The sequence below is a fragment of the Apodemus sylvaticus genome, chromosome 21 (assembly GCF_947179515.1).
Source record: "Apodemus sylvaticus chromosome 21, mApoSyl1.1, whole genome shotgun sequence".
NCBI classification, from domain to species: Eukaryota; Metazoa; Chordata; class Mammalia; order Rodentia; family Muridae; genus Apodemus; species Apodemus sylvaticus.
Genome location: NC_067492.1, coordinates 63,053,210 through 63,197,388, shown reverse-complemented (window position 1 = coordinate 63,197,388; position 144,179 = coordinate 63,053,210).

Here is a 144,179-nt window from a genome sequence, read left to right as displayed (position 1 = left end):
AGGCAAAGTAAAGACAAATATGTACGTATTGGAAATACTTAAACTTTACCAGCAGAAATTACACATCATGCAAAATTATCTTTTTTTTTCCCTAAACAACACGTTGTAACTCGAAAAGATTTGGTGTTGCGTGTATGTCTAAGCTTGGAGCCTCAAAGGAGAACGCACATGAGAGTTTTCTCTCGAAAAAATATGTCAGAATACCACGTTTTAAGGAAATCCCTCTTCGTGCGAAATTATCTTGTTTTTCCTAAACAACATATTGTAACTCGAAAAGCGTTTGTGTTGCATGTATTTCTATGCCTGTAGACTCAAAGGAGAACACACAGGAGAGTTTTCTCTCAAAAGAATATGTAAGAATACCACGTTATATGGAAATACAGTGTTGCAGAGTAAAGACAAATACGTACGTATTAGAAATTCTTAAACTTTACGAGAAGAAATAACGCATCATGCAATATCATCTTGTTTTTCCTAAACAACACGTTGTAACTCGAAAAGATTTGGTCTTGCGTGTATGTCTAAACTTGTAGCTGCAAAAGAATCCCACCTGAGAATTTGCTCTCAACAAAATATGTCAGAATACAATGTTTTAAGGAAATCCAGCCTCGTGCGAAATTATCATGTATTTCCTAAACAACACGTTGTAACTCTAAAAGATTTGGTGTTGCGTGTATGTCTAAGCATGTCGTCTCAAAAGCGAACGCACAGGAGAGTTTTCTCTCGAAAAAAATATGTCAGAATACCACGTTTTAAGGAAATCCAGCATCGTGAGAAATTATCTTGTTTTTCCTAAACAACATGTAACTCGAAATGCTTTGGTGTTGTGTTTATGTCTAAGCATGTAGCCCCAAAACAGCATGCACAGGAGAGTTTTCTCTCGAAAGAATATGTAAGAATACCACATTATAAGGAAATACAGTGTTGCAGAGTAAAGACAAATACGTACTTATTAGAAATACTTAAACTTTATGAGAAGAAATAACGCATCGTGCAATATTATCTTGTTTTTCCTAAACAACACGTTGTAACTAGAAAATATTTGGTGTTGCGTGTATGTCTAATCATGTAGCCTCAAATGAGAATTCAGAGGAGAGTTTTCCCTCGAAAAAATATGTCAGAATACCACGTTATAAGGAAATCCTGCATTGTGCGAAATTATCTTGTTTTTCCTAAACATGTTTTAACTTGAAAAGCTTTGGTGTTGCGTGTATGTCTAAGTGTGTAGCCTCGAAAGAGAACGCACAGGAGAGTTTTCTCTCATAAGAATATGTAAGAATACCACGTTACAAGGAAATACAGTTTTGCAGAGTAAAGGCAAATACATACATATTTTAAATACTTAAACTTTACAAGAAGAAATAACGCATCGTACAAAATTATCTTGTTTTTCCTAAACAACACATTGGAGCTCGAAAAGTTTTGGTGTTGCGTGTATGTCTAAGCCTGTAGCCACAAGAGAATGCACAGGAGAAATTTCTCTGAAAAAATATGTCAGAATACCACATTTTAAGGAAATCCTGCATCGTGAGAAATTATCTTGTTTTTCCTAAACAACATGTAACTCGAAAAGCTTTGATGTTGTGTTTATGTCTAAGCATGTAGCCTCAAAAGAGAACGGACAGGAGAGTTTTCTCTCCAAAAAATATGTCAGAATACCACTTTTTAAGATTATCCTGCATCGTGTGAAATTATCTTGTTTTTCTTTTTTTTTTTAAATTTTTTTTTCTTTTTTTTTATTCGATATAATTTATTTACATTTCAAATGATTTCCCCTTTTCTAGCCCCCCCCCACTCCCCGAAAGTCCCGTAAGCCCCCTTCTCTTCCCCTGTCCTCCCTCCCACCCCTTCCCAGTTCCCCGTTCTGGTTTTGCCAAATACTGTTTCACTGAGTCTTTCCAGAACCAGGGACCACTCCTGCTTTCTTCTTGTATCTCATTTGATGTGTGGATTATGTTTTGGGTATTCCAGTTTTCTAGGTTAATAACCACTTATTAGTGAGTGCATACCATGATTCACCTTTTGAGTCTGGGTTACCTCACTTAGTATGATGTTCTCTAGCTCCATCCACCACGTTATAACTCGAAAAGCTTTGGTGTTGCGTGTATGTCTAAGCGTGTAGCCTCAAAACAAAATGCACAGGAGAGTTTTCTCTCGAAAGAATATGTAAGAATACCACATTATAAGGAGATACAGTGTTGCAGAGTAAAGACAAATACATACTTATTAGAATAATTTAAACTTTATGAGAAAAATAGCGAATCGTGCAATATTATCTTGTTTTTCCTAAACAACACGTTGTAACTCGAAAAGATTTGGTGTTGCATGTTTGTCTAAGCGTGTAGCCTCAAAAGAGAACGCACAGGAGATTTTTTTCTCAAAAAATATGTCAGAATACCACGTTATAAGGAAATCTTGAATCGTGCGAAATTATCTTGTTTTTCCTAAACAACATGTTTTAACTCAGAAAGCTTTGGTGTTGCGTGTATGTCTAAGTGTGTAGCCTCAAAGGGAATGCACAGGAGAGTTTTCTCTCGCAAGAATATGTAAGAATACCACATTACAAGGGAATACAGTTTTGCAGAGTAAAGGCAAATACGTACATATCAGAAATACTTAAACTTTACAAGAAGAAATAACGCAACATACAAAATTATCTTGTATTTCCTAAACAACACGTGGTAACTAGAAAAGCTTTGGTGTTGCGTGTATGTCTAAGCGTGTAGCCTCAAAAGAGAACGCACAGGAGAGTTTTCTATAGAAAGAATATGTAAGAATACCACGTTATAAGGAAGTACAGTGTTGCACAGTAAAGACAAATACGTACATATTAGAAATACTTAAACTTTAGGAGAAGAAATAACACATCGTAGAAAATTATCTTGTATTCCCTAAACAACACGTTGTAACTCGAAAAGATTTGGTGTTGCGTGTATGTCTAAACGTATAGCCTCAAAAGAGAACCCACAGGAGAATTTTCTCTCGAAAAAGTATCTCAGAATACCACGTTTTAAAGAAATCGTGCATCGTGCGAAATTCTCTTTTTTTTCCTAAACAAAAAGTTGTAACTCGAAAAGCTTTGGTGTTGCTTGTATGTCTCAGCATGTAGCCTCAAAAGAGAATGCATAGGAGAGTTTTCTCTCGAAAAAATATGTCAAAATACCATGTTTTCAGGAAATCCCGCATCGTGCAAAATTATCTTTTTTTTTTCCTAAGCAACTTGTTGTAACTCGAAAAGTTTTGGTGTTGCGTTTTTGTCTAAGCATGCAGCCTCAAAAGAGAACGCACAGCAGAGTTTTCTCTCGAAAGAATATGTAAGAATACCACGTTATAAAGAAATAAAATTTTGCAGAGTAAAGACAAATACGTACTTATTGGAAATACTTAAACTTTACGAGAAGAAATAACACATCGTGCAAAATTATCTTGTTTTTCCTAAACAACACTTTGTAACTCGAAAAGCTTTGGTGTTGCGTGTATGTCTAAGCGTGTAGCCTCAAAAGAGAACACACAGGAGAGTTTTCACTCGAAAGAATATGTAAGAACACCACGTTTTAAGGAAATACAGTGTTGCAGAGAAAAGACAAATACGTGCGTATTAGAAATACTTAAACTTTACAAGAAGAAATAATGCATCGTAAAAAAGTTATCTTGTATTTCCTTTTTTTATTAAAATGTATTTTTTATTGATTTTAAGAAATATTAATTATATTTCTTTTTTTTATTCGATATAATTTATTTACATTTCAAATGATTTCCCCTTTTCTAGTCCCCCCACTCCCTGATAGTTCTGTAAGCCCCCTTCTCTTCCCCTGTCCTCCCTCCCACCCCTTCCCACTTCCCCGTTCTAGTTTTGCCGAATACTGTTTCACTGAGTCTTTCCAAAACCAGGGGCCACTCCTCCTTTCTTCTTGTATCTCATTTGATGTGTGGATTATGTTTTGGGTATTCCAGTTTTCTAGGTTAATAACCACTTATTAGTGAGTGCATACCATGATTCACCTTTTGAGTCTGGGTTACCTCACTGAGTATGATGTTCTCTAGCTCCATCCATTTGCCTAAGAATTTCATGAATTCATTGTTTCTAATGGCTGAATAGTACTCCATTGTGTAGATATACCACATTTTTTGCATCCACTCTTCAGTTGAGGGATACCTGGGTTCTTTCCAGCATCTGGCAATTATAAATAGGGCTGCTATGAACATAGAAGAGCATGTATCCTTATTACATGGTGGGGAATCCTCTGGATATATGCCCAGGAGTGGTAAAGCAGGATCTTTTGGAAGTGAGGTGCCCAGTTTTCGGAGGAACCGCCAGACTGATTTCCAGAGTGGTTGTACCAATTTGCAGCCCCACCAGCAGTGGAGGAGTGTTGCTCTTTCTCCACACCCTCTCCAACACCTGCTGTCTCCTGAATTTTTAATCTTAGCCATTCTGACTGGTGTAAGATGAAATCTTAGGGTTGTTTTGATTTGCATTTCCCTAATGACTAATGAAGTTGAGCATTTTTTAAGATGCTTCTCTGCCATCCGAAGTTCTTCAGGTGAGAATTCTTTGTTTAACTCTGTACCCCATTTTTTAATAAGGTTGTTCGGTTTTCTGGAGTCTAACTTCTTGAGTTCTTTATATATATTGGATATTAGCCCTCTATCTGATGTAGGATTGGTGAAGATCTTTTCCCAATTTGTTGGTTGCCGATCTGTCCTCTTGATGGTGTCCTTTGCCTTACAGAAACTCTGTAACGTTATGAGGTCCCATTTGTCAATTCTTGCTCTTAGAGCATACGCTATTGGTGTTCTGTTCAGAAACTTTCTCCCTGTACCGATGTCCTCAAGGGTCTTCCCCAGTTTCTTTTAACAACGCGTTGAAACTAGAAAAGATTTGGTGTTGCGTGTATGTCTAAAGGTGTAACCTCAAAAGAGAACCCACAGGAGAATTCTCGAAAAAATATGTCAGAATTCCACGTTTTAAGGAAATCCTACATCGTGCGAAATTATCTTGTTTTTCCCAAACAACACGTTGTAACTCGAAAAGCTTTGTTGTTGCGTGTATGTCTAAGCGTCTAGCCTCAAAAGAGAATGCACAGCAGAGTTTTCTCTTGAAAAAATATGTCAGAATACCACGTTTTAAGGAAATCCCGCATAGTGGGAAATTATCATGTTTTTTCCTAAACAAATTGTTGTAACTCGAAAAGCTTTGGTGTTGCATATATTTCTTAGCGTACAGCCTCAAAAGAGAACGCACAGAAGAGTTTGGTCTCGAAAGAATATGTAACAATCCCACATTATAAGGAAATACAGTGTTGCAGAGTAAAGACAATTACCTACTTATTGGAAATACTTAAACTTTCCGAGAAGAAATAACGCATCGTGCAAAATTATCTTGGTTTTCCTAAACAACACATTGTAACTCGAAAAGCTTTGGTGTTGCGTGTATCTCTAAGCGTGTAGCCTCAAAAGAGAACGCACAGGAGAGTTTTAATTCGAAAGAATATGTAAGAATACCACGTTATAAGGATATACAGTGTTGCAGAGTAAAGACAAATACGTACGTATTAGAAATACTTAAACTTTATGAGAAGAAATAAGGCATCGTGCAGTATTATTTTGTTTTTCCTAAACAACACATTGTAACTCGAAAGGATATGGTGTTGCATGTATGTCTAAACGTGTAGACTCAAGAGAGAACCCACAGGAGATTTTTCTCTCGATAAAATATGTCAGAATACCACGTTTTAAGGAAATCCTGCATCGTGCGAAATTATCTTGTTTTTCCTAAACAACACGTTGTAACTCGAAAAGCTTTGGTGTTGCTTGTATGTCTCAGCGTGTAGCCTCAAAAGAGAATGCACAAGAGAGTTTTCTGTCGAAAAAATATGTCAGAATACCACGTTTTCAGGAAATCCCACATCGTGCGAAATTATCTTTTTTTTTTCCTAAACAACTTGAAACTCGAGAAGCTTTGGTGTTTCGTTTTTGTCTAAGCTTGCAGCCTCAAAAGAGAATGCACAGGAGACTTTTAATTCGAAAGAATATGTAAGAATACCATCTTATAAGGAAATACATTGTGGCAGAGTAAAGACAAATATGTAACTATTAGATATACTTAAACTTTATGAGAAGAAATAACACATCGTGCAATATTATCTTGTTTTTTCCTAAACAACACGTTGTAACTCGAAAAGATATGGTCTTGCGTGTATGTCTAAATGTGTAGCCTCAAAAGAGAACCCACAGAAGATTTTTCTCTCGAAAAAATATGTCAGAATACCACGTTTTAAGGAAATCCCGCATCGTGGAAATTATCTTGTTTTTCCTAAACAACACGTTGTAACTCGAAAAGCCTTGGTGCTGCATGTATGTCTAAGTGTGTAGCCTCAAAATAGAACGCACAGGAGAGTTTTCTCTCAAAATAATATGTGAGAATACCACGTAACAAGGAAATGCAGTGTTTCAGTGTAAAGAAAAATATGTACGTATTAGAAATACTTAAACTTACGAGAAGAAATAACACATCTTACAAAATTATCTTGTTTTTCCTAAAAAGCACGTTGTAACTCGAAAAGATTTGTTGCTGCGTGTATGTCTAAACGAAACGTGTCGCCTCAAAAGAGAATATACAGGTGAATTTTCCCTTGAAAAAAATATGTAAGAATACCACGTTTTAAGGAAATCGTGCCTCTTGCGAAATTATCTTGTTTTTCCTAATCAACACGTTGTAACTCGAAATGCTTTGGTGTTGCGTGTACGTCTAAGCGTGTAGTCTCAAAAGAGAACGCCCGGAGGGTTTTTTCTCAAAAATATATTTCAGAATACCACGTTTTAAGGAAATTCCGCATCATGCAAAATTGTCCTATTTATCCTAAACAACTTGTTGTAACTCGAAAAGCTTTGGTGTTGCGTTTTTGTCTAAGTGTGCAGCCTCAAAAGAGAACGCACAGGAGAGTTTTCTCTCGAAAGAATATGTAAGAATACCACGTTATAATAAAATACAGTGTTGCAGAGTAAAGACAAATACGTACATATTGGAAATACTTAAACTTTACGAGAAGAAATAATGCATCGTGAAAAATTATCTTGTTTTTCCTAAACAACACGGTGTAACTCGAAAAGCTTCTTGTTGCGTGTATTTCTAAGCTTGTAGCCTCAAAAGAGAATGCACAGGAGAGTTTTCTCTCGAAAGAATATGTACAAATACCACGTTATAAGGAAATACAGTGTTGCAGAGGAAAGACAAATACGTACTTATTAGAAATACTTAAACTTTACAAGAAGAAATAACGCATCATATTAATTATCTTATATTTCCTAAACAACACGTTGTAACTCGAAAGATCTGGTTTTGCCTGTTTGTCTAAATGTGTAGCCTCAAAAGAGAACCCACAGGAGAATTTTCTCTCGAAAAAATATATCAGAATACCACGTTTTAAGGAAATACCGCATCATGCGAAATTATCTTGTTTTTCCTAAACAACACGTTGTAACTCGAAAAGCTTTGGTGTTGCATGTATGTCTATTCGTGCAGCTTCAAAAGGGAACGCACCGGACAGTTTTCTCTCAAAAGAATATGTAAGAATAACAAGTTATAAGGAAATACAATGTTGTAGAGTAAGACAAATACGTTCTCTTAGAAATACTTAAACGTTATGAGAGGAAATTAAGCATCGTACAAAATTATCTTGCATTTCCTAAAAAACATGTTGTAACTCGAAAAGATTTGGTGTTGCGTGTATGTCTAAGCGAGTAACCTCAAAGGAGAAGGCACAAGAGAGTTTACTCTCGAAATAATATGTCAGAATACCACGTTTTAAGGAAATCCCTCATCGTGCGAAATTTTCTTGTTTTTCCTAAACAACTTGTTGTAACTCTAAAAGCTTTGGTGTTGCGTTTTTGTCTAAGCCAGCAGCCTCAAAAGAGAACACACAGGAGATTTTTCTCTTGAAAGAATATGTAAGAATACCACGTTATAAGGAAATACAGAGTTGCAGAGTAAAAAGAAATACTTACCTATTAGAAACACTTAAACTTTTTGAGAAGAAATAAAGCATCGTGCAAATTTATCTTGTTTTTCCTAAACAACACATTGTAACTCGAAAAGATTTGGTGCTGTGTGTATGTCTAAGCGTGTAGCCTCAAATAGAATGCACAGGAGCTTTTTCTCTCGAAAAATATGTCAGAATACCACGTTTTAAGGAAATCCCGCATCGTGGGAAATTATCATCTTTTTCCTAAACAACATGTTTTAACTCGAAAAACTTTGGTGTTGCGTGTATGTCTAAGTGTGTAGTCTCAAAAGAGAATGCACAAGAGAGTTTTCTCTCGAAAGAATATATAGGAATACCACGTTACATGGAAATACAGTGTTGCAGAGTAAGAAAAATATGTATGTATTAGAAATACATAACCTTACGAGAAGAAATAACACATCCTGCAAAATTATCTTGTTTTTCCTAAACAACACGTTGTAACTCGAAAAGATTTGGTGTCGCGTGTATGACTAAGCATGAAGCCTCAAAAGAGAATGCACAGGAGAGTTTTCTCTCAAAAAAATATGTCAGAATACCACTTATAAGGAAATCCCGCATCGTGCGAAATTATCTTGTTTTTCCTAAACAACACATTTTAACTCGAAAAGCTTTGGGGATGCATATATGTCTAAGTGTGTTGCCTCAAAAGAGAACACAGAGGAGAGTTTTCTCTCAAAAGAATATATAAGAATACCACGTTACAAGCAAATACAGTGTTGCAGAATAAAGAAAAATACAACTTATTAGAAATACATAACCTATACGAGAAGAAATAACGCATAGTACAAAATTATCTTGTATTAGCAAATACAGTGTTGCAGAATAAAGAAAAATACAACTTATTAGAAATACTTAACCTATACGAGAAGAAATAACGCATAGTACAAAATTATCTTGTATTTCCTAAACAACATGTTGTAACTCGAAAAGCTTTGGTGTTGCATGTATGTCTAAGTGTGTAGCCTCAAATTAGAAAGCACAGGTGAGTTTTCTCTAGAAAGAATATGTACGAATACCACGTAATAAGGAAATACAGTTTTGCAGAGCAAAGATAAATACGTACGTATTAGAAATACTTAACCTTTACGAGAAGAAATAACGCATCTTACAAAATTATCTTGTATTTCCTAAACAACACGTTGTAACTTGAAAAGATTTGGTGTTGCCTGTATGTCTAAATTTGTAGCCTCAAAAGAGAATGCACAGGAGAGTTTTCTCTCAAAAAAATTTGTCAGAATACCACGTTTTGAGGAAATCCCGCCTCGTGCGTAATTATCTTGTTTTTCCTAAACAACACGTTGTAAGTCGAAAACATTTGGTGTTGCGTGTATGTCTAAGTGTGTAGCCTCAAAAGAGAATGCACAGGAGAGTTTTCACTCGTAAGAATATGTACGAATACCACGTTATAAGGAAATACAGTGTTGCAGAGTAAAGACAAATACGTATGTATTAGAGATACTTAAACTTTACGAGAAGACATAACGCATCGTGCAAAATTATCTTGTATTTCCTAAACAAAACGTTGTAAATCAAAAGATTTGGTGTTGCCTGTATGTCTAAATTTGTAGCCTCAAAAGAGAACCCCCAGGAGAGTTTTCTCTCGAAAAAATATGTCAGAATACCACTTATTAAGGAAATCCCGCATCGTGTGAAATTATCTTTTTTTTTTCCTAAACAACATGTTGTAACTCGAAAAGTTTTGATGTTGCATGTATGTCTAATGATGCAGCCTCAAAAGAGAATGCACAGGAGAGTTTTCTATTGTAAGAATATGAAAAATACCACGTTATAAGGAAATACAATGTTGCAGAGAAAAGACAAATACCTACTTATTGGAAATACTTAAACTTTACGAGAAGAAATAACGCATCTTAAAAAATTATCTCGGTTTTCCTAAATAACACATTTTAACTCAAAAAGCTTTGGTGTTGCGTGTATGTCTAAGCGTGTAGCCTCAAGAGAACGCACAGGAGAGTTTTAATTCGAAAGAATATGTAAAAATATCACGTTATAAGGATATACAGTGTTGCAGAATAAAGACAAATACGTACGTATTAGAAATACTTAAATTTTACGAGAAGAAATAAGGCATCGTGCAATATTATCTTGTTTTTCCTAAACAACACGTTGTACCTCGAAAGGATAAGGTGTTGCGTGTATGTCTAAACGTGTAGCCTCAAGAGAGAACCCACAGAGGATTTTTCTCTCGAAAAAATATGTCAGAATACCACGTTTTAAGGAAATCCTGCATTGTACGAAATTATCTTGTTTTTCCTAAACAACACGTTGTAACTCAAAAAGCTTTGGTGTTGCTTGTATGTCTCAGCATGTAGCCTCAAACGAGAATGCACAAGAGAGTTTTCTCTCGAAAAAATATGTCAGAATACCAAGTTTTAAGGAAAACCCGCATCGTGCGAAATTATCTTTTTTTTCCTAAACAACTTGAAACTCGAGAAGCTTTGGTGTTTCGTTTTTGTCTAAGCTTGCAGCCGCAAAAGGGAACGCACAGGAGACTTTTAATTCGAAAGAATATGTAAGAATACCACCTTATAATGAAATACATTGTAGCAGAGTAAAGACAAATATGTATGTATTAGATATACTTAAACTTTATGAGAAGATAACGCATCGCGCAATATTATTTTGTTTTTCCTATATAACACGTTGTAACTCGAAAAGGTATGTTGTTGCGTGTATGTCTAAATGTGTAGCCTCAAAAGAGAACCCACAGAAGAATTTTCCCTCGAAAAAATATGTCAGAATACCACGTTTTAAGGAAATCCTGCATCGTGGAAATTATCTTGTTTTTCCTAAACAACACGTTGTAACTCGAAAAGCCTTGGTGCTGCATGTATGTCTAAGTGTGTAGCCTCAAAATAGAACGCACAGGAGAGTTTTCTCTCGAAATAATATGTAAGAATACCACGTTACAAGGAAATACAGTGTTGCAGTGTAAAGAAAAATACGAACATATTAGAAATACTTAAATTTACGAGAAGAAATAACGCATCTTACAAAATTATCTTGTGTTTCCTAAAAAAAATGTTGTAACTCGAAAAGATTTGTTGTTGCGTGTATGTCTAAACGAAACGTGTCGCCTCAAAAGAGAACATACAGGTGAATTTTCCCTTGAAAAAATATGTAAGAATACCACGTTTTCAGGAAATCGTGCCTCTTGCGAAATTATCTTGTTTTTCCTAAACAACACGTTGTAACTCGAAAAGCTTTGGTGTTGCTTGTATTTCTCAGCGTGTAGCCTCAAAAGAGAACACACAGAAGAGTTTTCTCTCGGAAAAACCTGTCAGAATACCACGTTTTAAGAAAATCCTGTATCGTGCGAAATTATCTTGTTTTTCCTAAACAACACGGTTTAACTCGAAAAGCTCTGGTGTTGCGTGTATGTCTAAGCATCTACCCTCAAAAGAGAATGCACAGGAGAGTTTTCTCTCGAAAGAATATGTAAGAATACCACTTTATAAGGAAACACAGTGTTGCAGAGTAAAGACAAATTCTTACTTTTCGAAAATACTTAAACTTTACGAGAAGAAATAACGTACCATGCAAAATTATCTTGTTTTTCCTAAACAACACGTTGTAACTCGAAAGGATTTGGTGTTGGTTGGATGTCTAAGCGTGTAGCCTCAAAAGAGAACGCACAGGAGAGTTTTATATCGAAAAAATATGTCAGAATACCACGTTTTAAGAAAATCCCGCATCTTGCGAAATTATCTTGTTTTTCCTAAACAACTTGTTGTAACTCGAAAAGTTTGGTGTTCCATTTCTGTCTAATCATGCAGACTCAAAAGAGAACGCACAGGAGAGTATTCGCTCGAAAGAATATGTAAGAATACAACGTTTTAAGGAAATATAGTGTTGCAGAGTAAAGACAAATACTTACGTATTGGAAATACTTAAACTTTACCAGCAGAAATAACTCATCGTGCAAAATTATCTTGTTTTTCCTAAATAACACGTTGTAACTCGAAAGGATTTTGTATTGCGTGTATGTCTAAGCTTGTAGCCTCAACAGAGAACACACAGGATAGTTTTCTCTTGGAAAAATAAGTCAGAATACCAAGTTTTAAGGAATTCCTGCCTCGTGTGAAGTTATCTTGTTTTTCCTAAACAACACGTTGTAACTCGAAAAGGTTTGGTGTTGCGTGTATTTTAAGTCTGTAGCCTCAAAAAAGAACCCACAGGAGAATTTTCTCTTGAAAAAATATGTCAGAATACCATGTTTAAGGAAATCAAACATCCTGCGAAATTATCTTGTTTTTCCTATACAACACGTTATAACTAGTAAAGCTTTGGTGTTGCTTGTATGTCTCAGCATGTAGCCTCAAAAGGGAACACACAGGAGAGTTTTCTCTCAAAAAAAATATTTCAGAATGCCACGTTTTAAGGAAATCCCGCATCGTGCGAAATTATCTTTTTTTTTCATAAACAACTTGTTGTAACTCGAAAAGCTTTGGTGTTCCATTTTTGTCTAAGTGTTCAGCCTCAAATGAGAACCCACAGGATAGTTTTCTCTCGAAAGAATATGTAAGAATACCAGGTTTTAACGAAATATAGTGTTGCAAAGTAAAGACAAATATGTACATATTGGAAATACTTAAACTTACCAGCAGATATTACACATCGTGCAAAATTATCTTCTTTTTCCTAAACAAAACGTTGTAACTCAAAAAGATTTTTTGTTGCGTGTATGTCTAAGCTTGTAGCCTCAAAGGAGAACGCACATGAGAGTTTTCTCTCGAAAAATATGTCAGAATACCACGTTTTAAGGAAATCCCTCTTCATGCGAAATTATCTTGTTTTTCCTAAACAACATGTTGTAACTCGAAAAGCGTTTGTGTTGGGTGTATTTCTAAACCTGTAGACTCAAAGGTGAACGCACAGGAGAGTTTTCTGTCGAAAGAATATGTAAGAATACCACGTTATAAGGAAATACAGTGTTGCAGAGTAAGGACAAATATGTACTTATTAGAAATTCTTAAACTTTACGAGAAGAAATAACGCATCATGCAATATCATCTTGTTTTTCCTAAGCAACAAGTTGTAACTCGAAAAGATTTGGTCTTGCGTGTATGTCTAAACTTGTAGCCTCAAAAGAGAACCCACCTGAGAATTTTCTCTCGACAAAATATGTCAGAATACAATGTTTTAAGGAAATCCAGCCTCGTGCTAAATTATCTTGTATTTCCTAAACAACACGTTGTAACTCTAAAAGATTTGGTGTTGCGTGTATGTCTAAGCATGTCGTCTCAAAAGCGAATGCACAGGAGAGTTTTCTCTCGAAAAAAAATATGTCAGAATACCACGTTTTAAGGAAATCCGGCATCGTGAGAAATTATCTTGTTTTTCCTAAACAACATGTAACTCGAAATGCTTTGGTGTTGTGTTTATGTCTAAGCATGTAGCCCCAAAACAGAACGCACAGGAGAGTTTTCTCTCGAAAGAATATGTAAGAATACCACATTATAAGGAAATACAGTGTTGCAGAGTAAAGACAAATACGTACTTATTAGAAATACTTAAACTTTATGAGAAGAAATAACGCATCGTGCAATATTATCTTGTTTTTCCTAAACAACACGTTGTAACTAGAAAATATTTGGTGTTGCGTGTATGTCTAATCATGTAGCCTCAAATGAGAATGCAGAGGAGAGTTTTCTCTCGAAAAAATAAGTCAGAATACCATGTTATAAGGAAATCCAGCATTGTGCGAAATTATCTTGTTTTTCCTAAACTTTTTTTAACTCGAAAAGCTTTGGTGTTGCGTGTATGTCTAAGTGTGTAGCCTCAAAAGAGAATGCACAGGAGAGTTTTCTCTCATAAGAATATGTAAGAATACCACGTTACAAGGAAATACAGTTTTGCAGAGTAAAGGCAAATACGTACATATTTTAAATACTTAAACTTTACAAGAAGAAATAACGCATTGTACAAAATTATCTTGTTTTTCCTAAACAACACATTGGAGCTCGAAAAGCTTTGGTGTTGCGTTTATGTCTAAGTTTGTAGCCTCAAAAGAGAATGGACAGGAGAGATTTCTTTGAAAAAATATGTCAGAATACCACATTTTAAGGAAATCCCGCAACGTGAGAAATTATCTTGTTTTTCCTAAACAACATGTAACTCAAAAAGCTTTGGTGTTGCGTTTATGTCTACGCATGTAGCCTCAAAAGAGAACGCACAGGAGAGTTTTCTCTCCAAAAAATATGTCAGAATACCACGTTTTAAGATTATCCCGCATCGTGCGAAATTATCTTGTTTTTCTTAAACAACACGTTATAACTCGAAAAGCTTTGGTGTTGCGTGTATGTCTAAGCGTGTAGTCTCAAAACAGAACGCACAGGAGAGTTTTCTCTCGAAAGAATATGTAAGAATACCACATTATAAGGAGATACAGTGTTGCAGAGTAAAGACAAATACATACTTATTAGAAATACTTAAACTTTATGAAAAGAAATAACGAATAGTGCAATATTATCTTGTTTTTCCTAAACAACACGTTGTAACTCCTAAAAGATTTGGTGTTGCGTGTTTGTCTAAGCGTGTAGCCTCAAAAGAGAACGCACTAAAGATTTTTTTCTCGAAAAAATATGTCAGAATAACACGTTATAAAGAAAACCTGAATCGTGCGAAATTTTCTTGTTTTTCCTAAACAACATGTTTTAACTCAGAAAGCTTTGATGTTGCGTGTATGTTTAAGTGTGTAGCCTCAAAGGGAATGCACAGGAGAGTTTTCTCTCGCAAGAATATGTAAGAATACCACATTACAAGGGAATACAGTTTTGCAGAGTAAAGGCAAATACGTACATATCAGAAATACTTAAACTTTACAAGAAGAAATAACGCAACATACAAAATTATCTTGTATTACCTAAACAACACGTGGTAACTCAAAAAGCTTTGGTGTTGCGTGTATGTCTAAGCATTTAGCCTCAAAAGAGAACGCACAGGAGAGTTTTCTCTAGAAAGAATATGTAAGAATACCACATTATAAAGAAGTACAGTGTTGCAGAGTAAAGACAAATACGTACATATTAGTAATACTTAAACTTTAGGAGAAGAAATAACGCATCGTACAAAATTATCTTGTATTCCCTAAACAACACGTTGTAACTCGAAAAGATTTGGTGTTGCGTGTATGTCTAAACGTGTAGCCTCAAAAGAGTACCCACAGGAGAATTTTCTCTCGAAAAAATATGTCAGAATACCACGTTTTAAGGAAATCCCGCATCGTGCGTAATTATCTTGTTTTTTCCTAAACAAATTGTTGTAACTCGAAAAGCTTTGGTGTTGCATATATTTCTAAGCGTGCAGCCTCAAAAGAGAAGGCACAGAAGAATTTTGTCTCTAAAGAATATGTAACAATCCCACATTATAAGGAAATACAGTGTTGCAGAGTAAAGACAAATACCTACTTATTGGAAATACTTAAACTTTACGGGAAGAAATATCGCATCGTACAAAATTATCTTGGTTTTCCTAAACAACACATTGCAACTCGAAAAGCTTTGGTGTTGCTTGTATGTCTAAGCGTGTAGCCTCAAAAGAGAACGCACAGGAGATTTTTAATTCAAAAGAATATGTAAGAATACCACGTTATACGGATATACGGTGTTGCAGAGTAAAGACAAATACGTACGTATTAGAAATAATTAAACTTTACGAGAAGAAATAAGGCATCGTGCAATATTAGCTTGTTTTTCCTAAACAACACGTTGTAACTCAAAAGGATATGATGTTGCGTGTATGTCTAAACGTGTAGACTCAAGAGAGAACCCACAGAGAATTTTTCCCTCGAAAAAATGTCAGAATACCACGTTTTAAGGAAATCCTGCATCATATGAAATTATCTTGTTTTTCCTAAACAACACGTTGTAACTCGAAAGGATTTCATGTTGCATGTATGTCTAAGCTTGTAGCCTCAAAAGGGAATGCACAGGAGAGTTTTCTCTTGAAAAAATATGTCAGAATACCAAGTTTTAAGGAAATCCCGCCTCGTGTGAAATTATCTTGTTTTTCCTAAACAACACGTTGTAACTCGAAAATTTTGGTGTTGCGTGTATGTTAAGTGTGTCGCCTCAAAAGAGAACCTACAGGAGAATTTTTTCTCGAAAAAATATGTCAGAATACCATGTTTGAGGAAATCCAACATCGTGCGAAATTATCTTGTTTTTCCTAAACAACACGTTATAACTCGAAAAGCTTTGGTGCTGCTTGTATGTCTCAGCGTGTTGCCTCAAAAGGGATCACACAGGAGAGTTTTCTCTCGAAAAAATATTTCAGAATACCACGTTTTAAGGAAATCCCGCATCGTGCAAAATTACCTTTTCTTTCATAAACAACTTGTTGTAACTCGAAAAGCTTTGGTGTTCCATTTTTGTCTAAGCGTTCAGCCTCAAAAGAGAACCCACAGGATAGTTTTCTCTCGAAAGAATATGTAAGAATACAACGTTTTAACGAAATATAGTGTTGCAAAGTAAAGACAAATATGTACGTATTGGAAATACTTAAACTTTACCAGCAGAAATTACACATCGTGCAAAATTATCATCTTTTTCCTAAACAACACGTTGTAACTCAAAAAGATTTGGTGTTGCATGTAGGTCTAAGCTTGTAGCCTCAAAGGAGAACGCACATGAGAGTTTTCTCTCGAAAAAATATGTCAGAATGCCACGTTTTAAGGAAATCCCTCTTCGTGCGAAATTATCTTGTTTTTCCTAAACAACATGTTGTAACTCGAAAAGCGTTTGTGTTGGGTGTATTTCTAAGCCTGTAGACTCAAAGGAGAACGCACAGGAGAGTTTTCTCTCGAAAGAATATGTAAGAATACCACGTTATAAGGAAAAACAGTGTTGCAGAGTAAAGACAAATATGTACGTATTAGAATTTCTTAAACTTTACGAGAAGAAATAACGCATCATGCAATATCATCTTGTTTTTCCTAAACAATACGTTGTAACTCAAAAAGATTTGGTCTTGCGTGTATGTCTAAACTTGTAGCCTCAAAAGACAACCCACCTGAGAATTTTCTCTCCACAAAATATGTCAGAATACAATGTTTTAAGGAAATCCAGCCTCGTGCGAAATTATCTTGTATTTCCTAAACAACACGTTGTAACTCTAAAAGATTTGGTGTTGCGTGTATGTCTAAGCATGTCGTCTCAAAAGCGAACGCACAGGAGAGTTTTCTCTTGAAAAAAAAAATATGTCAGAATACCACGTTTTAAGGAAATCCGTCATCGTGAGAAATTATCTTGTTTTTCCTAAACAACATGTAACTCGAAATGCTTTGGTGTTCCGTTTATGTCTAAGCATGTAGCCCCAAAACAGAACGCACAGGAGAGTTTTCTCTCGAAAGAATATGTAAGAATACCACATTATAAGGAAATACAGTGTTGCAGAGTAAAGACAAATACGTACTTATTAGAAATACTTAAACTTTATGAGAAGAAATAATGCATCGTGCAAAATTATCTTGTGTTTCCTAAACAACACGTTGTAACTCGAAAAGATTTTGTGTTGCGTGTATGTTTAAGCTTGTAGCCTCAAAAGAGAACGCACAGGAGAGTTTTCTCTTGAAAAAATATTTCAGAATAAAACATTTTAAGGAAATCCTGCATCCTGGAAATTATCTTGTTTTTCCTAAACAACACGTTGTAACTTGATAAGCTTTGGTGTTGCGTGTATGTCTAAGCGTGTAGCCTCAAAAGAGAACGCACAGGAGAGTTGTCTCTCGAAAGAATATGTAAGATAACCACATTATAAGGAAATACCGTGCTGCAGAGTAAAGACAAATACGTTCATATTTGAAATACTTAAACTTTACGAGACGAAATAACGCATCGTGCAAAATTATCTTGTTTTTCCTAAACAACATGTTTTAACTCGAAAAGCGTTGGTGTTGCGTGTACGTCTAAGTGTGTAGCCTCAAAAGAGAACGTACAGGAGAGTTTTCTCTGGAAAGAATATGTAAAAATACCATGTTACAAGGAAATACATTGTTGCAGAGTAAAGACATACACTTACTTATTGGAAATACTGAAATTTTAGGAGAATAAATAAGGCATCGTAAAGAATTATCTTGTATTACCTAAACAACATGTTGTAACTCAAAAAGATTTGGTGTTGCGTGTATGTCTAAACATGTAGCCTCAAAAGAGAACCCACAGGAGAATTTTCTCTCGAAAAAATATGTCAGAATACCACGTTTTAAGGAAGTCCCGCATCTTGCAAAATTAACTTTTTTATCCTAAACAACACGTTGTAACTCGAAAAGATTTGGTGTTGCGTGTATGACTAAGTGTATAGCCTCAAAAGAAAACGCACAGCAGAGTTTTCTCCCCAAAAAATATGTCAGAATACCACGTTTTAAGGAGATCCCGCATCGTTCGAAATTATCTTGTTTTTCCTAAAAAACACGTTGTACCTCAGAAAGCATTGGTGTTGCGTGTATGTCTAACGGTGCAGCCTCAAAAGAGATCGGACAGGACAGTTTTCTCTCAAAAGAATATGTAAGAATACCACATTATCAGGAAATACAGTGTTGAAGAGTAAAGACAAAATCGTACTTATTAGATATACTTAAACTTTATGAGAAGAAATAACACATCGTATAAAATTATCTTGTATTTCCTAAACAACACGTTGTAACTCGAAAAGTTTTGGTGTTGCGTGTATGTGCAAACGTGTAGCCTCAAAAGGGAACCCACAGGAGAATTTTCTCTCGAAAAAAAAATATGTCAGAATACCACGTTTTGACGAAATCCTGCATCGTGCAAATTATCTTGTTTTTCCTAAACCACACGTTGTAACTCGAAAAGCTTTGGTGTTGCTTGTATGTCTCCGCGTGTAGCCTCAAAAGAGAACGTACAGGAGAGTTTTCTCTCTAATAAATATGTCAGAATACCACGTTTTAAGGAAATCCTACATCGTGTGAAATTATCTTTTTTTTTCCTAAACAAAGTGTTGTAACTCGAAAAGCCTTGGTGTTGCCTTTTTGTCTAAGCATGCAGTCTCAAAAGAAAACGCACAGGAGAGTTTTCTCTCAAAAGAATATGTAAGAATACCACGTTATAAGGAAATACAGTGCTGCAGAGTAAAGACAAATACGTACATATTAGAAATACTTAAACATTACGAGAAGAAATAAAGCATCATAAAAAATTATCTTTTATTTCCTAAACAACACGTTGTTACTCGAAACGATTTGGTGTTGCGTGTATGTCTAAGAATGTAGCCTCAAAAGAGAACGCACACGAGAGTTTTCTCTCGAAAAAATATGTCAGAATACTACGTTTTTAGGAAATCCCGCATCTTGCGAAATTATCTTGTTTTTCTTAAACAACTCGTTGTAACTCGAAAAGCTTTGGTGTTGTGTGTATGTCTAAGTGTGTACCCTCAAAAGAGAATGCACAGGAGAGTTTTCTCTTGAAAGAATATTTAAGAATACTATGTTATAAGGAAATACAGTGTTGTAGAGTAAAGAAAAATACGTATGTATTTGAAATACTTAACCTTTACGAGAAGAAATAAGGCATCGTGCAAAATTACCTAGTTTTTCCGAAGCAACACGTTGTAACTCGAAAGGATTTTGTGCTGCGTGTATGTCTAAGCTTGTATTCTCAAAAGAGAACGCCCAGGAGAATTTTCTCTTCAAAAAATATGTCAGATTACCACGTTTTAAGGAAATCCCGCATCATGCAAAATTATCTTATTTTTCTTAAACAACACCTTGTAACTCGAAAAGCTTTGGTGTTGCTTGTATGTCTCAGCGTGTAGGCTCAAAAGAGAATGCACAGGAGAGTTTTCTCTCGAATAAATATGTCAGAATACCACGTTTTAAGGAAATCCTGCATCATGCGAAATTATCTTTTTTTTTTCCTAAACAAAGTGTTGTAACTCGAAAAGCTTTGGTGTTGCCTTTTTGTCTAAGCGAGTAGCCTCAAAAGAAAACACACAGGAGATTTTTCTCTCAAAAGAATATGTAAGAATTCCACGTTATAAGGAAAAACAGTGCTGCAGAGTAAAGAAAAATACATATGTATTAGAAATACTTAAACATTACAGGAAGAAATAAAGCATCGTACAAAATTATCTTGTATTTCATAAACAACACGTTGTAACTCGAAACGATTTGGTGTTGCGTGTATGTCTAAGCGTGTAGCCTCAAAAGAGAACGCACAGGAGAGTTTTCTCTCGAAAAAAATATGTCAGAATACCACGTTTTTAGGAAATCCCGCATCGTGCGAAATTATCTTGTTTTTCTTAAACAACTCGTTCTAACTCGAAAAGCGTTGGTGTTGCGTGTATGTCTAAGTGTGTAGTCTGAAAAGAGAATGCACAGGAGAGTTTTCTATTGAAAGAATATGTAAGAATACCATGTTATAAGGAAATACAGTGTTGTAAAGAAAAATACGTACATATTGGGAATACTTATACTTTACGAGAAGAAATAAGGCATCGTGAAAAATTATCATGTTTTTCCTAAACAACACGTTGTAACTCGAAAAGATTTTGTGTTGCGTGTACGTCTACGCTTGTATTCTCAAAAGAGAACGCCCAGGAGAGTTTTCTCTTTAAAAAATATGTCAGAATACCACATTTTAAGGAAATCCCACATCGTGCAAAATTATCTTATTTTTCTTAAACAACACCTTGTAACTCGAAAAGCTTTGGTGTTGCGTGTATGTCTAAGCGTGTAGCCTCAAAAGAGTATGCACAGAAGAGTTTTCTCTAGAAAGAATATGTAAGAATACTACGTTATAAGGAAATACAGTGTTGCAGAGTAAAGACAAATACATACATATTGGAAATACTTAAACTTTACAAGAAGAAATAACGCAACGTACAAAATTATCTTGTATTTCCTAAACAACACGTGGTAACTCGAAAAGCTTTTGTGTTGCGTGTATGTCTAAGCGTGTAGCGTCAAAAGAGAATGCACAGGAGAGTTTTCTCTAGAAAGAATATGTAAGAATACCACGTTATAAGGAAGTACAGTGTTGCAGAGTAAAGACAAATACGTAGTTATTAGAAATACTTAAATTTTAGGAGAAGAAATAACGCATCGTACAAAATTATCTTGTATTTCCTAAACAACACGTTGTAACTCGAAAAGATTTGGTGTTGCGTGTATGTCTAAACGTGTAGCCTCAAAAGAGTACCAACAGGAGAATTTTCTCACAAAAAAAAAATTATGTCAGAATACCACGTTATAAGGAAATCCTGCATCGTGCGAAATTCTCTTGTTTTTCCTAAACAACACGTTTTAACTCGAAAAGCTTTGGTGATGCTTCTATGTCTCGGCATGTAGCCTCAAAAGAGAATGCACAGGAGAGTTTTCTCTCGAAAAAATATGTCAAAATACCACGTTTTAAGGAAATGCCGCATCGTACGAAATTATCTTTTTTTCCTAAACAGCTTGTTGTAACTCGAAAAGCTTTAGTGTTGCGTTTTTGTCTATGCGTGCAGCCTCAAAAGACAACGCACAGCCGAGTTTTCTCTCGAAAGAATATGTAAGAATACCACTTTATGAAGAGATACAGTTTTGCAGAGTAAAGACAAATACGTACTTATTGGAAATACTTAAACTTTACGAGAAGAAATAACGCATCGTGCAAAATTATCTTGTTTTTCCTAAACAACACGTTGTAACTCGAAAAGCTTTGGTGTTGCGTGTATGTCTAAGCATGTAGCCTCAAAAGAGAACACACAGGAGAGTTTTCACTCGAAAGAATATCTAAGAATACCACGTTTTAAGGAAATACAGTGTTGCACAGAAAAGACAAATAAGTACTTATTAGAAATACTTAAACTTTACAAGAAGAAATAACGCATCATAAAAAAATTATCTTGTATTTCCTAAAAAACACATTGTAACTCGAAAAGATTTCGTGTTGTGTGTATGTCTAAAGGTGTAGCATCAAAAGAGAATCCACAGGAGAATTCTCAAAAAAATGTGTCAGAATACCACGTTTTAAGGAAATCCTGCACCGTGCGAAATTATCTCGTTTTTCCCAAACAACACGTTGTAACTCGAAAAGCTTTGTTGTTGCGTGTATGTCTAAGCATCTAGCCTCAAAAGAGAACGCACAGGAGAGTTTTCTCTTGAAAAAATATGTCAGAATACCACGTTTTAAGGAAATCCCGCATCGTGCAAAATCATCTTCTTTTCCTAAACAAATTGTTGTAATTCAAAAAGCTTTGGTGTTGCATATATTTCTAAGTGTGCAGCCTCAAAGAGAACGCACAGAAGAGTTTTGTCTTGAGAGAATATGTAACAATCCCACATTATAAGGAAATACAGTGTTGCAGATAAAGACAAATACCTACTTATTGGAAATACTTAAACTTTACGAGAAGAAATAACGCATTGTGCAAAATCATCTTGGTTTTCCTAAACAAGACATTGTAACTCGAAAAGCTTTGGTGGTGCGTGTATGTCTAAGCGTGTGGCCTCAAAAGAGAACGCACAGGAGAGTTTTAATTCGAAAGAATATGTAAGAATACCACGCTATAAGGATATACAGTGTTGCAGTGTAAAGACAAATAAGTACGTATTAGAAATACTTAAAATTTATGAGAAGAAATAACACATCGGGCAATATTATCCTGTTTTTCCTAAACAACATGATGTAACTCGAAAAGATATGGTGTTGCGTATATGTCTACACGTGTAACCTCAAAAGAGAATCCACAGAAGGATTTTCTCTCCAAAAAATATGTCAGAATTCCACGTTTTAAGGAAATCCCGCATCGTGAGAAATTATCAAGTTTTTCCTAAACAACACGTTGAAACTCGAAAAGCTTTGGTGTTGCGTTTATGTCTAAGCGTTTAGCCTCAAAGGAGAACGCACAGTAGAGTTTTCTCTCAAAAAAATTATTCAGAATACCACGTTTTAAGGAAATCCCACATCGTGCGATATTATCTTGTTTTTCCCAAACAACACGTTGTAAATCGAAAAGCTTTGGTGTTGCGTGTATGTCTAAGCTTGTAGCCTCAAAAGAGAACACACAGGAGAGATTTCTCTCGAAAGAAAATGTAAGAATACCACGTTATAAGGATATACAGTGTTGCAGAGTATAGACAAACACGTATGTATTAGAAATACTTAAACTTTACATGAAGAAATAACGCATCGTTAAATACTATCTTGTTTTTCCTAAACAACACGTTGTAACTTGAAAAGATATGGTGTTGCATGTGTGTCTAAACGTGTAGCCTCAAAAGAGACCTGACAGAAGAATTTTCTCTCCAAAAAATATGTCAGAATTCCACGTTTTAAGGAAATCGCGCATCGTGCGAAATTATCTTGTTTTTCTTAAACAACACGTTGTAACTCGAAAAGCGTTGGTGTTGCATGTATGTCTAAGCGTTTAGACACAAAACAGAATGCACAGGAGAGTTTTCACTCGAAAGAATATGTAAGAATACCACGTTATACGGAAATACATTGTTGCAGAATAAAGACAAATACGTACGTATTACAAATACTTAAACTTTATGAGAAGAAATAATGCATCGTGCAATATTATATTTTTTTCCCTAAACAACACGTTGTAACTCGAATAGATTTGTTGTCGCGTGTATGTCTAAACGTGTAGCCTCAAAAGAGAACCCACAGGAGAATTTTCTCTCGAAAAACATGTCAGAATACCACCTTTTAAGGAAATCCTGCATCGTGCGAAATTATCTTGTTTTTCCTAAACAACACGTTGTAACTCGAAAAGCTTTGTTGTTGCATGTATGTCTAAGTGTCTAGCCTCAAAAGAGAATGCAAACGAGAGTTGTCTCTTGAAAATATATGTCAGAATACCGCATTTTAAAGAAATCCCGCATTGTGCGAAATTATCTTGTTTTTCCTAAACAACACGTTTTAACTCAAAAAGCTTTTGTTTTGTGTGTTGTCCAAGTGTGCAGCCTCAAAAGAGAATGCACAGGAGAGTTTTCTCTCGAAAAAATATGTCAGAATACCACATTATAAGGAAATACAGTGTTGCAGAGTAAAGACAAATACATACGTATAGGAAATACTTAAATTTAAGAGAAGAAATAATGCATCGTGAAAAATTATCTTGTTTTTCCTAAACAGTCAGTTGTAGCTCGAAAAGATTTGGTGTTGCCTGTACGTCTAAGCTTGTAGCCTCAAAAGAGAACGCACAAGAGAGTTTTCTCTTGAAAAAATATGTCAGAATACCACGTTTTAAGGAAATCCCGCATCGTGCAAAATCATCTTCTTTTCCTAAACAAATTGTTGTAATTCAAAAAGCTTTGGTGTTGCATATATTTCTAAGTGTGCAGCCTCAAAGAGAACGCACAGAAGAGTTTTGTCTTGAGAGAATATGTAACAATCCCACATTATAAGGAAATACAGTGTTGCAGATAAAGACAAATACCTACTTATTGGAAATACTTAAACTTTACGAGAAGAAATAACTCATTGTGCAAAATCATCTTGGTTTTCCTAAACAACACATTGTAACTCGAAAAGCTTTGGTGGTGCGTGTATGTCTAAGCGTGTGACCTCAAAAGAGAACGCACAGGAGAGTTTTAATTCGAAAGAATATGTAAGAATACCACGCTATAAGGATATACAGTGTTGCAGTGTAAAGACAAATAAGTACGTATTAGAAATACTTAAAATTTATGAGAAGAAATAACACATCGGGCAATATTATCCTGTTTTTCCTAAACAACATGATGTAACTCGAAAAGATATGGTATTGTGTATATGTCTAAACGTGTAACCTCAAAAGAGAATCCACAGAAGGATTTTCTCTCCAAAAAATATGTCAGAATTCCACGTTTTAAGGAAATCCCGCATCGTGAGAAATTATCAAGTTTTTCCTAAACAACACGTTGAAACTCGAAAAGCTTTGGTGTTGCGTTTATGTCTAAGCGTTTAGCCTCAAAGGAGAACGCACAGTAAAGTTTTCTCTCAAAAAAATATGTCAGAATACCACGTTTTAAGGAAATCCCGCATTGTGCGAAATTATCTTGTTTTTCCCAAACAACACGTTGTAAATCGAAAAGCTTTGGTGTTGCGTGTATGTCTAAGCTTGTAGCCTCAAAAGAGAACGCACAGGAGAGATTTCTCTCGAAAGAAAATGTAAGAATACCACGTTATAAGGAAATACAGTGTTGCAGAGTATAGACAAATACATACGTATTAGAAATACTTAAACTTTACATGAAGAAATAACGCATCGTGAAATACTATCTTGTTTTTCCTAAACAACACGTTGTAACTCGAAAAGATATGGTGTTCCGTGTGTGTCTGAACGTGTAGCCTCAAAAGAGACCCGACAGAAGAATTTTCTCTCGAAAAAATATGTCAGAATTCCACGTTTTAAGGAAATCGCACATCGTACGAAATTATCTTGTTTTTCTTAAACAACACGCTATAACTCGAAAAGCTTTGGTGTTGCGTGTATGTCTAAGCATTTAGACACAAAACAGAATGCACAGGAGAGTTTTCACTCGAAAGAATATGTAAGAATACCACGTTATACGGAAATACAGTGTTGCAGAGTAAAGACAAATACGTACGTATTACAAATACTTAAACTTTACGAGAAGAAATAATGCATCGTGCAATATTATCTTTTTTTTCCTAAACAACACGTTGTAACTCGAATAGATTTGTTGTCGCGTGTATGTCTAAACGTGTAGCCTCAAAAGAGAACCCACAGGAGAATTTTCTCTCAAAAAAACATGTCAGAATACCACCTTTTAAGGAAATCCTGCATCGTGCGAAATTATCTTGTTTTTCCTAAACAACACGTTGTAACTCGAAAAGCTTTGTTGTTGCATGTATGTCTAAGTGTCTAGCCTCAAAAGAGAATGCAAACGAGAGTTGTCTCTTGTAAAAATATGTCAGAATACCGCATTTTAAAGAAATCCCGCATCATGCGAAATTATCTTGTTTTTCCTAAACAACACGTTTTAACTCAAAAAGCTTTTGTTTTGTGTGTTGTCCAAGTGTGCAGCCTCAAAAGAAAATGCACAGGAGAGTTCTCTCTCGAAAAAATATGTCAGAATACCACATTATAAGGAAATACAGTGTTGCAGAGTAAAGACAAATACATACGTATTGGAAATACTTAAATTTAAGAGAAGAAATAATGCATCGTGAAAAATTATCTTGTTTTTCCTAAACAGTCAGTTGTAGCTCGAAAAGATTTGGTGTTGCCTGTACGTCTAAGCTTGTAGCCTCAAAAGAAAACACACAGGAGAGTTTTCTCTTGAAAAAATATGTCAGAATACCACGTTTTAAGGAAATCCCGCATCGTGCAAAATCATCTTCTTTTTCCTAAACAAATTGTTGTAATTCAAAAAGCTTTGGTGTTGCATATATTTCTAAGTGTGCAGCCTCAAACAGAACGCACAGAAGAGTTTTGTCTTGAGAGAATATGTAACAATCCCACATTATAAGGAAATACAGTGTTGCAGATAAAGACAAATACCTACTTATTGGAAATACTTAAACTTTACGAGAAGAAATAACTCATTGTGCAAAATCATCTTGGTTTTGCTAAATAACACATTGTAACTCGAAAAGCTTTGGAGGTGCGTGTATGTCTAAGCGTGTGGCCTCAAAAGAGAACGCACAGGAGAGTTTTAATTCGAAAGAATATGTAAGAATACAACGCTATAAGGATATACAGTGTTGCAGTGTAAAGACAAATAAGTACGTATTAGAAATACTTAAAATTTATGAGAAGAAATAACACATCGGGCAATATTATCCTGTTTTTCCTAAACAACATGATGTAACTCGAAAAGATATGGTGTTGCGTATATGTCTAAACGTGTAACCTCAAAAGAGAATCCACAGAAGGATTTTCTCTCCAAAAAATATGTCAGAATTCCACGTTTTAAGGAAATCCCGCATCATGAGAAATTATCAAGTTTTTCCTAAACAACACGTTGAAACTCGAAAAGCTTTGGTGTTGCGTTTATGTCTAAGCGTTTAGCCTCAAAGGAGAACGCACAGTAGAGTTTTCTCTCAAAAAAATATGTCAGAATACCACGTTTTAAGGAAATCCCGCATCGTGCGAAATTATCTTGTTTTTCCCAAACAACACGTTGTAAATCGAAAAGCTTTGGTGGTGCGTGTATGTCTAAGCGTGTGGCCTCAAAAGAGAACGCACAGGAGAGTTTTAATTCGAAAGAATATGTAAGAATACCACGCTATAAGGATATACAGTGTTGCAGTGTAAAGACAAATAAGTACGTATTAGAAATACATAAAATTTATGAGAAGAAATAACACATCGGGCAATATTATCCTGTTTTTCCTAAATAACATGATGTAACTCGAAAAGATATGGTGTTGCGTATATGTCTACACGTGTAACCTCAAAAGAGAATCCACAGAAGGATTTTCTCTCCAAAAAATATGTCAGAATTCCACGTTTTAAGGAAATCCTGCATCGTGAGAAATTATCAAGTTTTTCCTAAACAACACGTTGAAACTCGAAAAGCTTTCGTGTTGCGTTTATGTCTAAGCGTTTAGCCTCAAAGGAGAACGCACAGTAGAGTTTTCTCTCAAAAAAATATGTCAGAATACCACGTTTTAAGGAAATCCCGCATCGTGGGAAATTATCTTGTTTTTCCCAAACAACACGTTGTAAATCGAAAAGCTTTGGTGTTGCGTGTATGTCTAAGCTTGTAGCCTCAAAAGAGAACGCACAGGAGAGATTTCTCTCGAAAGAAAATGTAAGAATACCACGTTATAAGGAAATACAGTGTTGCAGAGTATAGACAAATATGTCCGTATTAGAAATACTTAAACTTTACATGAAGAAATAACGCATCGTGAAATACTATCTTGTTTTTCCTAAACAATACGTTGTAACTCGAAAAGATATGGTGTTGCGTGTCTGTCTAAACGTGTAGCCTCAAAAGAGACCCGACAGAAGAATTTTCTCTCGAAAAAATATGGCAGAATTCCACGTTTTAAGGAAATCGCGCATCGTGCGAAATTATCTTGTTTTTCTTAAACAACACGTTATAACTCGAAAAGCGTTGGTGTTGCGTGTATGTCTAAGCGTTTAGACACAAAACAGAATGCACAGGAGAGTTTTCACTCGAAAGAATATGTAAAAATACCACGTTATACGGAAATACAGTGTTGCAGAGTAAAGACAAATAAGTAAGTATTACAAATACTTAAACTTTACGAGAAGAAATAATGCATCGTGCAATATTATCTTTTTTTTTCCTAAACAACACGTTGTAACTCGAATAGACTTGTTGTCGCGTGTATGTCTAAACGTATAGCCATAAAAGAGAACCCACAGGAGAATTTTCTCTCAAAAAAACATGTCAGAATACCACCTTTTAAGGAAATCCTGCATCGTGCAAAATTATCTTGTTTTTCCTAAACAACACGTTGTAACTCGAAAAGCTTTGTTGTTGCATGTATGTCTAAGTGTCTAGCCTCAAAAGAGAATGCAAACGAGAGTTGTCTCTTGTAAAAATATGTCAGAATACCGCATTTTAAAGAAATCCCGCATCGTTCGAAATTATCTTGTTTTTCCTAAACAACACGTTTTAACTCAAAAAGCTTTTGTTTTGTGTGTTGTCCAAGTGTGCAGCCTCAAAAGAGAATGCACAGGAGAGTTTTCTCTCGAAAAAATATGTCAGAATACCACATTATAAGGAAATACAGTGTTGCAGAGTAAAGACAAATACATAGGTATTGGAAATACTTAAATTTAAGAGAAGAAATAATGCATCGTGTAAAATTATCTTGTTTTTCCTAAACAGTCAGTTGCAGCTCGAAAAGATTTGGTGTTGCCTGTACGTCTAAGCTTGTAGCCTCAAAAGAGAACGCACAGGAGAGTTTTCTCTCAAAAAATATGTCAGAATACCACGTTTTAAGGAAATCCCGCATCGTGAGAAATTATCTTGATTTTCCTAAACAACATGTTGTAACTCGAAAAGCTTTGATGTTGCGTGTATGTCTCAGCAAGTAGCCTCAAATAGAATGCAAAGGAGAGTTTTCTCTCGAAAGAATATGTAAGAATACCACGTTATAAGGAAATACAGTGTTGCAGAGCAAAGACAAATACGTACCTATTGGAAATATTTACACTGACAAGAAGAAATAAGGCATCGTGCAAAATTTTTTTTTTTTTTTTTTTTTTTTTTTTTTTTTTTTTTTTACTAAACAAAACTTTTTAACTCGAAAAGATTTGGTGTTGCGTGTATGACTAATCGTGTAGCCTGAAAAGAGAATGCCCAGGAGAGTTTTCTCTCGAATGAATATATCAGAATACCACGTTTTAAGGAAATCCCGCATTGTGCGAAATTATCTTGTTTTTTCATAAACAAAACGTTTTAACTCTAAAATTTTGGAGTTGCGTGTATGTCTAAGTGTGTAGCCTAAGAAAAGAACGCACAGGATAGTTTTATCTCAAAAGAATATGTAAGAATGCCTCGTTACAAGGAAATACAGTGTTGCAGAGTAAAGACAAATATGTATGTATTAGAAATAATTAAACTTTACGGGAAGAAATAACGCATTGTGCAAAATTATCTTGTTTTTCCTAAACAACATATTGTAAATCGAAAAGATTTGGTGTTGCGTGTATGTCTAAGCTTGTAGCCTTAAAAGAGAACGCACAGGAGAGTTTTCGGTCGAAAAAATATGTCAGAATACCACGTTTTTAGAAAATCCCGCATCGTGCGAAATTATCTTGTTTTTTCTAAACAACACGTTGCAACTCGAAAAGCTTTGGTGTTGCGTGTATGTCTAAGAATGTAGCCTCAAAAGTAATGCACAAGAGAGTTTTATATCGAAAGAATATTTAAGAATACCATGTTATAAGGAAATACAGTGTTGCATAGTAAAGACAAATAGGTACGTATTAGAAATACTTAAACTTTACGAGAAGAAATAGCTCATCGTACAAAATTATATTGTATTTCCTAAACAACACGTTGTAACTCAAAAAGATTTAGTGTTGCGTGTATGTCTAAACATGTAGCCTCAAAAGAGAACCCACAGGTGAATTTTCTCTCGAAAAAATAGGTCAGAATACCACGTTTTAAGGAAATCCCGCATCATGCAAAATTATCTTGTTTTTCCTAAACATCACGTTGTAACTTGAAGAGATTTGGTGTTGCGTGTATGTCTAAGCGTGTAGCCTCAAAAGAGAACGCACAGGAGAGTTTTCTCTCCAAAAAATATGTCAGAATACCACGTTTTAAGGAAATGCCGCATCGTGCGAAATTATCTTTTTTCCTAAACAACACGTTGTACCTCGAAAAGTTTTGGTGTTGCGTGCATGTCTAAGCGTGCAGCATCTAAAGATAATGCACAGGAGTGTTTTCTCTCGAAAGAATATGTAAGAATACCATTTTATAAGGAAATACAGTGTTGCAGATTAAAACAAATACGTACATATTGGAAATACTTAAACTTTCGGAGAAGAAATAACGCATCAAGCAAAATTATCTTGTTTTTTGTAAACAACACGTTGTAACTCGAAAAGCTTTGGTGTTGTGTGTATGTCTAAGCTCGTAGCCTCAAAAGAGAATGTACAGGAGAGTTTTCTCCCGAAAAGATACGTCAGAATACCACGTTTTAAGGAAATCCCGCATCATGAGAAATTATCTTGTTTTTCATAAACAACAGTATGTAACTCGAAAAGCTTTGGTGTTGTGTGTATGTCTAAGCGTGTAGCCTCAACAGAGAACGCACAGGAGAGTTTTCTCTCGAAAGACTATATAAGAATACCACGTTAAAATGGAAATACAGTGTTTCAGATTAAATACAAATACGTACATATTAGAAATACTTAAACTTTAAGAGAAGAAATAAAGCATCATTCAAAATTATCTAATATTTCCTAAACAAAACGTTGTAACTCGAAATATTTGGTGTTGCGTGTCTGTCTAAGCATGTAGCCTCAAAAGAGAACGCACGGGAGAGTTTACTCTCGAAAGAATATGTAAGAATACCACGATATAAGGAAATACAGTGTTGCAGAGTAAAGACAAATACGTACGTATAGGAAATACTTAAACTTTAGGAGAAGAAATAACACATCGTGCAAAATTATCTTGTTTTTCCTAAAGAACACTTTGTAACACGAAAAGATTTGGTGTTGCGTGTATGACTAAGTGTGTAGCCTCAAAAGAGAATGCACAGGATAGTTTTCTCTCGAATAAATATGTCTGAATACCACGTTTAAAGGAAATCCCGCATCATGGGAAATTATCTTGTTTTTTTCCTTAACAACATGTTTTAACTAGAAAAACGTTGGTGTTGTGTGTATGTCTAAGTGTGTAGGTTCAAAACAGAACGCACAGGAGAGTTTTCTCTGGAAAGAATATGTGTGAATACCATGTTACATGGAAATACAGTGTTGCAGAGTGAAGACATATACTTATGTATTGGAAATACTTAAATTTTAGGAGAAGAAATAAGGCATCGTAGAGAATTATCTTGTATTACCTAAACAACACGCTGTAACTCGAAAAGATTTGGTGTTACGTGTATGTCTAAACATGTAGCCTCAAAAGAGAACCCACAGGAGAATTTTCTCTCGGAAAATATGTCAGAAGACCACGTTTTAAGGAAATACCGCATCTTGCAAAATTATCTTGTTTATCCTACACAACACGTTGTAACTCGAAAAGATTTGGTGTTGTGTGTATGTCTAAGCGTGTAGCCCCAAAAGAGAATGCACAGCAGAGTTTTCTCTCCAAAAAATATGTCAGAATACCACGTTATAAGGAGATCCCACATCTTTCGAAATTATCTTGTTTTTCCTAAACAAAACGTTGTAACTTGAAAAGCTGTGGTGTTGCGTGTATGTCTAAGCGTGCAGCCTCAAAAGATAATGCACAGGAGAGTTTTCCCTCGAAAGAATATGTAAGAATACCACGTTATAAGGAAATACCATGTGCAGAGTAAATACAAATATGTACGTATTAGAAATACTTAAACTTACGAGAAATAAATCATCATATAAATTATCTTATATTTCCTAAACAACACGTTGTAACTCGAAAAGATTTGCTGTTGCTTGTATGTCTAAATGTGTAGCCTGAAAAGAGAACCTACAGGAGAATTTTCTCTTGAAAAAATATGTGAAAATACCAGGTTTTAAGGAATTCCTGCATCGTGCGAAATTATCTTGTTTTTCCTAAGCAACAAGTTGTAACTCGAAAAACTTTGGTGTTGTGTGTCTGTCTAAGCGTGTAGCCTCAAAAAGAATGCAGAGGAGAGTTTTATCTCGAAAGAATATGTAAGAATACCACGTAATAAGGAAATACAATGTTGCAGAGTAAAGACAAATACGTATGTTTTTGAAATACTTAAACTTTATGAGAAGAAATAACGCACGTGCAAAATTATCTTGTTTTTCCTAAACAACACGTTTTAACTCGAAAAGATTTTGTGTTCCGTGTATGACTATGCGTGTAGCCTCAATAGAGAACGCACAGGAGAGTTTTCTCTCGAATAAATATGTCTGAATACCACGTTTTAAGGAAATACCGCATCATGGGAAATTATCTTGTTTTTTCTTAAACAACACCTTTTAACTCGAAAGATTTGGTGTTGCCTGTATGTCTAAGTGCATAGCCTCAAAAGAGAACGTACAGGAGTGTTTTCTCTGGAAAGAATATGTAAGAATACCATGTTACAAGGAAATATATTTTGCAGAGTAGAGACATATACGTACGTATTGGAAATACTAAACTTTACGAGAAGAAATAAGGCATCTTAGAGAATTATGTTGTATTTCCTAAACAACACGTTGTAACTCGAAAAGATTTGGTGTAGTGTCTATGTCAAAGCATGTAGCCTCAAAGGAGAACAAACAGGAGAGTTTTCTCTCAAAAAAATATGTCAGAATACCACGTTTTAAGGAAATCCCGCATCGTGCGAAATTATCTTGGTTTTCCTAAACAACATGTTGTAACTCGAAAAGCTTTGGTGTTGAGTTTTTGTCTAAGCGTGCAGCCTCAAAAGAGAACGCACAGGAGAGTTTTCTCTTGAAAGAATATGTAAGAATACCACGTTATAAGGAAATACAGTGTTGTAGAGTAAATACAAGTACATACGTATTGGAAATACTTAAACTTTACGAGAAGAAATAGCACATCATGCAAAATTATCTTGTTTTTCCTAAACAACACGTTGTAACTCGAAAAGCTTTAGTGTTGTGTGTTGTCCAAGCGTGCAGCCTCAAAAGAGAATGCACAGGAGAGTTTTCTCCGAAAAAAATATGTCATAATACCACGTTATAAGGAAATACAGAGTTGCAGAGTAAAGACAAATACATACGTATTGGAAATACTTAAACTTTAAGAGAAGAAATAATGCATCATGCAAAATTATCTTGTTTTTTCATAAACAACCCGTTGTAACTCGAAAATATTTGGTGTTGCCTGTATGTCTAAGCTTGTAGCCTCAAAAGAGAATGCACAGGAGAGTTTTCTCTCAAAAAAATATGTCAGAATACCACGTTTTAAGGAAATCCCGCATCGTGGGAAATTATCTTCTTTTTCCTAAACAACAAGTTGTAACTCAAAAAAGCTTCGGTGTTGCGTGTATGTCTAAGCATGTAGCCCCATATAGAACGCACAGGAGAGTTTTCTCTCGAAAGAATATTTAAGAATACCACATTATAAGGAAATACAGTGTTGCAGAGTAAAGACAAATACCTACTTATTAGAAATACTTAAACTTTACGAGGAGAAATAACTCATCTTACAAAATTATGTTGTAATTCCCAAACAACATGTTGTAACTCGAAAAGCTTTGGTGTTGCCTGTATGTCTAAACATGTAACCTCAAAAGAGAACCCAAAGGAGAATTTTCTCTCGAAAAAATATGTCAGAATATCACGTTTTAAAGAAATCCCGCAACGTGCGAAATTATCTTGTTTTTCCTAAACAACACGTTGTAACTCGAAAAGCTTTGGTGTTGTATGTATGTCTAAGCATGTAGCCTCAAAAGAGAACAAAGAGGAGAGTTTTCTCTTGAAAGAATATGTAAGAATATCATGTTATAAGGAAATACAGTGTTGCAGAATAAAGACAAATACGTATGTTTTTGAAATACTTAAACTTTACGAGAAGAAATAATGCATCGTGCAAAATTATATTGTTTTTCCTAAACAACACATTGTAATTCGAAAAGATTTGGTGTTCCGTGTATGTCTAAGCTTGTAGCCTTAAACGAGAACGCACAGGAGTGTTTTCTCTCAAAAAAATATGTCAGAATACCACGTTTTAAGGAAATCCCGCATCGTGCGAAATTATCTTGTTTTTCCTAAACAACACGTTGTAACTCAAAAAGCTTTGGTGTTGTGTGCATATCTAAGCGTGTAGCCTCAAATAGAACGCACAGGAGAGTTTTCTCTCGAAAGAGTATGTAAGAATACCACGTTATAAGGAAATACAGTGTTGCAGAGTAAATACAAATACGTACGTATTAGAAATACTTAAACTTTACGAGAAGAAATAAAGCATCATACAAAATTATCTTATATTTCCTAAACAACACGTTGTAACTCGAAAAGATTTGGTGGTGCTTTTATGTCTAAATGTGTAGCCTCAAAAGAGCACCCACAGGAGAATATTCTCTCGAAAGAGTATGTGAGAATACCACCTTTTATGGAAATCCCGCATCGTGCGAAATTATCTTGTTTTTCTAAACAACATGTTGTAACTCGAAAAACTTTGGTGTTGCATGTCTGTCTATTCATGTAGCCACAAAAGAGAACGCACAGGAGAGCTTTCTCTTGAAAGAATATGTAAGAATACCACGTTATAAAAAAAATACATTCTTGTAAAGACAAATACGTACGTATTTGAAATACTTTAACTTTACGGGAAGAAATAACGCATTGTGCGAAATTATCCTGTTTTTCCTAAACAACACGGTGTAACTCGAAAAGATTTGGTGTTGCGTGTATGACTAAGCGTGTAGCATCAAATGACAATGCACAGGAGTGTTTTCTCTCGAATAAATATGTCTGAATACCACGTTTTAAAGAAATCCCTCATCATGGGAAATTATCTTGTTTTTTCCTAAACAACACATTTTAACTCGAAAAGCTTTGGTGTTGCGTGTATGTCTAAGTGTGTAGCCTCAAAAGAGAATGTACAGGAGAGTTTTCTCTGGAAACAATATGTAAGAATACCATGTTACAAGGAAATACAGTGTTGCAGAGTAAAGACATATACGTACGTATTGGAAATACTTAAACTATACGAAAAGAAATAAGTCATCGTAGGGAGCTATCTTGTATTTCCTAAACAATATGTTATAACTCAAAAGGATTTGGTGTTGCGTGTATGTCTAAGCGTGTAGCCTCAAAGGAGAATGAACAGGAGAGTTTTCTCTCAAAAAAATATGTCAGAATACCACGTTTTAAAGAAGTCCCGCATTGTGCGAAATCATCTTGTTTTTCTGAAACGACACGTTGTAACTCGAAAAGATTTAGTGTTGTGTGTTGTCCAAGCTTGCAGCCTCAAAAGAGAATGCATAGGAGAGTTTTATCTCGAAATAATATGTAAGAATACCACGTTATAAGGAAATACAGTGTTACAGAGTAAAGACACATACGTACGTATTAGAAATACTTAAACTTTAGGAGGAGAAATAACTCATCGTACAAACTTATGTTGTATTTCCTAAACAACATGTTGTAACTCGAAAACATTTGGTGTTGTGTGTATGTCTAAGCGAGTAGCCTCAAAAGAGAACCCATAGGAGAGTTTTCTCTACAAAAAATATGTCAGAATACCACGTTTTAAGGAAATCCCACATCATGCGAAATTATCTTGTTTTTCCTAAACAACACATTGTACCTCGAAAAGCTTTGGTGTTGCGTGTATGTCTAAGCGTTCAGCCTCAAAGGATAATGCACAGGAGAGTTTTCTCTCGAAAGAATATGTAATAATACCACGTTATAAGGAAATACAGTGTTGCAGAGTAAAGACAAATACGTACGAATTGGAAATATTTAAACTTTAGGAGAAGAAATAACCCATCGTGAAAAATTATCTTGTTTTTTTGTAAACAACACGTTGTAACTTGAAAGATTTGGTGTTGCGTGTATGTCTAAGCGTGTAGCCTCAAAGGAGAACGCACAGGAGAGTTTTCTCTCGAAAAAATATATCAGAATACCACGTTTTAAGGAATTCACGCATCGTGGGAAATTACATTTTTTTTCCTAAACAACTTGTTTTAACTCGAAAAGCTTTAGTGGTGCGTGTATGTCTAAGAGGGTAGCCTCAAGAGAGAATGCACAGGAGAGATTTCTCTGGCAAAAATATGTAAGAATACTATGTTACAAGGAAATACACTTTTGCAGAGTAAAGACAAATACGTACATATTAGAAATACTTAAACTTTACACGAAAAAATAACGCAATGTACAAAATTATCTTGTATTTCCTAAACAACACGTGGTAACTCGAAAAGCTTTTGTGTTGCGTGTATGTCTAAGTGTGTAGCATCAAAAGAGAACGCACAGGAGAGTTTTCTCTAGAAAAAATATGTAAGAATACCACGTTATAAGGAAGTACAGTGTTGCAGAGTAAAGACAAATACGTACATATTAGAAATACTTAAACTTTAGGAGAAGAAATAACGCATCGTACAAAATTATCTTCTATTTCCTAAACAAACGTTGTAACTTGAAAAGATTTGGTGTTGCGTGTATGTCTAAACGTGTAGCCTCAAAAGAGTACCCACAGGAGAATTTTCTCACAAAAAAATATGTCAGACTACCACGTTATAAGGAAATCCTGCATCGTGCGAAATTCTCTTGTTTTTCCTAAACAACACGTTTTAACTCGAAAAGCTTTGGTGATGCTTGTATGTCTCAGCATGTAGCCTCAAAAGAGAATGCACAGGAGAGTTTTCTCTCGAAAAAAATATGTCAAAATACCACGTTTTAAGGAAATGCCGCATCGTGCGAAATTATCTTTTTTTCCTAAACAACTTGTTGTAACTCGAAAAGCTTTAGTGTTGCGTTTTTGTTTAAGCATGCATCCTCAAAAGAGAATGCACAGCGGAATTTTCTCTCGAAAGAATATGTAAGAATACCAAGTTATGAGGAGATACAGTTTTGCAGAGTAAAGACAAATACGTACTTATTGGAAATACTTAAACTATACGAGAAGAAATAACGCATCGTGCAAAATTATCTTGTTTTTCCTAAACAACACGTTGTAACTCGAAAAGATTTAGTGTTGCGTGTATATCTAAGCATGTAGCCTCAAAAGAGAATGCACAGGAGAGTTTTCACTCGAAAAAATATGTCCGAATACCACGTTTTAAGGAAATCCCGCATCGTGCGAAATTATCTTTTTTTTCTTAAAGAACATGTTTTAACTCGAAAAGCTTTGGTGTTGTGTGTATGTCTAAGTGTATAGCCTCAGTAGAGAATGCACAGGAGGGTTTTCTCTCGCTAGAAAATGTAAGAATACCATGTTACAAGGAAATACAATTTTGCAGAGTAAAGGCAAATAAGTACGTATTAAAAATACTTAAACTTTACAAGAGGAAATAACGCATGGTACAAAATTATCTTGTATTTCCTAAACAACAGTTTGTAACTCGAAAAGATTTGCTGTGGCGTGTATGTCTAAGCATGTAGACTCAAAAGAGAACGCACAGGAGAGTTTTCTCTCGAAAAAATATGTCAGAATACCACGTTTAATGAAGTCCCGCATATTGCGAAATTATCTATTTTTCCTAAACAACACGTTGTAACTCGAAAAGCTTTGGTGATACGTGTATGTCTAAGCATGTAGCCTCAAAAGAGAAGAGCAGAGGAGAGTTTTCTCTGGAAAAAATATGTCAGAATACGTTTTAAGGCAATCCTGCATTGTGCGAAATTATCTTTTTTTTTCCCTAAACAACTTGTTCTAACTCAAAAAGCTTTGGTGTTGCGTTTTTGTCTAAGGGCAAAGCCTCAAAAGAGAACGCACAGGAGAGTTTTCTCTCGAAAGAATATGTAAGAATACCACGTTATAAGGAAATACCATGTTGCAGAGTAAAGACATATACGTACATATTGGAAATACTTAAACTTTAGGAGAAGAAATCCCGCATCGTGCAAAATTACCTTTTATTTCCTAAACAACACTTTGTAACCCGAAAAGATTTTGTGTTACGTGTATGTCTATGCATGTAGCCTCAAAAGAGAATTCACAGGAGAGTTTTCCCTCGAAAAAAATATGTCAGAATACCACGTTTTAAGGAAATCCCGCATCGTGCGAAATTATCTTGTTTTTCTTAAAGAACACATTGTAACTCGAAAAACATTGGTTTGTGTGTATGCCTAAGCGTGTAGCCTCAAAAGAGAACGCACAGGAGAGTTTTCTCTCAAAAGAATATGTAAGAATAGAACATTATAAGGAAATACAGTGTTGCAGAGTAAAGACAAATACGTACGTATTAGAAGTATTTAAACTTTACAAGAAGAAATAACGCATCGTGTAAAATTATCTTGTTTTTCCTAAACAACACGTTGTAACTCGAAAGGATTTGATGTTGCGTGTATGTCTAAGCATGTAGCCTCAAAAGAGAACGCACAGGAGAGTTTTCTCTCGCAAAAATATGTAAGAATACCACGTTACAAGGAAGTACAGTTTTGCAGAGTAAAGACAAATACGTACACATTAGAAATAATTAAACTTTATGAGAAGAAATAAAGCATCGTACAAAATTATCTTGTATTTCCTAAATAACACGTTGTAACTTGAGAAGATTTGGTGTTGTGTGTATGTCTAAGCTTGTACCCTCAAAAGAGAACACCCAGGAGAGTTTTCTCCCCCAAAAAATATGTCAGAATACCACGTTCTAAGGAAATCCTGAATCGTGCGAAATTATCTTGTTTTTCTTAAACAACACCTTGTAACTCAAAAATCTTTGGTGTTGCGTGTATGTCTAAGCGTGTAGCCTCAAAGAGAATGCACAGGAGAGTTTTCTCTAGAAAGAATATGTAAGAATACCACGTTATAAGGAAATATAGTGTTGCAGAGTAAGACTAATACGTACATATTGGAAATACTTAAACTTTACGAGAAGAAATTAAGCATCGTGCAAAATTATCTTGCTTTTCCTAAACAACACGTTGTAACTCGAAAATATTTTGTGTTACGTGTATGTCTAAGCTTGTAGCCTCAAAAGAAAACGCAGAGGAGAGTTTTCTCTTGCAAGGATATGTAAGAATACCACGTTACAAGGAAATACAGTTTTGCAGAGTAAAGACAAATACGTACATATTAGAAATACTTAAACTTTATGAGAAGAAATAACGCATCGTAAAAAATTATCTTGTATTTCCTAAACAACACGTTGTAACTCGAAAAGATTTGGTGTGGCCTGTATGTCTAAGCGTGTAACCTCAAAAGAGAATGCAAAGGAGAGTTTTCTCTCGAAAAAATATGTCAGAGTACCACGTTTTATCGAAATCCCGCATCGTGCGAAATCATCTTGTATTTCCTAAACAACACGTTGTAACTCGAAAAGCTTTGGTGTTGCGTGTATGTCTAAGTGTGTAGCCTCAAACGTGAACACACAGGAGAGTTTTCTCTCGAAAAAATATGTCAGAACACCACGTTTTAAGGAAATCGCGCATCGTGTGAAATCATCTTGTCTTTCCTAAACAACACATTATAACTCGAAAAGCTTTGGTGTTGCGTGTATGTCTAAGCGTGTAGCCTCAAACGAGAACACACAGGAGAGTTTTCTCTGGAAAAAATATGTCAGAACACCACGTTTTAAGGAAATCCCGCATTGTGTGAAGTTATCTTGTTTTTCCTAAACAACACGTTGTTTCTCGAAAAGCTTTGGTGAAGCATGTATGCCTAAGCGTGTAGCCTCAAAAGAGAATTCACAGGATAGTTTTCTCTCGAAAGAATATGTAAGAATACCACGTTATAAGGAAATACAGTGTTGCAGAAGAAAGACAAATACGTACGTATTAAAAAGAGTTAAACTTTACAAGAAGAAATAACGCATCATGCAAAATTAACTTGTTTTTCTTAAACAACACGTTGTAACTCAAAAAGATTTGGTGGTGCCTGTATGACTAAGCATGTAGCCTGAAAAGAGAACACACAGGAGAGTTTTCTTTCGAAAAAATATGTCAGAATACCACATTTTAAGGAAATCCCGCATCGTGCGAAATTATGTTGTTTTTCCTAAACAACATCTTTTAAGTCGAAAAGCGTTGGTGTTACGTGTATGTCTCAGTGTGTAGCCTCAAAAGAGAACGCACAGGAGAGTTTTCTCTAGCAAGAATATGTAAGAATACCACTTTATAAGGAAATACAGTGTTGCATAATAAAGACAAATACGTACGTATTAGAAATACTTAAACATTACAAGAACATATAATGCATCGTACAAAATTATCTTGAATTTCCTAAACAACACGTTGTAACTCGAAAAGATTTGATGTTGCGTGTATGTCTAAGCGTGCAGGCTCAAAAGAGAATGCAGAGGAGAGTTTACTCTCGAAAGAATATGTAAGAATACCACGTTATAAGGAAATACAGTGTTGCAGATTACTTAAAAATATGTGCGTATTAGAAATACTTAAACTTTATGAGAAGAAATAACACATCGTACAAAATTATCTTGTATTTCCTAAACAACACTATGTAATTCGAAATGATTTGATGTTACATGTATGTCTAAACATGTAGCATCAAAAGAGAACCCACTGGAAAATTTTCTCTCGAAAAAATATATCAGAATACCACGTTTTAAAGAAAACCCGCATCCTGCGAAATTATCTTGTTTTTCCTAAACAACACGTTGCAACTCGAAAAGCTTTGATGTTGCGTGTATGTCTAAGCATGTATCCTCAAAAGAGAACGCACAGGAGAGTTTTCTCTCAAATGAATATGTAAAAATACCACGTTATAAGGAAATACAGTGTTGCAGAGTAAAGACAAATACATACGCATTAGAAATACTTAAACTTTATGAGAAGAAATAATGCATCGTAAAAAATTATCTTGTATTTCCTAAACACCACGATGTAAGTCGAAAAGATTTGGTGTAACATGTATGTCCAAATGTGTAGCATCAAAAGTGAACCCACTGGAGAATTTTCTCTCGAAAAAATATGTCAGAATACCACGTTTTAAGGAAAACCCGCATCCTGTGAAATTATCTTGTTTTTCCTAAACAACACGTTGTAACTCGAAAAGCTTTGGTGTTGTGTGTATGTCTAAGTGTGTAGCCTCAAAAGAGAATGCACAGGAGAGTTTTCTCTCAAATGAATATGTAACAATACCCTGTTATATGATAATACAGTGTTACAGAGTAAAGACAAATACGTATGTATTAGAAATACTTAAACTTTTACTTTTAATTTTTTTATTTGGTATATTTTTTATTTACATTTCAAATGATTGCCCCTTTCCTAGCCCCCCCACTTCCAAAAAGTCCCGTAAGCAAACTTCTCTCCCCCTGTCCTCCCACCCACCCCTTCCCACTTCCCCGTTCTGGTTTTGCTAAATACTGCTTCATTGAGTCTTTCCAGAACAAGGGGCAACTCTTCCTCTCTTCTTGTACCTCATTTGATGTGTAGATTATGTTTTGGGTAATCCAGGTTTCTAGGTTAATATCCACTTATTAGTGAGTGCATACCATGATTCATCTTTTGAGTCTGGTTTACCTCACTTAGTATGATGTTCTCTAAGTCCATCCATTTGCCTAAGAAATTCATGAATTCAACTGGAGGTCAGCATGCAGAAGAATGCGAATTGATCCATCCTTGTCTCCTTGTACTAAGCTCAAATAAAAATACTTAAACTTTATGAGGAGAAATAACGCATCGTAAAAAATTATCTTGTATTTCCTAAACAAAACGTTGTAACTCGAAAAGACTTGGTGTTGCATGTATGTCTAAATGTGTAGCCTCAAAGGAGAACCCACAGGAGAGTTTTCTCTCGAAAAAATATGTCAGAATACCTCGTTTTAAGGAAATCCCTCATCGTGCGAAATTATCTTGTTTTTCATAAACAACACATTGTAACTCGAAGAGCTTTGGTGTTGCGTGTATGTCTAAGCGTGCAGCCTCAAAAGAGAACGCACAGGAGAGTTTTCTCTCAAATAAATATGTAAGAATACCACGTTATAAGGAAATACAGTGTTGCAGAGTAAAGACAAATACGTACGTATTAAAAATACTTAAGCTTTTCAAGAAGAAATAACACATCGTACAAAATTATCTTGTATTTCCTAAACAACACGTTGTAACTTGTAAAAATTTGGTGTGGTGTGTACGTATAACGTGTAGCCTCAAAAGAGAATGCACAGGAGAGTTTTCTCTCGAAAGAATACGTAAGAATACCACTTTATAAGGAAATACTGTGTTGCAGAGTAAAGACAAATATGTACGTATTAGAAATACTTAAACTTTATGAGAAGAAATAACGTATCGTAAAAAATTATCTTGTATTTCCTAAACGCCACGATGTAACTCGAAAAGATTTGTTGTTCCATGTATGTCTAAACGTGTAGCATCAAAAGAGAACCCACTGGAGAATTTTCTCACAAAAAAATATGTCAGAATACCACGTTTTAAGGAAAACCAGCATCCTGCGAAATTATCTTGTTTTTTTTATTAAACAACACATTGTAACTCGAAAAGCTTTGGTGTTGCCTGTATGTCTAAGCGTGTAGCCTCAAAAGAGAATGCACAGGAGAGTTTTCTCTCAAATGAATATGTAATAATACCAAGTTATAAGGAAATACAGTGTTTCAGAATAAAGGCAAATACGTACATATTGGAAATACTTAACTTTAAGAGAAGAAATAACGCATTGTGCAAAATTATCATGTTTTTCCTAAACAACACGTTGTAACACGAAAAGATTTAGTGTTGCGTGTATGTCTAAGCATGTAGCCTCAAAAGAGAAAGGACAGGAGAGTTTTCTCTCAAATGAATATGTAAGAATACCACGTTATAAGGAAATACAGTGTTGCAGAGTAAAGACACATACGTATGTATTGGAAATACTTAATCTTTATGAGAAGAAATAACGCATCGTGCAAAATTATCTTGTATTTCCTAAACAACACGTTGTAACACGAAAAGATTTGGTGTTGCGTGTATGTCTAAACGAGTAGCCTCAAAATAGAAACCACAGGAGAATTTTCTCTAGAAAAATATGTCAGAATACCACGTTTTAAGGAAATCCCGCATCCTGCGAAATTATCTTGTTTTTCCTAAACAACTTGTTGTAACTCGAAAAACTTTTGTGTTGCGTTTTTATCAAAACGTGCAGCCTCAAAAGAGAATGCACAGGAGAGTTTCTTTCGAAAGAATATGTAAGCATACCACGTTATAAGGAAATACAGTGTTGCAGAGTAAAGACACATACGTTCGTATTGGAAATACTTAAACTTTATGAGAAGAAATAATGCATCTTGCAAAATTATCTAGTATTTCCTAAACAACACGGTGTAACTCGAAAAGCTTTGGTGTTGCCTGTATGTCTAAGCGTGTAGCCTCAAAAGAGAATGCACAGGAGAGTTTTCTCTCAAAAGAATATGTACGAATACCACGTTATAAGGAAATACAGTGTTGCAGAGTAAAGACAAATATGTACGTATTAGAAATACTTAAACTTTACAAGAAGAAAGAACGCATCCTACAAAATTATCTTGTATTTCCTAAACAACTCGTTGTAACTCGAAAGATGTGGTGTTGCCTGTATGTCTAAATGTGTAGAAAAATATATCAGAATACCACATTTTAAGGAAATCCCACATCGTGCGAAATTATCTTGTTTTTCCTAAACAAATTGTTGTAACTCGAAAAGCTTTGGTGTTGTGTTTTTGTCTAAGGGCGCAGCTTCAAAAGAGAATGCACAGGAGAGTTTTCTCTCGAAAGAATATGTAAGAATACCACGTTTTAAGGAAATACAGTTTTGCAGATTAAAGACAAATATGCAGTTATTAGAAATACTTAAATTTTTGAGAAGAAATAAAGCATCGTGCAAAATTATCTTGTTTTTCCTAAGCAACATGTTGTAACTCGAAAAGATTCGGTGTTGAGTGTATTTCTAAGCGTGTAGCCTCAAAAGAGAACGCACAAAAGAGTTTTCTCTCGAAAGAAATATGTCAGAATACCATGTTTTAAGGAAATCCCGCATTGGCGAAATATCTTGCTTTTCCTAAACAACACGATGTAACTCGAAATCATTGCTGCTGCATGCATGTCTAAGTGTCTTGCCTCAAAAGAGAATGCACAGTTGAGTTTTCTCTCGAAAGAATATGTAAGAATACCACGTTACAAGGAAATACAGTGTTGCAGAATAAAGAAATAGGTACGTATTAGAAATACTTAAACTTTACAAGAAGCATCATACAACATTATCTGGTATTTCCTAAACAACACGTTGTAACTCAAAAAGATTTGGTGTTGCGTGTATGGCTAAACGTGTAGCCTCAAAAGAGAACACACAGGAGAATTTTCTCTTGAAAAAATATGTCAGAATACCACGTTTTAAGGAAATCCTACATCGTGCGAAATTATCTTGTTTTTCCTAAACAACAAGATGTAACTCGAAAAGCTTTGGTGTTGCGTGTATGTCTAAGTGTCTAGCCTCAAAAGAGAACGCACATGAGAGTTTTCTCTCGAAAGAATATGTAAGAATACCACATTTTAAGGAAATGCCGCATCTTGCGAAATTATCTTGTTTTTCCTAAACAACACGTTTTAACTAGAAAAGCTTTGGCGTTGCGGATATGTCTAAGTGTCTAGCCTCAAAAGAGAATGCACATGAGAGTTTTCTCTCGAAAGAATATGTAAGAATACCACATTTTAAGGAAATGCCGCATCTTGCGAAATTATCTTGTTTTTCTTAAACAACACGTTGCATCCCGAAATGCTTTGGTGTTGTGTGTATGTCTAAGCATGCAGCCTCAAAGGAGAACGCACAGGAGAGTTTTGTCTCAAAAAATATGTAAGAATACCACGTTATAAGGAAATACAGTGTTGCACAGTAAAGACAAATACGTACGTATTAGAAAGACTTAAACTTTATGAGATGAAATAACGCATCGTGCAAAATTATCTTGTTTTTCCTAAACAACACGTTGTACCTCGAAAGGATTTGGTGTTGCATGTATGTCTAAGCGTGTAACCTCAAAAGAGAATGCACAGGAGAATTTTCTCTCAAAAAATTATGTCAGAATACCACGTTATAAGGAAATCCTGCATCGTGCGAAATTATCTTGTTTTTCCTAAACAACTTGTTGTAATTCGAAAAGCTTTGGTGTTGCGTGTATGTCTAAGTGTGCAGCCTCAAAAGAGAATGCACAGGAGATTTTTCTCTCGCAAGAATATGTAAGAATACCACGTTACAAGGAAATACAGTGTTGCAGAGTAAAGACAAATCGTACATATTAGAAATACTTAAATTTTACGAGAACAAATAACGCATCGTACAACATTATCTGCTATTTCCTAAGCAACATGTTGTAACTCGGAAAGATTTGGTGTTGCTTGTATATCTAAACGTGTAGCCTCAAAATAGAACCCACAGGAAAATTTTCTCTCGAAAAAATATGTCAGAATTCCTCGTTTTAAGGAAATCCTGCATCGTGCGAAATCATCTTGTTATTCCTAAATAACACGTTGTAATTCGAAAAGCTTTGGTGTTGCTTGTATGTCTCAGCATGTAACCTCAAAAAAGAATGCACAGGAGAGTTTTCTCTTGAAAAAATATGCCAGAATACAATGTTTTAAGGAAATCCTGCATCGTGTGAAATTATCTTTTTTTTTCCTAAACTACTTGTTCTAACTCGAAAAGCTTTGGTGTTGCGTTTTTGTCTAAGCATGAAGCCTCAAAAGAGAATGCACAGGAGAGTTTTCTCTCGAAAGAATATGTAAGAATACCACGTTATAAGGAAATACCGTGTTGCAGAGTAAAGACAAATATGTACATATTGGAAATACTTAAACTTTTCGAGAAGAAATCGCGCATCGTGAGAAATTATCATGTTTTTCCTAAACAACACATTGTAACTCGAAAGGATTTTGTGTTATGTGTATGCCTAAGCTTGTAGCCTCAAAAGAGAATGCACAAGAGAGTTTTCCCTCGAAAAATATGTCAGAATACCACGTTTTAAGGAAATCCCGCATCGTGCGAAATTATCTTGTTTTTCTTAAAGAACAAGTTGTAACTCGAAAAACATTGGTGTTGTGTGTATGCCTAAGCGTGTAGCCTCAAAAGAGAACGCACAGGAGAGTTTTCTCTCGAAAGAATATGTAAGAATACAACATTATAAGGAAATACAGTGTTGCAGAGTAAAGACAAATATGTACGTATTAGAAATACTTAAACTTTACGAGAAGAAATAACGAATCGTGCAAAATTATCTTGTTTTTTTCCTAATCAGCACGTTGTAACTCGAAAGGATTTGGTGTTGCATGTATGTCTAAGCGTGTAACCTCAAAAGAGAATGCACAGGAGAATTTTCTCTCAAAAAATATGTCAGAATACCACGTTTTAAGGAAATCCTGCATCGTGCGAAATTATCTTGTTTTTCCTAAACAACATGTTATAACTCGAAAAGCTTTGGTGTTGCGTGTACGTCTAAGGGTGTAGCCTCAAAAGAGAATGCACAGGAGAGTTTTCTCTCACAAAAATATGTAAGAATACCACGTTACAAGGAAGTACAGTTTTGCAGAGTAAAGACAAATACGTACATATTAGAAATACTTAAACTTTATGAGAAGAAATAACGCATCGTAAACAATTAACTTGTATTTCCTAAACAACACGTTTTAATTCGAAAAGATTTGTTGTGGTGTGTATGTCTAAGCATTTAGCCTCAAAAGAGAACGCACAGGAGAATTTTCTGTCGAAAAAATATATCAGAATACCACGTTTTAAGGAAATCCCCCATCTTGCGAAATTATCCTGTTTTTCCTAAACAACACGTTGTAACTCGAAAAGCTTTAATGTTGCGTGTATTTCTAAGTGTGCACCCTCAAGAGAGAATGCACAGGAGAGTTTTCTCTTGCAAGAATATGTAGGAATACCATGTTATAAGGAAGTACAGTGTTGTAGAGTAAAGAAAAATACGTACGTATTGGAAATACTTAAACTTTACGAGAAGAAATAACCCATCGTGCAAAATTATCTTGTTTTTCCTAACAACACCTTGTAACTCGAAAAGATTTTGTGTTGCGTGTATGTCTAAGCTTGTACCCTCAAAAGAGAACGCCCAGGAGAGTTTTCTCTCCAAAAAATATGTCAGAAACCACGTTCTAAGGCAATCCCGCATCGTGCGAAATTATCTTGTTTTTCTTAAACAACACCTTGTAACACAAAAAGCTTTGGTGTTGTGTGTATGTCTAAGTGTGTAGCCTCAAAGAGAATACACAGAAGAGTTTTCTCTAGAAAGAATATGTAAGATTACCACGTTATAAGGAAATACAGTGTTGCAGAGTAAAGACTAATACGTACATATTGGAAATACTTAAACTTTATGAGAAGAAATAACGCATCGTGCAAAATTATCTTGTGTTTCCTAAACAACACATTGTAACTCGAAAAGATTTTGTGTTACGTGTATGTCTAAGCTTGTAGCCTCAAAAGAGAACTCACAGGAGAATTTTCTCTCGCAAGGATATGTAAGAATACCACGTTACAAGCAAATACAGTTTTGCAGAGTAAAGACAAATATGTTTATATTAGAAATACTTAAACTTTACGAGAAGAAATAATGCACCGTAAAAAATTATCTTGTATTTCCTAAACAACACGTTGTAACTCGAAAGGATTTGGTGTGGCCTGTATGTCTAAGCGTGTAACCTCAAAAGAGAACGCAAAGGAGAGTTTTCTCTCGAAAAAATATGTCAGAGTACCACGTTTTAACGAAATCCCGCATCGTGCGAAATCATCTTGTGTTTCCTAAACAACACGTTGTAACTCGAAAAGCTTTGGTGTTGCATGTATGTCTAAGCGTGTAGCCTCAAACGAGAACACACAGGAGAGTTTTCTCTCGACAAAATATGTCAGAACACCACGTTTTAAGGACATCCCTCATCGTGTGAAGTTATCTTGTTTTTTCTAAACAACACGTTGTAACTCGAAAAGCTTTGGTGATGCATGTATGCCTAAGCGTGTAGCCTCAAAAGAGAACGCACAGGAGAGTTTTCTCTCAAAAGAATATGTAAGAATACCACGTTATAATGAAATACAGTGTTGCATAATAAAGACAAATACGTACGTATTAGAAATACTTAAACATTACGAGAAGATTTAATGCATCGTACAAAATTATCTTGAATTTCCTAAACAACACGTTGTAACTCGAAAAGATTTGGTGTTGCGTGTATGTCTAAGCGTGCAGCCTCAAAAGAGAATGCACAGGAGAGTTTACTCTCGATAGAATATGTAAGAACACCACGTTATAAGGAAATACAGTGTTGCAGAGTACATACAAATATGTACGTATTCGAAATACTTAAACTTTATGAGAAGAAATAACGCATTGTACAAAATTATCTTGTATTTTCTAAACAACACTATGTAATTCGAAATGATTTGATGTTACATGTATATCTAAATGTGTAGCATCAAAAGAGAACCCACTGGATAATTTTCTCTCGAAAAAATATGTCAGAATACCACGTTTTAAGGAAAACCCGCATCCTGCGAAATTATCTTGTTTTTCCTAAACAACACGCTGTAACTCGAAAAGCTTTGGTGTTGCGTGTATGTCTAAGCGTGTAGTCTCAAAAGAGAATGCACAGGAGAGTTTTCTCTCAAATGAATATGTAAGAATACCACATTATAAGGAAATACAATGTTGCAGATTAAAGACAAATACGTACGTATTAAAAATACTTAAGCTTTACAAGAAGAAATAACGCTTCGTACAAAATTATCTTGTATTTCCTAAACAACACGTTGTAACTTGTAAAGATTTGGTGTGGCGTGTATGTCTAAGCGTGCAGCCTCAAAAGAGAACGCACAGGAGAGTTCTCTCGAAAGATTATGTAAGAATACCACGTTATAAGGAAATACAGTGTTGCAGAGTAAAGACAAATACGTACGTATTAGAAATACTTAAACTTTACGAGAAGAAACAACGCATCGTAAAAAATTATCTTGTATTTCCTAAACACCACGATGTAACTCAAAAAGATTTTGGTGTTACATGTATGTCTAAACGTGTAGCATCAAAACAGAACCTACTGGAGAATTTTCTCATGAAAAAATATGTCAGAATACCACGTTTTAAGGAAAACCAGCATCCTGCGAAATTTTCTTGTTTTTTATTAAACAACACGTTGTAACTCGAAAAGCTTTGGTGTTGCCTGTATGTCTCAACATTTAGCCTCAAAAGAGAACGAACAGGAGAGTTTTGTCTCAAATGAATATGTAAGAATACCACGTTATAAGGAAATACAGTTTTGCAGAATAAAGACAAATACGTACATATTGTAAATACTTAACTTTACGAGAAGTAATGCATCGTGCAAAATTATCTTGTTTTTCCTAAACAACACGTTGTATCACGAAAAGATTTGGTGTTGCGTGTATGTCTAAGCTTGTAGCCTCAAAAGAGAATGCACAGGAGAGTTTTCTCTCGAAATATATGTCAGAATACTATGTTTTAAGGAAATTCTGCATCATTCGAAATTATGTTGTTTTTCTGAAACAACAGGTTTTAACACGAAAATCTTTGGTGTTGCGTGTATGTCTAAGCGTGTAGCCTCAAAAGAGAAAGCACAGGAGAGTTTTCTCTCGAATGAATATGTAAGAATACCACGTTATAAGGAAATACAGTGTTGTAAAGACAAATATGCACATATTAGAAATACTTAAACTTTACAAGAAGAAATAATGCATCATACAAAATTATCTTGTATTTCCTAAACAACTCCTTGTAACTCGAAAGATGTGGTGTTGCCTGTATGTCTAAATGTGTAGCCTCAAAAGACAACCCACAGGAGAATTTTGTCTCAAAAAAATATGTCAGAATACCACGTTTTAATGAAATCCCGCATCGTGCGAAATTATCTTGTTTTTCCTAAACGAATTGTTGTAACTCGAAAAGCTTTGGTGATGCGTGTACGTCTAAGTGTGTAGCCTCAAACGAGAACACACAGGAGAGTTTTCTCAAAAAAATATGTCAGAATACCACGTTTTATGGAAATCCCTCATCGTGCGAAATTATCTAATTTTTCATAAACAACATGTTTTAACTCGTAAAGCTTTGGTGTTGACTGTATGTTTAAGTGTGTAGCCTCAATATATAACGCACAGAAGAGTTTTCTCTCGAAAGAATATGTAAGAATACCACATTACAAATAAATACAGTGTTGCAGAGTAAAGACAAATACTTACGTATTAGAAATATTTAAACTTAGCCAGAAGAAATAACGCATCGTACAAAATTATCTTGTATTTCCTAAAAAAACACGTTGTAACTCGAAAAGATTTGGTGTTGCGTGTATGTCTAAGCGTGTAACCAAAAAAGAGAATGCACAGGAGAGTTTTCTCTCGAATGAATATGTAAGAATAACATGTTACAAGGAATACAGTGTTGCAGAGTAAAGACAAATACGTACGTAAAAGAAATACTTAAACTTTACGAGAAGAAATAACGAATTTTACAAAACTATCTTTTATTTCATAAAAAACACATTGTAACTCGAAAGATTTGGTGTTGCGTGTATGTCTAAACATGTAGCCTCAAAAGAGAACACACAGGTGAATTTTCCCTTGAAAAAATATGTCAGAATACCACATTTTAAGGAAATCCTGCATCGTGCGAAATTATCTTGTTTTTCCTAAACAACACGTAGTAACTCAAAGCTTTGGTGTTGCGTTTTTGTCTAAGCGTGCAGCTTCAAAAGAGAACACACAGGAGAGTTTTCTCTCGAAAGAATATGTAAGAATACCACTTTATAAGGAAATACAGTGTTGCAGAGTAAAGACAAATACGTACTTATTGGAAATACTTAAACTTTATGAGAAGAAATAATGCATCATGCAAAATTATCTTGTTTTTCCTAAACAACATGTTGTAACTCGAAAGGCTTTTGTGTTGCGTGTATGACTAAGCATGTAGCCTCAAAAAAGAACACACAGGAGAGTCTTCTCTCTAAAGAATATGTAAGAATACCACATTTAAGGAAATCCTGCATCGTGCGAAATTATCTTGTTTTTCCTAAACAACACATTTTAACTAGAAAAGCTTTGGCGTTGTGTGTATGTCTAAGTGTCTAGCCTCAAAAGAGAACGCACATGAGAGTTTTCTCTCGAAATAATATTTAAGAATACCATGTTTAAGGAAATACCGCATCTTGCGAAATTATCTTGTTTTTCCTAAACAACACGTTGTATCTCGAAATGCTTTGGTGTTGCGTGTATGTCTAAGCATGCAGCCTCAAAAGAGAATGCAAAGGAGAGTTTTGTCTCAAAAAATATGTAAGAATACCACGTTATAAGGAAATACAGTGTTACAGAGTAAAGACAGATACGTACATACTGGAAATACTTAAACTTTGCGAGAAGAAATAAAGCATCGTGCAAAATTATCTTGTTTTTCCTAAACAACACAATGTAACTCGAAAAGATTTGGTGTTGCGTGGATGTCTAAGCTTGTAGCCTCAAATGAGAACGCATAGGAGCGTTTTCTCTCAAAAAAATATGTCAGAATACCACGTTTTAAGGAAATCCCGCATCTTGCGAAATATCTTGCTTTTCCTAAACAACAAGTTGTAACTCGAAAAGCTTTGATGCTGCATGTATGTCTAAGTGTCTAGCCTCAAAAGAGAATGCACAGGAGAGTTTTCTCTCAAAATAATATGTAAGAATACCACGTTACAAGGAAATACAGTGTTGCAGAATAAAGACAAATATGTACGTATTAGAAATACTTAAACTTTACAAGAAGAAATAACGCATCATACAAAATTATCTTGTATTTCCTAAACAACACGTTGTAACTTGAAAAAATTTGGTGTTGCGTGTATGTCTAAATGTGTAGCCTCAAGAGCGAACACACAGGTGTATTTTCTCTTGAAAAAATATGTCAGAATACCACGTTTTAAGGTAATCCTACATCGTGCGAAATCATCTTGTTTTTCCTAAACAACATGTTGTAACTCGAAAAGCTTTTGTGTTGCGTGTATGTCTAATTGTGTAGCCTCAAAAGAGAACGCACAGGAGAGTTTTCTCTTGAAAAAAATATGTCAGAACACCACGTTTTAAGGAAAACCCACATCGTGCGAAATTGTCTTGTTTTTCCTAAACAACATGTTGTAACTCGAAATGCTTTGGTGTTGCCTGTATGTCTAAGCTTGCAGCCTCAAAAGAGAACGCACAGGAGAGTTTTCTCTCGAAAGAATATGTAAGAATACCACATTATAAGTAAATAAAGTATTGCAGAGTACAGACAAATACTTACGTATTGGAAATATTTAAACTTTATGAGAAATAACACATCGTGCAAATTCATATTGTTTTTCATAAACAACACATTGTAACTCGAAATGATTTGGTGTTGTTTGGATGTCTAAACATGTAGCCTCAAAAGAGAACGCATAGGAGAGTTTTCTCTCCAAAACATATGTCAAAATACCAGGTTTTAAGGAAATCCTACATCGTGCAAAATATCTTGCTTTTCCTAAACAACACGTTGTATCTCGAAAACCTTTGGTGCTGCATGTAAGTCTAAGTGTGTAGCCTCAAAAGAGAACGTACAGGAGAGTTTCTCTCGAAATAACATGTAAGGATACCACGTTTCAAGGAAATACAGTGTTGCAGAGTAAAGACATATACGTACGTATTAGAAATACCTAAACTTTATGAGAAGAAATGACGAATCTTACAAATTATCTTTTATTTCCCAAAATACACGTTGTAACTCGAAAAGATTTGGTGTTGTGTGTATGTCTAAACCTGTAGCCTCAAAAGAGAACACACAGGTGAATTTTCCCTTGAAAAAATATGTCAGAATACCACGTTTTAAGGAAATCCTGCATCGTACGAAATTATCTTGTTTTTCCTAAACAACACTTTGTAACATGAAAAGCTTTGGTGTAGCTTGTATGTCTCAGCGTGTAGCCTCAAAAGACAACACACAGGAGAGTTTTTCTCGAAAAATATGTCAGAATACCTCGTTTTATAGAAATCCTGCATCGTGCGAAATTATCTTTTTTTTCCTAAACAACGTGTTGTAACTCGAAAAGCTTTGGTGTTGTGTTTTTGTCAAAGCGTGCAGCCTCAAAAGAGAATGCACAGGAGAGTTTTCTCTCGACAGAATATGTAGGAATACCACGTTATAAGGAAAAATAGTGTTGCAGAGTAAAGACACATATGTATTTATTGGAAATACTTAATCTTTATGAGAAGAAATAACGCATCGTGAAAAATTATCATGTTTTTCCTAAACAACATGTTGTAACTCGAAAAGATTTGATGTTGCGTGTATGTCTAAGCGTTTAGCCTCAAAAGAGAATGCACAGGAGAGTTTTTTCTCGAAAAACTATATAAGAAAACTACGTTTTAAGGAAATCCCGCATCGTGCGTAATTATCTTGTTTTTCCTAAACAACACGTTGTAACTCGAAAAGCTTTGGTGTTGCGTGTATGTCTAAGCGTGTAGCCTCAAAAGAGAATGCACAGGAGAGTTTTCTCTCGAAAAAATATGTCAGAATACCACGTTTAAAGGAAATCCTTCATCATGCGATATTATCTTTTTTTTTTCCTAAACAACATGATTTAACTCGAAAATCTTTGGAGTTGCGAGTATGTCTAAGTGTGTAGCCTCAAAAGAGAATGCACAGGAGAGTTTTGTCTCACAAGAATATGTAAGAATACCACGTTACAAGGAATTACAGTTTTGCAGAGTAAAGACAAATATGTACATATTAGAAATACTTAAACTTTATGAGAAGAAATAATGCGTCGTACAAAATTATCTTGTATTTCCTAAACAACACATTGTAAGTCGAAAAGATTTGGTGTGGCGTGTATGTCTAAGCATTTAGCCTCAAAAGAAAATGCACAGGTGAGTTTTCTCTCAAAAGAATATGTAAGAATACCACGTTATAAGGAAATACAGTGTTGCAGATTAAGGACAAATACGTACGTATTAGAAATACTTAAAATTTACGGGAAGAAATAACACATCGTACAAAATTATCTTATATTTCCTAAACAACACGTTGTAACTCGAAAATATTTGGTGTTGTGTGTATGTCTAAGCATTTAGCCTCAAAAGAGAACGCAAAGGAGAGTTTACTGTCGTAAAAATATGTCAGAATACCACGTTTTAATGAAATCCCACATCGTGCTATATTATCTTGTTTTTCTTAAACAACACGTTGTAACTCGAAAAGCTTTGGTGTTGCGTGTATGTCTAAGTGTGTAGCATCAAAAGAGAATGCACAGGATAATTTTCTCTCGAAAGAATATGTAAGAATACCACATTATAAGGAAACACAGTGTTGCAGAGTAAAGACCAATACGTACGTATTAGAAATACTCAAACTTTATGAGAAGAAATAACGCATCATACAAAATTACCTTGTATTTGCTAAACAACACGTTGTAACTCGAAAAGCTTTGCTGTTGCGTGTATGTCTAAATGGGTAGCCTCAAAAGAGGACCGACAGGGGAATTTTCTCTAGAAAAAATATGTCAGAATACCACAATTTAAGGAAATCCTGCATCGTGCAAAATTATCTTGTTTTTCTAAAACAACACGTTGTAACTCGAAAAGGTTTGGTGTTGCTTGTATGTCTCAGTGTGTAGCCTCAAAAGACAATGCACAGGAGAGTTTTCTGTTAAAAAAAATATGTCAGAATACCAGGTTTTAAGGAAATCCTTCATCGTGCGAAATTATCTTGTTTTTCCTAAACAACATGTTTCAACTCGAAAAGTTGTGATGTTGCGTGTATGTCTAAGTGTGTAGCCTCAAAAGGGAATGCACAGGAGAGTTTTCTCTCGCAAGAATGTGTAAGAATACCATGTTGCAAGGAAATACAGTTTCGCAGAGTAAAGACAAAAATGTACATATTAGAAATACTTAACTTTACAATAAGAAATAATGCATCGTAAATAATAATCTTGTATTTCTTAAACAACACGTTGTAACTCGAAAGCATTTGGTGTTGTGTGTATGTCTAAATGTATAGCCTCAAAGGAGAACCAACAGGAGAATTTTCTCTCAAAAAATATGTCAGAATACCGCGTTTAATGAAAATCCTGCATCCTGAGAAATTATCTTGTTTTTCCTAAACAACACTTTGTAACATGAAAAGCTTTGGTGTAGCTTGTATGTCTCAGCGTGTCACCTCAAAAGAGAACGTACAGGAGAGTTTTTCTCGAAAAATATGTCAGAATACCACGTTTTAAAGAAATCCTGCATCTTGCGAAATTATCGTTTTTTTCCTAAACAACTTGTTGTAACTCGAAAAGCTTTGGTGTTGCGTTTTTGTCAAAGCGTGCAGCCTCAAAAGAGAATGCACAGGAGAGTTTTCTCTTGACAGAATATGTAAGAATACCACGTTATAAGGAAATATAGTGTTGCAGTGTAAAGACACATACGTATGTCTTGGAAATACTTAATCTTTATGAGAAGAAATAACGCATCCTGCAAAATAATCATGTTTTTCCTAAACAACATGTTGTAACTCGAAAAGCTTTGGTGTTGCGTTTATGTCTAAGTGTTTAGCCTCAAAAGAGAACGCACAGGAGAGTTTTCTCTCGAAAAACTATGTCAGAAAACCACGTTTTAAGTAAATCACGCATAGTGCGAAATTATCTGGTTTTTCAGAAACAACACGTTGTAATTAGAAAATATTTGGTATTGCGTGAGTGTCTAAGCTTGTAGTCTCAAAAAGGGAATGCACAGGAGTGTTTTCTCTCAAAAGAAAATGAAAGAATACCACGTAATAAGAAAATACATTGTTGAAGATTAAAGAGAAAGACATACGTATTAGAAATACTTAAACATTACAAGAAGAAATAACGCATCATACAAAATTATCTTGTATTTCCTAAACAACATGTTGTAACTCGAAATAATTTGGTGTTGCATGTATGTCTAAGCGTTTAGCCTCAAAACAGAATGCACAGGAGAGTTTTTTGTCGAAAAAATATGTCAGAATACCACGTTTTAAGGAAATCCCGCATTGTGCGATATTATCTTGTTTTTCTTAAACAACACGTTGTAACTCGAAAAGCTTTGGTGTTGCGTGTATGTCTAAGCATGTAGCCTCAAAAGAGAACGCACAGGAGAGTTTCCTCTCTAAAGAATTGTCAGAATACCACGTTACATGGAAATACAGTGTTGCAAAGTAAAGACAAATATGTACGTATTAGAAATACTTAAACTTTACGAGAAGAAATAAGGCATCGTAAAAAATAATCTTGTATTTCCTAAATAACATGTTGTAACTCAAAAAGATTTGGTGTTGTGTGTATGTCTAAATGTGTAGCCTCAAAAGAAAACCAACAGGAGAATTTTCTCTCGGAAATATATGTCAGAATACCATGTTATACGAAAATCATGCATCATGTGAAATTATCTTGTTTTTCCTAAACAACACTTTGTAACTTGAAAAGCTTTGGTGTAGCTTGTATGTTTCAGCGTGTAACCTCAAAATAGAACACACAGGAGAGTTTTTCTCGAAAAATATGTCAGAATACGACGTTTTATAAAAATCCTGCATCGTGCGAAATTATCTTTTTTTTTCTAAACAACTTTTTGTAACTCGAAAAGCTTTGGTGTTGTGTTTTTGTCAAAGAGTGCAGCTTCAAAAGGGAATGCACAGGAGAGTTTTCTCTCGACAGAATATGTAAGAATACCACGTTATAAGGAAATATAGTGTTGCAGAGTAAAGACACATATGTATGTATAGGAAATACTTAATCTTTATGAGAAGAAATAACGCATCGTGCAAAATTATCATGTTTTTCCTAAACAACATGTTGTAACTCGAAAAGATTTGGTGTTGCACGTATGTCTAAGCGTTTAGCCTCAAAAGAGAATACACAGGAGAGTTTTCTCTCAAAACACTATGTCAGAAAACCAAGTTTTAAGGAAATCCCGCATCCTGTGAAATTATCTTGTTTTTCCTAAACAACACATTGTAACTCGAAAAGCTTTGGTGTTGCGTGTAGGTCTAAGCATGTAGCCTCAAAAGAGAACGCATAGGAGAGTTTTCTCTCAAAAAAATATGTCAGAATACCACGTTTTAAGGAAATCCTTCATCATGTGAAATTATCTTTTTTTTCCTAAACAACATGTTTTAACTCGAAAAGCTTTGGAGTTGGGAGTATGTCTAAGTGTGTAGCTTCAACAGAAAATGCACAGGAGAGTTTTCTCTCGCAACAATATGTAAGAATACCACGTTACAAGGAAATACAGTTTTGCAGAGTAAAGACAAATATGTACATATTAGAAATACTTAAACTTTATGAGAAGAAATAATGTGTCGTACAAAATTATCTTGTATTTCCTAAACAACACGTTGTAACTCGAAAAGATTTGGTGTGCCGTGTATGTTTAAGCGTTTAGCCACAAAAGAAAACGCACAGGAGTGTATTCTCTCAAAAGAATATGGAAGAATAACAGGTTATAAGGAAATACAGTGTTGCAGATTAAGGACAAATACTTATGTATGAGAAATACTTAAACTTTACAGGAAGAAATAATGCATCGTACAAAATTATCTTATATTTCCTAAACAACACGTTGTAACTCGAAAATATTTGGTGTTGCGTGTATGTCTAAGAATTTAGCCTCAAAAGAGAACGCAAAGGAGAGTTTACTGTCATAAAAATATGTCAGAAAACCACGTTTTAATTAAATCCCGCATTGTGCGATATTATCTTGTTTTTCTTAAACAACATGTTGTAACTCGAAAAGCTTTGGTGTTGCGTGTATGTCTAAGCATGTAGCATCAAAAGTGAACGCACAAGATAGTTTTCTCTGGAAAGAATATGTAAGAATACCACATTATAAGGAAATACAGTATTGCAGAGTAAAGACCAATACGTACATATTAGAAATACTCAAACTTTATGAGGATAAATAACGCATTATACAAAATTATCTTGTATTTCCTAAACAACACGTTGTAACTCGAAAAGATTTGGTGTTGCGTGTATGTCTAAACAGGTAGCCTCAAAAGAGAATCGACAGGAGAATTTTCTCTAGAACAAATATGTCAGAATACCACGATTTAAGGAAATCCTGCATCGTGCAAAATTATCTTGTTTTTCTAAAACAACACGTTGTAACTCGAAAAGGTTTGGTGTTGCTTGTATGTCTCAGTGTGTAGCCTCGAAAGATAATGCACAGGAGAGTTTTCTGTTGAAAAAATATGTCAGAATACCACTTTTAAGGAAATCCTTAATCGTGCGAAATTATCTTGTTTTAACTAGACACCATGTTTTAACTCAAAAAGTTGTGATGTTGCATGTATGTCTAAATGTGTAGTCTCAAGAGAGAATGCACAGGAGAGTTTTCTCTCGTAAGAATTTGTAAGAATACCATGTTACAAGGAAATACAGTTTTGCAGAGTAAAGACAAAAACGTACATATTAGAAATACTTAAACTTTACAAGAAGAAATAATGGATCGTACAAAATTATCTTGTGTTTCTTAAACAACACGATGTAACTTGAGAAGATTTAGTGTTGCTTGTATGTCTAAGCATTTAGCCTCAAAAGAGAACGCACAGGAGAGTTTTTGGTCGAAAAAATATGTCAGAATACCACGTTTTAAGGAAATCCCGCATCGTGCGATATTGTCTTGTTTTTCTTAAACAACACGTTGTAACTCGAAAAGCGTTGGTGTTGCGTGTATGTCTAAGCGTGTAGCCTCAAAAGAGATCGCACAGGAGAGTTTTCTCTTGAAAGAATATGTAAGAATACCACGTTATATGGAAATACAGTGTTGCAGAGTAAAGACAAATATGTACGTATTAGAAAAACTTAAACTTTACGAGAAGAAATAAGGCATCGTAAAAAATAATCTTGTATTTCCTAAACAACACGTTGTAACTCGAAAAGATTTGATGTTGTGTGTATGTCTAAATGTGTAGCCTCAAAGAAAACCAACAGGAGAATTTTCTCTCGAAAATATATGTCAGAATACCATGTTATACGAATATCATGCATCGTGCGAAATTATCTTGTTTTTCTTAAACAACACTTTGCAACTTGAAAATCTTTGGTGTAGCTTGTATGTCTCAGCGTGTAGCCTCAAAATAGAACACACAGGAGAGTTTTTCTCGAAAAATAAGTCAGAATACGACGTTTTATAAAAATCCTGCATCGTGCAAAATTATCTTTTTTTTCCCTAAACAACTTGTTGTAACTCGAAAAGCTTTGGTGTTGTGTTTTTGTCAAAGAGTGCAGCTTCAAAAGGGAATGCACAGGAGAGTTTTCTCTCGAAAGAATATGTAAGAATACCACGTTATAAGGAAATATAATGTTGCAGAGTAAAGACACATACCTATGTATTGGAAATACTTAATCTTTATGAGAAGAAATAACGGATCGTGCAAAATTATCATGTTTTTCCTAAACAACATGTTGTAACTCGAAAAGATTTGGTGTTGCACCTATGTCTAAGCGTTCAGCCTCAAAAGAGAATGCACAGGAGAGTTTTCTCTCGAAAAACTATGTCAAAAAACCAAGTTTTAAGGAAATCCCGCATCGTGCGAAATTATCTTGTTTTTCCTAAACAACACATTGTAACTCGAAAAGCTTTGGTGTTGCGTGTATGTCTAAGCGTGTAGCCTCAAAAGAGAACGCACAGGAGAGTTTTCTCTCGAAAAAATATGTCAGAATACCACGTTTTAAGGAAATCTTTCATCATGCGAAATTATCTTTTTTTTCCTAAACAACATGTTTTAACTCGAAAAGCTTTGGTGTTGTGAGTATGTCTAAGTGTGTAGCTTCAACAGAAAATGCACAGGAGAGTTTTCTCTCGCAAGAATATGTAAGAATACCACGTCACAAGGAAATACAGTTTTGCAGAGTAAAGACAAATATGTACATATTAGAAATACTTAAACTTTATGAGAACAAATAATGTGTCATAAAAAATTATCTTGTATTTCCTAAACAACACATTGTAACTCGAAAATATTTAGTGTGGCGTGTATTTTCAAGCGTTTAGCCTCAAAAGAAAACACACAGGAGTGTATTCTCTCGAAAGAATATGTAAGAATACCACGTTATAAGGAAATACAGTGTTGCAGATTAAGGACAAATACTTATGTATTAGAAACACTTAAACTTTACAGGAAGAAATAATGCATCGTACAAAATTATCTTATATTTCCTAAACAACACGTTGTAACTCGAAAATATTTGGTGCTGCGTGTATGTCTAAGAATTTAGCCTCAAAAGAGAACGCAAAGGAGAGTTTACTGTCGTAAAAATATGTCAGAATACCATGTTTTAATGAAATCCCGCCTTGTGCGATATTATCTTGTTTTTCTTAAACAACACGTTGTAACTCGAAAAGCTTTGGTGTTGCGTGTATGTCTAAGCGTGTAGCATCAAAAGTGAACGCACAAGATAGTTTTCTCTGGAAAGAATATGTAAGAATACCACATTATAAGGAAATACAGTGTTGCAGAGTAAAGACCAATAGGTACATATTAGAAATACTCAAACTTTATGAGGATAAATAACGCATTATACAAAATTATCTTGTATTTCCTAAACAGCACGTTGTAACTCGAAAAGATTTGGTGTTGCGTGTATGTCTAAATGGGTAGCCTCAAAAGAGAACCGACAGGAGAATTTTCTCTAGAAAAAATATGTCAGAATATCACAATTTAAGGAAATCCTGCATCGTGCAAAATTATCTTGTTTTTCTAAAACAACACGTTGTAACTCGAAAAGGTTTGGTGTTGCTTGTATGTCTCAGTGTGTAGCCTCGAAAGACAATGCACAGGAGAGTTTTCTGTGGAAAAAATAAGTCAGAATACCACGTTTTAAGGAAATCCTTCATCGTGCAAAATTATCTTGTTTTAACTAAACAACATGTTTTAACTCGAAAAGTTGTGATGTTGCGTGTATATCTAAGTGTGTAGCCTCAAAAGAGAATGCACAGGAGAGTTTTCTCTCGTAAGAATTTGTATGAATACCATGTTACAAGGAAATACAGTTTCGCAGAGTAAAGACAAAAACGTACATATTAGAAATACTTAAATTTTACAAGAAGAAATAATGGATCGTACAAAATTATCTTGTATTTCTTAAACAACACGATGTAACTCGAAAAGATTTGGTGTTGCGTTTATGTCTAAGTATTTAGCCTCAAAAGAGAACGCACAGGAGAGTTTTTGGTCGAAAAAATATGTGAGAATACCACGTTTTAAGGAAATCCCGCATCATGCGATATTATCATGTTTTTCTTAAACAACACGTTGTAAGTCGAAAAGCGTTGGTGTTGCGTGTATGTCTAAGCGTGTAGCCTCAAAAGAGAACACACAGGAGAGTTTTCTCTCGAAAGAATATGTAAGAATACCACGTTATAAGGTAATACATTGTTGGAGGGTAAAGACAAATACGTACGTATTAGACATACTTAAACTTTACGAGAAGAAATAAGGCATCGTAAAAAATAATCTTGTATTTCCTAAACAACACGTTGTAACTCGAAAGCATTTGGTGTTTTGTGTATGTCTAAATGTGTAGCCTCAAAAGAGAACCAACAGGAGAATTTTTCTCTCAAAAAAATATGTCAGTATACCGCGTTTTATGAAAATCCTGCATCCTGGGAATTTATCTTGGTTTTCCTAACCAACACTTTGTAACATGAAAACCTTTGCTGTAGCTAGTATGTCTCAGCGTGTCGCCTCAAAAGAGAACACACAGGAGAGTTTTTCTCGAAAAATATGTCAGATTACCACGTTTTAAAGAAATCCTGCATCGTGCAAAATTATCTTTTTTTTTCCTAAACAACTTGTTGTAACTCGAAAAGCGTTGGTGTTGCGTTTTTGTCAAAGCGTGCAGCCTCAAAAGAGAATGCACAGGAGAGTTTGATCTTGACAGAATATGTAAGAATACCACGTTATAAGGAAATATAGTGTTGCAGAGTAAAGACACATACATATGTCTTGGAAATACTTAATCTTTATGAGAAGAAATAACGCATCGTAAAAAATTATCATGTTTTTCCTAAACAATATGTTGTAACTCGAAAATATTTGATGTTGCGTGTATGTCTAAGCGCTTAGCCTCAAAAGAGAACGCACAGGAGAGTTTTCTCTCAAAAAACTATGTCAGAATACCACGTTTTAAGGAAATCACGCATAGTGCGAAATTATCTGGTTTTTCTGAAACAACACATTGTAATTCGAAAATATTTTTTGTTGTGTGTATGTCTAAGCGTGTAGCCTCAAAAAGAGAATACACAGGAGTGTTTTCTCTCGAAAAAAAATGTAAGAATACCACGTTATAAGGAAATGCATTTTTGAAGATTAAAGAGAAATACATACGTATTAGAAATTCTTAAACTTTACAAGTAGAAATAACGCATCATACAAAATTATCTTGTATTTCCAAAACAACACGTTGTAACTCGAAATAATTTGGTGTTGCATGTATGTCTAAGCGTTTAGCCTCAAAAGAGAATGCACAGGAGAGATTTTTGTTGAAAAAATATGTCAAAATACCACGTTTTAAGGAAATCCCGCATCGTGTGATATTATCTTGTTTTTCTTAAACAACACGTTGTAACTCGAAAAGCTTTGGTGTTGCGTGTATGTCTAAGCGTGTAGCCTCAAACGAGAACGCACAGGAGAGTTTTCTCTCGAAAGAATATGTAAGAATACCACGTTATAAAGAAATACAGTGTTGCAGATTAAGGACAAATACTTATGTATTAGAAATACTTAAACTTTACAGGAAGAAATAATGCATCGTACAAAATTATCTTATTTTTCCTAAACAACACGTTGTAACTCGAAAATATTTGGTGTTGCGTGTATGTCTAAGAATTTAGCCTCAAAAGAGAACGCACAGGAGAGATTTTTGTCGAAAAAATATGTCAGAATACCACGTTTTAAGGAAATCCCGCTTTGTGCGATATTATCTTGTTTTTCTTAAACAACACGATGTAACTCGAAAAGCATTGGTGTTGCTTGTATGTCTAAGCGTGTAGCCTCAAAAGAGAACGCACAGGAGAGTTTTCTCTCGAAAGAATTGTCAGAATACCACGTTATATGGAAATACAGTGTTGCAGAGTAAAGACAAATATGTACGTATTAGAAATACTTAAACTTTACGAGAAGAAATAAGGCATCGTAAAAAATAATCTTGTATTTCCTAAACAACACGTTGTAACTCGAAAAGATTTGATGTTGTGTGTATGTCTAAATGTGTAGCCTCAAAAGAAAACCAACAGGAGAATTTTCTCCCGAAAATATATGTCAGAATACCATGTTATACGAAAATCATGCATCGTGCGAAATTATCTTGTTTTTCCTAAACAACACTTTGTAACTTGAAAAACTTTGGTGTAGCTTGTATGTCTCAGCGTGTAGCCTCAAAAGAGTACACACAGGAGAGTTTTTCTCGAAAAATATGTCAGAATACCACGTTTTATAGAAATCCTGCATCGTGCGAAGTTATCTTTTTTTTCCTAAACAACTTGTTGTAACTCGAAAAGCTTTTGTGTTGTGTTTTTGTAAAAGCATGGAGCCTCAAAACAGAATGCACAGGAGAGTTTTCTCTTGACAGAATATGTAAGAATACCACGTTATAAGGAAATATAGTGTTGCAGAGTAAAGACACATATATATGTATTGGAAATAATTAATCTTTATTAGAAGAAATAACGCATCGTGCAAAATTATCATGTTTTTCCTAAACAACATGTTGTAACTCGAAAAGATTTGGTGTTTCGTGTATGTCTAAGCGTTTAGCCTCAAAAGAGAATGCACAGGAGAGTTTACTCTCGAAAAACTATGTCAGAAAACCACGTTTTAAGGAAATCTGCATCGTGCAAAATTATCTTGTTTTTCCTAAACAACACATTGTAACTCGAAAAGCTTTGGTGTTGCGTGAATGTCTAAGCGTGTAGCCTCAAAAGAGAACGCACAGGAGAGTTTTCTCTAGAAAAAATATGTCAGAATACCACGTTTTAAGGAAATCCTTCATCATGTGAAATTATCTTTTTTTTTCCTAAACAACATGTTTTAACTCGAAAAGCTTTGGAGTTGCGAGTATGTCTAAGTGTGTAGCTTCAACAGAGAATGCACAGGAGAGTTTTCTCTCGCAAGAATATGTAAGAATACCACGTTTAAAGGAAATACAGTTTTGCAGAGTAAAGACAAATATGTACATATTAGAAATACTTAAACTTTATGAGAAGAAATAATACATCGTACAAAATTATCTTGTATTTCCTAAACAACACATTGTAACTCGAAAAGATTTGGTGTGGCGTGTATGTTTAAGCGTTTAGCCTCAAAAGAAAATGCACAGGAGAGTTTTCTCTCGAAAGAATATGTAAGAATACCACGTTATAAGGAAATACAGTGTTGCAGATTAAGGACAAATACTTATGTATTAGAAATGCTTAAACTTTACAGGAAGAAATAATGCATCGTACAAAATTATCTTATATTTCCTAAACAACACGTTGTAACTCGAAAATATTTGGTGTTGCGTGTATGTCTAAGAATTTAGCCTCAAAAGAGAACGCAAAGGAGAGTTTACTGTCGTAAAAATATGTCAGAATACCACGTTTTAATGAAATCCCGCATTGTGCGATATTATCTTGTTTTTCTAAAACAACACGTTGTAACTCGAAAAGCTTTGGTGTTGTGTGTCTGTCTAAGCTTGTAGCATCAAAAGTGAATGCACAAGATAGTTTTCTCTGGGAAGAATATGTAAGAATACCACATTATAAGGAAATACAGTGTTGCAGAGTAAAGACCAATACGTACATATTAGAAATACTCAAACTTTATGAGGATAAATAACGCATTATACAAAATTATCTTCTATTTCCTAAACAACACGTTGTAACTCGAAAAGATTTGGTGTTGCGTGTATGTCTAAACGGGTAGCCTCAAAAGAGAACCGACAGGAGAATTTTCTGTAGAAAAAATATGTCAGAATACCACGATTTAAGGAAATCCTGCATCGTGCAAAATTATCTTGTTTTTCTAAAACAACACGTTGTAACTCGAAAAGGTTTGGTGTTGCTTGTATGTCTCAGTGTGTAGCCTCGAAAGACAATGCACAGGAGAGTTTTCTGTTGAAAAAATATGTCAGAATACCACGTTTTAAGGAAATCCTTCATCGTGCGAAATTATCTTGTTTTAACTAAACAACATGTTTTAACTCGAAAAGTTGTGATGTTGCGTGTATGTCTAAGTGTGTAGCCTCAAAAGAGAATGCACAGGAGAATTTTCTCTCGTAAGAATTTGTAAGAATATCATGTTACAAGGAAATACAGTTTCGCAGAGTAAAGACAAATCGTACATATTAGAAATATTTAAACTTTACGAGAAAAAATAATGGATCGTAAAAAATTATCTTGTGTTTCTTAAACAACACGATGTAACTCGAAAAGATTTGGTGTTTCGTGTATGTCTAAGCATTTAGCCTCAAAAGAGAACGCACAGGAGAGTTTTTGGTCGAAAAAATATGTCAGAATACCACTTTTTAAGGAAATCCCGCATCGTGCGATATTATCTTGTTTTTCTTAAACAACACGTTGTAACTCGAAAAGCGTTGGTATTGCGTGTATGTCTAAGCGTGTAGCCTCAAAAGAGAACACACAGGAGAGTTTTCTCTCGAAAGAATATGTAAGAATACCACGTTATAAGGTAATACATTGTTGGAGAGTAAAGACAAATACGTACGTATTAGAAATACTTAAACTTTACGAGAAGAAATAAGGCATCATAAAAAATAATCTTGTATTTCCTAAACAACACGTTGTAATTCGAAAGCATTTGGTGTTTTGTATATGTCTAAATGTGTAGCCTAAAAAAGAACCAACAGGAGAATTTTCTCTCAAAAAAACATGTCAGTATACCGCGTTTTATGAAAATCCTGCATCCTGGGAAATTATCTTGTTTTTCCTAACCAAAACTTTGTAACATGAAAACCTTTGGTGTAGATTGTATGTCTCACCGTGTCGCCTCAAAAGACAACACACATGAGAGTTTTTCTCGAAATATATGTCAGAATACCACGCTTTAAAGAAATCCTGCATCGTGCGAAATTTTCTTTTTTGTCCTAAACAACTTGTTGTAACTCGAAAAGCGTTGGTGTTGCATTTTTGTCAAAGCGTGCAGCCTCAAAAGAGAACGCACAGGAGAGTTTGCTCTCGACAGAATATGTAAGAATACCAAGTTATAAGGAAATTTAGTGTTGCAGAGTAAAGACACATACGTATATCTTGGAAATACTTAATCTTTATGAGAAGAAATAACGCATCATGCAAAATTATCATGTTTTTCCTAAACAACATGTTGTAACTCGAAAATATTTGGTGTTGCGTGTATGTCTAAGCCCTTAGCCTCAAAAGAGAACGCACAGGAGAATTTTCTCTCGAAAAACTATGTCAGAATACCACATTTTAAGGAAATCACGCATAGTGCGAAATTATCTGGTTTTTCTGAAACAACACATTGTAATTCGAAAATATTTGGTGTTGCGTGTATGTCTAAGCGTGTAGCCTCAAAAAGAGAATACACAGGAGTGTTTTCTCTCGAAAGAAAATGTAAGAATACCACGTTATAAGGAAATACATTTTTGAAGATTAAAGAGAAATACGTACATATTAGAAATACTTAAACTTACAAGAAGAAATAACGCATCATGCAAAATTATCTTGTATTTCCTAAACAACACGTTGTAACTCGAAATAATTTGGTGTTGCATGTATGTCTAAGCGTTTAGCCTCAAAAGAGAATGCACAGGAGAGATTTTTGTCGAAAAAATATGTCAGAATACCACGTTTTTAAGGAAATCCCGCATCGTGCAATATTATCTTGTTTTTCTTAAACAACACGTTGTAAATCGAAAGCTTTGGTGTTGTGTGTATGTCTAAGCGTGTAGCCTCAAAAGAGAATGCACAGGAGAGTTTTCTCTCAAAAGAATTGTCAGAATACCACGTTATATGGAAATACAGTGTTGCAGAGTAAAGACAAATATGTACGTATTAGAAATATTTAAACTTTAGGAGAAGAAATAAGGCATCGCAAAAAATAATCTTGTATTTCCTAAACAACACGTTTTAACTCGAAAAGATTTGATGTTGTGTGTATGTCTAAATGTGTAGCCTCAAAAGAAAACCAACAGGAGAATTTTCTCTTGAAAATATATGTCAGAATACCATGTTATACGAAAATCATGCATCGTGCGAAATTATCTTGTTTTTCCTAAACAACACTTTGTAACTTGAAAAGCTTTGGTGTAGCTTGTATGTCTCAGCATGTAGCCTCAAAAGAGTACACACAGGATAGTTTTTCTCGAAAAATATGTCAGAATACCACGTTTTATAAAAATCCTGCATCGTTCGAAATTATCTTTTTTTTTTCCCTAAACAACTTGTTGTAACTCGAAAAGCTTTGGTGTTGTGTTTTTGTCAAAGAGTGCAGCCTCAAAAGAGAATGCACAGGAGAGTTTTCTCTCGACAGAATATGTAAGAATACCACGTTATAAGGAAATATAGTGTTGCAGAGTAAAGACACATACGTATGTCTTGGAAATACTTAATCTTTATGAGAAGAAATAACGCATCGTACAAAATTATCATGTTTTTTCTAAACAACATGTTGTAACTCGAAAATATTTGGTGTTGCGTGTATGTCTAAGCGCTTAGCCTCAAAAGAGAATGCACAGGAGAGTTTTCTCTCGAAAAACTATGTCAGAATACCACGTTTTAAGGAAATCACGCATAGTGCGAAATTATCTGGTTTTTCTGAAACAACACATTGTAATTCGAAAATATTTTTTGTTGCGTGTATGTCTAAGCGTGTAGCCTCAAAAAGAGAATACACAGGAGTGTTTTCTCTCGAAAGAAAATGTTTGAATACCACGTTATAAGGAAATACATTTTTGAAGATTAAAGAGAAATACATACGTATTAGAAATACTTAAACTTTACAAGAAGAAATAACGCATCATACAAAATTATCTTGTATTTCCTAAACAACACGTTGTAACTCGAAATAATTTGGTGTTGCATGTATGTCTAAGCGTTTAGCCTCAAAAGAGAATGCACAGGAGATATTTTTGTCGAAAAAATATGTCAGAATACCACGTTTTAAGGAAATCCCGCATTGTGCGATATTATCTTGTTTTTCTTAAACAACACGATGTAACTCGAAAAGCTTTGGTGTTGCGTGTATGTCTAAGCGTGTAGCCTCAAAAGAGAACGCACAGGAGAGTTTTCTCTCGAAAGAATTGTCAGAATACCACGTTATATGGAAATACAGTGTTGCAGAGTAAAGACAAATATGTACGTATTAGAAATACTTAAACTTTACGAGAAGAAATAAGGCATCGTAAAAAATAATCTTGTATTTCCTAAACAACACGTTGTAACTCGAAAAGATTTGATGTTGTGTGTATGTCTAAATGTGTAGCCTCAAAAGAAAACCAACAGGAGAATTTTCTCTCGAAAATATATGTCAGAATACCATGTTATACGAAAATCATGCATCGTGCGAAATTATCTTGTTTTTCCTAAACAACACTTTGTAACTTGAAAAGCTTTGGTGTAGCTTGTATTTCTCAGCGTGTAGCCTCAAAAGAGTACACACAGGAGAGTTTTTCTCGAAAAATATGTCAGAATACCACGTTTTATAGAAATCCTGCATCGTGCGAAGTTATCTTTTTTTTTTTCCTAAACAACTTGTTGTAACTCGAAAAGCTTTGGTGTTGTGTTTTTGTCAAAGCGTGGAGCCTCAAAAGAGAATGCACAGGAGAGTTTTCTCTTGACAGAATATGTAAGAATACCACGTTATAAGGAAATATAGTGTTGCAGAGTAAAGACACATACGTATGTATTGGAAATAATTAATCTTTATGAGAAGAAATAACGCATCCTGCAAAATTATCATGTTTTTCCTAAACAACATGTTGTAACTCGAAAATATTTGGTGTTTCGTGTTTGTCTAAGCGTTTAGCCTCAAAAGAGAATGCACAGGAGAATTTACTCTCCAAAAACTATGTCAGAAAACCACGTTTTAAGGAAATCAGCATCGTTCAAAATTATCTTGTTTTTCCTAAACAACACGTTGTAAGTCGAAAAGCTTTGGTGTTGCGTGTATGTCTAAGCGTGTAGCCTCAAAAGAGAACGCACAAGAGAGTTTTCTCTCGAAAAAATATGTCAGAATACCACGTTTTAAGGAAATCCTTCATCATGTGAAATTATCTTTTTTTTCCTAAACATCATGTTTTAACTCGAAAAGCTTTGGAGTTGCGCGTATGTCTAAGTGTGTAGCTTCAACAGAGAATGCACAGGAGAGTTTTCTCTCGCAAGAATATGTAAGAATACCATGTTACAAGGAAATACAGTTTTGCAGAGTAAAGACAAATATGTACATATTAGAAATACTTAAAATTTATGAGAAGAAATAATACATCGTACAAAATTATCTTGTATTTCCTAAACAACACATTGTAACTCGCAAAGATTTGGTGTGGCGTGTATGTTTAAGCGTTTAGCCTCAAAAGAAAACGCACAGGAGAGTTTTTTCTCGAAAGAATATGTAAGAATACCACGTTATAAGGAAATACAGTGTTGCAGATTAAGGACAAATACTTATGTATTAGAAATACTTAAAGTTTACAGGAAGAAATAATGCATCGTACAAAATTATCTTATATTTCCTAAACAACACGTTGTAACTCGAAAATATTTGGTGTTGCATGTATGTCTAAGAATTTAGCCTCAAAAGAGAACGCAAAGGAGAGTTTACTGTCGTAAAAATATGTCAGAATACCACGTTTTAATGAAATCCAGCATTGTGCGATATTATCTTGTTTTTCTTAAACAACACGTTGTAACTCGAAAAGCTTTGGTGTTGCGTGTATGTCTAAGCTTGTAGCATCAAAAGTGAACGCACAAGATAGTTTTCTCTGGGAAGAATATGTAAGAATACCACATTATAAGGAAATACAGTGTTGCAGAGTAAGACCAATATGTACATATTAGAAATACTCAAACTTTATGAGGATAAATAACGCATTATACAAAATTATCTTGTATTTCCTAAACAACACGTTGTAACTCGAAAAGATTTGGTGTTGCGTGTATGTCTAAACGGGTAGCCTCAAAAGAGAACTGACAGGAGAATTTTCTCTAGAAAAAAATATGTCAGAACACCACGATTTAAGGAAATCCTGCATCGTGCAATATTATCTTGTTTTTCTAAAACAACACGTTGTAACTCGAAAAGGTTTGGTGTTGCTTGTATGTCTCAGTGTGTAGCCCCGAAAGACAATGCACAGGAGAGTTTTCTGTTGAAAAAATATGTCAGAATACCACGTTTTAAGGAAATACTTCATCGTGCGAAATTATGTTGTTTTAACTAAACAACATGTTTTAACTCGAAAAGTTGTGATGTTGCGTGTATGTCTAAGTGTGTAGCCTCAGAAGAGAATGCACAGGAGAGTTTTCTCTCGTAAGAATTTGTAAGAATACCATGTTACAAGGAAATACAATTTCGCAGAGTAAAGACAAAAACGTACATATTAGAAATATTTAAACTTTACGAGAAAAAATAATGGATCGTAAAAAATTATCTTGTGTTTCTTAAACAACACGATGTAACTCGAAAAGATTTGGTGTTTCGTGTATGTCTAAGCATTTAGCCTCAAAAGAGAACGCACAGGAGAGTTTTTGGTCAAAAAAAATATGTCAGAATACCACGTTTTAAGGAAATCCCGCATCGTGCGATATTATCTTGTTTTTCTTAAACAACACGTTGTAACTCGAAAAGCGTTGGTGTTGCGTGTATGTCTAAGCGTGTAGCCTCAAAAGAGAACACACAGGAGAGTTTTCTCTCGAAAGAATATGTAAGAATACCACGTTATAAGGTAATACATTGTTGGAGAGTAAAGACAAATACGTACGTATTAGAAATACTTAAACTTTACGAGAAGAAATAAGGCATCGTAAAAAATAATCTTGTATTTCCTAAACAACACGTTGTAATTCAAAAGCATTTGGTGTTTTGTATATGTCTAAATGTGTAGCCTCAAATGAGAACCAACAGGAGAATTTTCTCTCAAAAAAAAAAAAAAAAAAACATGTCAGTATACCGCGTTTTATGAAAATCCTGCATCCTGGGAAATTATCTTGTTTTTCCTAACCAACACTTTGTAACATGAAAACCTTTGCTGTAGCTTGTATGTCTCACCGTGTCGCCTCAAAAGAGAACACACATGAGAGTTTTTCTCGATATATATGTCAGAATACCACGCTTTAAAGAAATCCTGCATCGTGCGAAATTACCTTTTTTTTTTCCTAAACAACTTGTTGTAACTAGAAAAGCGTTGGTGTTGTATTTTTGTAAAAGCGTGCAGCCTCAAAAGAGAATGCACAGTAGAGTTTGCTCTCGACAGAATATGTAAGAATACCAAGTTATAAGGAAATTTAGTGTTGCAGAGTAAAGACACATGCGTATGTCTTGGAAATACTTAATCTTTATGAGAAGAAATAATGCATCTTGCAAAATTATCATGTTTTTCCTAAACAACATGTTGTAACTCGAAAATATTTGGTGTTGCGTGTATGTCTAAGCGCTTAGCCTCAAAAGAGAACGCACAGGAGAATTTTCTCTCGAAAAACTATGTCAGAATACCACGTTTTAAGGAAATCACGCATAGTGCGAAATTATCTGGTTTTTCTGAAACAACACATTGTAATTCGAAAATATTTGGTGTTGCCTCTATGTCTAAGCGTGTAGCCTCAAAAAGAGAATACACAGGAGTGTTTTCTCTCGAAAGAAAATGTAAGAATACCACGTTATAAGGAAATACATTTTTGAAGATTAAAGAGAAATACATACCTATTAGAAATACCTAAACTTTACAAGAAGAAATAACGCATCATACAAAATTATCTTGTATTTCCTAAACAACACGTTGTAACTCGAAATAATTTGGTGTTGCATGTATGTCTAAGCGTTTAGCCTCAAAAGAGAATGCACAGGAGATATTTTTGTCGAAAAAATATGTCAGAATACCACGTTTTAATGAAATCCCGCATTGTGCAATATTATCTTGTTTTTCTTAAACAACACGTTGTAAATCGAAAGCTTTGGTGTTGCATGTATGTCTAAGCGTGTAGCCTCAAAAGAGAATGCACAGGAGAGTTTTCACTCAAAAGAATTGTCAGAATACCACGTTATATGGAAATACAGTGTTGCAGAGTAAAGACAAATATGTACGTATTAGAAATACTTAAACTTTACGAGAAGAAATAAGGCATCGTAAAAAATAATCTTGTATTTCCTAAACAACACGTTGTAACTCGAAAAGATTTGATGTTGTGTGTATGTCTAAATGTGTAGCCTCAAAAGAAAACCAACAGGAGAATTTTCTCTCGAAAATATATGTCAGAATACCATGTTATACGAAAATCATGCATCGTGCGAAATTATCTTGTTTTTCCTAAACAACACTTTGTAACTTGAAAAGCTTTGGTGTAGCTTGTATTTCTCAGCGTGTAGCCTCAAAAGAGTACACACAGGAGAGTTTTTCTCGAAAAATATGTCAGAATACCACGTTTTATAGAAATCCTGCATCGAGCGAAGTTATCTTTTTTTTTTCCTAAACAACTTGTTGTAACTCGAAAAGCTTTGGTGTTGTGTTTTTGTCAAAGCGTGGAGCCTCAAAAGAGAATGCACAGGAGAGTTTTCTCTTGACAGAATATGTAAGAATACCACGTTATAAGGAAATATAGTGTTGCAGAGTAAAGACACATACGTATGTATTGGAAATAATTAATCTTTATGAGAAGAAATAACGCATCGTGCAAAATTATCAGGTTTTTCCTAAACAACATGTTGTAACTCGAAAAGATTTGGTGTTTCGTGTATGTCTAAGCGTTTAGCCTCAAAAGAGAATGCACAGGAGAGTTTACTCTCGAAAAACTATGTCAGAAAACCACGTTTTAAGGAAATCTGCATCGTGCAAAATTATCTTGTTTTTCCTAAACAACACGTTGTAACTCGAAAAGCTTTGGTGTTGCGTGTATGTCTAAGTGTGTAGCCTCAAAAGAGAACGCACAAGAGAGTTTTCTCTCGAAAAAATATGTCAGAATACCACGTTTTAAGGAAATCCTTCATCATGTGAAATTATCTTTTTTTTTCCTAAACAACATGTTTTAACTCGAAAAGCTTTGGAGTTGCGAGTATGTCTAAGTGTGTAGCTTCAACAGAGAATGCACAGGAGAGTTTTCTCTTGCAAGAATATGTAAGAATACCACGTTACAAGGAAATACAGTTTTGCAGAGTAAAGACAAATATATACATGTTAGAAATACTTAAACTTTATGAGAAGAAATAATACATCGTACAAAATTATCTTGTATTTCCTAAACAACACATTGTAACTCGAAAAGATTTGGTGTGGCGTGTATGTTTAAGCGTTTAGCCTCAAGAGAATACGCACAGGAGAGTTTTCTCTCGAAAGAATATGTAAGAATACCACGTTATAAGGAAATACAGTGTTGCAGATTAAGGACAAATACTTATGTATTAGAAATACTTAAACTTTACAGGAAGAAATAATGCATCGTCCAAAATTATCTTATATTTCCTAAACAACACGTTGTAACTCGAAAATATTTTGTGTTGCGTGTATTTCTAAGTATTTAGCCTCAAGAGAGAACACAAAGGAGATTTTACTGTCATAAAAATATGTCAGAATACCACGTTTTAATGAAATCCTGCATTGTGCGATATTATCTTGTTTTTCTTAAACAACACGTTGTAACTCGAAAAGCTTTGGTGTTGCGTGTATGTCTAAGCGTGTAGCATCAAAAGTGAACGCACAAGATAGTTTTCTCTGGAAAGAATATGTAAGAATACCACATTATAAGGAAATACAGTGTTGCAGAGTAAAGACCAATACGTACATATTAGAAATACTCAAACTTTATGAGGATAAATAACGCATTATACAAAATTATCTTCTATTTCCTAAACAACACGTTGTAACTCAAAAACCTTTGGTGTTGCGTGTATGTCTAAGCGTGTAGCCTCAAAAGAGAACGTACAGGAGAGTTTTCTCTCGAAAAAATATGTCAGAATACCACGTTTTAAGGAAATCCTTCAACATACGTAATTATCTTTTTTTCCTAAACAACATGTTTTAACTCGAAAAGCATTGGAGTTGCGAGTATGTCTAAGTGTGTAGCCTCAAAAGAGTATGCACAGGAGAGTTTTCTCTCGCAAGAATATGTAAGAATACCATGTTACAAGGAAATACAGTTTTGCAGAGTAAAGACAAATATGTACATATTAGAAATACTTAAACTTTATGAGAAGAAATAATGCGTCGTACAATATTTTTTATATTTCCTAAACAACACATTTTAACTCGAAAAGATTTGGTGTGGCGTGTATGTTTATGCGTTTAGCTTCAAAAGAAAACGCAGAGGAGCGTTTTCTCTCGAAAGAATATGTAAGAATACCACGTTATAAGGAAATACAGTGTTGCAGATTAAGGACAAATATGTACGTATTAGAAATACTTAAACTTTACGGGAAGAAATAATGCATCCTACAAAATTATCTTATATTTCCTAAACAACACGTTGTAACTCGAAAATATTTGGTGTTGCGTGTATGTCTAAGCATTTAGCCTCAAAAGAGAACGCAAAGGAGAGTTTACTGTCGTAAAAATATGTCAGAATACCACGTTTTAATGAAATCCTGCATCGTGCGATATTATCTTGTTTTTCTTAAACAACACGTTGTAACTCGAAAAGCTTTGGTGTTGCGTGTATGTCTAAGCGTGTAGCATCAAAAGAGAACGTACAGGATAGTTTTCTCTCGAAAGAATATGTAAGCATACCACATTATAAGGAAATACAGGGTTGCAGAGTAAAGACCCATACGTACATATTAGAAATACTCAAACTTTATGAGAAGAAATAACGCATTATACAAAATTATCTTGTATTTCCTAAACATCACGTTGTAACTCGAAAAGGTTTGGTATTGCGTGTATGTCTAAACGGGTAGCCTCAAAAGAGAACCAACAGGAGAATTTTCTCTAGAAAAAATATGTCAGAATACCTCGACTTAAGGAAATCCTGCATCGTGCGAAATTATCTTGTTTTTCCTAAACAACATGTTTTAACTCGAAAAGTTGTGAGGTTGCGTGTATGTCTAAGTATGTAGCCTCAAAAGAGAATGCACAGGAGAGTTTTCTCTTGCAAGAATATGTAAGAATCCCACGTTAAAAGGAAATACAGTGTTGAAGAGTACAGACAAATACATATGTATTAGAAATACTTAAACATTGCGAGAAGAAATAAAGAATCGTACAAAATTATCTTGTATTTCCTAAACAACACGTTTTAACTTGAAAAGATTTGGTGTTGCGTGTATGTCTAAGCATGTAGCCTCAAAAGAGAACACACAAGAGAGTTTTCTCTCGAAAAAATATGTCAGAATACCACGTTTTTAGGAAAATCCTCATCGTGCGAAATTATCTTGTTTTTCTTATACAACACGTTGTAACTCGAAAAGCTTTGGTGTTGCGTGTATGTCTAAGTGTGTAGCCTCAAAAAGAATGCACAGTAGAGTTTTCTCTTGAATGACTATGTAAGAATACCATGTTATAAGGAAATACAGTGTTATAGAATAAAGAAAAATACGTACGTATTGGAAATACTTAAATTTTTGGAGAAGAAATAACGCACTATGCGTAATTATCCTGTTTTTTTTAAAGAACACGTTGTACCTCAAAAAGATTTTTTGTTGCGTGTATGTCTAATCTTGTACCCTCAAAAGAGAACGCCCAGGAGAGTTTTCTCTACAAAGAATATGTCAGAATATCACGTTTTATGGAAATCCTGCATCGTGCGAAATTATCTTGTTTTTCTTAAACAACACCATGTAACTCTAAAAGCTTTGGTGTTGCGTGTATGTCTAAGCATGTAGCCTCAAAAGAGTATGCACAGGAGAGTTTTCTCTAGAAAGAATATGTAAGAATACCACATTATAAGGAAATACAGTGTTGCAGAGTAAAGACAAATATGTACATATTGGAAATGCTTAAACTTTAGGAGAAGAAATAACGCATCGTAAACAACACGTTGTAATTCGAAAAGCTTTGGTGTTGCGTTTTTGTCTAAGCATGCAGCCTCAAAAGAGAACGCACAACAGAGATTTCTCTCGAAAGAATATGTCAAAATACCACGTTATAAGGAAATCCCGCATCGTGCATTGTCCTAAACAACTTGTTGTAACTCGAAAAGCTTTGGTGTTGCGTTTTTGTCTAAGCGTGCAGCCTCAAAAGAGAACGCACAACAGAGTTTTCTCTCGAAAGAATATTTAAGAATACCACGTTATAAGGAAATACAGTTTTGCAGAGTAAAGACAAATATGTACTTATTGGAAATACTTAAACTTTACGAGAAGAAATAAAGCATCATGAAAAATTATCTTGGTTTTCCTAAACAACACGTTGTAACTCGAGAAGCTTTGGTGTTGCGTGTATGTCTAAGCGTGTAGCCTCAAAAGAGAACACACAGGAGAGTTTTCACTCATAAGAATATGTAAGAATACCACGTTTTAAGGAAATACAGTGTTGTAGAGAAAAGACAAATATGTACGTATTAGAAATACTTAAACTTTACGAGAAGAAATAACGCATCATAAAAAATTATCTTGTATTTCCTAAACAACACCTTGTAACTCGAAAAGATATGGTGTTGCGTGTATGTCTAAAGGTGTAGCCTCAAAAGAGAACCCACAGGAGAATTCTCGAAAAAATATGTCAGAATACCACGTTTTAAGGAAATCCTGCATCCTGCGAAATTATTTTGTTTTTCCCAAACAACACATTGTAACTCGAAATGCTTTGCTGTTGCGTGTATGTCTAAGCATCTAGCCTCAAAAGAGAACGCACAGGAGAGTTTTCTCTTGAAAAATATTTCAGAATACCACGTTTTAAGGAAATCCCACATCGTGAGAAATTATCTTGTTTTTCCTAAACAAACAGTTGTAACTTGAAAAGCTTTGGTGTTGCATATATTTCTAAGCGTGCAGCCTCAAAAGAGAATGCACAGAAGAGTTTTGTCTCAAAAGAATATGTAACAATCCCACATTATAAGGAAATACAGTGTTGCAGAGTAAAGACAAATACGTACATATTAGAAATACTTAAAATTACGAGAAGAAATAACGCATCGTGCAAAATTATGATGGTATTCCTAAACATTACATTGTAACTCGAAAAGCTTTCGTGTTGCGTGTATGTCTAAGCGTGTAGTCTCAAAGAGAACGCACAGGAGAGTTTTAATTCGAAAGAATATGTAAGAATACCACGTTATAAGGATATACAGTGTTGCAGTTAAAGACAAATATGTACATATTAGAAATACTTAAACTTTAAGAGAAGAAATAACGCATCGTGCAATATTATCTTGTTTTTCCTAAACAACATGTTGTACCTTGAAAAGATATGGTGTTGCCTGTATGTCTAAACGTATAGCCTCAAAAGAGAACACCCAGGAGAATTTTCTCTCGAAAAAAAAAACTGTCAGAATACCACGTTTTAAGGAAATAATGCATCGTGCGAAATTATCTTGTTTTTCCTAAACAACATGTTTTAACTCGAAAAGCTTTGGTGTTGCTTGTATGTATCAGCATGTAGCCTCAAAAGATAATGCACAAGAGAGTTTTCTCTCGAAAAAATATGTCAGAATACCACGTTTTAAGGAAATCCCGCGTCCTGCAAAATAATCTTGTTTTTCCTAAACAACTTGTAGCAACTCGAAGAGCTTTGGTTTTGTATATATTTCTAAGCGTGCAGCCTCAAAAGAGAACGCAAGGAAGAGTTTTGTCTTGAAAGAATATGTAAGAATCCCACGTTATATGGAAATACAGTGTTGCAAAATAAAGACAAATACGTACCTATTAGAAATACTTAAACTTTATGAGAAGAAATAACGCATCGTAAAAAATTATCTTGTTTTTCCTAAACAACACGTTGTAACTCGAAAAGCTTTGGTGTTGCTTATATGTCTCATCATGTAGCCTCAAAAGAGAATGCACAAGAGAGTTTTCTCTCGAAAAAATATGTCAGAATACCACTTTTTAAGGAAATCCCACATCCTGCAAAATAATCTTGTTTTTCCTAAACAACTTGTTGTAACTCGAAGAGCTTTGGTTTTGTATATATTTCTAAGCGTGCAGCCTCAAAAGAGAACGCAAAGAAGAGTTTTGTCTTGAAAGAATATGTAAGAATCCCACGTTAAAAGGAAATACAGTGTTGCAGAGTAAAGACAAATACCTACTTATTGGAAATACTAAAACTTTACGAGAAGAAATAATGCATCGTGCAAAATTATCTTGGTTTTCCTAAACAACATGTTGTAACTCGAAAAGCTTTGTTGTTGCGTGTATGTCTAAGCGTGTAGCCTCAAAAGAGAATGCACAGGAGAGTTTTAATTCGAAAGAATGTGTAAGAATACCATGTTATAAGGAAATACAGTGTTGCAGATTAAAGACAAATACGTACGTATTAGAATTACTTAAACTTTAGGAGAAGAAATAAAGCATCGTGCAATATTATCTTGTTTTTCCTAAACAACACGTTGTAACTTGTAAAGATATGGTGTTGTGTGTATGTCTAAACTTGTAGCCTCAAAAGAGAACCCACAGAAGAAATCTCTCTCGACAAAATATGTCAGAATACCACGTTTTAAGGAAACACCGCATCGTGCGAAATTATCTTGTTTTTCTTAAACAACATGTTGTAACTCGAAAAGCTTTTGTGTTGCGTGTATGTCTAAGCGTTCAGCCTCAAAAGAGAATGCACAGGAGAGTTTACTCTAGAAAGAATATGTAATAATACCACGTTATAAGGAAATACATTGTTGCAAAATAAAGACAAATACGTACATATTGGAAATACTTAAACTTTACGAGAAGAAATAACGCATCGTGCAAAATTATGTTGTATTTTCCTAAACAACACGTTGTAACTCGAAAAGATTTTGTGTTAGGTTTATGTCTAGGCTTGTAGCGTCAAAACAGAATGCACAAGAGAGTTTTCTCTCAAAAAAATAAGTCAGAATACCACGTTTTAAGAAAATCCCTTATCGTGCGAAATTATCTTGTTTTTCCTAAACAACTTGTTGTAACTCGAAAAGCTTAGGTGTTGTGTTTTTGTCTAAGCGTGCAGCCTCAAAAGAGAACGCACAGGAGAGATTTCTCTCGAAAGAATATGTAAGAATACCACGTTATAAAGGAATACAGTTTTGCAGAGCAAAGACAAATACGTACTTATTGGAAATACCTAAACTTTATGAGAAGAAATACCACATCTTGCAAAATTATCTTGGTTTTGCTAAACAACAAGTTGTAACTCGAAAAACTTTGGTGTTGCGTGTATGTCTAAGCGTGCAGCAAAGGAGAATGCACAGGAGAGTTTTCTTTCGAAAAAATATGTCAGAATACCACGTTTTAAGGAATTCACACATTGTGCGAAATTACCTTTTTTTTTCCTAAACAACTTATTGTAACTCGAAAAGCTTTAGTGTTGCGTGTATGTCTAAGAGTGTAGCCTCAAGAGAGAATGCACAGGAGAGTTTTCTCTCCCAAGAATATGTAAGTATACCACTGTACAAGGAAATACACTTTTGCAGAGTAAAGACAAATACGTACACATTAGAAATACTTAAACTTTACAAGAAGAAATAATGCAACGTACAAAATTATCTTGTATTTCCTAAACAACACGTGGTAACTCGAAAAGCTTTGGTGTTGCGTGTATGTCTTAGCGTGTAGCCTTAAAAGAGGATGCACAGGAGAGTTTTCTCTAGAAAGAATATGGAAGAATACCACGTTATAAGGTAGTACAGTGTTGCAGAGTAAAGACAAAAACATACCTATTAGAAAAACTTAAACTTTACGAGAAGAAATAACACACCATAAAAAATTAACTTGTATTTCCCAAACAACACGTTGTAACTCGAAAAGATTTGGTGTTGCGTGAATGTCTAAACGTGTAGCCTCAATCTCTCGAAAAAATATGTCAGAATACCACGTTTTAAGGAAATCCTGCATCGTGCGAAATTCTCTTGTTTTTCGTAAACAACACGTTGTAACTCGAAAAGCTTTGGTGTTGCGTTTTTGTCTAAGCGTGCAGCCTCAAAAGAGAACGCACAACAGAGTTTTCTCTCGAAAGAATATGTCAAAATACCACGTTTTAAGGAAATCCCGCATCGTGTGAAATTATCTTTTTTTCCTAAACAACTTGTAACTCGAAAAGCTTTGGTGTTGCGTTTTTGTCTAAGCGTGCAGCCTCAAAAGAGAACGCACAACAGAGTTTTCTCTCGAAAGAATATGTAAGAATACCACGTTATAAGGAAATACAGTTTTGCAGAGTAAAGACAAATACGTACTTATTGGAAATACTTAAACTTTACGAGAAGAAATAAAGCATCATGAAAAATTATCCTGGTTTTCCTAAACAACACGTTGTAACTCGAAAAGCTTTGGTGTTGCGTGTATGTCTAAGCGTGTAGCCTCAAAACAGAACACACAGGAGAGTTTTCACTCATAAGAATATGTAAGAATACCACGTTTATGGAAATACAGTGTTGTAGAGAAAAGACAAATATGTACGTATTAGAAATACTTAAACTTTACGAGAAGAAATAACGCATCGTAAAAAAATTATCTTGTATTTCAAAAACAACACCTTGTAACTCGAAAAGATATGGTGTTGTGTGTACGTCTAAAGGTGTAGCCTCAAAAAAGAACCCACAGGAGAATTCTCAAAAAAATATGTCAGAATACCACGTTTTAAGGAAATCCTGCATCCTGCGAAATTATTTTGTTTTTCCCAAACAACACGTTGTAACTCTAAAAGTTTTGCTATTGCTGCATGTCTAAGCGTCTAGCCTCAAAAGAGAACGCACAGGAGAGTTTTCTCTCGAAAACATATATCAGAATACCACGTTTTAAGGAAATCCTGCATCGTTGGAAATTATCTTGTTTTTCCTAAACAACATTTTCTAAGTCCAGAATATTTGGTGTTGCGTGTATATCTAAACGTGTAGCCTCAAAAGAGGACCCACAGGAGAATTTTCTCTCGACAAAATATGTCAGAATACCATGTTTTAAGTAAATGCCGCATCGTGCGAAATTATCTTTTTTTTCCTAAACAACAAGTTGTAACTCGAAAAGCTTTGGTGATGCGGGTATGTCTACGGGTGTAGCCTCAAAAGAGAACACACAGGAGAGTTTTCTCTCGAAAGAATATGTAATAATACGACGTTATAAGGAAATACAGTGTTGCAGAGTAAAGACAAATAAGTACGTATTAGAAATACTTAAACTTTACGAGAAGAAATAACACATCGTGCAATATTATTTTGTTTTTCCTAAACTACACGTTGTAACGCGAAAAGCTTTGGTGTTGCGTTTATGTCTAAGCGTATAGTCTCAAAGGAAAACGCACAGGAGAGTTTTCTCTCAAAATATATGTCAGAATACCACGTTTTAAGTATATCCCACAAAGTGCAAAAATATCTAGTTTTTCTTAAACAACACGTTATAACTCGAAAAGCTTTGGTGTTGCGTGTATGTCTAAGCGTGTAGCCACAAACCAGAACGCCCAGGAGAGTTTTCTCTCAAAAGAATATGTACGAATACCACGTTATAAAGAAATACAATGTTGCAGAGTAAAGACAAATATGTACATCTTAGAAATACTTAAACTTTACGAGAAGAAATAACTCATCGTAAAAAAAATATCTTGTATTTCCTAAACAACACGTTGTAACTCGAAAAGATTTGGTGTTGTGTGTATGTCTAAACGAGTAGCCTCAAAAGAGTACCCAGAGGAGAATTTTCTCTCGAAAAATATGTCAGAATACCACGTTTTAAGGAAATCCTGCTTCGTGCGAAATTATCTTGTTTTACCTAAACAACACGTAGTAACTCGAAAAGCTTTGGTGTTGCATGTATATCTAAGCTTGTAGCCTCAAAAGAGAATGCACAGGAGAGTTTTCTCTCGAAAAATTATGTCAGAAAACCACGTTTTAAGAAAATCCCGCATTGTGCGAAATTATCTTGTTTTTCCTAAACAACTTGTTGTAACTCGAAAAGCTTTGGTTTTCCGTATATGTCTAAGCGTGCAGCCTTAAAAGAGAATGCACAGGAGAGTTTTCTCTCGAAAGAATATATCAGAATACCACGTTATAAGGAAACATAGTGTTGCAGAGTAAAGACAAATACGTACGTAATTGAAATACTTAAACTTTGCCAGAAGAAATAACACATCGTGCAAAATTATTTGTTTTTTCCAAAACAACACGTTGTAATTCGAAAAGATTTGGTGTTGCTTGTATGTCTAAGCTTGTATCCTCAAAAGAGAATGCCCAGGAGAGTTTTCTCTCGAAAAAAAATATTTCAGAATACCACGTTTTAAGGAAATCCCGCATCGTGCGAAATTATCTTGTTTTTCTTAAACAACACGTTGTAACTCGAAAAGCTTTGGTGTTGCGTGTATGTCTAAGTGTGTAGCCTCAAAAGAGAACGCACAGGAGAGTTTTCTCTCGAAAGAATATGTAAGAATACTATGTTATAAGGAAATACACTATTGCAGAGTAAAGACAAATACGTACGTATTAGAAATACTTAAACTTTACGAGAAAAAAATAACGCATCCTGCAAAATTATCTTGGTTTTCCTAAACAACACGTTGTAACTCGAAAGGCTTTGGTGTTGCGTGTATGTATAAGCGTGTAGCCTCAAAAGAGAATGCACAGGAGAGTTTTGATTCGAAAGAATATGTAAGAATACCACGTTATAAGGATATACAGTGTTGCACAGTAAAGACAAATATGTACGCATTAGAAATACTTAAAGTTTACGGGAAGAAATAAAGCATCGTGCAATATTATCTTGTTTTTCCTAAACAACACGTTGTAACACGAAAAGATAAGGTGTTGCGTGTATGTCTAAATGTGTAGCCTCAAAAGAGAACCCACAGGAGAATTTTCTCTCGAAAAAATATGTCAGAATACCACCTTTTAAAGAAATCCTGCATCATGCGAAATTATCTTGTTTTTCTTAAACAAAACGTTGTAACTCGAAAAGCTTTGTTGTTGCATATATGTCTAAGTGTCTAGCCTCCAAAGAGAACGCACAGGAGAGTTTTTTCTTGAAAAAAATATGTAAGAATACCACGTTTTAAGGAAATCCCGCATCCTGCGAAATTATTTGTTTTTTCCTATACAACTTGTTGTAACTAAAAGAACTTTGGTGTTGTATATATTTCTAAGCATGCAGCCTCAAAGGAGAACGCAAAGAAGAGTTTTGTCTTGAAAGAATATGTAAGAATCCCACATTATAAGGAAATACAGTGTTGCAAATTAAAGACAAATACCTACTTATTGGAAATACTAAAACTTTACGAGTAGAAATAACGCATCGTGCAAAATTATCTTGGTTTCCTAAACAACACGTTTTAACTTGAAATGCTTTGGTGTGGTGTGTATGTCTAAGCGTGTAGCCTCAAAAGAAAACGCACAGGAGAGTTTTAATTCGAAAGAATATGCAAGAATACCACGTTATAAGGAAATACAGTGTTGCAGATTAAAGGCAAGTAAGTACGTATTAGAAATCCTTAAACTTTAGGAGAAGAAATAACGCATCGTGCAATATTATCTTGTTTTTCCTAAACACCACATTGTAACTCGAAAACATTTAGTGTTGCGTGTATGTCTAAACGTGTAGCCTCAAAAGAGAACCCACAAAAGAATTTTCTCTCGACAAAATATGTCAGAATACCACGTTTTAAGGAAATCCCGCATCGTGCGAAATTATCGTGTTTTTCTTAAACAACACGTTGTAACTCAAAAAGTTTTGGTGTTGCGTGTATGTCTAAGTGTGTAACCTTAAAGGAGAACCCACAGGAGAGTTTTCTCTCGAAAGAAGATGTAAGAATACCACGTTATAAGGAAATATAGTATTGCAGAGTAAAGACAAATACGTACATATTACAAATACTTAAACTTTACGAGAAGAATTAATGCATCCTGCAAAATTATCTTGGTTTTCCTAAACAACACGTTGTAACTCGAAAAGATTTGGTGTTGCGTGCATGTCTAAATGTTCCCTCAAAAGGGAACACACAGGAGTATTTTCTCTCGAAAAAATATGTCAGAATACCACATTATAAGAAAATACAGTGTTTCAGAGTAAAAAAAAAATAAGTACGTATTAGAAATACTTAATCTTTAAAAGAAGAAATAACACATCGTGCAAAATTATCTTGTTTTTCCTAAACAACAATTTGTAACTCAAAAAGATTTTGTGTTGCGTGTTTGTCTAAGCGTGTATCCTCAAAAGAGAACACACAGAAGATTTTTTTCTCGAAAAAATATGTCAGAATACCACGTTATAAGGAACTCCTGCATTGTGCGAAATTATCTTGTTTTTCCTAAACAACATGTTTTAACTCGAAAAGCTTTGGTGTTGCGTGTATGTCTAAGTGTGTAGCCTCAAAAGAGAATGCACAGGAGATTTTTCTCTCGCAAGAATATGTAAGAATACCACGTTACAAGGAAATACAATTTTGCAGATTAAAGACAAACACATACATATTAGAAATAAAACTTTAAAAGAAGAAATAATGCATCGTACAAAATTATCTTGTATTTCCTAAACAACACGTTGTAACTTGAAAAGCTTTGGTGGTGAGTGTATGTCTAAGCGTGTAGCCTCAAAAGAGAATGCACAGGAGAATTTTCTCTCGAAAGAATATGTAAGAATACCACGTTATAATGAAGTACACTGTTGCAGAGTAAATACAAATACGTACATATTAGAAATACTTAAACTTTACGAAAAGAAATTAAGCATCATAAAAAATTATCTTGTTTTTCCTAAACAACACGTTGTAATTGGAAAAGATTTGGTGTTGCATGTATGTCAAAATGTGCAGCCTCCAAAGAGAACCCACAGGAGAATTTTCTCTTGAAAGAAAATGTCAGAATACAACGTTTTAAGCATATCCTGCATCGTACAAAATTATCTTGTTTTTCCTAAACAACACGTTGTAACTTGAAAAGCTTTGGTGTTGCGTGTATGTCTAAGCGTCTAGCCTCAAAAGAGAATGCACAGGAGAGTTTACTCTCGCAAAAATATGTAAGAATACCACGTTACAAGGAAATACAGTTTTGCAGAGTAAAGACAAATATGTACATATTAGAAATACTTAAACTTTACGAGAAGAAATAACGCATCATACAAAATTATCTTGTATTTCCTAAACAACACTTTGTAACTCGAAAAGCTTTGGTGTTGCGTGTATGTCTAAGCGTGTAGCCTCAAAGAGAACGCACAGGAGACTTTGCTTTAGAAAGAATATGTAAGAGTACTACGTTATAAGGAAGTACAATGTTGCAGAGTAAAGACAAACACGTACGTATTAGAAATACTTAAACTTTATGAGAAGAAATAACGCATCATAAAAAATTATCTTGTATTTCCTAAACAACACGTTGTAATTGGAAAAGATTTGGTGTTGCGTGTATGTCTAAACGTGTAGCCTCAAAGGAGAACCCACAGGAGAATTTTCTCTTGAAAAAATATGTCAGAATACCACGTTTTAAGGAAATCCCACATCGTCCAAAATTATCTTATTTTTTTTAAAGAACACGTTGTAACTAGAAAAGCTTTGGGGTTGCGTGTATGTCTAAGAGTGTAGCCTCAAAAGAGAATCCACAGGTGAGTTTTCTCTAGAAAGAATATGTAAGAATACCACGTTATAAGGAAATAAAGTGTTGCAGAGTAAAGACAAATACAAACGTATTAGAAATACTTAAAATTCACGAGAAAAAATAGCGCATCATACAAAATTATCTTGTATTTCCTAAACAACACGTTTTAACTCGAAAGGATTTGGTGTTGCGTGTATGTCTAAAAGTGTAGCCTCAAAAGAGAACCCACAGGAGAGTTTTCTCTCAAAAAAAATATGTCAGAATACCACGTATTAAGGAAATCCCGCATCGTGCGAAATTATCTTGTTTTTCTTAAACAACATGTTGTAACTCGAAAAACTTTGGTGTTGCGTGTTTGTCTAAGCGTGTAGCCTCAAAACAGAACGCACAGGAAAGTTTTCTCTCGAAAAAATATGTCAGAATACCACGTTTTAAGGAAATCCCGCATCGTGCGAAATTATCTTTTTTATCCTAAACAAATTGTTGTAACTCGAAAAGTTTTGGTGTTGCGTGTATGTCTAAGAGTATAGCCTCAAAAGAAAATGCACAGGAGAGTTTTCTCTCGCAAGAATATGTTAGAATACCCCACGTTACAAGGAAATACAGTTTTGCAGAGTAAATACAAATACGAACATATTAGAAATACTTAAACTTTACGAGAAGAAATAACGCATTGTGCAAAATTATCTTGTATTTCCTAAACAACACGTTGTAACTCGAAAAACTTTGGTGTTGCGTGTATGACTAAGCATGTAGCCTCAAAAGAGAATGAACAGGAGAGTTTTCTCTCGAAAAAATATGTCAGAATACCACGTTTTAAGAAAATCCTGCATCATGCGAAATTATCTTGTTTTTCCTAAACAACTTGTTGTAACTCGAGAAGCTTTGGTGTTCCGTATTTGTCTAAGCGTGCATCCTTAAAAGAGAACGCACAGGAGAGTATTCTCTTGAAAGAATATGTAAGAATACCACGTTATAAGGAAATACAGTGTTTCAGAGTAAAGAAAAATACGTACGTATTAGAAATACTTAAACTTTACGAAAAGAAATAAAGCATCGTGCAAAATTATCTTGTTTTTTTAAACAACACGTTGTAACTCAAAAGGATTTGGTGTTGCGTGTTTGTCTAAGCCTGTAGCCTCAAAAGAGAACACACAGTAGATTTTTTTTTCTCGAAAAAATATGTCAGAATACCACCTTATAAAAAAATCCTGCATTGTGTGAAATTATCTTGTTTTTCCTAAACAACATGTTTTAACTTGAAAAGCTCTGGTGTTGCCTGTATGTCTAAGTGTGTAGCCTCAAAAGAGAATGCACAGGAGAGTTTTCTCTCACAAGAATATGTAAGAATACCACGTTACAAGGAAATACAATTTTGCAGATTAAAGACAAATACATACATATTAGAAATACTTAAACTTTACAAGAAGAAATAACGCATCGTACAAAATTATCTTGTATTTCCTAAACAACAAGTTGTAACTAAAAAGGCTTTGGCGTTGCGTGTATGTCTAAGCATGTAGCCTCAAAAGGGAACGCACAGGAGAGTTTTCTCTCGAAAAAATATTTCAGAATACCACGTTTTAAGAAAATCCCGCATCGTGCGAAATTATCTTTTTTTTTTCCTAAACAACTTGTTGTAACTCGAAAATCTTTGGAGTTGCGTTTTTGTCTAAGCCTGCAGCCTCAAAAGAGAACGCACAGGAGAGGTTTCTCTTGAAAGAATATGTAAGAATACACGTTATAAGGAAATACAGTGTTGCAGAGTAAAGACAAATATATACGTATTGGAAATACTTAAACTTTATGAGAAGAAATAACGCATCGTGCAAAATTATCTTGTTTTTCCTAAACAACACGTTGTAACTCGAAAAGATTTTGTGTTGCGTGTATGTCTAAGCGTGTAGTCTCAAAAGAGAACACACAGGAGAGTTTTCTTTCAAAAGAATATGTAAGCATACCGCGTTTTAAGGAAATCCCGCATCGTGTGAAATTATCTTGTTTTTCCTAAGCAACACGTTGTAACTCGAAAAGATTTTGTGTTGCGTGTATGTCTAAGCGTGTAGCCTCAAAAGAGAACGCACAGGAGAGTTTTCTGTCGAAAAAATATGTCACAATACCACGTTTTAAGGAAATCCCGCATCCTGCGAAATTATCTTGTTTTTCCTAAACAACACGTTGTAACTCGAAAAGCTTTGGTGTTGTGTTTATGTCTAAGCGTGTAGCCTCAAAAGAAAATGCACAGGAGAGTTTTCTCTCGAAAGAATATGTAAGAATCCCACGTTATTAGGAAATACAGTGTTGCAGCATAAAGACAAATACGCACTTATTAGAAATACTTAAACTTTACGAAAAGAAATAACGCATCTTACAAAATTATCTTCTATTTCCTAAACAACACTTTATAACTCGAAATGCTTTGGTGTTACTTGTATGTCTCAGCGTGTAGCCTCAAAAGAGAACGCACAGGAGAATTTTCTCTCGAAATAATATGTCAGAATACCACGCATTAAGGAAATCCTGCATCGTGCGAAATTATCTTGTTTTTCCTAATCAAGTTGTTGTAACTCAAAAAGTTTTGGTGTTCCGTTTTTGTCTAAGCATGCAGCCTTAAAAGAGAATGCACAGGAGAGTTTTCTCTCAAAAGAATATGTAAGAATACCACGTTACAAGGAAATATAGTTTTGCAGAGTAAAGGCAAATACGTACGTATTAAAAATACTTAAACTTTACGAGAAGAAATAACACATGGTAAAAAATTATCTTGTATTTCCTAAACAACACGTTGTAACTCGAAAAGATTTGGTGTGGCGTGTATGTCTAAGCGTGTAGCCTCAAAAGAGAATGCACAGGAGAGTTTTCTCTCCAAAACATATGTCAGAATACCACGTTTAAGGAAATCCAGCATAGTGAGAAATTATCTTGTTTTTCCTAAACAATGCGTTGTAATTCGAAAATATTAGGTGTTGCGTGTATGTCTAAGCCTGTAGACTCAAAAGAGAATGCACAGGAGAGTTTCTCTCGAAAAAATATGTAAGAATACCACGTTATAAGGAAATACAGTGTTGCAGATTAAAGATAAATATGTACGTATTAGAAATACTTAAACTTTATGAGAAGAAATAACACATCGTACAAAATTATCTTGTATTTCCTAAACAACACATTGTAACTCGAAAAGATTTGATGTGGCATGTATGTCTAAGCGTGTAGCCTCAAAAGAGAATTCACAGGAAAGTTTTCTCTCGAAAACATATATCAGAATACCACGTTTTAAGGAAATCCCGCATCGTTGGAAATTATCTTGTTTTTCCTAAACAACATTTTGTAACTCCAAAAGATTTGGTATTGCGTGTATGTCTAAATGTGTAGCCTCAAAAGAGGATCCACAGGAGAATTTTCTCTCGACAAAATATGTCAGAATACCATGTTTTAAGTAAATGCCACCTCGTGCAAAATTATCTTTTTTTTCCTAAACAACACATTGTAACTCGAAAAGCTTTGGTGATGCATGTATGTCTACGCGTGTAGCCTCAAAAGAGAACACACAGGAGAGTTTTCTCTCGAAAGAATATGTAAGAATACGACGTTATAAGGAAATACAGTGTTGCAGAGTAAAGACAAATATGTACATATTGGAAATACTTAAAATTTACGAGAAGAAATCCCGCATCGTGCAAAATTATCTAGTTTTTCCTAAACAACAAGTTGTAACTCGAAAAGATTTTGAGTTGTGTGAATGTCCAAGATTGTAGCCTCAAAAGGGAATGCACAGGAGAGTTTTCTCTCAAAAAATATGTCAGAATACCAAGGATTAAAGAAATCCCGCATCGTGCAAAATTATCTTGTTTTTCTTAAACAACACCTTGTAACTCGAAAAGCATTGGTGTTTCGTGTATGTCTAAGCGTGCAGCCGCAAAAGAGAATGCACAGGAGAGTTTTCTCTCGAAAGATTATGTAAGAATACCACGTTATAAGGAAATACCGTGTTGCAGAGTACATACAAATATGTACGTATTAGAAACACTTAAACTTTATGAAAAGAAATAACGCATCGTAAAAAATTATCTTGTATTTCCTAAACAACACGATGTACCTCGAAAGGATTTGATGTTACATTTATCTTTAAACATGTAGCATCAAAAGAGAACCCACTGGAGAATTTTCTCTCGAAAAAATATGTTAGAATACCTCGTTTTAAGGAAAACCCGCATCCTGCGAAATTATCTTGTTTTTCCTAAACAACATATTTTAACTTGAAAAGCTTTGGTTTTGCGTGTATGTCTAAGCGTGTAGCCTCAAAAGAGAATGCCCAGGAGAGTTTTCTCTCAAATGAATATGTAACAATACCACATTTTAAGGAAATACAGTGTTGCAGACTAAAGACAAATACGTACGTATTAGAAATACGTAAACATTTTTTTTAAAATTTTTTTTATTTGGTATATTTTTTATTTACATTTCAAATGATTTCCCCTTTCCTAGCCCCCCCCCACTTCCAAAAAGTCCCGTAAGCACACTTCTCTCCCCTGTCCTCCCACCCACCCCTTCCCACTTCCCCGTTCTGGTTTTGCTAAATACTGCTTCATTGAGTCTTTTCAGAACAAGGGGCAACTCTTCCTCTCTTCTTGTACCTCATTTGATGTATAGATTATGTTTTTGGGTAATCCAGGTTTCTAGGTTAATATCCACTTATTAGTGAGTGCATACCATGATTCATCCTTTGAGTCTGGGTTACCTCACATAGTATGATGTTCTCTAGGTCCATCCATTTGCCTAAGAAATTCATGAATTCAACTGGAGGTCAGCATGCAGAAGAATGCGAATTGATCCATCCTTGTCTCCTTGTACTAAGCTCAAATACAAATACTTAAACTTTATGAGGAGAAATAACTCATCGTACAAAATTATCTTGTATTTCCTAAACAAAACGTTGTAACTCGAAAAGATTTGGTGTCCCATATAGGTCTAAACGTGTAGCCTCAAAGCAGAACCCACAGGAGAGTTTTCCCTCGAAAAAATATGTCAGATTACCACGTTTTAAGGAAATCCTGCATCATGCGAAATTATCTTGTTTTTCCTAAACAACACGTTGTAATTCGAAAAGCTTTGGTGTTGCGTGTACGTCTAAGTGTGTAGCCTCAAAAGAGAATGGACAGGAGAGTTTTCTCTAATACCACGTTACAAGGAAGTACAGTTTTGCAGAGTAGACAAATATGTACATATTAGAAATACTTAAACTGCATGAGAAGAAATAACGCATCGTACAAAATTATCTTGTATTTCCTAAACAAAATGTTGTAACTCGAAAAGATTTGGTGATGCATGTATGTCTAAACGTGTAGCCTGAAAAGAGAACCCACAGGAGAATTTTCTCTTGAAAAAATATTTCAGATTACCAGGTGTTAAGGAAGTCCCGCATCGTGCGAAATTATCTTGTTTTTCCTATACAACACGTTGTAACTCGAAAAGCTTTGGTGTTGCGTGTACGTCTAAGTGTGTAGCCTCAAAAGAGAATGCACAGGAGTGTTTTCTCTCGCAAAAATATGTAAGAATACCACGTTACAAGGAAGTACAGTTTTGCAGAGTAAAGACAAATATGTACATATTAGAAATACTTAAACTGTATGAGAAGAAATAACGCATCTTAAAAAATTATCTTGTATTTCCTAAACAACACGATGTAACTCGAAAAGATTTGGTGATGCATGTATGTCTAAAGGTGTAGCCTGAAAAGAGAACCCACAGGAGAATTTTCTCTCGAAAAAATATGTCAGATTACCAGGTTTTAAGGAAGTCCCGCATCTTGCGAAATTATCTTGTTTTTCCTAAACAACACATTGTAACTCAAAAAGCTTTGGTGTTGCGTGTATGTCTAAGCATGTAGCCTCAAAAGAGAACGCAAAGGAGAGTTTTCTCTCAAATGAATATGTAAGAATACTACGTTATGAGGAAATACAGTGTTGCAGAGTAAAGACAAATACGTACGTATTAAAAATACTCAAACTTTACAAGAAGAAATAACGCATCATACAAAAATTATCTTGTACTTCCTAAACAACACATTGTAACTCGAAAAGATTTGGTGTGGCGTGTATGTATAAGCGTGCAGCCTCAAAAGAGAACGCACAGGAGAGTTTTCTCTCGAACGAATATATAAGAATACCACGTTATAAGGAAATACAGTGTTGCAGAGTAAAGACAAATACGTACATATTAGAAATACTTAAACTTTATGAGAAGAAATAACGCATCGAAAAAAATTATCTTGTATTTCCTAAACACCACGATGTAACTCGAAAAGTTTTGGTGTTACATGTATGTCTAAACGTGTAGCATCAAAAGAGAACCCACTGGAGAATTTTCCCTCGAAAAAATATGTCAGAATACCACGTTTTAAGGAAAACCAGCATCCTGCGAAATTAACTTGATTTTTATTAAACAAAACGTTGTAACATCAAAAGCTTTGCTGTTGCGTGTATGTGGAAACGTGTAGCCTCAAAAGAGAAACCACAGGATAATTTTCTGTAGAAAAAATATGTCAGAATACCACGTTTTAAAAAAATCCCACATCGTGCGAAATTATCTTGTTTTTCCTAATCAACACTTTGTAACTCGTAAAGATTTGGTGTTGCGTGTATGTCTAAGTGTGCAGCCTCAAAAGAGAACGCACGGGAGAGTGCTCTCTCTAAAGAATATATAAGAATTCCACATTATAGGGAAATACAGTGTTGCAGAGTAAAGACAAATACGTACTTATTAGAAATATATAAACTTTACGAGAATAAATTACACATCGTAAAAAAGTATCTTGCATTACCTAAAAAACACGTTGTAACTTGAAAAGATTTGGTGTTGCGTGCATTTCTAAGCGAGTAGCCTCAAAGGAGAAGGCACAAGAGAGTTTTCTCTCAAAACAATATATCAGAATACCACGTTTTAAGGAAATCCCGCATCGTGCGAAATTATCTTTTTTTTCCTAAACAACTTGTTGTAACTCGAAAAGCTTTGGTGTTGCGTTTTTGTCTAAGCACGCAGCCTCAAAAGAGAACGCACAGGACAGTTTTCTCTTGAAAGAATATGTAAGAATACCACGTTACAAGGAAATACAGTGTTGCAGAGTAAAGACAAATACTTATGTATTAGAAATACTTAAACGTTTTGAGAAGAAATAAAGCATTGGCAAAATTATCTTGTTTTTCCTAAACAACACGTTGTAACTCGAAAAGATTTGGTGTTGCGTGTATGACTAAGCGTGTAGCCTCAAAAGAGAACGCACAGGAGAGTTTTCTCTCGAAAGAATTTGTAAGAATAACACGTTACAAGGAAATACAGTGTTGCATAGTAAAGACAAATTTGTACGTGTTAGAAATACTTAAACTTTAAAAGAAGAAATTACGCATTGTACAAAATTATCTTGCATTTCCTAAAAAACACGTTGTAACTCGAAAAATTTGGTGTTGCGTGTATGTCTAAGCGAGTAGCCTCAAAGGAGAAGGCACAGGAGTATTTTCTCTCGAAACAATATGTCAGAATACCACGTTTTAAGGAAATCCCACATCATGCGAAATTATCCTGTTTTTCCTAAACAACTTGTTGTAACTCGAACAGCTTTGGTGTTGCGTTTTTGTCTAAGCGCGCAGCCTCAAAAGATATTGCTCAGGAGAGTTTTCTCTTGTAATTCCTAAAAGACACATTGCATCTAGAACAGATTTGGTGATGCGTGGATGTGTAAGCTTGTAGCCTCAAAAGAGAACGTACAGGAGAGTTTTCTCTCAAAAAAATATGTCAGTATACCATGTTTTAAGGAAATCCCGCATCATGCGAAATTATCTTCCTTTTCCTAAACAACACCTTGTAACTCGAAAAGCTTTGGTGTTGCGTGTATGTCTAAGTGTGTAGCCTCAAAAGAGAATGCACAGGAGAGTTTTCAATCGAAATAATATGTAAGAATACCACGTTACAAGGAAATACAGTGTTGCCGAATAAAGAAATAGGTATGTATTAGAAATACCTAACCTTTACAAGAAGAAATGACAATCGTGCAAAATTAACTTGTTTTTCCTAAACAACACATTGTAACTCAAAAATATTAGGTGTTGCGTGTTTGTCTAAGCGTATAGCCTCAAAAGAGAACGCACAGGAGATTTTTTTCTCGTAAAAATATGTCAGAATACCACGTTATAAGGAAATCCTGTATTGTGCGAAATTATCTTGTTTTTCCTAAACAACATGTTTTATCTCGAAAAGCTTTGGTGTTGCGTGTATGTCTAAGTGTGTAGCCTCAATAGAAAATGCACAGGAGAGTTTTCTCTCACAAGAATATGTAAGAATACCACGTTACAAGGAAATACAGTTTTGCAGAGTAAAGGCAAATACGTATATATTAGAAATACTTAAACTTTACAAGAAAAAATAACGCATCGTACAAAATTATCTTGTTGTTCCTAAACAACACGTTGGAGCTCGAAAAGCTTTGGTGTTGAGTGTATGTCTAAGCGTGTAGCCTCAAAAGGGCATGCACAGGAGAGTTTTCTCTCGAAAGATTATGTAAGAATACCACGTTATAAGGAAATACATTGTTGCATAATAAAGACAAATACATACGTATTAGAAATACGTAAACTTTACAAGAAGAAATAACGCATCATACAAAATTATCTTGTATTTCCTAAACAAAACATTGTAACTCGAAAAGATTTGGTGTTGCGTGTATGTCTAAACGTGTAGCCACAAAAGAGAACCCACAGGAGAATTTTCTCTCGAAAAAATATGTCAGAATACCACGTTTTAAGGAAATTATGCATCGTGCGAAATTTACTTGTTTTCCTAAACAACATGATGTAACTCGAAAATTTTTGGTGTTGCTTGTATGTCTCAGCATGTAGCCTCAAAAAAGAATGCACAGTAGAGTTTTCTCTCGAAAAAATATGTCAGAATACCACGTTTAAAAGAAATCCCGCATCAAGCGAAATTATCTTTTTTTCCTAAACAACTTGTTGTAACTTGAAGATATTTGGTGTTGCGTTTTTGTCTAAGCGTGCAGCCTCACAAGAGAATGCACAGCAGAGTTTTCTCTCGAAAGAATATGTAAGAATACCACGTTATAAGGAAATACAGTTTTTCAGAGTAAAGACAAATACGTACTTATTGGAAATACATAAACTTTACGGGAAGAAATAACGCTTCGTGCAAAATTATATTGGTTTTCCTAAACAGCATGTTGTAACTCGAAAATCTTTGGTGTTGCGTGTATGTCTAAGTGTGTAGCCTCAAAAGAGAATGCACAGGAAAGTTTTCACTCGAAAGAATATGTAAGAATACCACGTTATAAGGAAAAACGGTGTTGCAGAGTAAAGACAAATACATACTTATTAGAAATACCTAAATTTTACCAGAAGAAATAACGCATCGTGCAATATTATCTTGTTTTTCCTAATCAACCATTGTAACTCGATAAGCTTTGGTGTTGCCTGTATGTCTAAGCATTTACCCTCAAAAGAGAACGCACAGAAGAGTTTTCACTACAAAGAATATGTAAGAATACCACGTTATAAGGAAATACAGTGTTGTAGAATAAAGACAAATAAGTACATATTAGAAATACTTTAACTTTACGAGAAGAAATAACGCATCGTACAAAATTATCTTGTATTTACTAAACAACACGTTGTAACTCGAAATGATTTGGTGTTGCGTGTATGTCTAAACGTGTAGCTTCAAAAGAGAATCCACAGGAGAATTTTCTCTCAAAAATTATGTCAGAATACCACGTTTTAAGGAAATCATGCATGGTGCGAAATTATCTTGTTTTCCTAAACAACATGATGTAACTCGAAAATCTTTGGTGTTGCTTGTATGTCTCAGCATGTAGCCTCAAAATAGAATGCACAGGAGAGTTTTCTCTCGAAAAAATATGTCAGAATACCACGTTTTAAAGAAATCCCGCATCGAGCGAAATAATCTTTTTTTTCCTAAACAACTTGTTGTAACTTGAAAATATTTGGTGTTGCGTTTTTGTCTAAGGTTGCAGCCTCACAAGAGAATGCACAGCAGAGTTTTCTCTCGAAAGAATATGTAAGAATACCACGTTATAAGGAAACGCAGTTTTTCAGAGTAAAGACAAATACGTACTTATTGGAAATACATAAACTTTACGAGAAGAAATAACGCTTCGTGCAAAATTATCTTGGTTTTTCTAAACAACACGTTGTAACTCAAAAATCTTTGGTGTTGCGTGTATGTCTAAGAGAATGCACAGGAGAGTTTTCACTCGAAAGAATATGTAAGAATACCATGTTATAAGGAAAAACGGTGTTGCAGAGTAAAGACAAATACATACTTATTAGAAATACCTAAACTTTACGAGAAGAAATAACGCATCGTGCAATATTATCTTGTTTTTCCTAATCAACCATTGTAACTCGACAAGCTTTGGTGTTGCGTGTATGTATAAGCATGTACCCTCAAAAGAGAACGTTCAGAAGAGTTTTCTCTACAAAGAATATGTAAGAATACCACGTTATAAGGAAATAGTGTTGCAGAATAAAGACAAATAAGTACATATTAGAAATACTTAAACTTTATGAGAAGAAACAACGCATCATACAAAATTATCTAGTATTTCCTAAACAACACGTTGTAACTCAAAAAGATTTGGTGTTGTGTGTATGTCTAAACGTGTAGCCCCAAAAGAGAACCCACAGGAGAATTTTCTCTCCAAAAAAATATGTAAGGATACCACGTTTAAAGGAAATCCTGCATCATGCCGAATTATCTTGTTTTTCCTAAACAACACGGTGTAACTCGAAAAGCTTTCATGTTGCGTGTATGTCTAAGCATGTAGCCTCAAAAGAGAACGCACAGGAGAGATTTCTCTCGAAAAAATATGTCAGAATACCACGTTTTAAGACAATGCCGTTTCGTGCTTAATTATCTTGTTTTTCCTGAACAACTTGTTGTAACTTGAAAAGCTTTGGTGTTGCGTTTTGGTCCAAGCATGCAGCCTCAAAAGAGAACGCAGAGGAATGTTTTCTCTTGAAAGAATATGTAAAAATACCACGTTATTAGGAAATATAGTGTTGGAGAATAAAGACAAATAAGTACGTATGGAAATACTTAAACTTTAAGAGAAGAAATAACGCATCGTGCAAAATTATCTTGTTTTTCCTAAACAACACGTTGAAACTCGAAAGGATTTGGTGTTGCGTGTATGTCTAAGCGTGCAGCATCAAAAGAGAATGCTCAGGAGAGTTTTCTCTCAAAAAAATATTTCAGAATACCGTGTTTTAAGGAAATCCCTCATCGTGCGAAATTATGTTGTTTTTCCTAAACAACATGTTGCAACTCGAAAATCTTTGGTGTTGCCTGTATGTCTAAGCGTGTAGCCTCAAATGAGAACCCACAGGAGAGTTTTCTCTCGAAAGAATATGTAAGAATAAAACGTTATAAGGAAATACAGTCTTGCAAAGACAAATATGTACGTATTAGAAATACTTAAACATTATGAGAAGTAATAACGCATCGTACAAAGTTACCTTGTATTTCCTAAACAACACGTTGTAACTCACAAAGATTTGGTGTTGCGTGTATGTCTAAACGTATACCCTCAAAAGGGATCCCACAGGAGATTTTTCTCTCGAAAAAATATGTCAGAATACCACGTTTTGAGGAAATCCTGCATTGTGCGAAATTATCTTGTTTTTCCTAAACAACAAATTGTAACTCGAAAAGCTTTGGAGTTGCTTGAATGTCTCAGCATATAGCCTCAAAAGAAAACGCACAGGAGAGTTTTCTCTCGAATAAATATGTCAGAATACCACGTTTTAAGGAAATCCTGCATCGTGCGAAATTATCTTTTTTTTTTCCTAAACAAAGTGTTGTAACTCGAAAAACTTTGGTTTTGTGTTTTTGTCTAAGCACGCAGCCTCAAAAGAGAAGGCACAGGAGAGTGTTCTCTCGAAAGAATATGTAAGAATACTAAGTTATAAGGAAATACAGTGTTGCAGATTAAAGACAAATACATACATATTGGAAATACTTAAACTTTACGAGAAAAAATAATGAATTGAGAAAAATTATCTTGCTTTTCCTAAACAACACGTTGTAACTCGAAAAGATTTTGTGTTACCTGTATGTCTAAGCTTGTAGCCTCAAAAGCGAACGCACAGGAGAGATTTCTCTCGAAAGTATGTCAGAATACCACGTTTTAAGGAAATCCTGCATCGTGCGAAATTATGTTGTTTTTCCTAAACAACATGTTTTAACTCGAAAAGCTTTGATGTTGTGTGTATGTCTAAGTTTGTAGCCTCAAATGAGAATGCACAGGAGAGTTTTCTCTCGCAAGAATATGAAGAGTACCACATTACAAGGAAATACAGTTTTGCAGAGTAGAGACAAATATGTACATATTAGAAATACTTAAACTTTATGAGAAGAAATAACGCATCATACAAAATTATCTTGTATTTCCTAAATGACACATTGTAAATCGAAAAGATTTGGTGTGGTGTGTATGTCTAAGCGTGTAGCCTCAAAAGAGAACGCACAGGAGAGTTTTCTTTCGAAAGAATATTTAAGAATACCACGTTATAAGGAAATACAGTGTTGCAGATTAAAGGCAAATACATACTTATTAGATATACTAAAACTTTACAAGAAAAAATAACGCATCTTACAAAATTATCTTGTATTTCCTAAACAACACGTGGTAACTCGAAAGGATTTGGTGTTGCGTGTATGTCTAAGCGTGTAGCTTCAATAGAGAACGCAAAGGAGAGTTTTCTCTCGAAAAAATATGTCAGAATACCACGTTTAAGGAAATCCTGCATCGCGCGAAATTATCTTGTTTTTCGTAAACACCATGTATTAACTTGAAAAGCGTTGGTGTTGCATGTATTTCTAAGTGTGTAGCCTCAAAAGAGAATGCACAGGAGAGTTTTCTCTCGCAAGAATATGTAAGAATACCACGTTTCAAGTAAATACAGTTTTGAGGATTAAAGACAAATACATACATATTAGAAATACTTAAACTTTATGAGAAGAAGTAAAGCATCTTACAAAATTATCTTGTATTTCCTAAACAACATGTTGTAACTCAAAATGATTTGGTGTGGAGTGTATGTCTAAGCATGTAGCCTCAAAAGAGAATGCACAGGAGAGTGTTCTCTAGAAAAAATATGTCAGAATACCACGTTTTAAGGGAATCCCGCATAGTGCAACATTATCTTGTTTTTCTTAAAGAACACGTTGTAAGTCGAAAAGCTTTGGTGTTGCGTGTATGCTTAAGGGTGTAGCCTCAAAAGAGAATGCAAAGGAGAGTTTTCTCTCGCAAGATTATGTAAGAATACCACGTTACAAGAAAATACAGTTTCACAAAGTAGAGACAAATACGTACATATTAGAAATACTTAAACTTTAGGAGAAGAAATAACACATCGTACAAAATTATCTTGTATTTCCTAAACAACATGTTGTAACTCGAAAAGATTTGGTGTTGCATGTATGTCTAAGTGTTTAGCCTCAATTGAGAACGCACAGGAGATTTTTCTCTCTTAAAAATATGTCAGAATACCATGTTTTAAGGAAATCCCGCATCCTGCGAAATTCTCTGTTTTTTCCTAAACAACACGTTGTAACTCAAAAAGATTTGGTGTTGCGTGTATGTCTAAGCGTGTAGCCTCAAAAGAGAACGCACAGGAGAGTTTTCTCTCGAAAAATTATGTCAGAATACCATGTTTACTATGAGGGATTTCCTTAAAACGTGGTATTCTGACATATTTTTTCGAGAGAAAAATCACTTGTGTGTTCTCCTTTGAGGCTACACGCTGAGACATACAAGCAAGACCAAAGCTTTTCGAGTTACAACATGTTGTTTAAGAAAAACAAGATAATTTCGCACAATGCAGGATTTCATTAAAACGTGGTATTTTGACATATTTTTTCGACAGTAAACTCTCCTGTGCATACTCTTTTGAGGCTACACGCTTAGTCATACACGCAACACCAAATCTCTTTGATTTACAACGTGTTATTTAGGAAAAACAAGGTAATTTTACATGATGCGTTATTTCTTCTCGTAAAGTTTATGTATTTCCAATACGTACGTATTTGTCTTTACTCTGCAACATTGTATTTTCTTATAACGTGGTATTTTTATATATTCTTTTGAGATAAAACTCTCCTGTGTGTTCTCTTTTGAGGCTACACACTTAGACATACACGCAGCACCAAAGATTTTCTAGTTACAAGGTGTTGTTTACAAAAAACAAGATAATTTTGCACAATGCGTTATTTCTTCTTCTAAGTTTTAAATATTTCCAATATGTACATATTTTTCTTTACTCTGCAACACTGTATTTCCTTATAACGTGATATTCTTACATATTCTTTCGAGAGAAAACTCTCCTGTGCATTCTCTTTTGAGGCTACACGCTGAGACATACAAGCAACACCAAAGCTTTTCGAGTTACAACGTGTTGTTTAGGAAAAACTAGATAATATCGCACGATGAAGGATTCCTTAAAACGTGGTATTCTGACATATTTTTTTCGAGAGAAAATTCTCCTGTCGGTTCTCTTTTGAGGCTACACGTTTAGAAATACACGCAACACCAAATCTTTTCGAGTTACAGCACGTTGTTTAGGAAAAACAAGATAACTTTGCACGATGCGTTATTTCTCTCGTGAAGTTTAAGTATTTCCAATACGTACGTATTTGTCTTTACTCTGCAACACTGTATTTTTACATATTGTTTTGAGAGAAAACTCTCCTGTGCGTTCTCTTTTGAGGCTACACACTTAGGCATACACGCAACACCAAAGCTTTTCGAGTTACAACTTGTTGTTTAAGAAAAACAAGATAATTTCTCATGATGCGGGACTTCCTTAAAACGTGGTATTCTGACATATTTTTTGGAGAGAAAACTCTCCTGTGCCTTCATTTTTGAGGCTACAAGGTTAGACATACACTCAACACAAAATCTTTTCGAGTTACAACGTGTTGTTTAGGAAAAACAAGATAATATTGCACAATACGGAATTTTCTTAAAACGTGGTATTCTGACATATTTTTTCAATAGTAAAGTCACCTGTGCATTCGCTTTTGAGGCTACACGCATAGACAAACACGGAACACCAAAGCTTTTCGAGTTACAACGTGTTGTTTAGGAAAAATAAGATAATTTCCCACTATGAAGGATTTCTTTAAAACGTGGTATTCTGACATATTTTTCGAGAAAAAATTCTCCTGTGTGTTCCATTTTGAGGCTACAAGCTTAGACATACACAAAACACCAAATCTTTTCGAGTTACAATGTGTTGTTTAGGAAATACAAGATAATTGTGTATCCTCAAAAGAGAATACACAGGAGAGTTTTCTCTCGAAATAATATATCAGAATACCACGTTTTAAGGAAATCCCCCATCTTGCAAAATTATCTTGTTTTTCCTAAACAATACGTTGTAACTCGAAAAGATTTTGTGTATGTGTATGTCTAAGCGTGTAGCCTCAAAAGAGAACGCACAGGAGAATTTTCTCTCGAAAAATATGTCAGAATACCATGTTTAAGGAAATCCAGCATCGTGCGAAATTATCTTGTGTTTTTTAAACAACACGTTGTACCTTGACAAGCTTTGGTGTTGCGTGTATGTCTAAGCGTGTAGCCTCAAAAAAGAACGCAAAGGAGAGTTTTCTCTCGAAAGAATATGTAAGAATACCACGTTATAAGGAAATACAGTTTTGCAGAGTAAAGACAAATATGTACGTATTAGAAATACTTAAATTTTACGAGAAGAAATAACACATCGTGCAAAATTATCTAGTTTTTCCTAAACAACACGTTGTAACTCGAAAAGATTTGGTGATGCGTATATGTCTAAGCATTTAGCCTCAAAACAGAATGCACAGGAGAGTTTTCTCTTGATAGAATATGTAAGAATAGCAGGTTATAAGGAAATGCAGTGTTGCAGAGTAAAGACAAATACATACTTATTACAAATACCTAAACTTTACTAGAAGAAATAACGCATCGTGCAATATTATCTTGTTTTTCCTAATCAACCATTGTAACTCGAAAAGCTTTGGTGTTGCGTGTATGTCTAAGCGTGTACCCTCAAAAGAGAACGCACAGGGGAGTTTTCTCTACAAAGAATATGTAAGAATACCACGTTATAAGGAAATACAGTGTTGCAGAATAAAGACAAATACGTACTTATTAGAAATACTTAAATTTTACGAGAAGAAATAACGCATTGTACAAAATTATCTTGTATTTACTAAACAACATGTTGTAACTCGAAATGATTTGGTGTTGCATGTATGTCTAAACATGTAGCCTCAAAGAGAACACACAGAAGAATTTTCTCTCGACAAAATGTGTCAGAATACCACGTTTTAAGGAATCCTTCACCGTGCGATATTATCTTGTTTTTCTTAAACAACACGTTGTAACTCTAAAAGCTTTGGTGTTGCGTGTATGTCTAAGCGTTAAGCCTCAAAAGAGAATGCACAGGAGAGTTTTCTCTAGAAAGAATATGTAAGAATACCACGTTATAAGGAAATACAGTGTTGCAGAATAAAGACAAATACGTACGTATTAGAATTACTAAAAGTTCACGAGAAGAAATAACGCATCGTACAAAATTATCTTGTTTTTCCTAAACAACACGTTGGAGCTCGAAAAGATATGGTGTTGCGTGTATGTCTAAACGTGTAGCCTCAAAAGAGAACCCACAGAAGAATTTTCTCTCGACAAAATATGTCAGAATACCACGTTTTAAGGAAATCCCACATTGTGCGAAATTATCTTGTTTTTCTTAAACAACACGTTGTAACTCGAAAAGCTTTGGTGTTGCGTGTATGTCTAAGCATGTAGCCTCAAAATAGAATGCACAGGAGAGTTTTCTCTCGAAATAATATATCAGAATACCACGTTTTAAGAAAATGCCCCATCTTGCGAAATTATCTTGTTTTTCCTAAACAACAAGTTGTAACTCGAAAAGATTTTGTGTACGTGTTTGTCTAAGCTTGTAGCCTCAGAAGAGAACGCACAGGAGAGTTTTCTCTCGAAAAAATATGTCAGAATACCATGTTTAAGAAATCCTGCATCGTGCGAAATTATCTTGTGTTTCTTAAACAACAAGTTGTAACTCGAAAAGCTTTGGTGTTGCATGTATGTCTAAGCGTGTAGCCTCAAAAGAGAACGCAAAGGAGAGTTTTCTCTCGAAAGAATAGGTAAGAATACCACATTATAAGGAAATACAGTTTTGCAGAGTAAAGACAAATATGTACGTATTAGAAATACTTAAACTTTACGAGAAGAAATAACGCATCGTGCAAAATTATCTTGTTTTTCCTAAACAACACGTTGTAACTCGAAAAGATTTGGTGATGCGTGTATGTCTAAGCATTTAGACTCAAAAGAGAATGCACAGGAGAGTTTTCTCTCGAAAGAATATGTAAGAATAACACGTTATAAGGAAATGCAGTGTTGCAGAGTAAACACAAATACGTAAGTATTAGAAATTCTTAAACTTTACGAGAAGAAATAACGCTTCGTGAAATATTATCTTGTTTTTCCTAAACATAAAGTTGTAACTCGAAAAGCTTTGGTGATGCGTGTATGTCTAAGCGTGTAGCCTCAAAATAGAACACACAGGAGAGTTTTCTCTCGAAAGAATATGTAAGAATACCACGTTACAAGGAAATACAGTGTTGCAGAGTAAAGACAAATACGTACTTATTAGAAATACTTAAACTTTATGTGAAAAAATAGCGCATCATAAAATATTAACTTGTATTTCCTAAACAACACGTTGTAACTCGGAAAGATTTGGGGTTGTGTGTATGTCTAAGCGTGTAGCCTTAAAGAGAACGCACAGGAGAGTTTTCTCTCGAAAAAATATGTCAGAATACCACGTTTTAAGGAAATCCAGCATCGTTCGTAATTATCTTGTTTTTCCTAAACAACACGTTCTAACACGAAATGCTTTGGTGTTGCGTGTATGTCTAAGCGTGTAGCTGCAAAAGAGAACGCACAGAAGAAGTTTCTCTCGAAAGAATATGTAAGAATACCACTTTATACAGAAATACAGTGATGCAGATTAAAGACAAATATGTACTTATTAGAAATACTTATGAGAAGAAATAACACATCGTGCAAAATTATCTTGTATTTCCTAAACAACACGTTGTAACTCGAAAGGATGTGGTGTGGCATGTATGAGTAACGTGTAGCCTCAAAATAGAACGCACAGGAGAGTTTTCTCTCAAAAAAATATGTCAGAATACCACATTTAAGGAAATCCCGCATAATGCGAAATTAACTTTTTTTTCCTAAACAACACGTTGTAACACGAAAATCTTTGGTGATGCGTGTATGTCTAAGCGTGTAGCCTCAAAAGAGAAAGCAGAGGAGAGTTTTCTCTGGAAAAATATGTCAGAATATCACGTTTTAAGGAAATCTCGCATCCTTGGAAATTATCTTGTTTTTCCAAAACAACATGTTGTAATTCCAAAAGATTTGGTGTTGCGTGTATGTCTAAACGTGTAACCTCAAAAGAGGACCCACAGGAGAATTTTCTCTCGACAAAATATGTCAGAATACCACGTTTTAAGGAAATGCCACATCGTGCGAATTATCTTTTTTTTCCCTAAACAACAAGTTGTAACTCGAAAAGCCTTGGTGATGCGTGTATGTCTAAGTTTGTAGCCTCAAAAGAAAACACACAGGAGAGTTTTCTCTCGAAAGAATATGTAAGAATACGATGTTATAAGGAAATAGAGTGTTGCAGAGTAAAGACAAATACGTATGTATTGGAAATACTTAAAATTTACAAGAAGAAATAATGCATCGTGCAAAATTATCTTGTTTTTCCTAAACAACACGTTGTAACTCAAAAGGATTTGGTGTTGCGTGTATGTCTAAGCTTGTAGCCTCAAAAGAGAATGCACAGGAGAGTTTTCTCTCGAAAAAATATGTCATAATGCCACGTTTTATGTAAATCCTGCATCATGCGAAATTATCTTGTTTTTCCTAAGCAACATGTTTTAACTCGAAAAGCTTTGGTGTTGCGTGTATGTCTAAGTGTGTAGCCTCAAAAGAGAATGCACAGGAGAGTTTTCTCTCGCACGAATATATAAGAATGCCACGTTACAAGGAAACACAGTTTTACTGAGTAAAGACAAATATGTACTTATTAGAAATACTTAAACTTACGAGAAGAAATAACGCATCGTACAAAATTGTCTAGTATTTCCTAAACAACACGTTGTAACTTAAAAAAGATTTGGTGTTGTGTATATGTCTAAACTTGTAGCCCCAAAAGAAAACCCACAGGAGATTTTTCTCTCAAAAAATATGTCAGTATACCACGTTTTAAGGAAATCCCGGATCATGAGAAATTATCTTGTTTTTCCTAAACAACACGTTGTAACTCGAAAAGATTTTGTGTTACTTGTATGTCTAAGCTTGTAGCCTCAAAAGATAACACACAGGAGAGTTTTCTCTCCAAAAAATATGTCAGAATACCACGTTTTAAGGAAATCCTGCATCGTGCGAAATTATGTTGTTTTTCCTAAACAACATGTTTTGACTCGAAAAGCTTTGATGTTGCATGTATGTCTAAGTGTGTAGCCTCAAATGAGAATGCACAGGAGAGTTTCTTCTCGCAAGAATATGTAAGAGTACAACGTTACAAGGAAATACAGTTTTGCAGAGTAGAGACAAATACATACATATTAGAAATACTTAAACTTTACGAGAAGAAATAACATATCATACAAAATTATCTTGTATTTCCTAAACAGCACGTTGTAACTCGAAAAGATTTGGTGTGGCGTGTATGTCTGAGCATGTACCCTCAAAAGGGAACACACAGGAGAGTTTTCATTTGAAAGAATATGTTAGAATATCAAGTTATAAGGAAATACAGTGTTGCAGATTAAAGACAAATACGTATTAGAAATTCTTAAACTTTACAAGAAGAAATAAAGCAACTTACAAAATTATCTTGTATTTCTTAAACAACATGTTGGAACTCGAAGGATTTGGTGGTGCATGTGTGTCTAAGCGTGTAGCCTCAAAAGAGTACGCACAGGAGAGTTTTCTCTCAAAAAAATATGTCAGAATATCACCTTTTAAGGACATCCCGCATCGTGCAAAATTATCTTGTTTTTCCTTAACAACATATTTTAACTCGAAAAGGTTTGCAGTTGCGTGTATGTCTAAGCGTGTAGTCTCCAAAGAGAATGCACAGGAGAGTTTTCTCTCGAAAGAATATGTAAGAATACCACGTTACAAGGATATAAAGTGTTGCAGAGTAAAGACAAATACATACATATTAGAAATACTTAAACGTTACTAGAAGAAATAACGCATCGTACAAAATTATCTTGTATTTCCAAAACAACAGGTTCTACCTCAAAAGATTTGGCATTGCGTGTATGTCTAAACATGTAGCCTCAAAAGAGAACCCACAGAAGAATTGTCTCTCGAAAAAATATGTCAGCATACCACGTTTTTAGGAAATCCTGCATCATGCGAAATTATCTTGTTTTCCTAAACAACACGTTGTAACTCGAAAAGCTTTGGTGTTGCTTTTATGTCTCAGGGTGTAGCCTCAAAAGAGAACGCACAGGAGAGTTTTCTCTCGAAAAAATATCTCAGGATACCACGTTTTAAGGAAATCCTGCATCGTGTGAAATTATGTTGTTTTACCTAAACAACATGTTTTAACTCGTAAATCTTTGGTGTTGCGTGTATGTTTAAATGTGTAGCCTAAAAAGAGAATGCACAGGAGAGTTTTCTCTCGCAAGAATATGTAAGAAAACAACGTTACAAGGAAATACAGTTTTGCAGAATAAAGACAAATGAAATACTTAAACTTTATGAGAAGAAATAACGCATCTTATAAAATTATCTTGTATTTCCTAAACAGCACGTTGTAACTCGAAAGGATTTGGTGTGGCATGTAAGTCTAAGCGTGTAGCCTCAAAAGAGAATGCACAGGAGAGTTTTCTCTCGAAAAAATATGTCAGAATACCACGTTTTAAGGAAATTCCGCATAGTGCGAAATTATCTTGTTTTTCCTAAACAACACATGGTAATTCGAAAATATTTGGAGTTGTGTGTATGTCTAAGCATGTAGAATCAAAAGAGAGTGCACAGGAGAGTATTCTCTGGAAAGAATATGAAAGAATACCACGTTATAAGGAAATACAGTGTTGCAGAGTAAAGACAAATACTTATTAGAAATACTTAAACTTTATGTGAAGAAAAAATGCATCGTAAATAATTATCTTGTATTTCCTACAGAACATGTTGTGACTCGAAAGGATTTGGTGTTGTGTGTATGTCCAAATGTGTAGCCTCAAAAGAGAACCCACCGGAGAATTTTCACTCGAAAAAATATGTCAGATTACGACGTTTTAAGAAAATATCGGATCGTGCGAAATTATCTTTTTTTTACCAAATGACTTGTTGTAACTTGAAAAGCCATGGTGTTGCGTTTTTGTCTAAGTGTGCAACCTCAAAAGAGAACACACAGGACAGTTTTCTCTCAAAAGAATATGTAAGCATACCATGTTATGAGGAAATATAGTTTTGCAGAGTAAAGACAAATACGTACGCATTGGAAATGCGTAAACTTTACGAGAAGAACAAAAGCATCGTGCAAAATTATCTTGATTTTCCTAAACAACACGTTGTAACTCAAAAAGATTTGGTGTTTCCTGTATGTCTAAGCTTGTAGCCTCAAAATAGAACGCACAGGAGAGTTTTCTCTCGAAAGAATATGTAAGAATACCACGTTATAAGGAAATACAGTGTTGCAGAGTAAAGACAAATACGTACATATTAGAAATACTTAAACTTTATGATAAGAAATAACGCATCGTACAAAATCTTCTAGTATTTCCTAAACAACACGTTGTAACTCAAATATATTTGTTGTTGTGTGTATGTCTAAACGTGTATCCCCAAAAGAGAACCCACTGGAGAATTTTCCCTCAAAAAAATATGTCAGGAAACCACGTTTTATGGAAATCCTGCATCATGCAAAATTATCTTGTTTTTCCTAAACAACACAGTGTAAATCGAAATGCTTTTGTGTTGCATGTATGTCTAAACGTGTAGCCTCAAAAGTCAATGCACAGGAGAGATTTCTCTCGAAAAAATATGTCAGAATACCACGTTTTAAGAAAATCCCTTTTCGTGCGAAATTATCTTGTTTTTCCTGAACAACTTCTTGTAACTCGAAAAGCTTTAGTGTTGCGTTTTGGTCTAAGCGTGCAGCCTCAAAAGAGAACGCACAGGAGAGTTTTCTCTTGAAAGAATATGTAAAAATACCACGTTATTACGAAATATAGTGTTGCGGAGTAAAGACAAATAAGTACATATGGAAATACTTAAACTTTAAGAGAAGAAATAACGCATCGTGCAAAATTATTTTGTTTTTCCTAAACAACAAGTTGCAACTCGAAAATCTTTGGTGTTGCGTGTATGTCTAAGCGTGTAGCCTCAAAAGAGAACCCACAGGAGAGTTTTCTCTCGAAAGAATATGTAAGAATAAAACGTTATAAGGAAATACAGTCTTGCAATGACAAATATGTATGTATTAGAAATACTTAAACTTTATGAGAAGTAATAACGCATCGTACAAAGTTATCTTGTATTTCCTAAACAACACGTTTTAACTCGAAAAGATTTGGTGTTGCGTGTAGGTCTAAACGTGTACCCTCAAAAGGGAACCCACAGGAGAATTTTCTCTCGAAAAAATATGTCAGAATACCACGTTTTGAGGAAATCCTGCATCGTGCGAAATTATCTTGTTTTTCCTAAACAACAGGAGGTATCTCGAAAAGCTTTGGAGTTGCTTGAATGTCTCTGCGTGTAGCCTCAAAAGAGAACGCACAGGAGAGTTTTCTCTCAAATAAATATGTCAGAATACCACGTTTGCAGGAATACCTGCATGGTGCGAAATTATCTTTTTTTTTCCTAAACAAAGTGTTGTAACTCGAAAAGCTTTGGTTTTGCGTTTTTGTCTAAGCACGCAGCCTCAAAAGAGAAGGCACAGGAGAGTGTTCTCTCGAAAGAATATATAAGAAGACCAAGTTATAAGTAAAATACAGAGTTGAAGAGTAAAGACAACTACAAACTTATTTTGAAATACTTAAACTTTACTAGAAGAAATCCTGCATCCTGCAAAATTATCTTGTATTTCCTAAACAACACGTTTGTAACTCAAAAAGATTTGTTGTTGCGTGTATGTCTAAGCGTGTAGCCTCAAAAGAGAATGCACAGGAGAGTTTTCTCTCGAAGGAATATGTTAAAATACCACGTAACAGGGAAAATACAGTGTTTGCAGAGTAAAGAAAAAATACGTACTTATTAGAAATACTTAAACTTTACAAGAAGAAATAACGCATTTTACGAAATTATCTTGTTTTTCCTAAACAACACATTGTAACTCGAAAAGATTTGGTGACGCGTGTATGTTTAAGTGAGTAGCCTCATAAGATAACGCACAGGAAAGTTTTCTATTGAAAAAATATGTCAGATAACCACGTTTTAAGGAAATCCCGCATCTGGCGAAATTATCTTGTTTTTCCTAAACAACACGTGGTAACTCGAAAAGCTTTGGTGTTGCCTGTATGTCTAAGCGTTTAGCCTCAAAAGAAAACGCACAAGAGAGTTTTCTCTCAAAAGAATATGTAAGAATACCACGTTACAAGGATATACATTGTTGCAGAGTAAAGACAAATACGTACGTAATAGAAATACTTAATCTTTATGAGAAGAAATAACGCATCATACAAAATTGTCTTGTAATTCCTAAACAACACATTGTAACTCGAATACATTTGGGTGTTGCATGTATGTCTAAACGTGTAGCCTCAAAAGAGAACCCACAGGAGAATTTTCTCTCAAAAAAATATGTCAGAATACCACGTTTTAAGGAAATCCTGCATCGTGTGAAATTATCTTGTTTTTCCTAAACAACACGATGTTACTCGAAAAGCTTTGGTGTTGCGTGTATATCTAGGCGTGTAGCCTCAAAAGAGAATGCACAGGAGAGTTTTCTCTCTAAAGAATATGTAAGAATACCACGTTATAAGGAAATACAGTGTTGCAGAGTAAAGACAATATGAACTTACTTGAAACACTTAAACTTTATGAGAAGAAATAACGCATTGTACAAAATTATCTTTTATTTCCTAAACAACACGTTTGTAACTCGAAAAGATTTGGTGTTGCGTGTATGTCTAAACGGGTAGCCTCAAAAGAGAACCCAGAGGAGAATTTTCTCTCGAAAAAATATGTCAGAATGGAGGAATACCACGTTTAAAGGAAATCCTGCATCATGTGATATTATCTTGTTATTCCTAAACAACACGTTGTAACTCGAAAAGCTTTGGTGTTGCTTGTATGTCTCAGCGGTGTAGCATCAAAAGAGTACGCAAAGGAGAGTTTTCTCACGAAAAAATATGTCAGTATACAACGTTTTAAGGGAAATACAGTGTTGTAGAGTAAAGACAAATTCGTACATATTGGAAATACTTAAACTTTACTAGAAGAAATAACGCATCCTGCAAAATTATCTTGTTTTTCCTAAACAACATGTTTTAACTCGAAAAGTTTTAGTTTTGCATGTATGTCTAAGCATGTAGCCTCAAAAGAGAACGCCCCAGAGAGTATTGTCTCGAAAGAAAATGTAAGAATGCCACGTTATAAGGAAATACAGTATTGCAGAGTAAAGACAAATATGTATTTATTAGAAATACTTAAACTTTATGAGAAGAAATAACGCATCGTACAAAATTATCTTGTATTTCCTAAACAACACGTGGTAACTCGAAAAGACTTGGTGTTGCGTGTATGTCTAAACGTGTAGCGTCAAAAGAGAACCCATAGGAAAATTTTCTTTCAAAAAAAATATGGCTGAATACCACATTTTAAGGAAATCCTGCATTGTGCGAAATTATCTTGTTATTCTTAAACAACACGTTGTAACTCGAAAAGCTTTGGTGTTGCTTGTATGTCTCAGCGTGTAGCCTCAAATGAGAACTCACAGGAGAGTTTTCTCACGAAAAAATATGTCAGAATACAACGTTATTCCTAAACAATACAAACGTGTTGTTTAGGAGAAAACAAGACAATTTCGCAAGATGCAGGATTTCCTTAAAACGATGTAATCTGACATATTCTTTCAAGAGAAAATTCTCCTGTGGGTTCTCTTTTGAGGCTACATGTTTAGACATACACGCAACAACAAATCTTTTCCAATTACAACGTTTTGTTTAGGAAATACTAGATAATATTTTATGATGCGTTATTTCTTCTCGTAAAGTTTAATGATTTCTAATATGTACGTATTTGTCTTTACTCTGCAACACTGTACTTTATTATAAAGTGGTATTCTTACATATTCTTTCTAGAGAAAACTCTCCTGTGCGTACTCTTTTGAGGCTATATGCTTAGACATACACGCAACACGAAAGCTTTTCGAGTTACAACGTGTTGTTTAGCAAATACAAGATAATTTTGTACAATGCGTTATTTCTTCTTGTAAAGTTTACGTATTTCTAATATGTATGTATTTGTCTTTACTCTGCAAAATTGTATTTCCTTGTAACATGGTATTCTTACATATTCTTGCGAGAGAAAACTGTCCTGTACATTCTCTTTTGAGGCTATACACTTAGACATACACGCAACACCAAAGCTTTTCGAGTTACAAGTTGTTTAGGAAAAACAAGATAATTTCGCCAATGCAGGATTTCCTTATAACGTGGTATTCTGACATATTTTTACGAGAAAAAAAAATCTCCTGTGCATTCTCTTTTGAGGCTACACGCTTAGACAAACACGCAACACCAAATCTTTTTGAGTTACAATGTGTTGTTTAGGAAAAACAAGATAATTTTGCTCGATGCGTTATTTCTTCTCATAAAGTTTAAGTATTTCTAATATGTACCTATTTTTCTTTACTCTGAAACACTGTATTTCTTTATAACGTGGTATTCTTACATATTCTTTTGAGAGAAAAATCTCCTGTGCGTAATCTTTTGTGGCTACACACTTAGACATACACGCAACACCAAAGCTTTTCGAGTTACAACGTGTTGTTTAAGAAAAACAAGATAATTTTGCACGATGCGGGATTTCCTTAAAACGTGGTATTCTAAAATATTTTTTCGAGAGAAAACTCTCCTGGGCGTTCTCTTTTGAGGCTACAAGCTTAGACATACACGTAACACCAAATCTTTTCGTATTACAACGTGTTGTTTTGGAAAAAGCAGATAATTTTGCATGATGCGTTATTTTCTTCTGGTAAAGTTGAAGTATTTCAATTACGTACGTATTTGTCTTTACTCTGCGACACTATATTTCCTTATAACGTGGTATTCTTACATATTCATTTGAGAGAAACCTCTCCTGTGCATTCTCTTTTAAGGCTGCATGCTTAGACAAATACAGAACACCAAAGCTTTTCGAGATACAACAAGTTGTTTAGGAAAAACAAGATAATTTCGCAAGATGCGGGATTTTCTTAAAGCGTGGTATTCTGACATATTTTTGCGAGAGAAAACTCTCCTGTGCGTTCTCTTTTGAGGCTACATGCTTAGACATACACGCAACACCAAAGCTTTTCGAGTTACAACAAGTTGTTTAGGGAAAACAAGATAATTTCGCACGATGCGGGATTTTCTTAAAACGTGGTATTCTGACATATTTTTTCGAGAGAAAATTCTCCTCTGGGTTCTCTTTTGAGGCTACACGTTTAGACATACATACAACACCAAATCTTTTCGAGTTAAAACGTTTTGTTTAGGAAATACAAGATAATTTTGTACGATGCGTTATTTCTTCTCGTAAAGTTTAATTATTTCTAATATGCACGTATTTGTCTTTACTCTGCAAAACTGTATTTCCTTGTAACTTGGTATTCTTACATATTGTTTTGAGAGAAAACTCTCCTGTGCATTCTCTTTTGAGGTTAGACGCTTAGACATACACGCAACAGCAAAGCTTTTCAAGTTACATCGTGTTGTTTAGGAAAAAAAAAGATAATTTCGCACGATGCAGGATTTCCTTAAAACGTGGTATTCTGACATATTTTTTCGAGAGAAAATTCTCCTGTGGGTTCTCTTTTGAGGCTAGACGTTTAGAAATACACACAACACCAAATCTTTTCGAGTTACAACGTGTTGTTTAGGAAATACAAGATAATTTTTTATGATGAGTTATTTCTTCTCGTAAAGTTTAAGTATTTATAATAAGTACGTATTTGTCTTTACTCTGCAACACAGTATTTCCTTATAACGTGGTATTCTTACATATTCTTTCGAGAGAAAACTCTCCTGTGCGTTCTGTTTTGTGGCTACATGCTTAGACATACACGCAACACAATAGCTTTTCGAATTATAACGTGTTGCTTAAGAAAAACAAGATAATTTCGCATGATGTGGGATATCCTTAAAACGTGGTAATTTGACATATTTTTTTGAGAGAAAACTCTTCTGTGCATTCTCCTTTGAGGCTACACGCTTAGACATAAACGCAACACCAAAGCTTTTCGAGTTACAACGTGTTGTTTAGGAAAAACTAGATAATTTCTCTAGATGCATGATTTCCTTAAAACGTGGAATTCTGCCATATTTTTTCGAGAGAAAATTCTTCTGTGGGTTTTCTTTTGAGGTTACACGTTTAGACATACACGCAACACCATATTGTTTCGAGTTACAACGTGTTGTTTAGGAAAAACAAGATAAAATTGCAGGATGTGTTATTTCTTCTCATAAGTTTAAGTATTTCTAATATGTACTTATTTGTCTTTACTCTGCAACACTGTATTTCCTTATAACTTGGTATTGTTACATATTCTTTCGAATTAAAACTCTCCTGTGCGTTCTGTTTTGAGGATGCATGCTTAGACAAAAACGCAACACCAAATCTTTTCGAGTTACAAGTTGTTTAGGAAAAAAAATAATTTCACACGATGCGGGATTTCCTTAAAACGTGGTATTCTGACATATTTTTTCGAGAGAAAACTCTCTTGTGCATTCTCTTTTGAGGCTAGACGCTTAGACGTACATGCAACATCAAAGCTTTTCGAGTTACAACATGTTGTTTAGGAAAACCAAGATAATTTTGCATGATGCGTTATTTCTTCTCTTCAAGTTTTAGTATTTCCAATAAGTAGGTATTTGTCTTTACTCTACAACACTGTATTTCCTTATAACGTGGGATTCTTACATATTCTTTCAAGACAAAACTCTTCTTTGCGTTCTCTTTTGAGGCTGCACGCTTAGAAATATATACAACACCAAAGCTTTTCGAGTTACAACAAGTTGTTTAGTAAAAACAAGATAATTTCGCACGATGCGGGATTTCCTTAAAACGTGGTATTCTGACATATTTTTTCAAGAGAAAACTCTCCTGTGAGTTGTCTTTTGAGCCTAGACGCTTAGACATACATGCAGCAATAAAGCTGTTCAAGTTACAACATGTTGTTAAGGAAAAACAAGATAATATTGCACGATGCGTTATTTCTTCTTGTAAAGTTTAAGTATTTGTAATATGTACGTATTTTTCTTTACTCTGCAACACTCTATTTCCTTATAACATGGTATTCTTACATATTCTTTCGAGAGAAAACTCTCCTGTGCATTCTGTTTTGTGGCTACACGCTTAGACATACACGTAACACCAAAGCTTTTCGAGTTATAACGTGTTGTTTAAGAAACACATGATAATTTGGCACGATGCAGGATTTCCTTAAAACGTTGAATTCTGACATATTTTTTCGAGAGAAAATTCTTCTGTGGGTTCTCTTATGAGGCTACACGTTTAGACATACACGCAACATCATATCTTTTCGAGTTACAACGTGTTGTTTAGGAAAAACAAAATAATATTGCACGATGTGTTATTTCTTCTTGTAAAGTTTAAGTATTTCTAATAAGTAAGTATTTGTCTATACTCTGCAACACTGTATTTCCTTATAACGTGGTATTCTTACATATTCTTTCGAATTAAAACTCTCCTGTGCGTTCTCTTTTGAGGCAGCTAGCTTAGACAAAAACGAAACACCAAAGCTTTTCGAGTTTCACGTTGTTTAGGAAAAAAAAAGATAATTTCGCACAAAGCAGGATTTCCTTAAAACGTGGTATTCTGACATATTTTTTCGAGAGAAAATTCTCCTGTGGGTTCTCTTTTGAGGCTACATGTTTAGACATACATGCAACAGCATATCTTTTCGTGTTACAACGTGTTGTTTAGGAAAAACAAGATAATATTGCACGATGCGTTATTTCTTCTCATAAAGTTTAAGTATTTCAAATAAGTACGTATTTGTCTTTACTCTGCTACACTGTATATCCTTATAACGTGGTATTCTTACATATTCTTTCGAATTAAAACTCTCCTGTGCATTCTCTTTTGAGTCTACACGATTAGACATACACGCAACACCAAAGCTTTTCTAGTTACAACATGGTGTTTAGGAAAACCAAGATAATTTTGCACGATGCGTTATTTCTTCTTGTAAAGTTTAAGTATTTCCAATTAGTAGATGTTTGTCTTTAGTCTGCAACACTGTATTTCGTTATAATGTGTGATTGTTACATATTCTTTTGAGGCAAAACTCTTCTGTGCGTTCTCTTTTGAGGCTGCACGCTTAGAAATATATGCAACACCAAAGCTTTTCGAGTTACAACAATTTGTTTAGGAAAAACAAGATAATTTCGCAAGATGCGGGATTTCCTTATAACGTGGTATTCTTACATATTTTTTCAAGAGAAAACTCTCCTGTCCGTTCTCTTTTGTGGCTAGACGCTTAGACATACACGCAACACCAAAGCTTTTCGAGTTACAACGTGTTGTTTAGGAAAACCAAGATAATTTTGCACGATGCGTTATTTCTTCCTGTAAAGTTTAAGTATTTCCAATTAGTAGATGTTTGTCTTTAGTCTGCAACACTGTATTTCATTATAATGTGTGATTGTTACATATTCTTTTGAGGCAAAACTCTGCTGTGCGTTCTCCTTTGAGGCTGCATGCTTAGAAATATATGCAACACCAAAGCTTTTCGAGTTACAAAAATTTGTTTAGGAAAAACAAGATAATTTCGCACGATACGGGATTTCTTTAAAACGTGGCATTCTGACATATTTTTTTCAAGAGAAAATTTTCCTGTGGGTTCTCTTTTGAGGCTACACGCTTAGACATACATGCAACACCAAAGCTTTTTGATTTACAATGTGTTGTTTAGGAAAACCAAGATAATTTTGCACGATGCGTTATTTCTTCTCGTAAAGTTTAAGTATTTCCAATTAGTAGGTATTTGTCTTTATTCTGCAACACTGTATTTCCATATACTGTGGGATTGTTACATATTCTTTTGAGGCAAAACTCTTCTGTGCGTTCTCTTTTGAGGCTGCACGCTTAGAAATATATGTCACACCAATGCTTTTCGAGTTAAAACAATTTGTTTAGGAAAAACAAGATAATTTCGCACGATGCGTGATTTCCTTAAAACGTGGTATTCTGACATATTTTTTCAAGAGAAAACTCTCCTGTGCATTCTCTTTTGAGGCTAGACGCTTAGACATACACGCAACAACAAAGCTTTTCAATTAGGTATTTCAATTAAGTACGTATTTGTCTTTACTCTGCAACACAATATTTCCTTATAACGTGGTATTCTTACATATTCATTTGACAGAAAACTCTCCTGTGCGTTCTCTTTTAAGGCTGCACGTTTAGACAAATACGGAACTCCAACGCTTTTCGAGTTACAACAAGTTGTTTAAGAAAAAAAAGATACTTTCGCACGATGCGGGATTTTCTTAAAACCTGGTATTCTGACCTATTTTTGCGAGACAAAACTCTCCTGTGAGTTCTCGTTTGAGGCGACACGCTTAGACATACACGCAACACCAAAGCTTTTCGAGTTACAATGTGTTGTTTAGCAGATACAAGATAATTTTGTACGATGCATTATTTCTTCTTGTAAAGTTTACGTATTTCTAATATGTATGTATTTGTCTTTAATCTGCAAAATTGTATTTCCTTGTAACATGGTATTCTTACATATTCTTGCGAGAGAAAACTCTCCTGTGCATTTTCTTTTGAGGCTACACACTTAGACATACACGCAACACCAAAGCTTTTCGAGTTACAACAAGTTGTTTAGGAAAAACAAGATAATTTCGCCCAATGCAGGATTTCCTTATAACGTGGTATTCTGACATATTTTTAAGAGAAAAAAAATCTCCTGTGCGTTCTCTTTTGAGGCTACACGCTTAGACAAACACGCAACACCAAATCTTTTTGAGTTACAATGTGTTGTTTAGGAAAAACAAGATAATTTTGCACGGTGCGTTATTTCTTCTCGTAAAGTTTAAGTATTTCTAATATGTATGTATTTTTCTTTACTCTGAAACACTGTATTTCCTTATAACGTGGTATTCTTACATATTCTTTTGAGAGAAAAATCTCCTGTGCGTAATCTTTTGTGGCTACACACTTAGACATACACGCAACACCAAAGCTTTTCGAGTTACAACGTGTTGTTTAGGAAAAACAAGATAATTTTGCATGATGCTTTATTTCTTCTCTTAAAGATTAAGTATTTCTAATACATACGTATTTGTCTTTACTCTGCAACACTGTATTTCCTTGTAACGTGGTATTCTTACATATTCATTCGAGAGAAAACTCTCCTGTGCATTCTCATTTGAGGCTACAGGCTTAGACATACACGCAACACCAAAGCTTTTAGAGTTACAATGTGTTGTTTAGGAAAATCAAGATAATTTTGCACGATGCGGGATTTTCTTAAAATGTGGTATTCTGATATATTTTCGAGAGAAAATTGTCCTGTGGGTTCTCTTTTGAGGCTAAATGCTTAGACATACACGCAACACCAAATCTTTTCGAGTTACAAAATGTTGTTTAGGAAATACTAGGTGGTTTTGTACGAGCGTTATTTCTTCTCGTAAGTTTAAGTATTTCTAATACGTACATATTTGTCTTTACTCTGCAACACTGTATTTCCTTGTAACCTGGTATTCTTACATATTCTTTCGAGAGAATACTCTCCTGTGCATTCTCTTTTGAGGCTACACGCTTAGACATACACGCATCACCAAAGATTTTCGAGTTACTTCGTGTTGTTTACGAAAAACAAGATAATTTCTCACTATGCGGGTTTTCCTTAAAACGTGGTATTCTGACATGTTTTTTCAAGAGAACAATCTCCTGTGCATTCTCTTTTGAGGCTACACGTTTAGACATACACGCCACACCAAAACTTTTCAAGTTACAACGTGTTGTTTAGGAAACACTTGATAATTTTGTACAATGCGTTATTTCTTCTCTTAAAGTTTAAGTATTTCTTATAGGTACGTATTTGTCTTTAATCTCCAAAACTTTATTTCCTTGTAACGTGGTATTCGTACATATTCTTGCGAGAGAGAACTCTCCTGTGCATTCTCTTTTGAGGCTACACACTTAGACGTACACGCAACACCAAAGCTTTTCGAGTTAAAACATGTTGTTTAGGAAAAAAAAATTTTTCTCACGATGCAGGATTTCCTTAAAACGTGGTATTCTGACATATTGTTTTCTCAGAAATCTCTCCTCTGCGTTCTCTTTTGAGGCTATATGCTGAAGCATACAAGCAACACCAAAGCATTTCGAGTTACAACATGTTGTTTAGGAAAAACAAGATAATTTTGCACGATGCAGGATTTTCTTAAAACGTGGTATTCTGACATATTTTTTCGAGAGAAAATTCTCCTGTGGGATCTCTTTTGAGGTTAAACGTTTAGACATACACGCAACACCAAATCTTTTCGAGTTACAATGTGTTGTTTAGGAAATACAAGTTAATTTTTTACGATGCGTTATTTCTTCTCATAAAGTTTAAGTATTTCTTATACGTACGTATTTGTCTTTACTCTGCAACACTTTATTTCCTTATAACATGCTATTCTTACATATTCTTTCGAGAGAAAACCTTCCTGTGCGTTCTCTTTTGAGGCTACATGCTTAGGCATACAAGCAACACCAAAGCTTTTCGAGTTACATCGTGTTGTTTAGGAAAAACAAGATAATTTCATACGATGAAGGATCTCCTTAAAACGTGGTATTCTGACATATTTTTTCGAGAGAAAACTCTCCTGTGCGTTTTCTTTTGAGTCTACAAGCTTAGACATACACGTAACACAAAATGTTTTCGAGTTACAATGTGTTGTTTAGGAAAAACAAGATAATTTTGCACGATGTGTTATTTCTTCTCGTAAGGTTTAAGTATTTCCATTATGTACGTATTTGTCTTTAATCTGAAACACTGTATTTCCTTATAACATGGTATTCTTACATATTCTTTTGAGAGAAAACTGTACTGTGCGTTCTCTTTTGAGGCTGCACGCTTAGACAAAAATGCAACACCAAAGATTTTCGAGTTAAAACAAGTTGTTTAAAAAAAAAAAGATAATTTCACACGATGAAGGATTTCCTTAAAACGTGGTATTCTGACATATTTTTTCGAGAGAAAACTCTCCTGTGTGTTCTCTTTTGAGGCTACACGCTGAGAAATACAAGCTACAATAAGCTTTTCGCGTTACAACATGTTGTTTAGGAAAAACAAGATAATTTCGCACGATGCAGGATTTCCTTAAAACGTGGTATTCTGACATATTTTTTTGAGAGAAAACTCTCCTCTGCGTTCTCTTTTGAGGCTACAAGATTAGACATACACGCAACACCAAATCTTTTCGAGTTACAACGTGTTTTTTAGGAAAAACAAGATAATTTTGCAGGATGCATTATTTCTTCTGGTAAAGTATAAGTGTTTCCAATGCGTACGTGTTTGTCTTTACTCTGCAACACTATATTTCATTATAACGTGGTATTCTTACATATTCTTTCGAGAGAAAACTCTCCTGTGCGTTCTATTTTGAGGCTGCACAATTAGAAAAAAAACGCAACACCAAAGCTTTTCGAGTTAAAACAAGTTGTTTAGGAAAAAAAGATCATTTAGCACTATGCGGGATTTTCTTAAAACGTGGGATTCTGACATATTTTTCTAGAGAAAACTCTCCTGTGCGTTCTCTTTTGAGGCTACACGCTGAGACATACACGCAACACCAAAGCTTTTCGAGTTACAACGTGTTGTTTAGGAAAAACAAGATAATATCGCACGATGCAGGATTTCCTTAAAACGTGGTATTCTGACATATTTTATTGAGAGAAAATTCTCCTGTGGGTTCTCTTTTGAGGCTGCACATTTAGACATAAACACAACACCAAATCCTTTCGAGTTACAATGTTTTGTTTAGGAAATACAAGATAATTTTTTACCATGCGTTATTTCTTCTCGTAAAGTTTAAGTATTTCTATTACGGACGTATTTGTCTTTAGTCTGCAACACTGTATTTCCTTATAACGTGGTATTCTTACATATTCTTTCGAGAGAAAACTCTCCTGTGCGTTCTCTTTTGAGGCTAAACGCTTAGTCATACTCGCAACACCAAATCTTTTCGAGTTACAACGTGTTGTTTAAGAAAAACAAGATAATTTCGCACGATGCGGGATTTCCTTAAAACGTGGTATTCTGACATATTTTTTCGAGAGAAAACTCTCCCGGGCGTTCTCTTTTGAGCCTACAATCTTAGACATACACGTAACACAAAATGTTTTCGAGTTACAACGTGTTGTTTAGGAGAAACAAGATAATTTCGCACGATGCAGGATTTCCTTAAAACGTGGTATTCTGACATATTTTTTCGAGAGAAAAGTCTCCTGTTGGTACTCTTTTGAGGCTGCACATTTAGACATACACAAAACACCAAATCCTTTCGAATTACAACGTGTTGTTTATGAAATACAAGATAATTTTTTACGATGCGTTATTTCTTCTAGTAAAGTTTAAGTATTTCTAATACGTACATATTTGTCTTTACTCTGCAACACTGTATTTCCTTATAACGTGGTATTCTTACATATTCTTTCGAGAGAAAATTCTCCTGTGTGTTCTCTTTTGAGGCTACACGCTTAGACATACACGCAACACCAAAGCTTTTCGAGTTACAATGTGTTGTTTAGGAAAAACAAGATAATTTCGCATGATGCAGGATTTCCTAAAAACGTGGTATTCTGACATATTTTTTCGAGAGAAAATTCTCCTGTGTGTTCTCTTTTGAGGCTGCACATTTAGACATACACACAACACCAAATCTTTTCTAGTTACACCGTGTTGTTTAGGAAATACATGATAATTTTTTACGATGCGTTATTTCTTCTAGTAAGGTTTAAGTATTTCTAATATGTACGTATTTGTCTTTACTCTGAAACACTGTATTTCCTTATAACATGGTATTCTTACATATTCTTTCGAGAGAAATCTCTCCTGTGTGTTCTCTTTTGAGGCTACACGCTGAGATATACAAACTACAACAAAGCTTTTCGAGTTACAATGTGTTGTTTAGGACAAACAAGATATTTCGCACGATGCGGGATTTCCTTAAAACGTGGTATTCTGAAAAATTTTTCGAGAGAAAACTCTCATGTGCGTTCTCTTTTGAGGCTACACATTTAGACATACACACAACACCAAATCTTTTCGAGTTACAACGTGTTGTTTAGGAAATACAAGATAATTTCTTACGATGCGTTATTTCTTCTAGTAAAGTTTAAGTATTTCTAATATGTGCGTATTTGTCTTTACTCTGCAACACGGTATTTCCTTATAACCCGGGATTCTTACATATTCTTTCAAGAGAAAACTCTCCTGTGCGTGCTCTTTTGAGGCTACACGCTTAGACATACACGCCACACCAAATCTTTTCGAGTTACAACGTGTTGTTTAGGAAATACTAGATAATTATGTACAATGCGTTATTTCTTCTCGAAACGTTTAAGTGTTTCTAATAGGTACATATTTGTCTTTAATCTGCAAAACTGTATTTCCTTGTAATGTGGTATTCTTACATATTCTTGCGAGAGAAAACTCTCCTGTGCATTCTCTTTTGAGGCTGCATGCTTAGACAAAAACGCAACACCAAATCTTTTCGAGTTACAACGTGTTGTTTAGGAAAAACAAGATAATTTCTCACGATGCAGGATTTCCTTAAAACGTGGTATTCTGACATATTTTTTTAAGAGAAAATTCTCCTGTCGGTACTCGTTTGAGGCTGCACATTAAGACACACAAAACACCAAATCTTTTTGAGTTACAACGTGTTGTTTAGGAAACACAAGATAATTTTTTACGATGTGTTATTTCTTCTAATAAAGTTTAAGTATCTCTAATATGTACATATTTCTTTACTCTGCAGCACTGTATTTCCTTATAACGTAGTATTTTTACATATTCTTTTGAGAGAAAACTCTCCTGTGTTTTCTGTTTTGAGGGTACATGCTTAGACATACACGCCACTTCAATTCTTTCCAAGTTACAACCTGTTGTTTAGGAAATACAAGATAATTTTGTACCATGCGTTATTTCTTCTCGTAAAATTTAAGTTTTTCTAATATGTACGTATTTGTCTTTACTGTGCAAAACTGTATTTCCTTGTAACGTGGCATTCATACATATACTTGTAAGAGAAAACTCTCCTGTTCATTCTCTTTTGAGGCTACACGCTTAGACATACACGCTACACCAAAGATTTGGTGTTGCTTGTAAGTCTAAATGTGTAGCCTCAAAGGAGAACCCAAATGGGAATTTTCTCTTGAAAAAATATGTCAGAATACCACGTTTTAAGGAAATCCCGCATCTTGCAAAATTATCTTGTTTTTCCTAAACAACACGTTGTAACTTGAAAATCTTTGGTGTTGCATGTATGTCTAAGCGTGTAGCCTCAAAAGAGAATGAAGAGGAGAGGTTTCTCTCGAACGAATATGTAAGAATACCACGTTATAAGGACATACAGTGTTGCAGAGTAAAGACAAATACGTACGTATTAGAAGTACTTAAAATTTACGAGAAGAAATAATGCATCGTGCAAAATTATCTTGTTTTTCCTAATCAACACCTTGTAACTCGAAAGGATTTGGTGTTGCTTGTATGTCTAAATGTGTAGCCTCAAAAGAGAATGCACAGGACAGTTTTCTCTCGAAAAAATATGTCAGAATACCACGTTTTAAGGAAATCCCGCATCCTGCGAAATTATCTTGTTTTTCCTAACCAACACGTTGTAACTCGAAAAGCTTAGGTGTTGCGTGTATGTCTTAGCCTGCAGACTGAAAAGAGAACGCACAGGAGAATTTTCACTCGAAATAATATGTAAGAATACCACGTTATAAGGAAATAGAGTGTTGCATATTAAAGACAAATAAGTACATATTGGAAATACTTAAACTTTATGAGAAGAAATAAAGCATCGTGCAAAATTACCTTGTTTTTCCTAAATAACATGTTGTAACACGAAAAGATTTGGTATTGTGTGTATGTCTAAGCTTCTAGCCTCAAAAGAGAATGTACAGGAGAGTTTTCTCTCGAAAAAACATGTCAGAATACCCCGTTTTAAGGAAATCGCACATCCTGCGAAATTATCTTGTTTTTCCTAAACAACACGTTGTAACTTGAAAAGCTTTGGTGTTGCGTGTATGTCTAAGCATTTAGCCTCAAAAGAGAACACACAGGATAGATTTCTCTCAAAAGAATATACAAGAATACCACGTTATAAGCAAATACAGTGTTGCAGAATAAAGACAAATACGTACATATTACAAATACTTAAACTTTACGAGAAGAAATAACGCATCGTACAAAATTATCTTGTATTTCCTATACAACACGTTGTAACTCGAAAAGATTTGGTGTTGCTTGTATTTCTAACACTGTATCCTCAAAAGAGAAACCACAGGAGAATTTATTATCCAAAAAATATGTTAGAATATAACTTTGTAAGGTAATCCCGCATCGTGCGAAATTATCTTGTTTTTCCTAAACAACACATTGTAACTCGAAAAGCTTTGGTGATGCATGTATGTATGTATGTCTAAGTGTGTAGCCTCAAAAGAGAACGCACAGGAGAGTTTTCTCTCAAAAGAATATGTAAGAATAGCATGTTATCAGGAAATACAGTGTTGCAGAATAAAGACAAATACATACTTATTGGAAATACTTAAACTTTACAAGAAGAAATAACGCATCGTGCAAAATTATCTTGTTTTTCCTAAACAACACGTTGGAATTCGAAATGATTTGATGTTGCGTGTATGTCTAAGATTGTAGCCTCAACAGAGAACACACAGGAGAGTTTTCTCTCGATAAAATATGTCAGAATACCACTCTTAAGGAAATCCCGCATCATGTGAAATTATCTTGTTTTTCCTAAACATCATGTTTTAACTCGAAGAGCTTTGGTGTTGCATGTATGTCTAAGTGTGTAGCCTCAAAAGAGAATGCACAGGAGAGTTTTTTCTCGAAAAAATATGTCAGAATACCACGTTTTCAGAAAATCCAGCATCGTGCGAAATTATCTTGTTTTTCCTCAACAACTTGTTGTAACGCGAAAAGCTTTAGTGTTGCGTTTTTGTCTACACGTGCAGCCTCAAAAGAGAATGCACAGGAGAGTTTTCTCTCAAAAGAATATGTAAGAATACCTCGTTACAAGGAAATACCGTGTTGCAGAGTAAAGACAAATACGTACTTATTAGAAATACTTAAACTTTACGAGAAGAAATAACGCATCGTACTAAATTAACTTGTCTTTCCTATACAACATGTTGTAACTCGAAAAGATTTGGTGTTGCGTTTTTGTCTAAGCGTGCATCCTCAAAAGAGAATGCACAGGAGAGTTTTCTCTCAAAACAATATGTAAGAATCCCTCATTATAAATACAGTGTTGCAGAGTAAAGGCAAATACGTATGTATTAGAAATACTTAAACTTTAAGAGAAGAAATAATGCGTCATGCAAAATTATCTTGTTTTTCCTAAACAACATGTTGTAACTCGAAAGATTTGGTGTTGCGTGTATGACTAAGCGTGTAGCCTCAAAAGAGAATGCACAGGAGAGTTTTTCTCTCAAAAAATATTTCAGAATACCACCTTTTAAGGCAATCCCGCATCGTGAGAAATTATATTGTCTTTCCTAAACAACACGTTGTAACTTGAAAAGATTTGGTGTTGGGTATATGTCTAAGCGTGTAGCATCAAAAGCGAATGCAGAGGAGAGTTTTCTATCCAAAAAATATTGCAGAATACGACGTTTTAAGGAAATCCCGCATCGTGCGAAATTATCCTGTTTTTCCTAAACAACAAGTTGTAATTCGAAAAACTTTGGTGGTGCGTGTCTGTCTAAGGTTGTATCCTCAAAAGAGAATGCACAGGAGAGTTTTCTCTCGAAAGAATATGTAAGAATACAATGTTATGAGGAAATACACTGTTGCAGAGTAAAGGCAAATACGTACATATTAGAAATACTAAATTTTACGAGAAAAAATAACGCGTCGTAAAAAATTATCTTGTATATCATAAACAACACATTGTAACCTGAAAAGATTTGGTGTTGCTCATAAGTCTAAATGTATAGCCTCAAAAGAGTACCCAAAGGTGAATTTTCTCTCGAAAAAATATGTCAGAATACCACATTTTAAGGAAATACTGCATCTTGCGAAATTATCTTGTTTTTCCTAAACAACACGTTGTAACTCGAAAAGCTTTGGTGTGGAGTGTATGTCTAAGTGTGTAGCCTCAAAAGAGAACGAAGGGGAGAGGTTTCTCTCGAACGAATATGTAAGAATGCCACGTTATAAGGAAATACGGTGTTGCAGAGTAAAGACAAATACATACATATTAGAAATACTTAAAATTTACAAGAAGAAATAATGCATCGTGCAAAATTATCTTGTTTTTCCTAATCAACACATTGTAACTCGAAAAGATTTGGTGTTGCTTGTATGTCTAAATGTGTAGCCTCAAAAGAGAACCCACAGGAGAATTTTCTCTTGAAAAAATATGTCAGAATACCACGTTTTAAGGAAATCCCGCATCGTACGAAATTATCTTGTTTTTTCTAAACAACACGTTGTAACTCGAAAAGCTTAGGTGTTGCGTGCATGTCTTAGCGTGCACCCTCAAATGAGAACGCACAGGAGAATTTTCTCTCGAAAGAATATGTAAGAATACCACGTTATGAGGAAATACAGTGTTGCATATTAAAGACAAATACGTACATATTGGAAATACTTAAACTTTATGAGAAGAAATAAAGCATCGTGCAAAACTATCTTGTTTTTCCTGAATAACATGTTGTAACTCGAAAAGATTCGGTATTGCGTGTATGTCTAAGCTTCTAGCCTCAAAAGAGAATATACAGGAGAGTTTTCTCTCGAAAAAACATGTCAGAATACCCCGTTTTAAGTAAATCGCACATCATGCAAAATTATCATGTTTTTCCTAAACAACACGTTGTAACTTGAAAAGCTTTGGTGTTGCTTGTATGTCTAAGCCTGTAGCCTCAAAAGAGAATGCAAAGGAGAGATTTCTCTCGATAGAATATGTAAAAAACCATGTTATAAGCAAATACAGTGTTGCAGAGTATAGACAAGTACGTACATATTAGAAATACTTAAAATGTACGAGAAGAAATAATGCATCATAAAAAATTATCTTGTATATCCTAAACAACACGTTGTAACCTGAAAAGATTTGGTGTTGCTTGAAAGTCTAAATGTGTAGCCTCGAAAGTGAACCCACAGGAGAATTTTCTCTCGAAAAATTATGTCAGAATACCAGGTTTTAAGGAAATCCCACATCTTGCGAAATTATCTTGTTTTTCCTAAACAACACGTTGTAACTCGAAAAGATTTGGTGTTGCGTGTATGACTAAGATTGTAACGGCAAAAGAGAACGAAGAGGAGAGTTTTCTCTCGAAAGAATATGTAAGAATACCACGTTATAACAAATACAGTGTTGCAGAGTAAAGACAAATACGTACTTATTAGAAATACTTAAAATTTTTGAGAAGAAATAACTCATTGTAAAAATTATCTTGTATTTTCTAAACAACACGTTGTAACTCGAAAGGATTTGGTGTTGCATGTATGTCTAAGTGTGTATCCTCAAAAGAGAATGCACAGGAGAGTTTTCTCTTGAAAAAATATGTCAGAATACCACGTTTTAAGGAAATCCCGCATCATGCGGAATTATCTTGTTTTTCCTAAACAACATGTTGTAACTCGAAAAACTTAGATTTTGCGTGTATGTCTTAGTGTGCAGACTCAAAAGAGAACGCATAGGAGAGTTTTCACTCGAAAGAATATGTAAGAATACCACGTTATAAGGAAATACAGTGTTGCATATTAAAGACAAATACGTACATATAGGAAATACTTAAACTTTACAAGAAGAAATAACGGATCATGCAAATTTATCTTGTTTTTCCTAAACAACACGATGTACCTCGAAAGGATTTGGTGTTATGTGTATGTCTAAACTTGTAGCCTCAAAAGAGAACGCAGAGGAGAGTTTTCTCTTGAAAAAATATGTCAGAATACGACGTTTTAAGGAAATCCCGCATCGTGCGAAATTATCTTGTTCTTCTTAAAGAACACGTTGTAACTCGAAAAACATTGGTGTTGTGTGTATGCCTAAGCATGTAGCCTCAAAAGAGAACGCACAGGAGAGTTTTCTCTCGAAAGAATATGTAAGAATACAACATTATAAGGAAATACAGTGTTGCAGGGTAAAGACAAATACGTACGCATTAGAAATACTTAAACTTCATGAGAAGATATAAAGCATCGTGCAAAATAATCTTGTTTTTCCTAAACAACACGTTGTAACTCGAAAGGATTTGGTGTTGCATGTATGTCTAAGCGTGTAGCCTGAAAAGAGAACGCACAGAAGAGTTTTCTCTCCAAAAATTATGTCAGAATACCACGTTTTAAGGCAATCCTGCATTGTGCGAAATTATCTTGTTTTTCCTAAACAACATGTTTTAACTCAAAAAGCTTTGGTGTTGCGTGTATGTCTAAGTGTGTAGCCTCAAAAGAGAATGCACAGGAGAGTTTTCTCTCGAAAAAATATTTAAGAATACCACGTTACAAGGAAGTACAGTTTTGCAGAGTAAAGACAAATACGTACATATTAGAAATACTTAAACTTTACGAGAAGAAATAATGTATCGTATAAAATCATCTTGTATTTCCTAAACAACATGTTGTAACTCGAAAACATTTGGTGTGCCGTGAATGTCTAAGCCTGTAGCCTCAAAAGAGAATGCACAGGAGAGTTTTCTCTCGAAAAAATATGTCAAAATACCATGTTTTAAGGAAATCCCGCATAGTGCGTAGTTATCTTTTTTTTCCTAAACAAAACGTAATTCGAAAATATTTGGTGTTGCATGTATGTCTAAGCGGGTAGCCTCAAAAGAGATTACACAGGAGAGTTTTCTCTCGAAAGAATATATAAGAATAACACGTTATAAGGAAATACTGTGTTGCAGATTAAAGACAAATACGTACATATTAGAAATACTTAAATTTTATGAGAAGAAATAACCCTTCTTACAAAATTATCTTGTATTTCCTAAACAACACGTTGTAACTCAAAAAGATTTGGTGTTGCGTTTTTGTCTAAGCGTTTAGCCTCAAAAGAGATCGCACAGGAGAATTTTCTCTTGAAAAAATATGTCAGAATACCACGTTTTAAGGTAATCCTGCATCATGCGAAATTATATTGTTTTTCTTAAACAACACATTGTAACTCGAAAAACTTTGGTGTTGCGTGTATGTCTAAGCCTGTAGATTCAAAATAGTACGCACAGGAGAGTTTTCTCTGGAAAGAATATGTAATAATACCACGTTATAAGGAAATACAGTTTTGCAGAGTAAAGATAAATACCTACGTATTAGAAATCTTTAAACTTTACGAGAAGAAATAATGCATCGTGCCAAATTATCGGGTTTTTTCTAAGCAACACGTTGTAACTCGAAAGAATTTTGTGTTGCGTGTATGTCTAAGCATGTGGCCTCAAAAGAGAATGCACAGGAGAGTTTTCTCTCGAAAAAATGTGTCAGAATACAACGTTTTAAGGAAATCCTCCATCTTGCGTAATTATCTTTTTTTTTTCCTAAACAACTTGTCCTAACTCGAAAAGCTTTGGTGTTGCGTTTTTGTCTAAGCCTGCAGCCTCAAAAGAGAACGCACAGGAGAGTTTTCTCTCGAAAGAATATGTAAGAATACCACGTTATAAGGAAATACAGTGTTGCAGAGTAGAGACTAATACTTACATATTGGAAATACTTAAACTTTATGAGAAGAAATAACGCATCGTGCAAAATTATCTTGTTTTTCCTAACCAACACGTTGTGACTCGAAAAGCTTTCGTGTTGCGTGTATGTCTAAGTGTGTAGCCTCAAAAGAGAAGGCACAGGAGAGTTTTCTCTCGCAAGGATATGTAAGAATACCACGTTACAAGGAAATACAGTTTTGCATAGTAAAGACAAATACTTACATATTAGAAATACTTAAAATTTACGAGAAGAAATGATGCATCGTACAAAATTATCTTGTATTTCCTAAACAACACGTTGTAACTAGAAAAGATTTGGTGTGGCGTGTATGTCTAAGCATGTAGCCTCAAAAGAGATTGCACAGGAGAGTTTTCTCTCGAAAAAGTATGTCAGAATACCACTTTTTAAGGAAATTCCACATTGTGCGAAATTATCTTGTTTTTACTAAACAACTTGTTGTAACTAGAAAAGCTTTGGTGTTGCGTTTTTCTCTAAGCGTGCAGCGTCAAAAGAGAAAGCGCAGGCGAGTTTTCTTTCGAAAGAATATGCAAGAATACCACGTTATAAGGAAATACAGTGTTGCAGAGTAAAGACACATATTTACGTATTGGAAATACTTAAACTTTACGAGAAGAAATAATGCATCGTGCAAAATTATCTTGTTTTTCCTAAACAACAAGGTGTAACTCGAAAAGCTTTGGTGTTGCGTGTAGGTCTAAGTGTGTAGCCTCAAAAGAGAACGCACAGGAGAGTTTTCTCTCGAAAGAGTATGTACGAATAACATGTTTTAAGGAAATACAGTGTTGCAGAGTAAAGACAAATACGCTTGTATTAGAAATACTTAAACTTTACAAGAAGAAATAACGCATCGTACAAAATTATATTTTGTTTCCTAAACAACTCGTTGTAACTCGAAAGATGTGGTGTTGCCTGTATGTCTAAATGTGTAGCCTCAAATAGAACCCACAGGAGAATTTTCTCTCAAAAAAATATGTCAGAATACCATGTTTTGAGGAAATCCCGCATCGTGCGAAATTATCTTGTTTTTCCTAAACAAATTGTTGCAACTCGAAAAGCTTTGGTGTTGCATTTTTATCTAAGCATGCAGCCTCAAACAGGAATGGACGGGAGAGTTTTCTCTTGAAAGAATATGTAGGAATACCACGTTATAAGGAAATACAGTGTTGCAGAGTAAAGACAAATACGTACGTATTAGAAATAGTTAAATTTTTTGAGAAGAAATAATGCATTGTGCAAAATTATCATGTTTTTCCTAAACAACACGGTGTAACTCGAAAAGCTTTGGTATTGCGTGTATGTCTAAAGGTGTAGCCTCAAAAGAGAACGCACAGGAGAGTTTTCTCTCGAAAGAATATGTATGAAGACCACGTTATAAGCAAATACAGTGTTGCAGAGTAAAGACAAATACGTATGTATTAGAAATACTTAAACTTTACAAGAAGAAATAATGCATCATAAACAATTATCTTGTATTTCCTAAACAACACGTTTTAACTCGAAAAGATTTGGGGTTGAGTATATGTCTAAGCGTGTATCGTCAACAGAGAACAAACAGGAGAGTTTTCTCTCGAAAAAATATGTCAGAATACCACGTTTTAGGGAAATCCCGCATCGTGCGAAATTATCTTGTTTTCCTAAAGAACAAGTTGTAACTCGAAAAGCTTTGGTGTGGCATTTTTTTTAAGCGTGCAGCCTCAAAAGAGAACGCACAGGAGAGATTTCTCTCGAAAAAATATGTAAGAATACAACTTTATAAGGAAATACAGTGTTGCAGAGTAAAGACAAATACGTACTTATTGGAAATACTTAAACATTACGAGAAGAAATAATGCATCGTGCAAAATTATCTTGTTTTTCCTAAACAACATGTTGTAACTCTAAAAGCTTTGGTGTTGCGTGTATGGCTAAGCATGTAGCATCATAAAAGAACGCAGAGCAGAGTTTTCTCTCGTAAGAATATGTAATAATACCACATTTAATGAAATCCCGCATCAAGCAAAATTATCTTGTTTTTCCTAAACAACACGTTTTAACTAGAAAAGTTTTGGCGTTGCGTGTATGTCTAAGTGTCTAGCTTCAAAAGAGAACACAAATGAGAGTTTTCTCTTGAAAGAATATGTAAGAATACCACTTTTTAAGGAAATGCAGCATATTGCGAAATTATCTTGTTTTTCCTAAACAACACGTTGTATCTCGAAATGCTTTGGTGTTACATGTATGTCTAAGCATACAGCCTCAAAAGAGAATGCATAGGAGAGTTTTGTCTCGAAAAAATATGTAAGAATATCACCTTATAGGAAATATAGTGTTACAGAGTAAAGACAAATACGTATCTATTGGAAATACTTAAACTTTACGAGAAGAAATAACGCATCATGCAAAATTATCTTGTTTTTCCTAAACAACACATTGTAACTCGAAAAGATATGGTGTTGCGTGGATCTCTAAGCTTGTAGCCTCAAAAGAGAACTCATAGGAGAGTTTTCTCTCGAAAAATATGTCAGAATACCATGTTTTAAGGAAATCCCGCATAGTGCAAAATATCTTGCTTTTCCTAGACAACACGTTGTAACTCGAAAAGCTTTGATGCTGCATGTATGTCTAAGTGTCTAGCCTCAAAAGAGAATGCACAGGAGAGTTTTCTCTCGAAATAATATGAAAGAATACCACGTTACAGGGAAAGAGAGTGTTGCAGAGTAAAGACAAATACGTAAGTATGAGAAATACTTAAACTTTACAAGAAGAAAAAACGCATCGTACAAAATTATATTGTATTTCCTAAGCAACATGTTGTAACTCGAAAAGATTTGGTGTTGCGTGTATGTCTAAACGTGTAGCCTCAAAAGAGAACACTCAGGAGAATTTTCTCTTGAAAAAATATGTCATGATACCACGTTTTAAGGAAATCCTACATCGTGCAAAATTATCTTGTTTTTCCTAAACAACACGTGGTAACTCGAAAGCTTTGGTGTTGCATGTATGTCTAATTGTGTAGCCTCAAAAGAGAACGCACAGGAGAGTTTTCTCTCGAAAAAATATGTCAGAGTACCATGTTTTAAGGAAATCCCGCATCGTGCGAAATTATCTTGTTTTTCCTAAACAACATGTTGTAACTCGAAATGCTTTGGTGTTGCGTGTATGTCTAAGCATGCAGCCTAAAAAGAGAATGCACAGGAGAGTTTTCTCTCGAAAGAATATGTAAGAATTCCACATTATAAGGAAATACAGTGTTGCAGAGTACAGACAAATACGTACGTATTGGAAATATTTAAACTTTACGAGAAGAAATAACGCATCGTGCAAAATTATCTTGTTTTCCTAAACAACACATTGTAACTCGAAAAGATTTGGTGTTGTTTGGATGTCTAAGCGTGTAGCCTCAAAAGAGAACGCATAGGAGAGTTTTCTCTCCACAAAAATAAGTCAGAATACCATGTTTTAATGAAATCCTGCATCGTGAAAAATATCTTGCTATCCCTAAACAACATGTTGTAACTCGAAAACCTTTGGTGCTGCGTGTATGTCTAAGTGTGTAGCCTCAAAAGAGAACGCACAGGAGAATTTTCTCTCGAAATAATATGTAAGGATACCATGTTATAAGGAAATACTGTGTTGCAGAGTAAAGACAAATACGTATGTATTAGAAATACTTAAACTTTACGAGAAGAAATGACGCATCTTAGAAAATTATCTTTTATTTCCTAAAATACACGTTGTAACTCGAAAAGATTTGGTGTTGCGTGTATGTCTAAACGTGTAGCCTCAAATGAGAATACACAGGTGAATTTTCCCTTGAAAAATTATGTCATATTACCATGTTTTAAGGAAATCCTGCATCGTACGAAATTATCTAGTTTTTCCTAATCAACACGTTGTAACTCGAAAACCTTTGGTGCTGCATGTATTTCGAAGTGTGTAGCCTCCAAAGAGAATGCACAGGAGAGTTTTCTCTCGAAATAATATGTAAGGATACCACGTTACAAGGAAATACAGTGTTGCAGAGTAAAGACAAATACGTACATATTAGAAATACTTAACCTTTATGAGAAGAAATAACGCATCGTACAAAATTATCTTGTATTTCCTAAACAACACGTTTTAACTCAAAAGGATTTGGGGTTGCGTCTATAGCTAAGCGTGTATCGTCCAAAGAGAACGCACAGGAGAGTTTTCTCTAGAAAAAAAATATGTCAGAATACCACATTTTAAGGAAATCCCGCATCGTGCGAAATTATCTTGTTTTTCCTAATCAACTTGTAACTCAAAAAGATTTGGTGTTGCGTTTTTGTCTAAGCGTGCAGCGTCAAAAGAGAACGCACAGGAGAGTTTTCTTTCGAAAGAATATGTAAGAATACCAAGTTATAAGGAAATACGGTGTTGCAGAGTAAAGACACATACGTACGTATTGGAAATACTTAAACATTACAAGAAGAAATAATGCATCGTGCAAAATTATCTTGTTTTTCCTAAACAACACGGTGTAACTCAAAAGCTTTGGTTTTGCGTGTATGTCTAAGCGTGTAGCCTCAAAAGAGAACGCACAGGAGAGTTTTCTCTCGAAAGAATATGTACGAATATCACTTTATAAGGAAATACAGTGTTGCAGAGTAAAGACAAATACGCACTTATTAGAAATACTTAAACTTAACAAGAAGAAATAACGCATTGTACAAAATTATCTTGTATTTCCTAAACAACTCCTTGTAACTCGAAAGATGTGGTGTTGCCTGTATGTATAAATGTGTAGCCTCAAAAGAGAACCCACAGGAGAATTTTCTCTCGAAAAAATATGTCAGAATACCATGTTTTAAGGAAATCCCACATCGTGCAAAATTATCTTGTTTTTCCTAAACAAATTATTGTAACCCGAAAAGCATTGGTGTTGCGTTTTTATCTAAGCGCTCAGCCTCAAAAGAGAACGCACAGGAGAGTTTTCTCTTGAAAGAATATGTAAGAATACCACGTTATAAGGAAATACAGTGTTGCAGAGTAAAGACAAATACGTACGTATTAGAAATATTTAAATTTTTTGAGAAGAAATAATGCATCGTGCAAAATTATCTTGTTTTTCCTAAACAACTTGGAACTCGAAAAGCTTTGCTGTTGCGTGTATGTCTAAGCGTGTAGCCTCAAAAGAGAACGCACAGGAGAGTTTTCTCTCAGAAAAAATATGTACGAAGACCACGTTATAAGCAAATACAGTGTTACAGAGTAAAGACAAACACGTGAGTATTAGGAATACTTAAACTTTTCAAGAAGAAATAACGCATCGTTCACAATTATCTTGTATTTCCTAAACAACACGTTTTAACTCGAAAAGATTTGGGGTTGAGTGTATGTCTAAGCGTGTATCGTCAACAGAGAACGAACAGGAGAGTTTTCTCTCGAAAAAAATATGTCACAATACCACGTTTTAGGGAAATCCAGCATCGTGCGAAATTATCTTGTTTTCCTAAACAACACGTTGTAACTCGGAAAGCTTTGGTGTTGCGTGTATGTCTAAGCATGTAGCCTCAAAGGAGAATGCACAGGAGAGTTTTCTCTCGAAAGAATATGTACGAATACCACGTTATAAGGAAATACAGTGTTGCAGAGTAAAGACAAATACGTACATATTAGAACTACTTAAACTTTACAAGAAGAAATAACGCATCGAACAAAATTATCTTGTATTTCCTAAACAACACGTTGTAACTTGAAAAGATTTGTTGTTGCGTGTAGGTCTAAACATGTAGCCTCAAAAGAGAACACACAGGAGAATTTTGTCTCGAAAAAATATGTCAGAATACAACATTTTAAGGAAATCCTGCATCGTGTGAAATTATCTTGTTTTTACTAAACAAATTGTTGTAACTCGAAAAGCTTTGGTGTTGCGCTTTTGTCTAAGCGCGCAGCCTCAAAAAAGAATGCACAGGAGAGGTTTCTCTTGAAAGAATATGTAGGAATACCACGTTATAAGGAAATACAGTGCTGCAGAATAAAGACAAATACGTACTTATTAGAAATACTTAAATTTTTTGAGAAGAAATAAAGCATCATGCAAAATTATCTTGTTTTTCCTAAACAACACGTTGTAACAGGAAAAGATTTGGTGTTGAGTGTATGTCTAAGAGTGTAGCCTCAAAAGAGAACTCACAGGAGAGTTTTCTCTCAAAAAATATGTCAGAATACCTTGTTTAAAGAAATCCCGCATCGTGCGAAATATCTTGCTTTTCCTAAACAACACGTTGTAACTCGAAAGCTTTGATGCTGCATGTGTGTCTAAGTGTCTAGGCTCAAAAAAGACCGCACAGGAGAGTTTTCTCTTAAAATAATATGTAAGAATACCACGTTACAAGGAAATACAGTGTTGCTGATTAAAGACAAATACGTAAGTATTAGAAATACTTAAACTCTACAAGAAGAAATAACGCATGGTACAAAATTATCTTGTATTTCCTAAACAACACGTTGTAACTCGAAAAGATTTGGTGTTGCGTGTATGTCTAAATTTGTAGCCTCAAAAGAGAACACACAGGAGAATTTTCTCTTGAAAAAATATGTCAGAATACCACGTTTTAAGGAAATCCTACATCGTGCTAAATTATCTTGTTTTTCCTAAACAGCAAGTTGTAACACTAAAAGCTTTGGTGTTGCGTGTATGTCTAATTGTGTAGCCTCAAAAGAGAACGCACAGGAGAGTTTTCACTCTAAAAAGCATGCCAGAATACCACGTTTTAAGGAAATCCCGCATCGTGCGAAATTATCTTGTTTTTCATAAACAACACGTTGTAACTCGAAAAGTTTTGGTGTTGCGTGTATGTCTAAGTGTGCAGCCTCAAAAGAGAACGCACAGGAGAGTGTTCTCTCAAAAGAATATGTAAGAATACCACGTTATAAGGAAATACAGTGTTGCAGACTAAGACAAATACGTACTTATTAGAAATACTTAAACTTTATGAGAAGAAATTAAGCATCGTACAAAATTATCTTGCATTTCCTAAAAAAACACGTTGTAACTCGAAAGATTTGTTGCTGCGTGTATGTCTAAGCGAGTAGCCTCAAAGGAGAAGGCACAAGAGAGTTTTCTCTCGAAACAGTATGTCAGAATATCACGTTTTAAGGAAATCCCTCATCGTGCGAAATTTTCTTGTTTTTCCTAAACAACTTGTAACTCGAAAAGCTTTGGTGTTGCGTTTTTGTCTAAGCGCACAGCCCCAAAAGAGAATGCACAGGAGAGTTTTCTCTTGAAAGAATATGTAAGAATACCACATTATCAGGAAATACAGAGTTGCAGAGTAAAAACATATACTTACTTATTAGAAATACTTAAACTTTTTGAGAAGAAATAAAGCATCATGCAAAATTATCTTTTTTTTCCTAAACAACACATTGTAACTCGAAATGATTTGGTGTTGCGTGTATGTCTAAGCCTGTACACTCAAAAGAGAACGCACAGGAGCGTTTTTTCTCAAAAAAATGTCAGAATACCACGTTTTAAGGAAATCCCGCATCGTGGGAAATTATCCTGTTTTTCCTAAACAACATGTTTTAACTCGAAAAGCTTTGGTGTTGCGTGTATGTCTAAGTGTGTAGTCTCAAAAGAGAATGCAAAGGAGATTTTTCTCTTGAAAGAATATGGAAGAATACCATGTCCAAGGAAATACAGATTTGCAGAGTAAAGACAAATACGGATGTATTAGAAATACATAACCTTTACGAGAAGAAATAACACATCATGCAAAATTATCTTGTTTTTCCTAAACAACACGTTCTAACTCGAAAAGATTTGGTGTTCTGTGTATGACAAAGCATGTAGCCTCAATAGAAAACGCGCAGGAGTGTTTCTCTCGAAAAAATATGTCAGATTACCACTTTTAAGGAAATCCTGTATCTTGCGAAATTATCTTGTTTTTCCTAAACAACACGTTTTAACTCGAAAAGATTTGGGGTTGAGTGTATGTCTAAGCGTGTATCGTCAACAGAGAACGAACAGGAGAGTTTTCTCTTGAAAAAATATGTCACAATACCACGTTTTAGGGAAATCCAGCCTCTTGCGAAATTATCTTGTTTTCCTAAATAAATAAAGCACCGTGCAAAATTATCTTGTTTTTCCTAAACAACACGTTGTAACTCGAAAAGATTTGGTGTTGCATGTATGTCTAAGCCTGTAGCCTCAAAAGAGAATGCACAGGAACGTTTTCTCTCAAAAGAATATGTAAGAATATTACGTTATAAGGAAATACAGTGTTGTAGAGTAAAGACAAATACGTACATATTGGAAATATTTAAACTTTATGAGAAGAAATAACGCATCGTGCAAAATTATCTTGTTTTTCCTAAACAACACATTGTAACTCGAAAAGATTTGGTGGTGCCTGGATGTCTAAGCTTGTAGCCTCAAAAGAGAACACATAGGAGAGTTTTCTCTCCAAAAAAATGTATCAGAATACCACGTTTTAAGGAAATCTCGCATCGTGCGAAACATCTCGCTTTTCCTAAACAACACATTGTAACTCGAAAAGCCTTGGTGCTGCATGTATGTCTAAGTGTGTAGCCTCAAAAGTGAACGCACAGGAGAGTTTTCTCTCGAAATAATATGTAAGAATACCACGTTACAAGGAAATACAGTGTTGCAGTGTAAAGAAAAATATGTACGTATTAGTAATACTTAAAATTTACGAGAAGAAATAACGCATCTTACAAAATTATCTTATATTTCCTAAAAAACACGTTGTAACTCGAAAAGATTTGGTGTTGCTTGGATGTCTAAATAAAACGTGTCGCCTCAAAAGAGAACACACAGGTGAATTTTCCCTTGAAAAAATATGTAAGAATACCACGTTTTAAGGAAATCGTGCCTCGAGCGAAATTATCTTGTTTTTCCTAAACAACACGTTGTAACCTGAAAAGCTTTGGTGTAGCGTGTATGTCTAAGTGTGTAGCCTCAAAAGAGAACGCCCGGAGAGTTTTCTCTCGAAAAAATATTTCAGAATACCACGTTTTAAGGAAATCCCGCTTCGTGCGAAATTATCTTGTTTTTCCTAAACAACACCATGTAACTCGAAAAGCTTTGGTGTTGCGTTTTTGTCAAAGCGTGCAGCCTCAAAAGAGAATGCACAGGAGAGTTTTCTCTCGAAAGAATATGCAAGAATACCACGTTATAATGAAATACAGTGTTACAGAGTAAAGACAAATACGTACTTATTGGAAATACTTAAACTTTACGAGAAGAAATAATGCACCGTGCAATATTATCTTGTTTTTCCTAAACAACATGTTGTAACTCGAAAATCTTCGGTGTTGCGTGTATTTCTAAGCTTGCATACTCAAAAGAGAACGCACAGGAGAGTTTTCTCTAGAAAGAATATGTACAAATACCACTTTATAAGGAGATACAGTGTTGCAGTTGAAAGACAAATACGTACTTATTAGAAATACTTAAACTTTACAAGAAGAAATAACGCATCATACTAAATTATCTTGTATTTCCTAAACAGCACGTTGTAACTCGAAAGATCTGGTGTTGCCTGTATGTCTCAATGTGTAGCCTCAAAAGAGAACCCACAGGAGAGTTTTCTCTCGATAAAATATGTCAGAATACCACGTTTTAAGGAAACTCCACATCATGCGAAATTATCTTGTTTTTCCTAAACAACACGTTGTAACTCGAAAAGCTTTGGTGTTGCGTGTATGTCTAAGTGTGCAGCCTCAAAAGAGAATGCACAGGAGAGTGTTCTCTCAAAAGAATATGTAAGAATAACACGTTATAAGGAAATATAGTGTTGCAGAGTAAGACAAATACGTACTTATTAGAAATACTTAAACTTTATGAGAAGAAATAAAGCATCATAAAAAATTATCTTGCATTTCCTAAAAAATACGTTGTAACTTGAAAAGAATTGGTGTTGCGTGTATGTCTAACCGAGTAGCCTCAAAGGAGAAGGCACAAGAGAGTTTTCTCTCGAAACAATATGTCAGAATACCACGTTTTAAGGAAATCCCTCATCGTGCGAAATTCTCTTGTTTTTCCTAAACAACTTGTTGTAACTCGAAAAGCTTTAGTGTTGCCTTTTTGTCTAAGCGTGCAGCCTCAAAAGAGAACACACAGGAGATTTTTCTCTTGAAAGAATATGTAAGAATACCACGTAAGAAGGAAATACAGAGTTGCAGAGTAAAAACACTTACATATTAGAAATACTTAAACTTTTTGAGAATAAATAAAGCATCATGCAAAATTATCTAGGTTTTTCTAAACAACACGTTGTAACTTGAAAAGATTTTGTGTTGCGTGTATGTCTAAGAGAGTAGCCTCAAAGGAGAAGGCACAAGATAGTTTTCTCTCGAAACAATATGTCAGAATACCATATTTGAAGGAAATCCTGCATCATGTGAATTTATCTTGTTTTTCCTAAACAACTTGTTGTAACTCGAAAAACTTTGGTGTTGCGTTTTTGTCTAAGCGCACAGATTCAAAAGAGAACGCAAAGAGAGTTTTCTCTTGAAAGAATATGTAAAATTACCACGTTTTAAGGAAATACAGTGTTGCAGAGTAAAGACAAATACTTATATATTAGAAATACTTAAACTTTTTGAGAAGAAATAAAGCATCGTGCAAAATTATCCTGTTTTTCCTAAACAACATGTTGTAACTCAAAAAGATTTGGTGTTGCATGTATTTCAAAGCATGTAGCCTCAAAAGAGACCGCACAGGAGAGTTTTCTATCGAAAAAATATCAGAATACCACGTTTTAAGGAAATCTCGCATCGTCGGAATTTATCCTGTTTTTCCTAAACAACATGTTTTAACTCAAAAAGCTTTGGTGTTGCGTGTATGTCTAAGTATGTAGTCTCAAAAGAGAACACACAGGAGAGTTTTCTCTGGAAAGAATAGGTAAGAATACAACTTTATAAGGAAATACAGTGTGCAGAGTAAAGACAAATACGTACGTATTAGAAAGACTTAAACTTTAAGAGAAAAAATACCACATCATGCAAAATTATCTTGTTTTTCCTAAACAACACGTTGTAACTCGAAAAGATTTGGGGTTGCGTGTATTTCTAAGCATGTAGCCCTTAAAAAGAACGCACAGGAGAGTTTTCTCTCGAAAAAATATGTCAGAATACCACGTTTTAAGGAAATCCCGCATCGTGCGAAACTATCTTGTTTTTCCTAAACAACACATTGTAACTTGAAAAGCATTGGTGTTGCGTGTATTTCTAAGCGTGTAGCCTCAAAAGAGAACGCACAGGAGAGTTTTCTCTCAAAAGAATATGTAGGAATACCACGTTTTAAGGAAATCCTGCATCGTGTGAAATTATCCTGTTCTTCCTAAACAACACATTGTAACTCGAAAAGCTTTGGTGTTGCGTGTATTTCTAAGCATGTAGCCCCAAAAGAGAACGCACAGGAGAGTTTTCTCTCGAAAGAATATGTAGGAATACCACATTTTAAGGAAATCCCGCATTGTGCGAAATTATCTTGTTTTTCCTAAACAACACATTGTATTTCGAAATGCTTTGGTGTTGCGTGTATGTCTAACCATGCAGCCTCAAAAGAGAACGCACAGGAGAATTTTCTCTCGAAATAATTTGTAAGAATACCACGTTACAAGGAAATACAGTGTCGCAGAGTAAAGACAAATACGTACATATTAGAAATACTTAAACTTTAGAAGATGAAATAATGCATCGTACAAAATTATCTTGTATTTCCTAAACAACACGTTTTAACTCGAAAAGACTTGGTTTTGAGTGTATGTCTAAACGTGTAGCCTCAAAAGAGAACACACAGGAGAATTTATTCTTGAAAAAATATGTCAGAATACCACGTTTTAAGGAAATCCTGGATCGTGCGAAATTATCTTGTTTTTCCTCAACAACACGTTGTAACTCGAAAAGCTTTGTTGTTGCATGTATGTCTAAGCGTGTAGCCTCAAAAGAGAATGCACAGGAGAGTTTTTTCTCGAAATAATATGTCAGAATACCACGTTTTAAGGAAATATCACATCGTGCGAAATTATCTTGTTTTTCCTAAACAACACGTTGTAACTCGAAATGCCTTGGTGTTGCGTGAATGTCTAAGCGTGCAGCCTCAAAAGAGAACACACAGGAGAGTTTTCTCTTGAAAGAATATGTAAGAATACCACGTTATAAGGAAATACAGAGTTGCAGAGTAAAAACAAATACTTACGTATTAGAAATACTTAAACTTTATGAGAAGAAATAAAGCATCGTGCAAAATTATCTTGTTTTTCCTAAACAACACGTTGGAACTCGAAAAGATTTGGTGTTGCGTGTATGTCTAAGCCTGTAGCCTCAAAAGAGAATGCACAGGAGCGTTTTCTCTCGAAAGAATATGTAAGAATATTACATTATAAGGAAATACAGTGTTGTAGAGTAAAGACAAATACGTACGTATTGGAAATACTTAAACTTTATGAGAAGAAATAACGCATCATGCAAAATTATATTGTTTTTCCTAAACAACACATTGTAACTCGAAAAGATTTGGTGGTGCGTGGATGTCTAAGCTTGTAGGCTCAAAAGAGAATGCATAGGAGAGTTTTCCCTCCAAAATATATGTCAGAATACCACGTTTTAAGGAAATCCCGCATCGTGCGAAATATCTTGCTTTTCCTAAACAACACGTTGTAACTCGAAAAGCCTTGGTGCTGCATGTATGTCTAAGTGTGTAGCCTCAAAAGTGAATGCACAGGAGAGTTTTCTCTCGAAATAATATGTAAGAATACCACGTTACAAGGAAATACAGTGTTACAGAGTAAAGACAAATACATACGTATTGGAAATACTTAAACGTTACGAGAAGAAATAATGCATCGTGCAAACTTATCTTGTTTTTCCCAAACAACATGGTGTAACTCGAAAAGCTGTGGTGTTGCGTGTATTTCTAAGCTTGTAGCCTCAAAAGAGAACACACAGGAGAGTTTTCTCTAGAAAGAATATGTACGAATACCACGTTATAAGGAAATACAGTGCTGCAGATGAAAGATAAATACGTACTTATTAGAAATACTTAAATTTTACAAGAAGAAATAACGCATCATACTAAATTATCTTGTATTTCCTAAACAGCACGTTGTAACTCGAAAGATCTGGTGATGCCTGTATGTCTAAATGTGTAGCCTCCAAAGAGAACCCACAGGAGAATTTTCTCTCGAGAAAATATGTCAGAATACCACGTTTTAAGGAAATCCTGCATCGTGCGAAATTATCTTGTTTTTCCTAAACAACACATTGTAACTCGAAAAGCTTTGGTGTTGCGTGTATGTCTAAGTGTGCAGCCTCAAAAGAGAATGCACAGGAGAGTGTTCTCTCAAAAGAACATGTAAGAATAGCACGTTATAAGGAAATACAGTGTTGCAGAGTAAGACAAATACGTACTTATTAGAAATACTTAAACTTTATGAGAAGAAATAAAGCATCATAAAAAATTATCTTGCATTTCCTAAAAAATACGTTGTAACTCGAAAAGAATTGGTGTTGCGTGTATGTCTAAGCGAGTAGCCTCAAAGGAGAAGGCACAGGAGAGTTTTCTCTCGATACAATATGTCAGAATACCATGTTTAAAGGAAATCCCTCATCGTGCGAAATTTTCTTGTTTTTCCTAAACAATTTGTTGTAACTCAAAAAGCTTTGGTGTTGCATTTTTGTCTAAGCGTGCAGCGTCAAAAGAGAACACACAGGAGATTTTTCTCTTGAAAGAATATGTAAGAATACCACGTAAGAAGAAAATACAGAGTTGCAGAGTAAAAACAAATACTTACGTATTAGAATTTCTTAAACTTTTTGAGAATAAATAAAGCATCATGCAACATTATCTACTTTTTCCTAAACAACACGTTGTAACTCGAAAAGATTTTGTGTTGTGTGTATGTCTAAACGAGTAGCCTCAAAGGAGAAGCACAAGATAGTTTTCTCTCGAAACAATATGTCAGAATACCACATTTGAAGGAAATCCTGCATCATGTGAAATTATCTTGTTTTTCCTAAACAACTTGTAACTCGAAAAGCTTTGGTGTTGCGTTTTTGTCTAAGCGCGCAGCCTCAAAAGAGAACGCGAAGACAGTTTTCTCTTGAAAGAATATGTAAAAATACCACCTTATAAGGAAATACAGTGTTGCTGAGTAAAGACAAATACTTACCTATTACAAATACTTAAACTTTTTGAGAAGAAATAAAGCATCGTGCAAAATTATCTTGTTTTTCCTAAACAACATGTTGTAACTCGAAAAGATTTGGTGTTGCATGTATTTCAAAGCGAGTAGCCTCAAAAGAGAATGCACAGGAGTGTTTTCTATCGAAAAAATATCAGAATACCACGTTTTAAGGAAATCTCACATCGTGGGAAATTATCCTGTTTTTCCTAAACAACATGTTTTAACTCAAAAAGCTTTGGTGTTGCGTGTATGTCTAAGTATGTAGTCTCAAAAGAGAACGCACAGGAGAGTTTTCTCTCGAAACAGTAGGTAAGAATACAACTTTATAAGGAAATACAGTGTTGCAGAGTAAAGACAATTATGTACGTATTAGAAATACTTAAATTTTAAGAGAAGAAATAACGCATCATGCAAAATTATCTTGTTTTTCCTAAACAACACGTTGTAACTCGAAAAGATTTTGTGTTGTGTGTATGTCTATGCCTGTAGCCTCAAAAGAGAATGCACAGGAGCGTTTTCTCTCGAAAGAATATGTAATACTATTACGTTATAAGGAAATACAGTGTTGTAGAGTAAAGACAAATATGTACGTATTGGAAATACTGAAACTTTATGAGAAGAAATAATGCATCGTGCAAAGTTATCTTGTTTTTCCTAAACAACACATTGTAACTCGAAAAGATTTGGTGGTGCGTGGATGTCTAAGATTGTAGCCTCAAAAGAGAACACA